The sequence below is a fragment of the Lithobates pipiens genome, unplaced genomic scaffold (assembly GCF_037356315.1).
Source record: "Lithobates pipiens isolate NorthernLeopardFrog02 unplaced genomic scaffold, aLitPip1_a1.2 Scaffold_8, whole genome shotgun sequence".
Lineage (NCBI taxonomy): Eukaryota > Metazoa > Chordata > Amphibia > Anura > Ranidae > Lithobates > Lithobates pipiens.
Window position 1 is genome coordinate 606,732,859 of NW_027507903.1, and position 116,784 is coordinate 606,849,642.

General features: G+C 45.3%; 2 protein-coding genes across 3 annotated transcripts; both read right to left on the bottom strand.

Annotated features, from left to right (window-relative positions):
- Positions 1 to 8,589: 8,589 nt before the first annotated feature.
- On the bottom strand, positions 8,590 to 66,822 carry LOC143961337 (uncharacterized). Of its 2 annotated transcripts, none has more exons than XM_077470599.1 (8): positions 66,702 to 66,822; positions 52,962 to 53,049; positions 50,419 to 50,566; positions 43,525 to 43,736; positions 41,122 to 41,260; positions 28,914 to 29,053; positions 26,344 to 26,396; positions 8,590 to 10,036 (listed from the first exon to the last, which is right to left on the bottom strand). In XM_077470599.1, the coding sequence occupies exons 4-8, from the start codon at positions 43,725 to 43,727 to the stop codon at positions 9,075 to 9,077; spliced, it is 1,497 nt and encodes a 498-aa protein (XP_077326725.1). In that variant the 5' UTR covers positions 43,728 to 43,736; positions 50,419 to 50,566; positions 52,962 to 53,049; positions 66,702 to 66,822; the 3' UTR covers positions 8,590 to 9,074. The 2 variants fall into 2 exon arrangements, with proteins under 2 accessions (XP_077326725.1, XP_077326726.1); XM_077470600.1 differs by lacking the exon at positions 8,590 to 10,036 and adding an exon at positions 19,232 to 20,468.
- Positions 66,823 to 107,984: 41,162 nt separating this feature from the next.
- SNAPC2 (small nuclear RNA activating complex polypeptide 2) lies at positions 107,985 to 116,297 on the bottom strand (the record flags this gene model as incomplete). Its single annotated transcript, XM_077470601.1, is given in 4 exon segments — positions 107,985 to 110,222; positions 113,381 to 113,651; positions 116,019 to 116,087; positions 116,187 to 116,297. Coding segments are annotated over 4 exon segments (690 nt in total), but the record flags the coding sequence as incomplete, so codon positions are not given.
- Between the last annotated feature and the right edge of the window lie 487 nt (positions 116,298 to 116,784).

Sequence of the window (116,784 nt, forward strand, 5' to 3'; positions counted from 1 at the left end):
CATTCATATGTCAAATCAGAGTCTATTGCCGGTGTTCTGTCGAGAAGTGTCTGCTATCAAGAAGTGCCCTGAAATCGAGATATGCCTCCTACGATGTGTGCTTGTGCCCAGGTCACGTCACTCCAACTGATCGGCAAATCAGCTGAAGTGCGGCTCCGTCCTGCGCATGGGCGGGCACTATTTTATGGAGAGCACTTCGACAGAACAGTCCCAATCGGCTCGACTCCAACTTTGCTGCACCGCACCGATTTCCAAAAGAGGTTCCTGCACTACTTTTTGCCACTTCGGGGCGATTTCAATAGACATCTGTCCATGAACCCGCACAGATGTCTTTCAAGTCGCTCCCTGAAGTCAGACTGAAATGCAGATGAACTCGCACGATTTCAAAGCCGTGTTCAGTGTGAATGAGAGTTAAAGGGAATGTCTCCAATGACTCTCTGCAACAGCAGAGTGGAGGACTATGGACTCTTTTAAAATTTGAACTAGTGTGATATACAGGGCTGCTATTAGAAATTAGAAAGCCTACCTGACAGAGCCCCCCCCCCTTTTTTTTTTAACAGCCTGGTTGGGGGGCTTTTGGTAAAATACTGTATTAGGGGTCTAAACAGACTCCTTATGTCTCACATTTGGGACAGAGGACAGAGATCCCCCCATCCCTCTGCACTCAGAGGCTTCCTGTTCATTCACAAACTGAAGTGTAGCACCTACCCTGATTTTCCGAGAGCCTGATGGTGATTACCGGGGGTAGGGATGGCTGACATACTTTCTCAGGGTGCAGGTTTGTGGGATCGCATAGTAGTCCATTATGTGTCCCTTATCTGACACAGGAGCCAGCGAAGTCACCGCTGTCCCCTGTAGTCTGGAGCATCCATCTTCTCGGTGGGTCTCGCTGCTCCGCCGCTGTCATTTGGCGAAGCCGCGATGCCGCCCTTCCCCCGCATGCGCACGGGAGCCGCCACTCGCGGCATATCGCCGTTGACAGTGGCGTGCGCGCCGTAGACAGCGGTGCCTGTCTTTCGGTAAATATCTCCTAAACCGTGTAGGTTTAGGAGATATTTCTTGGACCTACGGGTAAGCCTTAATCTAGGCTTACCTGTAGGTCAAAGTGGTTTGTAAGGGTTTACAACCACTTTAAGTGTTGCCATTGGAGTGGTGGTTTTTGTCCATTGTGTTAGGTTAAAAGAGGAGGTTAAGTTGAGTAGCTGAGAAGTGGCTGAGGTGTTAACATTGATTTGAATGTTAAAGTCAATGAGAATGATAGAAGGTACTTCAGAGAGGAGAAAGTAGGGTAGCCATGCGAAGAAGTCTTCGAGAAAGCATGACACTGGGTCAGGAGGCTTGTAAATTACTGTAATCCTTGGACAAACTGGAGAAAAAGGACAAATGCACTCCGCTTCAAATAAACAGAGGAAAAGAGGGAGGTGTAGGAAGAACCTGGATGGTGCTTTGTGGGGAGAGAAGTCCCACTCCACCTCCTTTTTGTCTGCTGGATCTGGGTGAGTGACTCCAGTCCAGAGGAGGCCACCACGGGCGAGGGCAACTGGAGAGGCAGTGTCAGATTCCTGGTGCCAGGTTTCGGTAATGGCAAGCAGATTGGGGGAGTTGGAAAGAAAAGGTTATTGACAGAGGTAAGTTTGTTGTAGACTGAGTGGCCATTCCAGAGGGTGCACATAAAGTGGGGCTGACTCTTGGAATCAAGGGAATTGAGATAAGAGAGTGGGAATTACAGCTACTGTCAGAGAAGGTAGACTGGCAATTCTGGGAGTGAGAATTGGCTGGAGGAGGGCCAAGGTTTGGGGAGATATATCCCCAGAAATTGGAAGTAGTAGGAGGGTGAGGGCGGTAAGGTGGGAGTGGGTTTTATACAAAGGCAGGTGCTGCAGTGAAGTGGACGTGGTGACATTGTGTGGGCTCAGAATGAGCAGGAGGTGATAAGTGCAGTAATACTGAGAGGGAAAAAGTGAGGGGGATATGTACAGGCTGTGGGGTGGAGAGGGGGGATGAGAGTTTGAGGAGAGAGGGCATTATTATATAGAAGATTAGTATGAGCATGTTGGAGAGAGGGGGAAGAAGGAAGGCTGAGGGAAAGAAATCAGATGAATGGAACTTCCAGACAACTTGGTGTTGAGCACTAATGTTTGTACTTACTTTTTGTAGAAGTGCCTTAGTGAAAGTGCCATGTTGAATGTGTATGCGTGTTGCAAGTGCCAGGCACTTAACGCCGAAGTGACACTTTATGCAAGAAGTGGAAAACCTACCTTGGCAAGCCATCCCAAGAGTTAAAATAAATGTATACTGGGAGGTTAGCATTTATTCAATTAAGAGCTAATTAACCACTTCAGCCCCCGAAGAATTTACCCCCTTAATAACCAGAGCACTTTTTGCGATTCGTCACTGCGTCGCTTTAACTGACAACCGTGTGGCCGTGCAACAAGGCTCCCAAACAATATTGACATCCTCTTTTTTCCCACAAGTAGAGATTTCTTTTGGTGGTATTTGATCACCTCAGCTGTTTTTACTTTTTGCGCTATAAACAAAAAAATAGCGTCAATTTTGAAAAAACACAATATTTTTTATTTTTTGCTATAATAAATATCCCCCAAAAATATTTAAAAAAACATATTTTTTCCTCAGTTTAGGCCGATACGTATTCTACTACATATTTTTGATAAAAAAAAATCGCAATAAGCATTTATTAATTGGTTTGCGCAAAAGTTATAGCGTCTACAAAATAGGGGATCGTTTTATGGCATTTTTATTGCCAATTTTTTTTACTAGTAATGGCAGCAGTCATCGATTTTTATCGTGACTGCGATATTATGGCGGACATAATCTGTGCCTATTAGTGCCGCCTTAACTATGCCTATCAGTGCCCACCAGTGCAGCCTATCAGTGCCCACCAGTGCAGCCTATCAGTGCCCACCAATGCAGCCCATCAGTGCCCACCAGTGCCGCCTAATCAGCGCACTTCAATGAAGGAGAAAAATGACCCGTTTGCAAAATGTTATAACAAACTATTAAACATGATTTTTATTTTTTTTTGCATCTTTTTTTGTTTGTTTAGCAAAAAATAAAACTCAGAGCTGTAATTAAATACCACCAAAAGAAAGCTCTATTTGTGGGAAAAAAATGATAAAAATGTCATTTGGGTACAGTGTTGTATGGCCGCGCAATTGTCATTCAAAGTGTATCAGCGCTGAAAGCTGAAAATTGGTCTGGGACTGAGGGGGGTTTAAGTGCCCAGTAAGCAAGTGGTTAAGAGAAGAGTTTAGTCAGTGGTTACTGATGGTTGCAGCAGGGCAGATGTGGCTTGCAGACAGGCAAAGTGGCTTTTGTGTTGCAGGGAAAAGTTTAGGCATTTACCGTGTTGAAAGCGCCCTCATCATTGGTTCCAATGATCACTGAGTACCATTATTTTAATATCAATACAGACACAGATATGACCACAAGGAAACAAACTGTTGATTCAGTATTGTGGTTTGTGAGCGGGTGAACTGGCACAATTTTTTACCTTATACAAAAATTATATGTATACACTATTATATTTTAAAATAACACTCAAATCTCAGACACTGTCCGATTACCGATTACATTGCTGATTTCTGTATTGGGCTTTGTAAATTCTCCCTAATGAATACACAAAACTCCCTTAATCAAGATATACTGTATATCCAAATTTACCCATACGGTATGGGTAAAATTTAGAATTGGCCCTACCATAATGGCTATGACTGACACTAAAACAGCAGTATCTCTAGAGAAGTCATTGACATGTTTGCCATAATCTATTTGTTTAGCAAGTTTAAGTAGTGATGCCCTTGGAACAATAGCAGCTAAGGGTTAGTACCTCAAGTTATAAGCTTCAGCCTATCACTGGTGATGAAACTTTTCTAGTCAATATTGGCATGCCTCAATGTGTGTTGTTTTGCCTACAGTAATTTTGATCATCCTAGTGAATGCTGTTACTCTCAGGACAAAAAGACACTGCTGTTACTTAGTAGGCAATGACTTCATAAAGCATTCAACAAAGGAAGTTGAACCTATCCCAGCATTTCCTCACTGTTCATGTCTTGGAAGTTAAGTCTTCGTTATAACGCAAAGTCAATGTCACGCCATGGCTTCTATCGTTTGTTTGGACCAACCTCTCATGACTGACATCATCAGAGCCTTTGAACGCCCTGCCTCCCCTATTAAGGGATCCTCATTCTTCTACAAAGTGATTAGCAACACACAGAACCACAAGAAATTACCAGTTATGGAAAAGTGCGAACAGACCCTAACCTTCTCGGCAAACTTAACAACGTGGTACCAAGCATCACGCCTCCCCTTTAAAAGTTTCGAAGTGTCTATCAAACTCGGAAATGGTACAAAAACTGCTCCACGAATGGTATCAAACACCGACTAAACTAACCCGTTTTTCACCCTTCCAATCGCCTGCTTGCTGGAGGAAATGTGGCAACGTCGGATCAAATATCCACATCTGGTGGTCCTGCCCCAAACTTTCCCCTTTATGGCACTTTGTTCAACCCCTCTTCACCAACCTTACTGGCAACTCCACAAACATCACACCCCAACTGGCTCTCCTAGGCCTGGAGTTGGATGCTTGGGACATTCAATACCATGTCACCCTCATCCACATCCTAATCGCAGCTAGACTTTCGATATCAAGAAACTGGAACAGGACTCTTTACCCTCTCCTCAATTCATTCTTCAGACCCTCCATCAACACCTACAATTGGAGCTCATGTTTGCCAAAGCAAACCTAAACCTACCTAAATTCCAAAAGGACTGGGCACCCTGGCTCAAGCACAATCAACTGGATATTACCTTCTTACTCTACTAACTTCATACCATCTCATTAACACGGATTACGCCACATTCCTGCGCTCGTCTTATATATCATCCTCATCTATACCAATGCGACCCAATTTCATCTCCTAGTACAATTACCTCCCCTGCTGGAATGGACTTACATTTGGCTACACGTAGATCTATGGAACTTTTATTCAATAAGGCATATTGGACTTAATATCATCATTGTTCACTTTCTTATGTAACACAATGATACAGCTCTACAACTATACTGCATGTATACTTTGAAATTCTTCAATAAAAAACGTTCTAAGTAAAAAAAACTAATAAAAAACTCAACTTCAGCCAAAATGTAATTAAAGCAAAAGTTCTATCTGCTGATTTTTCCCTTTATTGCATCAATCATTTTTGACCCAGTGACATCCTCACTACTTCTCATCTCTTTGCTTCTCTGGGAGAAGCTCACAGTGTGCACTGAAATCAAAGTAAGCTATTTCAGTATAGAAAGGGAGCCTGTAAAACTGTTCAAGATTAAAGGGAGCGCTGAAGTTCATCTTTGAAGGGTTAGATCCTCTGTCAAGTATTGATATTGTTGTTTTTCCCAGTTTAAAATTTCCCATCACATTCTGTTCTGAGTGACAATGGATATCAGGACAAACAGGGTCTATCTCCCCAGTGGGGTTGGAAATAAAAACCTGGCAGAGGTTATAAACCATCCCCATTTATTCCAAAATTTATAAAAGATTGGCTTCACATTTACTTTAATGATAGGCAAATTTATGAGGATTATGTACATATGAGAAAACAAAACAAAGGCAATAAAAGGTATGACATGTACTGTAATAGTACAAATATCATATATAATTAATACAATTAGAAACTTTTTCAAATAAATAATATAAAATAGAAGTAATAACTATGTTTGTAAAAAGTATTTTTTATTTAAACTGGAGTGTTATTTAAAAGACCATACAATATTTCAGGTTTAACTATAAAAAGTTCTAAGTAAATGAAACAACTGTTAATAAGAGTTAATAAGAGTTTTATTTTTCAAATCCAATATGTTATTTTAAATAGAAATTTAAAAAGACACATGGTTAAATGAATGGTTAATATAGACACATTAAACAATTAATTTTACATTTATATTTCTATGTTGTGCATAAAGGAGTAATGACAATGTAAAAAAAAAAAAAAAGAAGAAGTAAAATAGTAGAATATTATTTTTAATAAAAAATATGTAAAACTATTAGACCAACATTTTTATTCAAATATAATGCTATTCAAATCCAATGCATTACTTTGAAAACAAATTAAAAAATACACATTTAATGAATGGTTAATAAAGACATCTTAAACAATTATTTTAAAATGTATATTTTTATGTTGGGCCTAAAGGAGTATTGATGGTGTCATATACAAAAAGAGTCAAATAGTGCAAAATATTTTTTTATTTAAATAAGAAATTGTAGAACTATCAGACCTTAATTTCTAGTCAAATAAATGTATTTTACCTGAGTACTGTATTTATCGATGTATAACATGCGTCGGCGTATAACATGCACCCCAAATTTAGGAGGGAAGTTTAAGGAAAAAAAATTACATTTAAATGCCCATCAATGCAGCTTTAGCAGTGTCCATCTGCAGCCTTGTCTGTGTCATTGCAGCCTTGTGCCATTGCAGCCTTGTATCATTGCAGCCTTGTGCCATTGCAGCCTTGTGCCATTGCAGCCTTGTGTCTTTTCAGCTTTGTGCCATTGTAGCCTTGTATCATTGCAGCTTTGTGCAATTGCAGCCTTGTATCATTGCAGCCTTGTGCCATTGCAGCTTTGTGTCTTTGCAGCCTTGTGTCATTGCAGCCTTGTGTCATTGCAGCCTTGTGTCTTTTCAGCTTTGTCTAATTGTAGCCTCGGATCATTGCAGCATTGTGCCATTGCAGCTTTGTGTCTTTGCAGCCTTGTGTCATTGCAGCCTTGTATCATTGCAGCCTTGTATCATTGCAGCCTTGTGCCATTGCAGCCTTGTGCCATTGCAGCCTTGTGTCTTTTCAGCTTTGTGCCATTGTAGCCTTGTATCATTGCAGCTTTGTGCAATTGCAGCCTTGTATCATTGCAGCCTTGTGCCATTGCAGCTTTGTGTCTTTGCAGCTTTGTGTCTTTGCAGCCTTGTGTCATTGCAGCCTTGTGTCATTGCAGCCTTGTGTCTTTTCAGCTTTGTGCCATTGTAGCCTTGGATCATTGCAGCATTGTGCCATTGCAGCTTTGTGTCTTTGCAGCCTTGGGTCATTGCAGCCTTGTATCATTGCAGCCTTGCCCAGTGTCTTTGCAGCCTTGTGCCATTGCAGCCTTGTGCCATTGCAGCCTTGTGTCTTTGCAGACTTGTGTCATTGCAGCCTTGTGTCATTGCAGCCTTGTATCATTTCAGCCTTGTGCCACTGCAGCCTTGTGTCATTGCAGCCTTGTGTCATTGCAGCCTTGTATCATTGCAGCCTTGTGCCTTTTCAGCTTTGTATCATTGCAGCCTTGTGCTATTGCAGCCTTGTGCCATTGCAGCCGTGTGTCATTGCAGCCGTGTGTCATTGCAGCCGTGTGTCATTGCAGCCTTGTGTCTTTGCAGCCTTGTGCCATTGCATCCTTGTGCCATTGCATCCTTGTGCCATTGCATCCTTGTGCCATTGCAGCTTTGTGACTTTGCAGCCTTGTTTATTTGCAGCCTTGTGTCATTGCAGCCTTGCCCAGTGTCTTTGCAGCCTTGTGCCATTGCAGCTTTGTGTCTTTGCAGACTTGTGTCATTGCAGCTTTGTATAATTTTAGCCTTGTGCCACTGCAGCCTTGTGCGGAGCACTGCGCCCTGATCCCACCTAGCTGTGTGATAATAGCAAATGAGTATTCGCTACTTTCACTCTAAATTTCCGACCCCCAATCAGGAGGCGGGTTGTGAGACCCATTTCCCAATTGGCCAAAATGTCAGGCGATCCTATTGGGATGCCTAGCGCATGGCAGAAGCCATGGAGAAAGCCACTGGAGGAGCAAACACTGGAGCCACTGCCCGCACCCCGCCACCCAGGTGGCGTCCGCGCGCTGTGCTGGAGGACACCATAGCTGGGGTAAGTGCTGCACTGCCTGCTGGCTGGGGGGGGGGGGCTTGGTAGTGCCACACCACCGGCCACCCGGGGGGGGGGTTGTTTGCTGTCCAAAAAAACAACAACAACCAGCTGCCACTGTGTACTATTATCACAGTTAAGTATTCACTTATGATGTATTTTTACAACACAGTTACTACAAGTACCTGAATACTGTATGTCTTTAGCTTCATATTTTCCTCTGAAAGAAGCTTAGCTGTCTCAGCTATCTTCTATTAAATACAAAAACAACTCCACCCCTATAATAAAGAGGTGAGGGGAAAGTGTTCTGTAGTCAGGATGACGTGACAACACTGCTACGCCATGGGCAAAGGAAATGGTCACTTTAAAAGTGACGTGTAAAGCCAAAACCCGTTTTTGTTTTGGATAGAGTGGAGAATGGAGAATGGCTCGGATATTTTGGGAAGATTTCCACTCATAAACACAACAGGAAGTTAGAGAAAATCTTTCCAAAATGAGAAAGAAAATCCAGTTTCCACTGGAATGTGTGTGTCTCCAATGGATGTTTTCCCTTTTAATCCTGTTCCAGTGACAACTCAAAAATGTTGGATTTCCCATCACATTCTGTTCTGAGTGACATGAGGACAAACTGAAAGAGTATATCTCCCCAGTGGAGTTGAAAATAAAAACCTGGCCGAGTTTCTAAGCCATTTATTCACAATTACATTTTAAAAAGAATGTTCAACTCTCACACTGACTCTGTATCAAACTTTGGAATCTCCCCCTAAAGAGTACCCAAGACTCCCATAATCAAAATATGCTGTATATCCCATTCTAAACTTTGACCATACCGTAATAGGTATGACACTGTATGTCACTAAAGCAGCAGCATCTCTAGGCAAGTCACTGACAGGTTTGCCACAATTCATTTGACCATGTTGCAGTAGTAATGCCCATGGAACAATAGCAGCTATAGAGCTAAGGGGTAGTACCTCAAGTTTTAAGCTTCAGTCTTTCACTACTGATGAAGCTTTTCTAGTCAATAGCAGTACGCCTCAATTGTGCTCTTTTGCCTGCAGTAATACTGCTCATTGTAGTAATTGTATCACTCTCAGAACAAACGGCACTACTGTGATTTAGTAGGCACTTAGTACAACATGCCAACTAGTAGGCAATGACTTCATAAAGCAGTCAAAGGAAGTGGAACCTCTCCCTTCATCTCAAACTCCTCTCTGTTCAAGATCCGGAAGTTGAGTCTTCGATATAATGCAGGGTGCATAGTCCGGAAGTTTCGGGTGGCCTCGTACATTTTACTGAGCACAGGGGCCAATGGTTCAAAACCTGCTGTATCTGCAAGCCACTGGTTGTACTCCCACTGGTTTGTTCCAAGACGGTGAAGATATTTTAAATGTATCCCAGAATTCTGAGTTTTTAAGACATCTTCACGGGATTCTAAAAGCAATTTCTCTGGAGGCGGCAGCTGGAATTTACCCTCCAGTACAGACAGAAAAAACTGTGCCTGGCAATGAAACAATGGGAAAGGGATCACAATTTTAACAGCTCCGATGAAGCCCAGAGTAGGGTAGCGAGCATGAATGAGGTGCTTGTAGAGTGGAGGGAGATGACCCTGTTCCACATTAGTTCCCACAATGTCTTCATCCTCCAACAAGTCCACTGTAGGAAGGGCTGATTTCACATTTAGAGTTTCATTTACCTGATGGTTTTCATCATTTTTTTTAAACCCTTTCCCAGATCCTAGTTCTTCAAGTCCATCTACATCTTTTCTCACCACCTTAGCTCTCTGGTCTATCTTCTGGTTGGTCATTGTGTCACTGCCAGTCAACAAGAATGGGTAGGTATATTTATAACCAGTACAGAAAATCAAAGTGTCAGCCATTATTTCTGTCCCATCTTCACAAATCAGGCTATTTGCAGTGGCCCGCACAACTGGAGGCACAAATGAAAGGTTTGCTGGTGGGATCCACTGTAATGAAGAACCCCGGTGGCTCAGATAGACATGCTTAGCATGTGGAGACAGCTCTAGTGCAATATCAATTCCAGATGGTCCTGCACCCAGGATGACAACTGAACGGGAAGAGTAGACCTCTGGGTAGCGATAATAATGGCTGTGCAACACTTGACCTGAAAAAAGTGTGGGAACCAATTAGTGACTGGTTACAGATAAAATTTTACTTTAATAAAAAATTTATATCATCATTTCTAGTCTGTTATATAAGGTTCTAATAATCATCTATCTCAATTGTACAGTACAGGGCACAGGCTGGATATGGTATGGAAAACCAACCCATCTGGTGCTCAAGGACTTCTTCTCAGAAAATATACCATGTAACAAGAAAAGTGTTTAGCATAACACAAATCCTCCAAATCTTCATTTTATTTAAACAACGATAAAACCAACCAATCGTTCAACGGGCTTCTGCCTCACAGGGTCTTAATCATAACTTTATGGACAAGCTTACCCCATTTCCACACCCTTCTCTGTGAGTACCCCAAAGAGGAATACCTTTACTGATAGCAGTGGCAGAAATTTAGGAACTGAGGCAAAAGCTCAGATATTTATGCAAACACTCAAACCACTAATGCCGCGTACACACGGTCGAACTGTTTGACGTACTTAGTCCGTCATACAATCCGACGGACAATCCAGCGTACTTTCCACTGAACGGACTTGACCACACACGGATACACAAACAGTCCGACAAAAGCTTGCGCGATGACGTACAGCACATACGACGGGACTAGAAATAGGAAGTCCAAGACACAGCAAAGCCCTGTAAATCCTTTCTGGGCATGCGCCATTCTTAGTCCGTCGGACTAGCATACTGACGACCGCATTGTCCGCTGAAACCAAAGTAAGACGGAAAGATTTTTGGAAAAACCGAAATTCTTAGTACTCCGGACTGCACGCTGAAAAAGTCAGCTGAAGCCCACACACGAGCGGATTGTCCACTGAAATGTGTTTCAACGGACTAAGTACGTCAAACAGTTCGACCGTGTGTACGCGGCGTAAGAGTGGCAATGCTTTCTGAGTACTGAAGCAAGACCTTATTTTTAACACTGCTCTCTACGTTCAAACAAATAAAATAAAAATTCATTATGACCAGGTTAGTCCTCAAAAGATTTTCACCCCTCGAAGAATCATGCAAAGCTCTATCTAGTGGAAAAAGAGTTCACAAAAAAAGCAGAATGTCCTGGTAGTAGACCCTGCCATCTCAGGCTAAAACAAACATTTTACTGTGCCTATAGAAGATGCTCCTCCAGTTAAGGATTCTTCTGATAGAAAATATGAGATGCTCTTAACGGTGCTCTTTTCTCTCACAGGCCCTGCTCTGCAATCCCGATCAATGCAATTTCTGTTTGTCAAACCACAGCTAATTGGACTGGGGCAATGAACAACCAACAGGATCCTGTCTTCAAGCATCGAAGTCTGGAGAAACATTTACAGACAGCACTCTCCACCTTTTGTATTGATGCCCTAGAACACATCATGACTTAAATATCCAGAATGGCTCATGTTTCTGCCCAAATGCACAGACTCTTATGGCTAAAAGCCTGGTCAGCTAAAGCTGCTTCAAAAAACACGCCTCACACATATGACTGTAGTGGTAACCCCGTAGGGGCTGCTGAATGATGTGACCCACCTGTCAGCCTGCCCATTCACTTCCAGACACTCCAAGACAGTGAACAAGACATTAAGCTTTGTTTTTTTGTATTTTATTGAGGGATTAGAACTTGGATGGGGTTAAGAAATTCATAGGATGCCCAGAAAAGATTCCTGCTTGGTTTGGGACAATCTAGATATGCTCCTCTTGCACACTTGCTGCAGACTATCTCTCCTTCTCCCTCCAGCACAATTCTTCAGGCGCAGCAAGCACATGGTTAGGCTGAACAACGATTTCAGCCAGGCCTTAGAAGAAGTGGAGACATGGAAGACATGGATGAGCGAGTTTAAGGTGGAGGAACTTGACTGATCTCAACCTGATAGAACACCTTTGGGATGAATTAGAGCGGAGACCGTGAGCCAGGCCTTCTCGTTCAACATCAATGCCTGACCTCACAAATGCGCTTCTGGAAGAATAGTCAAACATTCCCATAGACACACTCCTAAACCTTGTGGATGGCCTTCCCAGAAGAGTTGAAGCTATTAAAGCTGCAAAAGGTGGGCCAACTGAATATTGAACTCTACAGACTAAGACTGGGATGCCATTAAAGTTCATATGCGTGTAAAGGCAGGCTTCCCAATACTTTTTACAATTTGTTGTGTGTGTGTGTGTGTATATACATTATATATATACACACACACACACACACACACACACACACACACACACACACACACACACACACACACACACACACACTTTATAAGCTGTAGAAGAGGACTGCTGCTATGCTAAATGAAATACCACGCCAACATGGTAACACAAATATTAACACACATAATTCCTACCAGTGGTGTGATTGCAGATCTGACAGGGGAACAGGTAACTATTTAAATACCAGCAGCTTTCACTCATTGTGGTCCTCACTCCAATTGAGGTCTGAATAGGGGAAAGTCTACATTCCAATGTAGATTATTTGCACTGCCCAGGGGGGTGAATGTCCACCTGCCTTTCAGCCCAAGCACTCTGAACCTTCTTTACCATTCCAGTCAGGGGCGTACTAAGTGGGGGGGCGGGGGTGCGTGCCGCCCCGGGTGCCACACACTGGGGGGGGGGTGTCAGGCCAGCGCCCCCCCCCCCCGCAACTGAAGTGTCAGACAGCGCCGTGCCTCGGGTTCGCAGCCCACACAGAGAGAGCCCGAGGCACTGGCAGTGGGCGGCATTGCAGGGGGGGGGTGCGAGCAGCACCCGAGTGGAGTGACATCAGCTGGCTCAGTAACCCGGCACAATAATCCCCTTCTCTCTCTGTGGTCGTGTCGCGCGGCCGTTCTGATCAGTCTCGGGCAGCGGCTGTCACTCACAGCCGAGCAGAGTGAAGCCGCCTCCCCCTCCTCTATGCACAGCACTGTGTAGACAAGGAGGGGGAGGCGGCTTCACTCTGCTCGGCTGTGAGTGACAGCCGCTGCCCGAGACTGATCAGAACAGCGCGACGTGAGTCACGCGACCACAGAGAGAAGGGGATTATTGCGCCGGGTCCCGGATCACTGAGCCGACAGGTGACACTTCACTTGGGTGCTGCCCATACCTCCCCCCTGCAATGCCGCTGCCTTGGGCTCGAGGTACACTATGGGTCCTTAGGGGAGGCTGTGCACTGTAGGGGGGTTCTTTACTGTGGTGGGTCCTGCACTGTAGGGGGGTCTGCACTGTAGGGGGGGTCCTGCACTGTAGGGGGTCCTGCACTGTAGGGGGGGGTCCTGCACTGTAGATGGGGTCCTGCACTGTAGGGGGGTTCTGCACTGTAGGGGGGTCCTGCACTGTAGGGGGTCTGCACTGTAGGGGGGGTCCTGCACTGTAGGGGGGGTCCTGCACTGTAGGGGGGTCCTGCACTGTAGAAGGGGTCCTGCACTGTAGGGGGGTCCTGCACTGTAGGGGGTCCTGCACTGTAGGGGGGTCCTGCACTGAAGGGGTCCTGCACTGTAGGGGGGGTCCTGCACTGTAGGGGGGGTCCTGCACTGTAGGGGGGTCCTGCACTGTAGGGAGGTCCTGCACTGTAGAAGGGGTCCTGCACTGTAGGGGGGTTCTGCACTGTAGGGGGGTCCTGCACTGTAGGGGGGTCCTGCACTGTAGAAGGGGTCCTGCACTGTAGGGGGGGTCTGTACTGTAGGGGAAGATTCAGCACTGTAGGGGGGTCTGTAGGGGAGTCTGTACTGTAGGGGGGTCTGCGCTGTAGGGGGAGGGGTCTGTACTGTAGGAGGGTCTGCACTGTAGGGGGGGGTCTGCGCTATAGGGTGGAGGGGTCTGTACTGTAGGAGGGTCTGCACTGTAGGGGAGGATTCTGTACTGTAGGGGGGTCTACACTGTAGATGGGGGTCTGTATGGTAGGGAGGGGGGTCTGCACTGTAGGGGATCTGTGTAACATGCAGAGGGTCCAGAGCTGTGAGGGGCTGTGTAATGTAAAGGGGTGCAGAGGTGCAGGGTGCTGTGTAATGTAAAGGGGTCCAGAGGTACAAGGGCTGTGTAATGTAAAGGGGTCCAGAGGTTCAGGGTGCTGTGTAATGTAAAGAGATCCATAGGTACAAGGGCTGTGTAATGTAAAGAGGTCAGGAGGTTCAGGGTGCTATGTTATGTAAAGGGGTCCAGAGGTACAAGAGCTGTGTAATATAAAGGGGTCCAGAGATGCAGGCTGCTGTGTAATGTAAAGGGGTCCAGAGGTGCAGGCTGCTGTGTAATGTAAAGGGGTCCAGAGGTGTAGGCTGCTGTGTAATGTAAAGAGGTCCTTAGGTGCAAGGTCCTGTGTAATGTAAAGGGGTCCAGAGGTGCAGGGTGCTGTGTAATTTAAAGGGGTCCAGAGGTGCAGTTGTGGAGAAGGGGGGTACACAGTAGTGACAAAAAGATATTGAAGGATGCAGAGGTATGCAGGGGACACGGTGGGTGTTTTTACATTTTATGGTGGGGGTGCCAGATATAGGATCCGCCCCGGGTGCCAAATGCTCTAGGTACGCCCCTGATTCCAGTACCTAGTAAAATTAACATTTCAGCTGGTGTGCAAGGAATGATGGAAAGGAAATAAAATAAAATATGTAGTGCTAAGCATATAGGTGACCCTTTTACTTTGCCCACCTTTGGCAAATGAAAAACAGTGGAATCTTGGATTATGAGCATAATCCGTTCCAGGAGAATGCTTGTAATCTAAAGCACTTGCATATCAAAGCGAGTTTCCCCATAAAAGTCAATGGAAGCGAAGATAATTCATTCCCCATTGACTTCTATTGTATGCAGTACTGCATGTGGCCAAAGGAGGGGGGGGCGCCGGAGAGACTTGGAAATTTTCGGAGATGACTCGAATGCACTCGTAAACCCTCAGAAAGGCTCGGAAATGTAATCTTAGTGGTCACTAGATCAACTATCTCCACTGCATTTCACATCACATTCCATATCAGTGTCAATGGTCAGCAAGACAAACACACAAGCTTTAGGATTACATAAACTTGATACCTAACACCTCTCTATAGGATTGTATGCATTTGGAGGTGGCCTGAAGACCTTCTTAACCACTTCTGCCCAGGAAGGATTTGCCCCCTTCATGACCAGGCCATTTTTTGTGATACGGCACTGTGTCACTTTAACTGACAATTGCGTGGTCGTGCGACGTTGTACCCAAACAAAATTGATGTTCTTTTTTTCCCCACAAATAGAGCTTTCTTTTGGTGGTATTTGATCACATCTGTGGGTTTTCATTTTTTGCGCTATAAACAAAAAAAGACTTTCAATTTTGAAAAATATTTTTTACTTTCTGCTATAATACATATCCAAAAAAATATATTAAAAAAAACTAATTTATTCATCAGTTTAGGCCAATATGTATTCTGTTACATATTTTTGGTAAAAAAAAAAAAATCACAATAAGCGTATATTGATTGGTTTGTGCAAAAGTTATAACGTCTACAAAATAGGGGATAGGTTTATGGAATTCTATTATTTTTTTAATGTTTTTACTGGTAATGGCGTTGATCTGCGGTTTTTAGCGGGACTGCGACATTGCGGCGGACAAATCTGACCCCAAGTGTCACATTTTAGGGACCAGTGGCATTATTACATTGATCAGTGCCTTAAAAATGCACTGGTCAACGTATAAATGATACTGTCAGGGAAGGGGTTAACACTAAGGGGCGATCAAGGGGTTAACTGTGTTCCCTGGGTGTGTTCTAACTGTATGGGGCTGGCTGCCTGGGACAACAAAAAGATCGCTGTTCCTGATCATTAGGAACAGCAGATGTCAGAGTTGTCCCTGTCAGAATGGTAATCTGTCTTATTTACATAAGTTACATCCCCGTTCTGCCGCTCCTCACCGCAATCGCGGGTGGCTGGCAGACATCATATCCATGGGACCCGCGGGTGCGGTGTGCAGCGGGCGTGCCCCCGCAGTCTAACATGCATGGACCGACGTAAGGGTACGCCGGTTTGCACAGGAGAGCTGACCTGCCGCAGTATATACACTGTGGCTGGTCGGCAAGTGGTTAAAATATATGTAAAGCCAAAACCTTTACGCTTTTGTTTTCCATGGAGTAGAGAACAGCTAAAAAACCTTTCAGGCATTTGGGGAGTTTTTTCTCAGAGAGACAATAGGAAGTGGAAGAAAACATCCCACAAGTTAGATTTACATAAAAAAAAGCTCTCTGGTTTTGTATCTGACTTTGTACATTGACCCTACTTGAGTATAGAAGACTATCATGATATACACCCTATTCTAAAATTCTGACAATACCATATTGGGTAAAACTGACACTAAGGTAGCAGGATCTCTAAGGGAGTCACCAACAGGCTTGACACTCGTTTTTTTCTTCTTCTTCTTCTTGAGCGTGCTATATGGTGTGCAAAAACTAAACAAAAGTGAACAAAAAAGTGTTTTTAGTTTGTGTCTTTGGACCCCCTCCCTGACCCCCCAGAGTGCAAGACTCCCGAAGGAGTAAGACACACTCCGGTCCACATAGCCAAAAGGTCCAGCAGACCCCTCTCTTCATAAGACAAAGCAGACTAATGAGTACTAGGTGGAGGACTTTTCAGAAGAGAGATCCCTCAAGGCAGGGGAGAAAGGAACCTTATGGCCATACGTCTACCCCTAGACTTCAGGGTAGGTCCAAAGACCCACACCCTACAATTCACAGTCCAATTACTGAACAAATTGTAGTAGTAATGCCCTTGGAGCAAAACCCCTAATGCCCCATACACACGATCGGAAATTCCGCCAGCAAAACGCTGATGATGCTCCACTGGACTTTTACTGGCGGAATTTTGGCCAGCAAAAGATTGAGACCATGTTCTCAATTTTTCGGTCAGAAAAAATTCAGATCGAAAATTTCGATAGTCTCTACAAATTCCAACAGACAAAATTCCTAAGCATGCTCAGAAACAATTTGACGCATGCTCGGAAGCATTGTAATTTTGTGTGACCGTGTATGCAAAATAGTTTGAGCGGAATACCTTCGGAATTCTGTCGGAAAGCCATCAGAGCTTTTTCCAACCAAAATTCCGATTGTGTGTACATGGCATTAGAAGGTAAGAGTTCCTATAAGTTTTAGGCTGCAACACTTAACACTGATGGAGATTAAACTTTTCTAGTTTATAGCAATTCCCTTAAATATGTACTCCTTGCAGGGTTGTCAACTGCCAGTAAATATATTGACCGTTTGTAAAAATCAGTGTTTTTTTTGCCAGTAAATATCAGGGGCTGATAATTTCATGCTCTGTTGACTTTTTGTAATAATCTTGTTTTTACGGTAATAATAACGATATTCGAGAATTCATATTGATGAGAAAAGTTCCAAGAAAGTCCATTTAGTTCTCGTGTAAAAACTCAAAAATTGATTTAACCACTTGAGATCCGCGCTATAGTCAATTGACGGCTACAGCGCGGATCTCCTTTTCCGGGACTACGTCTATTGACGTAGTCCCGTGCACGAGCGGCCTGCGCGCCCCCTGAGGGGTGCGCGCGGCGCGCTCTGTGATCGGCGAGTCTACGAGACTCGCCTGATCACCGATCCGTGCAAGGGGTCGATCCCGACCCCTTATCACGTGATCAGCTGTCAGCCAATGACAGCTGATCATGTGATATAACGGAGCCGGTAATCGGCTATTATTAAAAAGCCGATCACCGGCGGCCGTGATCGGGACATCAGTCCCGATCATGGCCAGCACTGCTAGTGCCCACCTGCAACCCTGTCAGTGCCCACCTGCCCCCTGCCAGTGCAACAATAAAAAAAGTAAGTGCCACCCAGCAGTGCCCATAGTGCCACCCAGCAGTGCCCACAGTGCCACCCAGCAGTGCCCACAGTGCCACCCAGCAGTGCCCACAGTGCCACCCAGCAGTGCCCACAATCTGCCTTAACAAAGGTGCTGCACCCGTGCCACATATCCGTGCCCATCAGTGTCATCTACCAGTGCCCAGCAGTGCCGCCCATCAGTGCCACCTATCAGAGCCACCTTTCAGTCCCATCTATCAGTGGTACCTATCAGTGCCCATCCGTGCCATCTTATGTGCCCATCTTTGCCCATCGGTGCTGCCTTATCTGTGCCTATTTGTGCCGCCTTAACTATGCCTATCAGTGCCCACCAATGCAGCCTATCAGTGCCCACCAATGCAGCCCATCAGTGCCCACCAATGCAGCCCATCAGTGCCCACCAGTGCAGCCTATCAGTGCCGCCTCATGAGCGCACTTCAATGAAGGAGAAAAATGACCCGTTTGCAAAATTTTATAACAAACTTTTAAACATGATTTTTTTTTTTTGCATCTTTTTTTGTTTGTTTAGCAAAAAATAAAACTCAGAGCTGTAATTAAATACCACCAAAAGAAAGCTCTATTTGTGGAAAAAAAATTATAAAAATTTCATTTGTGTACAGTGTTGTATGACCGCGCAATTGTCATTCAAAGTGCATCAGCGCTGAAAGCTGAAAATTGCTCTGGGACTGAGGGGGGTTTAAGTGCCCAGTAAGCAAGTGGTTAATAATAAAAATAGCAAAATATTACAAGAACAATATCAAAGTATAGAATGTCATTAATAATGTAATATATTCTTAAAATGAAGACTGAATCAGATGTGCGTCTGTGTGTAGATGTAACAACAATGTCTTGTCATGTGTGTGTGTAGCTGTCCTCGTGGAGTGAATGTCTGCCCCACAATCTGCTTGTCTGCCCCCTGTTACTAGCTTTTTACTCCTAAAATCAGCCCCCAACTTCTCCTAAAAAAGGGTTGTTTTGTCTTATCGTTACACAGAAAACCGCGGCAAATGGCTTTCTAACTTTCAATCTAACGCCAGATGTTGAAATACAACACCATCTCTATGCAAGTCATTCCACAGGGATGGGCAAAACTGCTATGTGTAAAGTTTTAAACATATACAACATAAGTTTCCTTTAACTTCTAAATCAAATATTACATTTATCATATGTATATTCATTTAAAACGCAATGTTCTTATTAATATCTTAATCAAGAAATATTGTAATATAAAGGACTTATCTCTTAACTAACACATTGAACTTTTACATCTTAAAGTATGTGAATCATTCCTTCTCACAGATGGGGGAAGGTGATATCTCAGCTCACTCTTAATTACTGCCATATGTGGGCTCTCCCAAGAAATGCTTATGAGCTTATAACAGCATATACTTTCAGGAGTATAAACATCTTATATAATTTCACTTTTTCAATACATAGAAGAGATATAAATTTATTTAACTCAATTATTCTGTAAAGATCTCATCCATTCATAAATAGTAATACTTTTTACGTGTAAATCAAGCAAATTACTTTGCTATAGGTGTTGTCAGTGTTTCCATATCATGTTTATACTGATCAAATATTCAGTTTGTTAGTTTTCATTAGGAGTTCTCTAATTTCTCAGGTTGCCAGTAAAAAAACTGTCTCCGCCAGTACGTTTTCCGTCAGTAAAAAATGCTTAGTGAATGTTATCACTGTCAGTGCGGAAGGCACTGATATGATCTAGTAGGCAACTTGTAAGCATGTGACTTCACAAAGCATTCAACAAAGAAAGTGGAACCTCTCCCTTCATCTCAAACTCCTCTCTGTTCAAGATCTGGAAGTTAAGCCTACGGTATAATGCAGGGTCAATATTCCGGGAGTCTCGGGAGGCCTCGAATATTTTACTGAGCACAGGGGCCAATGGCTCAAAACCTGCTGTATCTGCAAGCCATTTCTTGTACTCCCACTGGCTCTCTGCAAGGCGGTGAAGATATTTCAAAGGTATCCCAGAATTCTGGGTTTTTAAGACTTCTTCACGGCATTCTAAAAGCATTTCCTCTGGAGGAGGCAGCTGGCATTTACCCTCCAGTACAGACAGAAAATACTGTGCCTGGCAATGAAACAATGGGAAAGGGATCACAATTTTAACAGCTCCAATGAAGCCCAGAGTAGGGAAGCGAGCATGAAAGAGATGCTTGTAGAGTGGAGGAAGATGACCCTGTTCCCCATTAGTTCCCACAATGTCTTCATCCTCCAACAAGTCCACTATAGGAAAGACTGATTTCACATTAAGTTTTTCAGATGCTAGTTCTTCAAGTTTATCCACATTTTTTCTTGTCAACTTCTCTCTCTGGCCTGTCTTCTGGTTGACCATTATTCCATTGTCATTCAACAAGAATGGGTAGTTATATTTATAACCGGTACAGAAAATCATAGTGTCTGCCATAATTTCTGTTCCATCTTCACAAATAAAACTAGTGGAGGTAGCCCGAACTACTGGAGGCACCAAGGAGATGTTTTCTGGTAGGGTCCACTGTAGAGAAGGACCTCGGTGGCTCAGACTGACAAGCTTAGCATGTGAAGACAGCTCCAGGGCAATATCAATTCCAGATGGTCCTGCACCCAGGAGGATAACAGAGTGCGAAGAGAAGACCTCTGGGTAGCGGTAATAATGGCTGTGCAACACTTGACCTGGAAGAGGCGTGGAAACGACTCACAATAAAACTCTAATTTATACACAGTAGTGCACATCATACAGTGCCTTGAAAAAGTATTCATACCGCTTGAAATTTTACACATCTTGTCATGTCCCAACCACAAAAGTTAATGTATTTTATTGGGATTTTATGTGAGAGACCAACACAAAGTGGCACATAATTGTGAAGTTGAAGGAAAATTATAAATGGTTTTCAAAACGTTTTATAAATATGTAAAAAGTGTGGTGTGCATTTGTATTCAGTCCCCCTGAGTCAATTGTTTGTAAAGCCACCTTTTGCTCCAATTATAGATGCAATTCTTTTTGGGGATGTCTCTACCAGCTTTGCATATCTAGAGAGTGACATTTTTGCACATTGTTTGCAAATTAGCTCAAGCCCTGTCAGATTGGATGGAACGTGTCTGTGAACAGAAATTTTCAAGTCTTGTCACCGATTCTCAACTGGATTTAGGTTTGGACTTTGACTGGGCCATTCTTACACATGAATATGCTTTGATATAAAGTCTAAACCATTCCATTTTAGCTCTGGCTGTATGTTTAGGATGGCTGCCCTGCTGGAAGGTGAACCTCTGCCCCAGTCTCAAGTTTTTTGCAGACTCTAACAGGTTTTCTTCTAAGATTGTCCTGTATTTGGCTCCATCCATCTTCCCATCAACTCTGACCAGCTTCCCTGTCACTACCGAAGAAAAGCATGCTTCCACCACCATGTTTCACGGAGATGGTGTGTTCAGGGTGATGTACAGTGTTAGTTTTCTTCCACACATAACGTTTTGCTTTTGGGCCAAAGGTTTGGGACATGACCCCTCCTCCCCACCCCGCCGCCATCCGGTGCTTCTCTGGGCTCTCTCGTGCCATCGGGGACCCGGAGAAAGAATCAGCCGCTGCTGGATGACAACCATAGAGATTTCCGGTGACCAGATGGTCACCAGTCATCTCTATGACTGTCAGAGGCTGGGGCGCGTCATTATGATGTCATGTCCAAGCCGCAGTTGTAAACAAAGCCTCGATCATGGCTGGTAAGCATGAGATCATGGATTTTTTTCCCGATCTCATGCTTTCCAGCCTGGAAGAGAGAAGCGGGCTCTTGTTGACCCCGCATCTCTCCATAAAGAGGACCTGTCACAAACCATTCCATTCCATTCCTTGTAATAGGAATAAAAAGTGATAAAAAAAAACTGTAAAAGAAAGTGTAAAAATAAAAAAATGAAGTAAAAAAAATGTAAAATGCCTCCGTCCCTGGTAGCTCGCGCTCAAAAGCGAACGCACAGGTAAGTCCCGCCCACACATGTAAACATTGTTCAAACCACACATGTGAGGTATTGCCAAGTGCGTTAGAGCACAAGCAACAATTCTAGCACTAGACCTCCTCTGCAACTCTAAACTGGTAACCTGTAAAATGTAAAAAATCTTAAAGCGTTGCCTATGGAGATTTTTAAGTACAGAAGTTTGGAGCCATTCCATGAGCATGCACACTTTTAAAGTGTGACATGTTGGGTATCTATTTACTGGGCATAACATCATCTTTCACATTATATAAAAAAATTGGGCTAACTTTACTGTTTTATTATTTTTTAATTCATGAAACTGTTTTGTTTTTTTTCACAAAAAAAAACAGTTTGAAAAATTGTTGCACAAATACCATACAAGATAAAAAAAAAGTTGCAATGACCACCATTTTATTCCCTAGGTTGTCTGCTAAAAAACACACACACATTATATATATATATATATATATATATATATATATATATATATATATATATATATATATATGATTGGGGGTTCTGAGTATTTTTCTAGCAAAAATTATGATTTTTACATAGTAGAAGAGGAGTGCCAGGCCCGATATGGAAGTGGTTAAACTTCTCCACAACTTTATCCCTGACCTGTCTGGTGCGTTCCTTGGCCTTCATGATGCTGTTGTTCACTAAGGTTCTCTAACGCACCTCTTCACAAAACAGCTGTATTTATACTGAGATTAAATTACACACAGGTGGACTCTATTTACTAATAGGGTGACTTCTGAAGGCAATTGGTTCCACTAGATTTTAGTTAGGGGTATCAGAGTAAAGGGGGCTGAATACAAATGCACCCCACACTTTTCACATATTTATTTGTAAAAAATGTTGAAAACCATTTATCATTTTCCTTCCAATTCACAATTATGTGGCACTTTGTGTTGGTCTATCACATAAAATCCCAATAAAATACATTTACGTTTTTAGTTGTAACATTGCAAAATGTGGAAAATTTCAAAGGGTATGAATACTTTTTCAAGGCACTATACTATATAGCTATACAATGAAGTCTGCTATTTAACCACTTCAATGCTGGGCATTTCACCCCCTTTCTGCCCAGGCCAATTTTCAGTTTTCAGCGTTGTCGCATTTTGAATGACAATTGCGCGGTCATGCAACACTGTACTCAAATTAAATTTTTATATTTTTTTCCCCCATAAATAGAGCTTTCTTTTGGTGGTATCTGATCACCTCAGCGTTTTTTTTTTTTTGCGCTATAAACAAAAGAAGAGTGACACGTTTGAAAAAAAAGCACAATAGGGGTTATTTACTAAAGGAAAATCCACTTTGCACTGAAAGTGCACTTGGAAGTAAAGTCGCTGTAGATCCGAGGGGGACATGCAAGGAAAATAAAAAACAATTTTAGCTTGTGCATGATTGGATGATAAAATCAGCAGAGCTTCCCCCAATTTCAGATCTACCCCTTAGATTTAGAGCGAGTGCACTTTCAGTGGATTTGCCTTTCGTAAATAACCCCAATATTTTTTTACTTTTTGCTATAATAAATATCCAAATTTTTAAAAAAATAAATAAATAAATAATTTTTTTCCCTCAGTTTAGGCCGATATGTATACTTATACATATTTTTGGTAAAAAAATATTTGACGAAATAAGCATATATCGATTGGTTTGAGCAAAAGTTATAGCGTCTACAAAATAAGGGATAGATTTACGGCATTTTTATTGTTTTGTACTAGCAATGATCTGCAGTTTTTATTGTGACTGTGACATTGCGGCGGACACATCAGACACTTGACACTATTTTGGTACCATTCACATTTATACTACGATCAGTGCTATAAAAATGCACTGATTACAGTATAAAATGACACTGGCAGGGAAAGGGTTCAACACTAGGGGGCGGTCAAGGGGTTAAAGATGTTTCCTAGGGAGGGATTCTAACTGTAGAGGGAGGGGACTCACAAGGGAAGGAGATTGATCGTTGTTCCTCTGTACTGGGAACACATGATCGTCTCCACTCCCCGACAGGACGTGGATCTGCATTTACACACACAGATCCCCATCCCTGCTCTGTTACTGGCAATCACGGGTGCCTGGCGGACATCATGACATCACAGCTCCCGGGTGACGGCCGGGAAGCTCAGGACGTCATATGATGCCCGCCCAGGATGGGAGATCCCTCCTGCGGATGTCATTTGACTATGGGCGGGGTAGGAAGTGGTTAATGGCATAATTATATTTTTAACTGTTAAAGGGCTAGGATTTTTAAAAACCACTCCCCCCCCAAAAAATAAAATGTTTCTACCTTGCAAATCTGGTAACCACAGCAACATTTCACTTCCTAATCATACAACTTGCCCACTGTTGTGCGATTAAAGCAAGCAGACCCTCCCACTTAGAACACCTTAAAACTCAACATCAGCTGAAATGTAATTAAAGCAAAAGTTCTACCTGCCAGGGGCGGACTGACCATTCGGGCACTCGGGCACTGTCCGAGGGCCCCATGCCACTAAGGGGCCCCATCAGGGTTGCCAGCCTCAATAAAACCAGGGACAGTATGTAAAAATATGTTTTTTTTTTAAATCCCAAGATTATAGCTGCCCCACCTCTCCAGTACCTTTTCAGTGTGTGTATTGTGTGTCTGTGTGTGTGTGTGTGTGTATACTGTATGTGTGTGTATACTGTATGTGTGTGCGTGCGTACACTGTGTGGCCCCATAATCTATTGCTTGGGGGCCCCATAATCTCATATTGCCTGGGGGCCCCCCATAATCTCCTATTGCCCAGGGGCCCCATAATCTTCTCCTATTGCCCGGGGGCCCTATAATCTCCTATTGCCCGGGGGCCCCATGAGTGGTCAGTCCACCCCTGCTACCTGCTGACATTTTGCCTTTATTACATAAATAATTTTTTGACCCGGTGACATCCTCACTGCTTCTCGTCTCTTTGCTTCTCTGGGAGAAGCTCACAGTGTGCAGTGAAATCAGAATAAGCGATTTCAGTACAGAAAGGGAGCTTGTACAACTTTGCAAGACTGGAAGGAGCGATGGAGTTCACCTTTACATTTTAAAGTGTGTGGAAGGGTTAGAGCCTATGTCAAGTATTTATTAACATCATTGTCCTTATTAGAGAGAATTTCTTTAACTTCATCAGGACAAAAAGTGATGAGAATTATTGCAAATGGGGTTGAAGCCCAAAAAAAACAAAAAACAAACAAACACATTTATAGTGTAAATAAGAATTAGAACATCTGATTGATATTTTTATTGTTCTCTGTGCCCCTCTGCACTGGTGACATCCATGCCCTCCCCTCATAGTTATATGCCTTGTACACACGGTAGGACATTCCGACCACAAAATCCGTCTGATTTTTTCAGATGGAATTTGTCCTAAACTAGTGTTGCATACACACGGTCGGACAAAGTTGTCGGAAAATCGTTCGGAACATGATGACGTTCGTTCATTCGTACGATGGGACTACGTTGAGGCTGGTAGCCAATAGCTTTGGTCTCGTAATTTGATCTGAGCATTTTGTCAAAAAATTTGTGATTCTGCTCTCAAATTTTTTCCGTCTGAATTTCTGACGGAAAAAGTCTGATAGAGCCCACACATGATCGCATTTTCTGACAATATAATCCGATTGGACCTTTTCCATCTGAATTTAGTTACATAGTTGGTGAGGTTGAAAAAAGACACAAGTCCATCAAGTCCAACCCATGTATGTGATTATATGTCAGTATTACATTGTATATCCCTGTATGTTGTGGTTTTCTAATAGTTTCTTGAAATGATCGATGCTCCCCACTGAGACCACCACCTGTGGAAGGGAATTCCACATTCTTGCCGCTCTTACAGTAAAGAACCCTCTACGTAGTTTAAGGTTAAACCTCTTTTCTTCGAATTTTAATGAGTTGTCACCTGTCTTGTTAAACTCCCTTCTGCGAAAAAGTTTTATCCCTATTGTGGGGTCACCAGTATGATATTTGTATATTGAAATCATATCCCCTCTCAAGCGTCTTCTCCAGAGAGAATAAGTTCAGTGCTCGCAACCTTTCCTCATAACTAATATCCTCCAGACCCTTTATTAGCTTTGTTGCCCTTCTTTGTACTCACTCCATTTCCAGTACATCCTTCCTGAGGACTGGTGCCCAGAACTGGACAGCATACCCCAGGTGCTGCTGGACCAGAGTCTTGTAGAGCAGGAGAATTATCGTTTTATCTTTGAAATGAATCCCCTTTTTAATGCTTGCCAATATTCTGTTTGCTTTGTTAGCAGCAGCTTGGCATTGCATGCCATTGCTGAGCCTATCATCTACTAGGACCTTTTCCATCCTAGATTCCCCCAGAGGTTCTTCTCCCCCCCCCCCCCCCCGTCCTGTTTTTTTGTTGGGGGAAATCATGGGGACAGGGGCTAAGAGAAATCAGAGAAAATCCCCCCCAATGAGCAGAGAGCTATACAGACTTGATTGAAATTCTGAGTTTTAACTACTTCATTTTCCAAACTTTGAAATCAGTTTACTACAATTAACTGCTTTCTTTCACCAACTATCCCTGTCCTAGAACCTGATCATTTGAGGATTAGATTTTCTCACCTTGAAACTGCTCCAACCCTTCAATGTCTGGCACAAATGGATGGGAGTAGTGTCTACAGAACAAAAGAAAAAAGAAGGTGTCATATTTACTGAGTAATGCATTGTTTTTACATTTTGGATAGTGTAGACAATGGTTAAATGTGATCTTCGGGCCCCCTATCACCCCCCCCCCCCCCCCCCAAACTGATGACTGGCATTATAAAAATTAAAAAAAAAATCTAAATGCCCCTTTTTTTAACACCTAAAGCCATGGTCACATGATGTCCCAGTCCCAAGTCGTCTCACTCTTTACAGGAGATAGGATTCTTTGTTGGTTGTCCATGTCAACACCTGCTTGATATGGACACTTCCCATTAGCTGTCAAGTACTGGGGTTCTCTCAGAATCCAGAAGATGAGTTCACAGTGGTAATGCCAGTGTCGGGAGACTGACAGGTATTTACTCAACAATGGCAGGGGCTGTTTTTGGATGTATGAGCACCCTCCAGGAGCACTATGAACCTTTTCTATCTGCCCCACTCCCAGCTACTTAGGCAAGAATGATATCTTCTCTTCTTCAAAGCCTCCTGGGGTATCAATGTCACATTCCCCAGGAGGTTTCAAGGAGTAGAAACACACAGTGGCCAGGGGGAGCTGGTGCGCATCATCGGGGGCCAGCTTCCTGATAAAGTCACAAAAGAAGATGGACGGTGGGAAGTGGGCAGTAGCACCTGAGCAATTTAGTTCAGCATGATTCATTGGACAGGTGAGTATGTGAATCCAGGATAAACCTGTATAGCAGATAAGGGGAAATATAGAAAAAAAGTCTGGGGGGTATGGGAGGGAGCAGTGTGGTGCGGCGGAATAAAACACTCAAAGTCACAGTGCAGAGTAACAGAAATATACTGTAACTGAAGTTCAGCAATACAGAACAGTCCTGGTGGGAAGGCAACCCAACCGGGAGCCCTCACATGTGTCAGTAGAAATAGGTCTTAGGTGTGCCGATGTTTGTCTTGAGGGATGGAATGGGGCCTGGCTGGTTCATACCCAAGTGGGGAAGCTTCCAGATAGGATGGCATGTCCCTGCACTTTCCCTACTCCTCTGGAACCTTTTCCTGATGCTAAGCACTCTCTTTGTCAGACAGGTGACCTGCCCCTACTCTAGCTACAATCACAGGAGCCATAGTCTTAAATAGACCCTGTCTGACCCAAGATGGCCACCAAAGTCACATGGGGTGCTAGCATCCAATCAGATAGCTGCCCCTGTGACCCAAGAAACCATAGAAGAACTAAGTTCCTCCTGACTTCCTCTTACTCAGCAATAACACTGCGGTTGAGCACCACCTGCAGTGGAGGAAACAGACTGCACCTGCCTACAGAGAGTGAAATCCCACTTTAAGTACTCAAATGTACACTCACTGTTCACAAAGGAGGGCACTAACTGATATAGAGTGTTGTGGAAATTTGTATTAATGTATGTTGTCAGATGTCCCCCAGTTTCAGTTTTGCTGTAATGCGCTCATGTAAGGGTATTCACACATAGAGACGTTGGTGGAAGACCATTGGCTGCGGAAACCTTCCCGTGGACAAGGCAGATCTGCTTGCTCTTTTAAGGATGTTTATTTATGTCTCACCAAGGAACTGGCCACTCCATGGCGACCGCATTTAAACTCCTAAGTAAGCAGATCTGCATACATGGGAACCATAGCATAACCATACAAAATTATGGCCCACTGAGCCATGATAGAGTATGGCTCTACACACCACCATCTGCACACGTCACTACTGTAGTTCTATTTGAATATATACATGTGTGTGGTTCTTTTGAATGAATACAAGTGTCTGATTGGCTAAATCTGAAGCCACCACCTTCTTTTATTATCCATATTTTTAGTATAAATTAAAGGAGCCTGGCTATTCTCTGGAGGATTCGGCTGAGCTCAACGTGATACCAGCATCTCTGTTTTTGTTACTTGGAGACATACAAAGCGCACTTTCCCTGCAATATATGAGAGAGCTGTACTTGTGCTTTTAGGCGCAAAGAAATTATATGCTTATAGGGAGAAGCTTAAATTTCCCTGGACAGAGTTTGGGTGATTCATCAGTGAAAAGGCTCTTATGCCACGTACACACTTTTGACAGCAAAGGTCCGACGGAATGAGTCCGTCGGACAATTCGATCGTGTGTGGGCTCCATCAGACCTTTGCTTGCCAAAAATCCAGCGGACTTTAGAAATAGAACATGTTTTACATTTTGCCACCGAGAAATCCGTTTGTGTGTATGCAAGTCCGATGGACAAAAACCGACGCTAGGGCAGCTATTGGCTACTGGCTATGTACTTCCTTAATCTAGTCCGGTCGTACGTCATCCCGTTAGAATCCGTTGGACTTTGGTGGGATTGTGTGTGGCCAAGTCCGTTCATTCGGAAAGTCAGTCGGAACTCCGTCAAAAGTCAGTCGGAAAGACCGTCGGACCTAGGCCCTCGAAAAGTCTGGTCGTGTGTACGCGGCATTAGTCTTTCTAAAGTGAAGAGAAAAGAGGGATGAGAAATCCAGACCTAGATTTGGACATCTAGAGGACCTCTGTTTCTTACCCAACGCAGACCATGATGGCATCAAACCGTTCTGTCACAGGATCACCATTGTCCAGAGTTTGGAAGGTCACGTCCCAGGAAGCCTGTGAGTTCTTCCCTTCCCCCAGTACAGGAGTGACCGACACCACCTGGGTATTAAACTGCAAAGCACAAAAGGACAGAGGCTTAGAGCGCCCCAAACGATCAGGTAGCCAGTGTCACCAGGACAGAAAGTGATAGAAAACACAAAATCTTACTAATATCACCCGTTAGAGAGTTGAGACTAGCCATTTACTACTACTTGGGGTGCTTGCATTGATCAGCTTTTATTCATTTATGTAAAACCTTTATACAGAAAGGAAGAAAATCCTGTTTGCTGTAACTGTTTATAAAGTATTAGCTGGGGTATTACTTCAATTTGTTAGTGTGTCTAAATCTGCTTGTACATTTAACACCCCCCACCCCCAGACTGACAATGCTGCTGTCCAAAAGTTGCCTCCTGTGCTCCTTCTTCCATAGTGGGGGGCACTCTAAAACAGGAGGTGTTTTACTGGCCAGATCACCAGGTAAAAACAGAAGGAAAAAGCCTAAAAAAAAAAAAATCAGCCAATCGGCTTCCAAGTTTTATTGCCAAAGCCTAATTGAACAAGCTGAATTTAGAAGCTGATTGGCTACCATGAGCGGCTCCCCCGGGAATCTGAGTGCTCCAGCTTTAGTAAATCTCCCCTCTATGTGACTTGGACTTCTTGGTAAAGTCAGTGTTCTGCTTCCTGTTAAAAGAAATATGCGGCGCTACCCCACTTACTCATAAACTACAAATATTTAATAAATGAAAAAAATATATATACCTATGAGCAAAAAATAAATGTGCAAATCGGCAAAACAATATAAGAAAAATAAAAAAAAACACACATAAAATAAACCTGTGCAATAAGATGCAATCAATAAAGTGCAAATGCAATATAATATGACATAAATTAGGGCGCAAAAAAGTCCATATAACACACAGATGATCAGTGCAGTGCGACCTCCAATCAGCAGCAGTGTTCATAAAAAATGCAAAAAGAGCAGTTAAAGCTTCCATTTCACTGCATGGATTTGCCATAGGATCACAGTATTATATTGGAGCCTGCACTGCACTGTTCGTTTGTGTGGTTTATGAACAGTTTGCACTTTTTGCATTTTTTATGAACACTGCTGCTGATTGGAGGTCGCACTGCACTGATCATCTGTGTGTTATATGGACTTTTTTGGGCCCTAATTTATGTCATATTATATTGCATTTGCACTTTATTGATTGCATCTTATTGCACAGGTTTATTTTATGCGTGTTTTTTTTATATTTTTCTTATATTGTTTTGCCGATTTGCACATTTATTTTTTGCACATAGGTATACATTTTTTTCATTTATTGAATATTTGTAGTTTATGAGTAAGTGGGGTAGCACCGCATATTTCTTTTAACATATTCCTTACAGGTGTAGAGATCACTTTCTATGCTGGCTGCTTCCCTTTATTTATTTCATTAGGGTTAATAGTCAAGTGGAGCGCACTAGTGTCTTTTGTTTACGTTTTCTGCTTCCTCATGTCAGAGTCCCCCCCCCCCCCCCCCCAATGACTGGGGATATGATGACTAGTGGGAAGATATTTAACCAGTTCCCAGAAATTTGGCGGGCGAGCGTGACTTTGGTCGATCAGGGTGGATGTCATATGACGTCCTCCCAGAACAAGCCTTGCATGTGGCAGCACTGCTGACACAGCTGATGACTGATCAGTGTATCGGTACCATGTTATCGCTGTGACCAATCACAGCACATCCCTGTCCACTCCAAGGCAGCAGTTATCTGATGTGAGGCTGCAGGGTGCTTTTATGGCAATGGTGAGGCTGCATATTGCCATTGATCAAGCTGCAATGATGGGCAATGCTGAGGCTGCAGATGGGCATTAATCGGGCTGCAATGATGGGCAATGGTGAGGCTGCAGATGGGCATTAATCGGGCTGCAATGATGGGCAATGGTGAGGCTGCAGGTGGACATTAATCGGGCTGCAATGATGGGCAATGGTGAGGCTGCAGATGGGCATTAATCTGGCTGCAATGATGGGCAATGGTGAGGCTGCAGATGGGCATTAATCGGGCTGCAATAATGGGCAATGGTGAGGCTGCAGATGGGCATTAATCAGGCTGCAATGATGGGCAATGGTGAGGCTGCAGATGGGCATTAATCAGGCTGCAGATGGGCAATGGTGAGGCTGCATTGATGGTGACCCTTATTTTGTTTCAAAGTTCTTTATTTAAAATTTAAGTTTTTTTCCTGAAACTTCCCTCCTAAAACGAAGGTGCGTGTTATACGCCTGTGCGTGTTATATGCCGATAACTACGGTATTATACACCGATTTGGGTTATTTTCACCAAAGAAACGTAGCAGAATACATTTTGGCCTAAATGTCTGAAGAACGATTATTGATTTATTTGTAACTGAAAACCGCACAATCATGCACTGTACCCAAATTAAATTTATATAATTTTTTTTTTTCCCCACACAGAAGCCCCCATTAACCACTTCAGCCCTGGAAGGTATTACCCCCTTCATGACCAGGCCATTTTTTGCAATACGGCACTACGTTACTTTAACTGACCATTGCGTGGGCCGTGTGACACTTCACCGAAATAAAGTAGATGTTCTTTTTTCCCCACAAATAGAGATTTCGTTTGGTGGTATTTTATGACCTCTGCGTTTTTTATTTTTTGTTCTATAAACACAAAAAAGAGAAACATATTTTTGCTATAAAACATTCCCAATAAACAAATTTTAAAAATCTAATTTCTTCATAAATTTGGGCCAATATGTATTCTGCTACATATTTTTGGTAAAATAAATCCCAATAAGTGTATATTGATTGGTTTGCACAATAGTTATAGCGTCTACAAGCTATGGGATAGTTGAAGTGGTTAAGGCGGTTTTAAACCGCTGGACATTTTGTTTTTTTCTTACTTGCAAGGTAATGTCAAAATGTGCTAGAATGCATCACATACTAGCACATTATTAAACTTACCTAAAGAAAACAAAGCGAGCCGGTGATGTCATCGATGGAGGCCGCTTCCATCTTCACCCATCTTGCATCCGAGTTTGCGGACTCCGGCTCTGTGACTGGCTGGAGACACAATGATGTCACTCCCAAACACGTGTGTGGGAGCCGCCATTCACTGCACCGGGCTCTGAAGCAACGGCACGGGTGGGTGATCCTTCAGAGCACATGTGCCAGTGATATCACTGGCTGTGTGTACAGTGAATATCCCCTAAAAGGTGCCCGTTTAGGAGATATTTACACTACCTATAGGTGATGTAAGTTTACTTGCTCTTTAAGAAGCAGCAAGAGATGTGTCAATAGTGCAGATCCACAGACTGAATGAAGCAGAAGAAAGCAGATCCTTGCAGTGTAGGTCTTCAGTTGCAGCTTCCTCTCCAGCAAGGAGAACAGTGCGCGGCACGGTAGTGAGACCACCACATCTCTGACCAAATCTGGTAAGACTAGCAGTCAGAGGCAGCACTGCCTTAGATGATCTCACACTGCAGATTAAGGCAAAGGAAGCTACAGTGGGTAAAAAAGGTCTACACACCCCTGTTAAAATATCAGGTTTCTGTGATGTAAAAAAATGAGACAAAGATCAATAATTTCAGGACTTTTTCCACCTAATAATCAATAAGCGATTATTGATTGGTAGAGATGGCCTTGCGGTTTGCCCGATGGTCAGTTTGGCGAATTTTGCGTGTTCGCGATTCGCCCAAACCGGCGGGCTTTTGGCGCTGTTCGCCCGGCGAACATATGCGTTTGCAGTGTGAAAGAACTTTGACCCATGATGACACATCCATCATGGGGTACAGGACAGCCAATTGAGACATTTCAGCACATGGACAATTGGACATTCCCTCTATCTTATAAATAGACCTGATCTGGCGGCCATTTTACATTCTGTCTTATGTCAGTTTAGGGACAGGACGCTGTGTGGAGCAGGGAGAGACTGTAGTGACACAAATCACTAGCTATTAGGTCCACAAAAGCCATTTTAGGGACTGGTATAGGTGTAGTACAGTATATAGGGTTCGGTACACTGCTGTGCTGGTAATTACAGCTGTCTTTTGTCAGTGTAGGGACAGGACGCTGTGTGGAGACAGTCAGTTTAATCACTAGCTATTACTATTAGGTCCACAAAGGTCCTTTTGAGGACTAGTATAGGTGTACAATATATAGGGTGCTGGTGCACTGCTGCTGATTCTGCAGCTGTCTTTTATCAGTGTAGGGACTGAGGGACAGTCTGCAAATCACTAGCTACTAGGTCCACAAAGGTCCTTTTAAGGACTGGTATAGGTGTACAGTATATAGGGTTGTACACGTATAATATACTTTCTTCCAAATATAGAAAGAATATTATACTTGACTGCTGCCCGATTCTGCAGCTGCCTTTTATCAGTGTAGGGACTGAGGGACAGTCTGCAAATCACTAGCTACTAGGTTCACCAAGGTCCTTTTAAGGACTGGTATAGGTGTACAATATATAGGGTTGTTGTGCACTGCTGCTGACTGCTGTGCTGCAGATTGCTGCCCAATTCTGCAGCTGTCTTTTATCAGTGTAGGGACTGAGTGGCAGTCTGCAAATCACTAGCTACTAGGTCCACAAAGGTCCTTTTAAGGACTGGTATAGGTGTACAATATATAGGCTTATGGTGCACTGCTGTGCTGCAGATTACTACTTGTTTCTGCAACTGTCTTTTATCAGTGTAGGGACTGAGGGACAGTCTGCAAATCATTAGCTACTAGGTCCACAAAGGTCCTTTTGAGGACTAGTATAGGTGTACAATATATAGGGTGCTGGTGCACTGCTGCTGATTCTGCAGCTGTCTTTTATCAGTGTAGGGACTGAGGGACAGTCTGCAAATCACTAGCTACTAGGTCCACAAAGGTCCTTTTAAGGACTGGTATAGGTGTACAGTATATAGGGTTGTACACGTATAATATACTTTCTTCCAAATATAGAAAGAATATTATACTTGACTGCTGCCCGATTCTGCAGCTGCCTTTTATCAGTGTAGGGACTGAGGGACAGTCTGCAAATCACTAGCTACTAGGTTCACCAAGGTCCTTTTAAGGACTGGTATAGGTGTACAATATATAGGGTTGTTGTGCACTGCTGCTGACTGCTGTGCTGCAGATTGCTGCCCAATTCTGCAGCTGTCTTTTATCAGTGTAGGGACTGAGTGGCAGTCTGCAAATCACTAGCTACTAGGTCCACAAAGGTCCTTTTAAGGACTGGTATAGGTGTACAATATATAGGCTTATGGTGCACTGCTGTGCTGCAGATTACTACTTGTTTCTGCAACTGTCTTTTATCAGTGTAGGGACTGAGGGACAGTCTGCAAATCATTAGCTACTAGGTCCACAAAGGTCCTTTTGAGGACTGGTATAGGTGTACAATATATAGGGTTGTGGTGCACTGCTGTGCTGCAGATTACTGCTAGTTTCTGCAGCTGTCTTTCATCAGTGTAGGGACTGAGGGACAGTCTGCAAATCACTAGCTACTAGGTCCACAAAGGTCCTTTTAAGGACTGGTATAGGTGTACAATATATAGGGTTGTGGTGCGCTGCTGTGCTGCAGATTGCTGCCCGATTCTGCAGCTGTCTTTTATCAGTGTAGGGACTGAGGGACAGTCTGAAAATCACTAGCTACTAGGTCCACAAAGGTCCTTTTACGGACTGGTATAGGTGTACTATTTGGTGTGCAGTATATAGGGGTGTAATACATGTATAAAATACTTGCACATATAGAAAGCATAATATAGTGCATTTCCACTGTGCAGCATTGTGACTGCTGAGTGGTTCTTCAGCGATACTACAAAGAGTGACAAACGCAATTAAAAAAAAGTATTATAACTGGTGTGATAGACCAGTGGCCCCCCAAAACGACAGATTGAAGCGGGGTGTTATATACCTTCTTCCACATACATAGTGCACTTCTCTAGAGACTTTTGTCACAGGGTCATTAAAAAAATGACAGGCAGAGGAAGAGGCAGGCCCTTCCGCAGGGGTGGTAGGGGTAGGGCAGGAGCAACAGGCTTGAGCCAAAGTGGCAAATTGCAGAAGGTGCGTGCGATTACATCAAAGGACGCATCAGACTTGGTTGAGCACCCTCCTCTCAGTGCTCTCTATCACGGTGCTGGTGTCAGTGCTCTCTATCACGGTGCTGGTGTCAGTGCTCTCTATCTCGGTGCTGGTGTCAGTGCTCTCTATCACGGTGCTGGTGTCAGTGCTCTCTATCACGGTGCTGGTGTCAGTGCTGGTGTCAGTGCTCTTTATCACAGTGCTGGTGTCAGTGCTATCTATCACGGTGCTGGTGTCAGTGCTCTCTATCTCGGTGCTGGTGTCAGTGCTCTCTATCTCGGTGCTGGTGTCAGTGCTCTCTCTCTATCTCGGTGCTGGTGTCAGTGCTCTCTCTCACGGTGCTGGTGTCAGTGCTCTCTCTCACGGTGCTGGTGTCAGTGCTCTCTATCACGGTGCTGGTGATCATCTCCTGCACCCTCTTCATAGCCTACCCTGACCTTTCCTCTCCTCCATTGCCTTCATGCGCTCCTGAGTCCTGAATTGTCAAAATTTCACAGATAAAAAAAGAATGCTTGTTGTTGTCGATCCCAAATTCACTTAATACTTTTGTTATGTCAGTGTCCATGTGGTGGGACTATGTGCACAGCTAGTAAGTATTTTGTGGCTGAAAATATGACCTGTAGGTTTTTAAGGATCGCCTGCCATTAAAGTCAATGGGGCCCGCCGTGAACTTTGCGGTTCGCAAACTTTTGGCCGCGTTCGCGAAATGTCCCGTCGGAAGTTTGTCCATCTCTATTGATTGGTTGGCGCAAAAGTTATAGCAATTACAAAATAGGGGATAGTTTTATGGCATTTTTATTAATATTTTTTTTTACTAGTAATGGCCGCGATCAGCGATTTTTATCCTGACTGCGACATTATGGTGGACACATCGGACATTTTTAACACATTTTTGGGACCACTGTCATTTATACAGCAATCAGTGTTATACAAATGCACTGATTCCTGTGTAAATGACACTGGCAGTGAATGGGTTAACCAGGAGGTGGCATTGTAGCATTGTAAGTGTGCCCTAGGGGCGTGTTTCTAACTCTGGGGGGCGTGACTGTGTTTTACAGATCACTGATCTCTGCTCCAATCACAGGGAGCAGAGATCAGTGTCACTCGTTGCTAGGCAGAACGGGGAGATGCTGTTTACATCCCCGTGAGACGATCACGGGCATCCCCGCGGCGATCGAGTCTGTGGGACCCGCGGTCGGAATCACGGGGGATCCCGACCAGCACGCGTGTGCGCCGTTGGTGCGCATGTGATGGCACGGCGGCAAATTCAAAGGGACGTACCTGTACGCCCATTTGCCTGTCTGTGCCATTCTGCCGACGTACATCGTCGTGTGAAGCGGTTAAAGGAGTTGCAGGAATATCAGGCAAGTACTGGCTATGTGGTACGTGTGACAACAATCTCCCGTATTCCTCATATGTCTGGGCTATGGGGTAGAGTGGCAAGAACAGAAGAACTAAGCCCGGCTACATTTTTCAAAAGCACATCTGAAGTCTCCCAAAAGCATGTGGGAAAATGTGTTTGGTTTGATGAGACCAAGGTTGAGCTTTTTGGCCATGATTCCAAAAGATATGTTTGGTGCAAAAACAACACTGCACACCACCAAAATAACACCGTACCCACCCTGAAGCATGGTGGTGGAACAGGGGCCTTAGTCAAGGTAGAGGGAATTATAAACAGTTCCAAACACCAGTCAATATTGGCACAAAACCTTCAGGCTTCTGCTAGAAATCTGAACATGAAGAGGAACTTCATATTTCAGCATGACAACGACCCAAAGCATACATCCAAATCAACAGGTGAATGGCTTCACCAGAAGAAGATTAAAGTTTTGGAATGGCCCAGCCAGAGCCCAGACCTGAATCCAATTGGAAATCTGCGGGGTGATCTGAAGAGGGCTGTGCACAGGAGATGCCCTCCTCTGACAGATTTGGAGTGTTTTTGCAAAGAAGAGTGAGATGTGCCATGCTGATAGACTCATACCCAAAAAGACTGAGTGCTGTAATAAAAACAAAAGGGGCTTCAACAAAGTATTAGTGTAAGGGTGTGCACACTTATGCAACCATATTATTTTATTTTTTTATTTTTATTTCCCTCCGCCTCAAAGATTTCAGTTTGTTGTATAACTGAATTGTACAGTTTATAGGTCACATTAAAGTTGTAAATAGTTCTGAAATGATTTATCTTTATCTCACATCACAGAAACCTGACATTTTACCAGAGGTGTGTAGACTTTTTATATCCACTGTATTTTTCAGGAGAAATTCAATTCTGCTTTGGCACAAATGTTTCTAGATGTTCCCTATAATACAGCAAATCCTAGAAGATTTCCCTTTTCTTCCTCTATTGGCAGCACAACAGAAAGTGGAAAAAAAAACTTTCCATAACCCCCCTCTTAGACAACTGTCACTGGGTGGACGATTTCCCCTCACCTCCTGTGTTGATGACAATTGTAATATTTTGGAACTCGCATCACTTCCTGTCCCAGTAAGAATGGTGACCAGGATAAACAATTCTCCTCAGTGGATACACAAACAGCAATAACAATTGACAGTGTTTCAAACCCTTCCAATGAAAATTGAACAACAAAGGTCTTGGTTATAGGTACTGTACACATGACGACATACCTGAACCCTGCTCTGTATTTATTATAGGTACACATCAATGATGACATACCTGAACACTGATCCATATTTATTATAGATACACATCAGTGATAACATACCTGAACACTGATCCATATTTACTATAGGTACCCATCAATGTCGACATACCTGAACACTAATCCATATTTACTATAGGTACCCATCGACAGGGCAGGACTTACCATTGGGCTTGACTGGGCCCAATAGGGGGCCCCGCCGAGATACATAGCCAAGTGTACTCGGTTCGGCTACACTCACAGTCACGCCCAGTCCCACCCTATGATGGACATAACACAGAGACTGGGTATGACTGTGAGCCGAGCCGAGTACACTCGGCTACTCTCTGCTCCGCTTGGGACTGCGAGAGGACCCAAGAGCCGCCGAGAGGACCTGTGAGCCGCCGCCGAGAGCTGCCAAGAGCCGCCAAGAGGACGAGAGCCGCCGAGAGGACCCGAGAGTCGCCGATAGCTGCCAAGAGCTGCCAAGAGCCGCCGAGATACACAGGACTGTGTATTTTTAAACGTCAAGACTGCAATGACAAGGCTGCAAATGACACTGGGGCAAGGCTGCAAATGACAAGGCTACACTGACAAGGCTGCAAATGACACTGACAAGGCTGCAATGACACTGAACAAGGCTGCAGATGGATGGGCAAGGCTGCAGATGGACACTGATAAGGCTGCATTTATGGGCGTTTAAATGTAAGTTTTTTTCCTTAAACTTCCTTCCTAAAAGTTTTGTTCCTTAACCTCCCTGGCGGTATGATTCTGTCAGGAATTCTATTCCAAAAGCGGTACAATTCTTTTGCATGAAAATTTGGTGTTATGTATCATAGGCCTGTAATTCTTAGTAATTACTATTAAAACCTGACCAAACAAGGCTCTAGTAGACATCCCAGATGTGATAAAGTTAGAAACACAAAATCATGAATTATAATCTTATAAATAATATAATTTTATTCAATAATGTAATGTGAAATAATGAAATTTGTCAAACAAAGAAAATTCAATAAACATCCTGAGTGTGATACACTTTGAAGCAGGGTACAGCACACAGTCCAACATCACAATCCGGACAATAGAACCGACTTTCTTTTCGGACTTTTTTCCCACTGCTATCTCTCTTTGAGCAGCAAACCACGCTCATCCTGGTAGGTGCTGCCTTTTTTGCGGTTGGTGGTATGTAGTCCACAAAGTGACGACCTGTTAGGCGTTCTGGGTTGACAACGTCAACAGCATGTCGTCCAGGTCTGATCCCAGATCCTGATGGTGTCTGGTGTTGGAGGAAAATCTGCTCAGCCACCTTCCAGGTAAAATCAGCATGAATAAGAGGCTTGCGACTCTGTGCTCTATATAGGACATATGCGTTCCAAAGGCATTGCTCCAGAAGATGCCGGAAAATCTTTTTTATAATATTTTTTTAGCTGCTTGCGCATAGCCGGATAAAATGTCATTTCCTGATCGGCTCTGTCCACGCCTCCCATAGTGCAATTATCAAGCTTTCGTCCACGCAGACGTCCCTTTCTGGCATGTAGGTCCGCTGGAAGTTGCTCACAATAATTTGCGATACCTCCCAGATTTTTTTGAGTTTGAGTGCAGGATGCGTGGCCTCATCAAACTCTTCATTGTTCGTGAAATAGAAATATTTCATGATGAGGGAAAAACGGTATTCGGACATCACTGTGCCAAAAAACGGAGTGGCCAGTAATTTATTGGTGGTCCAGTACCATTTTTGGAGCGGTTTCCCCACCACTCCCTGAAGAATGATGAGTCCCAGGAACTGCCAGATGTCCTCTTTGGTCACAGGTTCCCACTTTCTGCTTCGGGAAAACCTGGCATGCAGCGTAGCGGATTGCTGTACCTGGTAGCGATTTGTCTCTGTGACAATTTTTTCAATTACATCCTCAGTGAGAAATAATTGCAGGTATGCCAGAGGATTGTCACGTTCGACATCTACCTTCATCCCAGGTGATCCAGTGAAAGGGAATCTTGGCGGCGCTACCTGGTCTGTATCGCAGTCGATAGGGCACCAATTGCGCACATCGCTGAGGTCAGGTGCAGGATCATCACCGCTGTCACTTGTCAGATCCGTGTCAGTGTCAGATGACAAATCTCCCCATGACTCGCTATCGCTAATTTCTGCGAGCAACTCCGTGTCGCTATCGCTGTCACTCAGCTGGTCCAATGGCGATTTTGTAGCGAATTGGCGCTTTTTTGATGCCATGTTAGATTTTATTTTATTGGAGGCAAGGGGCACTGTGTGGTTTATCAGTCAGATAGAGATGATACAGTGTAATCCTCTCAGATTACAATGTATCACCTCTATTTATGTGTTTGTGTGTTTGTAACTTTTTGAATTTCCCGCCCAGTTCCGCTCCCGTGCGCCGCTGCTGCTCGCAGAGAACGGAACCAGGAAGTCAGGATGGCGTGACCTCGCCGGCGATCGCGTCGGCGATCACAGGGGAGGACAGGGAGGACAGCGGAGAACATCGCTGGAGCGCAGGGAGAAGGTAAGATCTCCGCTCGCCGCTCTGCAATGTTACCCCGAGCGTGACTCGGGGTTACCGATAGTACAAGAAAAAACCAAACCCGAGTCACGCTCGGGGATACCGCTAGGGAGGTTAAAATTCCCTCCTAAACTTGGGGTGCGTGTTATATGCTGGCACGTGTTATACGCTGATAAATACGGTAATGTATAGAAGGTAGGGCCCGAAAGTGACTCAAGCCCAGGGGCCCCCACCACCCTAAGTCCTGCCCTGCCCATCGATGACGAAAGTGACAACATGCCTGAACACTGATCCATATTTACTATAGATACATATAAATGACAACATACCTGAACACTGATCCATATTTACTATAGGTACACATCACTGACAACATACCTGAACACTGATCCATATTTACTATAGATACACATCAATGACAACATACCCGAACCCTGTTCTGTATTTATTATAGGTTCTCATCAATGAAAACATACAGTACCTGGACACTGATCCATATTTACTATAGGTACACATCTATGACAACATACCTGAACATTGATCCTTATTTACTATAGTTACACATCGGTGATGACATAACTGAACACTAATCTATATTTACTATAGGAACACATTGGTGACGACATACCTGAACACTGATCCATATTTACTATAGATACACATCAGTGACGACATACCTGAACACTAATCCATATTTACTATGGGAACACATCAGTGACAACATACCTGAACACTGATCCATATTTACTATAGATACACATCAGAGACGACATACCTGAACACTAATCCATATTTACTATAGGTACACATCAGTGACGACATACCTGAACACTGATTCATATTTATAAGGGGATGAAAATGTTCCAGTATGTGTGCTAAGTACCTGTCCAATATAATCATTGAAACTTTTTACAAGGCATCACCTTGATGTGCGGTCGGATGGAGAACTTGTCCGTATAATCCTCCAGGTATTTCAAGACTTCGGAGTGGTGGATGAAGGATGGTAGGGACGGGTCAAAGGCAAAATCGGGGAACTCCATGATCTCCTTAGGTAGGTTGGTACTGAAAGTGAAAACATATTGAAAATACAGATTAATGATCCATCATGAAAATGACATTATTAAATAACAAGGGTAAATATATGGAGCAGGTGGACCGCGCTGCCTCTTTACATGATGTATTAGCAGCTAACACAGAAAAAGATCAATTTGAAAAATCGAAAAAACTGCATGTGCAAAGAAGTGCAGCGCTGATGTGATATCAATGGAGTATGTAGTTATATCAGATCAGTGCTGCACTTCTTTACACACACAGTTTATTATTAAATGGTGGGTAATGTACTGGATTGTTCTGTAATTTAGCTCTACGGCTCTATAAAGAAGGTAGAAATACTTTGGCTAAGATCTAGTGTAGTATCTGTTCTTATCAGTTTTCGTAAAGGAGAATGTCATTGCCTTTTGTAGAGTGGGGGCTCTGGCAGGTATCCCTTTTAACGTAATTTTGTAAGGAATGGTGATGGTGGTGGGAGGGCCTCCTGGGTCGAATCTGGCCTTGTGCCCATTCCAGCCACACTGGCAGGATGCTGAAACTTTCCTGAATAGTATGCCCACTGCTGCGGCTATGTCTGGTCTTCTCACAGTGGCAACATATAGCAGCTTACCAATTGCTCTGCCATACATGTCATTGTTAGGCATACCTCCCATTCGTTTTCGTCTGAATGCATTTTTGTCCAAATTTCGGGTATTTTCGTTATCGTTTTATCGTGCAGAATCCGTAACCCGAAAGATCCGACATAAAAAAATACTTTATTTTCATTTTCGTTGTGACAACAGTTCAAAAGAATATTGTTAGGAGATTCCACATGACACTGACAATAGCGATCTGTGTCCATGGAACATGTGGTCGAATGTGCCAAACCTTAGCTCTATTAGTCCAACATTATTCTACATAGAGAGAAAAGATTCGACATAGAGAGAAAAGATTCGACATTATAGAGACAATAGCAAAAAAGGTCAAATGTGCCTAACCTAACTCTATTAGTCCAAGATTATTCGACATAGAGAGAAAAGATTTGACATGAAGATTCGACGAAGCAGTCGCCACGAGTGGACATTTAGGGTCAATTTCTCCGCCCATAGGCTATAGAAGAATTCTAATGTTGGTTGACTAGTAATAATAATTAATAAATATAATTATGACTAGTGTCATAAAATTCTACTATAGCTTGTAGGCAGAACATTCAACCGGAAATGTACGATTGCGGCGTCATATAGTTTAGCTGCTCCGTCGAAACTTTTTAGAACATTCGACAGACACCATAAGCCTTCAATGACAGATTTGACCTTAATTATTTCGGATTTTCAGACGAATGCATTTTTTAACTAAACTAAATAAATAAAAACGGATTTCGGGAGTAACTAAATGTATTTTTTGGACGAAAACGAAATTCCGAAACAAAATATTTCAGTGTGCACATGTCTACCAACTTTTTGAGATGGGAATGTGGGACACCTATCAGCAAAAGTATGCAGGCATAGGACACCCCCCCTGGCCACGCCCCCTTAAAGGAGCAGTGTACAAAAAAACAAGATTGGTTAAAACAACAAATGCTTTTTTTTTACCACTTCTGTTCCTTTATATTGGCTTTTGGAATTTACAAACGCAGCAATTTAGAAATCAGACGAAAGGTTTAGCTTTTTACTAGATATAAAGTGCATTTTATATACATCTATATAGATCAGACCAAAATGAGGGACAAATGAGGAAGAACAGAGGGACATTGCTCCAAATTAGGGACAGTCCCTCGAAATCAGGGACAGTTGGGAGCTATGTTGTTGGGTAGCAAGTCGAAAAATATCGATGCGTTTTATTGTTTGTTTCATTTTTCGGATAATTTGTTTTTTTAGGTATGTAAATATATTTGTAATACAGAAAGTTGTTTGATTTACTCCATGCCAGTAATCTAGCCCCTAACCCAAAAGTAATCAACTGATTGGACTAGAAAACTGTAACTCAGATCCATTCCTTTCCACTTGCTCAGTTGTCCACTAATAGAATAAAAACTAATCGATTAAATTCGGGACATTCGTTATGCCATTACAAGTCGACCTGCTGTTTCATTAGACCTGTAATGAATTAACGAATCATGCCAAATTTCATTTGTTATTTTCATTATAATTTCTTTTGCATTCGTTGAAATTTGTTACTTTTTTCTTCGGACGTTCGGATGCATCCAAATGTCTGAAAGATACAAAATTCAGCTGAATTTTTCGATTCGTTACTATACATGCCTACTACAGAACATACTGGCTTCCATGGGATCGTACCTCAGGTCTCTGTACATGCTGGAGTGGATGTGTGCCCCGCTCTCCACATCTCCCGTGTACACCCAGGTCCCCCCCACTTGTCCCGTCATCTCCATCACCACGGGAGGTTCGAAAGTCAAAGGTCGGGAGAGGATGTGATGGGCGCTACAGAGTCCCGCCCCTCCAGCGCCGATCACCGCCACCCGTAACCTGCCAGACGCCATGATGGTTTTCTGTTGGGAAATAGGAACAGAAAAATAATAAATATATACAAAGACAAATAAGTAAAAGTTTCAAAGCTAAACTCCAGCCACAAAAACCTTTATTTAAATTTATTCCAAAAACGTAATAGATCCACTTTGTGAGCACCAAATGCCTTTGCAAGCCCAGATATTACAATATAAAAGTAGCAGTGACATCATCCCTGTGCTGTACATAGTCTGTGCAGAGAGCAGAGCTGTGGGAGGGGCCCAGCAGGCTCCACCCACCACAGAAAACTATAGAAAGGGGCGGAGACAAGACCAGTCATCTTTCACAAGGAGAGAGAGCAGCAGTGACTGGTCTTTATCCACTTGAGCTCAGTGCTGGGACAAGGTCATCCAATGCCCAGGGCAAAGATACCAAACTGCGCCCCATTCCCCCCATTCATGATGTGCAAGCTTAGAGGATCCTACACCCAGCAGTCACTCCCTTGTTAAAATCACTATCACTGTCACTACTCCTGTCAGCCTTGGAACAGAAGGAAGATGCCCCCATCCCTACAGTAAACCATTGCGCCCAGGGCAACCGCCCTTCCCGCCCACTCCTTGCCCCAGCCCTGCTTTCTCTCCTGAAGATTTTATCCCCTTCATGACCAGGACATTTTTCTGCTATTCGGCACTACACTTCTTCAACTGGAGATTGAGCGGTCATGCAGCACTGTACTGAAATTAAGTTTATATCATTTGTGTCACACAAATAGAGCTTTTGGTGGTATTTGATCACCACTTGGTTTTTTATTTTTTGCCATATAAATGGAAAAAGACCGAAGATTTACAAAAAAAAGTATATTTTTTTTACTTTCTGTTATAAAACATATCCAATAACAAAAAAAAAATCGAATTTCTTCATAATTTTTGACTAAAATGCATTTTGCTACATATCTTTAAAACAAAAAAATCCCAATGAGTGTATATTGATTGGTTTGCATGAAATTTATAGCTAGGGTTGCACTGATACTAGTATCGGTATTGATACCAAGCATTTGCATGCAAATGCCCCTATACTTGACCCGATACCTGCGTCCTCTCAGCTTAGCAGGGGGGGCCGGGCAGCCTCACAGATGATTGGTGTGGGCAGTTACAAGCACTAATCTCCCTGTATAGCTTTTAATAAAGCAGCTGACAGCTGCTTCTCCTTCTCTCCCTCCTGCTGCTTTCAGCTGCTTTATTAAAAGGTATACAGGGTGATTGGTGCTTGTAACTGCCCCCACCAATCATCCCGACTGTCCCCGTGTCCTCCTGTGGCTCCCCGGGTCCTCCGCTGGCTCCCTGAGTCTGCTCTGGTCTTCCCAGTGCTCCCCCGTCCCCCTCTGTGCTTCTCCTCCGTGTCCTCCTCCATGCTCCTCTGGTCCCTCTCTGCGATCCCCCTCCATGCTCCTCCAGTCCCCCTCTGTGCTCCTCCTCCGTGTCCTCCTCCATGCTCCTCTGGTCCCTCTCTGCTATCCCCCTCCTTGCTCCTCCAGTCCCCCTGTGCTCCTCCTCCGTGCTCCCCCTCCGTGTCCTCCTCCGTCCTCCCCCTCTGTGTCCTTCTCTGTGCTCCCCCTCCTTGCTCCTCCGGTCCTCATCTGTGCTCCCTCTCCGTGTCCGCCGGTCCTCCTCTGTGCTCCCCCTCCGTGTCCTTCTCCGTGCCCCTCCAGTCCTCCTCTGTGCTCCCCCTCCGTGTCCTCCTCCATGCTCCTCCGGTCCTCCTCTGTGCTCCACCTCCACGTCCTTCTCCGGTCCCCCTCTGTGCTCCCCCTCTGTGTCCTCCTCCGTGCTCCTCCAGTCCCTCTCTGTGGTCCTCCTCCGTGCTCCCCCCCTGTGTCAATCTCCGTGTTCCTCAGGTCCCCTCTGTGCTCCCCCTCCATGTCCTCCTCCATGTTCCTCCGGTCCCCCTCTGTGCTCCTCCTCCGTGCTTCTCCGGTCCCCCTCTGTGCTCCCCCTCCATGTCCTCCTCCATGCTCATTCAGTCCCTCTCTGTGGTCCTCCTCCGTGTCCATCTCCATGTTCATCCGGCCCCCCCTGTGCTCCGCTCTGTGTCCTCCCCTGTGTTCCTCCGGTCCCCCTCTGTGCTCCTTCTCTGTGCTCCTCCGGTCCCCCTCTGTGCTCCCCCTCCATGTCCTCCCCCCGTGCTCCTCCAGTCCCTCTCTGTGTTCCCCCTCCATGTCCTCCTCCGGGCTCCTCCGGTCCCCCTCTGTGCCCCCCATGTCCCCCTTTGTGTTCTCCTCCGTGTCCTCCTCCAGTCCCGCTCTGTGTTCCCCCTCCATGTCCTCCTCTGGGCTCCTCCGGTCCCCCTCTGTGGTCCCCCTCTGTGCTCCCCCTCCATGCTCATTCAGTCCCTCTCTGTGGTCCTCCTCCGTGTCCATCCCCATGTTCCTCCGGCCCCCCCTGTGCTCCGCTCCGTGTCCTCCTCCATGTTCCTCCGGTCCCCCTCTGTGCTCCTCCTCTGTGCTCCTCCGGTCCCCCTCTGTGCTCCCCCTCCATGTCCTCCTCCGTGTTCCTCCGGTCCCCCTCTGTGCTCCTCCTCCGTGCTTCTCCGGTTCCCCTCTGTGCTCCCCCTCCATGTCCTCCTCCATGCTCATTCAGTCCCTCTCTGTGGTCCTCCTCCGTGTCCATATCCATGTTCCTCCGGCCCCCCCTGTGCTCCGCTCCGTGTCCTCCTCCGTGTTCCTCCGGTCCCCCGCTGTGCTCCTCCTCTGTGCTCCTCCGGTCCCCCTCTGTGCTCCCCCTCCATGTCCTCCCCCCGTGCTCCTCCAGTCCCTCTCTGTGTTCCCCCTCCATGTCCTCCTCCGGGCTCCTCCGGTCCCCCTCTGTGCTCCCCCCATGTCCCCCTTTGTGTTCTCCTCCGTGTCCTCCTCCAGTCCCTCTCTGTGTTCCCCCTCCATGTCCTCCTCTGGGCTCCTCTGGTCCTCCTCTGTGGTCCCCCTCTGTGCTCCCCCTCCGTGTTCTCCTCTGAACCACCTCTGTGCTCCCCCTCTGTGTCCTTCTCCTTGCTCCTCCGGTCCCCCTTTGTGCTCCCCCTCCGCGTCCTCCTCTGTCCTCCTCTGCCCGCCCTTGTCCCAGATATGTCAGGATGGTGAGTGGAGGAAGGAGCCAGTCAATCTGTCATTTACCGACTCCTTCCTTTTCCGAATGAACAGAGTCAGTGATTACTGACTGTCCATTCATCCACTGTCACTTACCATCGTAAACTTCAGTTTATGAATGGAGAGGAGCCTCTGTCTCCTGTCCGTTCATCTTCAGTGCAGCAGAGGCTGCTGAGAAAGGGACTGGGGAATCTATGTCCTCAGTCCCTTTTCCTGTCTCAAAGGGGAGATGTCAGTGGTCTGTTTAGACCTCTGATATCTCACCAAACCCCCCCCCCCCCCCCCCCAACAGGTTTGATTAAAAATAAATAAATAAATAAAGAATTGTAATAAAAAAAAACATTTTAAATGGTTAAATTGTAAAAATAAAAAATCCCAAAAGACATAGAATAAAACATTGGATTGCAATGCATAATTAGTTCCAGAAACATGCTTGTAATCCAAAGCCCTTGTATATACTTTGTGAATGTCCCTGTGTGGTCCAACCAGAGCCCCGACACCGACTGAACATCTCTGGAGAGATATGTAAAGGCTGTGCACCGACGCTCCCCATCCAACCTGATGGAACTTGAGAGGTCCTGCAAAGAAGAATGGGAGAAACTGCCCAAAAATAGGTGTGCCAACCTTGTAGCATCATACTCAAAAATACTTGAGGTTGTAATTGGTGCCAAAGGAGCTTCAACAAAGTATTGAGCAAAGGCTGTGACTACTTATGTACATGGGATTTTTTATCGTTTTTTTTATTTTTAATAAATTTGCAAAGATTTCAAACAATCTTCATTCAGGTTGTCATTATGGGGCATTGTTTGTAGAGTTTTGAGGCAAATAACGAATTGAATCCATTTTGGAATAAGGCAGTAACATAACAAAATGTGGAAAAAGTGAAGCGCTGTGAATACTTATCCTGGATGCACTGTATACTGGAATTTATGCAGCTATGACACTATACTAATAATAAACCACTGTGGGCAAGCCCGGGATGTTCATCTATAAACCCTGGGGTGTCCATCTATAAACCTTGGGGTGTTCACCAATAAACTTCAAGGTGTACATCTATAAACCCCGTGGTGTTCATCTATAAACCTTGGGGTGTTCATCTATAAACCTCGGGGTGTTCATCTATAAACCTCGGGGTGTTCATCTATAAACCTCGGGGTGTTCATCTATAAACCTCGGGGTGTCCATCTATAAACCTTGGGGTGTTCACCAATAAACTTCAAGGTGTACATCTATAAACCCCGTGGTGTTCATCTATAAACCTTGGGGTGTTCATCTATAAACCTCGGGGTGTTCATCTATAAACCTCGGGGTGTTCATCTATAAACCTCGGGGTGTTCATCTATAAACCTCGGGGTGTTCATCTATAAACCTCGGGGTGTTCATCTATAAACCTCGGGGTGTTCATCTATAAACCTCGGGATGTCATTCTATAAACTCTAGGGTGTCCATCTATAAACCCTGGATTGTTCATCTGTAAACCCCAGGGTGTCCATCAACCCCGGGATGGTCATCTATAAACCCCCGGGGTGTCCGGGATGAACTCTGGGGTGTTCATCTATAAACCCCAGGGTGGTTCATCTATAAACCCCGGGGTGGTTCATCTATAAACCTCGGGGTGTTCATCTATAAACCTCGGGGTGTTCATCTATAAACCTCGGGGTGTTCATCTATAAACCTCGGGGTGTTCATCTATAAACCTCGGGGTGTTCATCTATAAACCTCTGGGGTGTTCATCTATAAACCCCGGGGTGGTTCATCTATAAACCCCGGGGTGGTTCATCTATAAACCCCGGGGTGGTTCATCTATAAACCTCGGGGTGGTTCATCTATAAACCTCGGGGTGTTCATCTATAAACCCCGGGGTGTTCATCTATAAACCCTGGGTTGTTCATCTGTAAACCCCGGGGTGTCCATCAACCCCGGGATGTTCATCTATAAACCCCGGGGTGTCCGGGATGAACTCCGGGGTGTTCATCTATAAACCCCGGGGTGTTCATCTATAAACCCCGGGGTGTTCATCTATAAACCCCGGGGTGTTCATCTATAAACCCCAGGATGTCCATCTGTAAACCCCGGGGTGTCTATCAAGCCCGGGATGTTCATCTATAAACCCTGGGGTGTCCATCTATAAACCTTGGGGTGTTCACCAATAAACTTCAAGGTGTACATCTATAAACCCCGTGGTGTTCATCTATAAACCTTGGGGTGTTCATCTATAAACCTCGGGGTGTTCATCTATAAACCTCGGGGTGTTCATCTATAAACCTCGGGGTGTTCATCTATAAACCTCGGGGTGTTCATCTATAAACCTCGGGGTGTTCATCTATAAACCTCGGGGTGTTCATCTATAAATCCCGGGATGTCATTCTATAAACTCCAGGGTGTCCATCTATAAACCCTGGATTGTTCATCTGTAAACCCCAGGGTGTCCATCAACCCCGGGATGTTCATCTATAAACCCCCGGGGTGTCCGGGATGAACTCTGGGGTGTTCATCTATAAACCCCAGGGTGGTTCATCTATAAACCCCGGGGTGGTTCATCTATAAACCTCGGGGTGTTCATCTATAAACCTCGGGGTGTTCATCTATAAACCTCGGGGTGTTCATCTATAAACCTCGGGGTGTTCATCTATAAACCTCGGGGTGTTCATCTATAAACCCCGGGGTGTTCATCTATAAACCTCGGGGTGTTCATCTATAAACCCCGGGGTGTTCATCTATAAACCCCGGGGTGTTCATCTATAAACCTCTGGGGTGTTCATCTATAAACCCCGGGGTGGTTCATCTATAAACCCCGGGGTGGTTCATCTATAAACCTCGGGGTGGTTCATCTATAAACCTCGGGGTGGTTCATCTATAAACCTCGGGGTGTTCATCTATAAACCTCGGGGTGTTCATCTATAAACCTCGGGGTGTTCATCTATAAACCTCGGGGTGTTCATCTATAAACCTCAGGGTGTTCATCTATAAACCTTGGGATGTCAATATATAAACTCCAGGGTGTCCATCTATAAATCCTGGGTTGTTCATCTGTAAACCCCGGGGTGTCCATCAACCCCGGGATGTTCATCTATAAACCCCGGGGTGTCCGGGATGAACTCCGGGGTGTTCATCTATAAACCCCGGGGTGTTCATCTATAAACCCCGGGGTGTCCCAGCTATAAACCCTGGGGTGTCCCAGCTATAAACCCTGGGGTGTCCCAGCTATAAACCTTGGGATGTCAATATATAAACTCCAGGGTGTCCATCTATAAATCCTGGGTTGTTCATCTGTAAACCCCGGGGTGTCCATCAACCCCGGGATGTTCATCTATAAACCCCGGGGTGTCCGGGATGAACTCCGGGGTGTTCATCTATAAACCTCGGGGTGTTCATCTATAAACCCCGGGGTGTTCATCTATAAACCCCGGGGTGTTCATCTATAAACCCCGGGTGTTCATCTATAAACCCCGGGGTGTTTCATCTATAAACTCCGGGGTGTCCCAGCTATAAACCCCGGGGTGTCCCAGCTATAAACCCCGGGTGTTCATCTATAAACCCCGGGCTGTCCATCTATAACAGATTATCCCATAGGAATAGCTTGTACTTACCTATAAAATATAGGATCTATTACAGTCCGATAGACACCAGCTGATGGCAGATTCTGAGTTCCTTTGCTCTCGGAACGTTCTTTCTCTCACAGGACGGCTGCACTGAGTGAACTTTGTGCCTCCTCGGTGACTGATTGGCGAAATCTCTCTGTTAATGGTAGAGATTGTGAAAAAACAAGAAAGGAAATTGCTGCGCTAAACCACTCAAATTGAAGCTGCTGACACTAAATCCAACAAAGTCCAAGCAAATAAAATATACAAAAGTGTAGCGCTAAAAAAGACACCATATGGGTGTATGAAATAAATAGTGATTAGAAGTGCTCTGAACACAAATCAATATACAAAACAATAATGCATAATAACCATTACATATAAAAGTCCAGATGTGAACAAGTGTGAGAAAACTTCATAGGGCATGTGTCCAATGAGAAGACTGTGATTAAATGGTGCAATCAAAGAAGTAGCTGTAAGGCACATTCAAAAACGGGATAGACATTCGTCTGATGGATAATTGTAGATAAATACTTCTTACCAGACAAGGTGGACCCACCTGTCATACGACAGTAAGTCAATCAGGCTAATATTGACCAAAGGCCAGATGGTCATCGGAGGAACCAGCTCTGATGTAGCTAGAACCTGTAGAGGAACTGCTCTGAAAGGAGACGTTCGATCAATCAACAGGATTAAATCCCGGTGTGACCCAACCAGATATCCAGAGCTCAAAGGGATCCTCAAAGGGATCCTCAAAGTGGATGTTCTTTGGATCCTTTTCCCCCCCCCCGAGATCTTCCCCTAGACCTTTCTTCACTGATGATGCTGTCAATAACACTTGATCTTAGTTCTTCCCCCAGGTAGGTGTATGTTCCCGGCTTCCCCCAGGGGAGGAGGACCATGTAGAACCCTCTCCTTCTTTTCCCTCCTCTGGCGCCTGTTGCACATTGAATCCCCCCGGGTGACTGTTTTGTGTGTAGACCCTGCTCCCTTCTATACGGACAAGTACACATCTCGTCCACTCTTCAACGTCCGCTCGGTTGATGTTAATGGCAGAGACTGGCACTGAAAGCGCAGCAATGTACAGCTAAGGGTCACACTTAATGCCGGAAAAAGGTCCCCCCAACACTCAAGGCAGACATGCCAAAGTGCAAGAACATGAAAATTTAAAGGGGTTAATAAAAATAAAAAAAACAGCATCTACAAATACTGTAGCTGCTGACTTTAAAAACGTACACTTATCTGTCCAAGGATCCAGTGCCGTATTCACTCGAGCCAGGTCTTAGCCAGTCTGCAGGGTTCCCAGCTCTGGCATGTTTACTAAGGGAAGCCAGCTGTGACTCCTTTTGGCTTCACACTGTGCATGCATGAGTCACTATGTGCTTTGTGAATGGACCTGTAGCCCCCTGGGACCTGTGAATGGACCCACAGCCTCCTGTGACCTTTGAATGGACCTGCAACTTCTGGGATATGTGAATGGACCAGCAGCCTCCTGGGACCTGTGAATGGACCTGCAACTTCTGGGACTTTTGAATGGACCAGCAGCCTTCTGGGACCTGTGAATGGACCCACAGCCTCCTGGGACTTGTGAATGGACCTGCAAGTCCTGGACATGTGAATGGACCAGTAGCCTTCTGGGACCTGTGACTGAACCCGCAGTCTCCTCAGACCTGTGACTGGACCCGCGGCTTTTGGGACATGTGAATGAACCTGAAGCCTCCTGGGACCTGTGAATGGACCCGCAGCCTTCTGGGACCTGTAAATGGACCCGCAGCCTTCTGGGACCTGTGAATGGACCCACAGCCTTATGGGACCTGTGAAACGACCCACAGCCTTATGGGACCTGTGAAACGACCCACAGCCTTATGGGACCTGTGAAACGACCCACAGCCTTATGGGACCTGTGAATGGGCCCACAGCCTTCTGTGATCTGTGAATGGACCTGCAGCCTTCTGGGACCAGTGAATGGACCCGCGGCCTTCTGAGACTTGTAAATGGACCCGCAGCCTTCTGGGATCTGTAAATGGACCCACAGCCTCCTGGGACATGTAAATGGACCCGCAGCCTCCTGGGACCTGTAAGTGGACCCGCAGCCTCCTGGGACCTGTGAATGGACCTGCAACCTCCTGGGACCTGTGAATGGACCCATCGCCTGCTGGGACCTGTAAATGGGCCTGCATTCTACTGGGACCAGTGACATGTCCCAGAAGGTTGCAGGCAGGGAGTGTGTGTGTGTTTGTGGGTGAGGGGGAACAACATCTGCTCCGATTGTCTAGGCCAGGGATCTCCAAGCTTATTAAACAAATGACCAGTTTACTGTCCTTCAGACTTTAGGGGGGCCGAACTGTGGGAGTTATCTGTGCCCTATTGTTGGTGTCAGTGGGGGAAATAGTGCCCTGTCATTGGTGTCAGTGCCCCCGGCTGCAGTTTGGAGACCACTGGTCTAGGCAATTGGGGCAGAAGTGTAAGCAGGAACCTGCTAAAATGATGCACCCCCCCCCCCCCCCAAAAAAAATCCAAAAATGGAAGAGGAGGGGCTAAAGCGAAATTACCTTTTAGGGCTGGTTCAACGGGACTCAATTTTCCTGTGCGATTCACATGCAGTTCTGTGCGGTTCATTTTGAATGGGCTGAAATCACACTGCAACAAAAGTAATGCAAAATTTGTTCATGCACTGGAAACTCACTGCAATTGCATTGCATGGTACTTCTGATGCCTTGGCTGCATCCATTTTCTTTTTTAAGGCCAAGTACATCTTGTGGATGTATTAGACATACTTTTCAGTCAATGAACAGTCTTTTTCTTGTTTTTGTTATTTTTATTAGGGTATTGAACTTGGTTGGGGAAAAGGGACATGGGATGCCCATAGGATAGATTGTACTTGTAGAATAAAGTAACTGCGTCACACTTCTCAGTAGAACAAGATGGCTGACCCTAAACTTGACAGAATGTTACCTCAGAACACTTCTTCCTCCAGCACACTACTTTACTATTCAAGTCTAGTAATCCTGTCACGCCATCAGAAAATGACTAGGCCTCACTCTGAATAAGTCCCAGTGTATTTACTTGATGACCCTTTGTAGGCCGGGGCCTGCAGCACCCCTTTGTGGCAGCAACCGATTTACTTTAGAAGAATAAATGGTGAAGGACTACTGATCCCAGCAAGTACGACTTTCAAATCCTGCCCATCCTCATGGCTGCATCTATTTGACACAAAACTCCCACAGTCTCTCCTTCTGGCTCTACATCCAGCTCCCCTGGCATGTCTCTTCCAGATCCCTCCACTCATCGACATCTGCCCTGGATCCTCCCTGAATGACTTTACTCCTGACGTGCGGACCAACTGTCTGCTCCAGCTCCTGTTCCAGGACACCTCTACATGACTGCTTAAGGAGAGGCTCCCTCCCAGCTCCCGAGCTTAGGGTTGCCACCTGTCCGGGATTCACCCAGACAGTACGGATTTTGAATAATTTTGAACCATGTGTACGCTTTTCAGTTTGCCTTAAACCCAGACAGATGATTAATTCAGATGGGACTGTGGCAGTCGGGGGGAGGAACAGAAGAACTAGTGCTTTTTAGGCAGCAGCTGGGGGCTGAGGAAGGAACAGAACTAGTTATTCCTTAACTGCTTGCCAACCACCTCGCGCCGATATACGTCGGCAGAAGGGCTCATACAGGCAAACTAACGTACCTGTACGTGGCCCTTTAAGAGGTGGCCAGCAAGCACACACGCCCACAGCAAGCTCCGTACACTCCCGCGGCAAGCTCCGCGATCGCCGCACGGAGAGGAAGAACGGGAGATGCTAATGTAAATAAGCATCTCTCCTTTCTGCCTAGTGACAGTGTCACTGGTCTCTACTTCCTGTGATCGGGAGCAGAGATCAGTGACGTGTCACACATAGCCACGCCCCCCCCCCCCACAGTTAGAAACACTCCCCAGGACACACTCGCCTCACGGAGAGGAAGAACGGGGAGATGCTAATGTAAACAAGCATCTCCCTGTTCTGCCTAGTGACAATGCCACTGATCTCTGCTCCATGTGATCGGGAGCAGAGATCAGTGACGTGTCACACATAACCACGCCCCCCCACAGTTAGAAACACTCCCCAGGACACACTTAACCCCTACACTGCCCCCTAGTGGTTAACCCCTTCACTGTCAGAGTCATTTACACAGGAATCCGTGCATTTGTATAGCACTGATTGCTGTATAAGTGACATTGGTCCCAAAAATGTGTGAAAAATGTACGATGTGTCCACCATAATGTCGCAGTCATGATAAAAGCTGCTGATCGCCGCAATTACTAGTAAAAAAAAATGCCATAAAACTAGCCCCTATTTTGTAGACGCTATAACTTTTGCGAAAACCAATCAATAGAGATGGACAAACTTATTGCTTATTGTGCTTATTGAGTTTTTTTTTTTTTTTTTTTTTAACAAAAATATATAGAAGACTACGGTACGTATCGGCCTAAACTGAGGAAAAAATACATTTTATATATTTTTGGGGGATATTTATTATAGCAAAATGTAAAAAAATAATGTGTTTTTTTCAAAATTGTCACTCTTTTTTTGTTTATAGCGCAAAAAATAAAAACCACATGGGTGATCAAATACCACCAAAAGAAAGCTCTATTTGTGGAAAAAAAAAGGACGTCAATTTTGTTTGGGAGCCACGTCACACGACCGCTCAATTGTCAGTTGAAACGACACAGTACCGAATCGCAAAAAGTGCTCTGGTCAGGAAGGGGGTAAAATTCTTCTGTGACTGAAGTGGTTAACAGGCAGCAGTGCAGTAAAACTTGTGCAGCGGCTTCCGACACTTAAACGAAAGTCCCGGTCCCCTTGTCTATACCAATCCGCCGGGGCATGTAATTGCCGGGAGCCACAGCAGAATGATTACTCTGCCGGTGTTCTGTCAAAAACTGTCCAGCGATCAGATAGTGTCCTCCCCGTACTGCGCAGGCGCAGCGTTTGTACGGTATGGAGGAAAAGGAGACGCCGAAAGTCTCAGAAGAAGAACGGCGCCTGCGCACTGAGTCCAGGTGCAAGCCCCACCATCCAAGTGGACATACGGTAGCACATAGTAACAGGGTCGCTTGGCTATTTTTTTATTTTTTTTTAACTCTATGTCCACTTGAATGGTGGGGCTTGAACCTGGACTCACAGCGCAGGCGTTGTTCATCTTCTGAGACGCTCGTTATCTCCTTGTCCTCCGTACTGCGCAAGTGCAGTACAGGGCAGAAACTATCTGACAGGGGACAGAATTTGACACATCACCGGGACTATTTGATGATTTTTGCCACATGTGATGTAATTTGTGTGCTGTGGTTCCCAGCAATACCCGTGCCCTGGCTGATTGGTAGAGAAGTGGAGGTCTGGAGCGTGGCATAAGGATTACTGCTGCCAGATAAGGCTCAACTAATTCTGTTCCTCCCCCTGAGCCCCCCAGCTTCCAAAGTCCATTCTGAATCATGCCCTGCTAACCTTGTTGTTATCTTAGGAATGCTGCAGAGTAATCATTTTACTAGAAGGTGAAGAGTTAACCACTTCAGCCCCGGACCATTTTGCTGGCCAAAGACCACACCACTTTTTGCGATTCGGCACCGCGTCGCTTTAACTGACAATTGCGCGGTCATGCGACGTGGCTCCCAAACAAAATTCACGTCCTTTTTTCCCATAAATAGAGCTTTGTTTTGGTGGTATTTGATCACCTCTGCGGTTTTTATTTTCTGCGCTATAAACAAAGAATAGAGCGACAATTTAAAAAAAAAAAAAACACATTATTTTTTATTTTTTGCTATAATAAATATCCCCCAAAAATATATAAAAAAAACATTTTTTTTCCTCAGTTTAGGCTGATACGTATTCTACATATTTTTAGTAAAAAAAAAAAAAAAATGCAATAAGCAATTATTGATTGGTTTGCACAAAAGTTATAGCGTTTACAAAATAGGGGATAGTTTTATGGCATTTTTATAAATTTTTTTTTTTACTAGATTTTTATTGTGACTGCGACATTGCGGCGGACACATCGGACATTTTGGACACATTTTTGGGACCATTGTCATTTATACAGCAATCACTGCTATATAAATGCAGCGATTCCTGTGTAAGTGGAGGAGTAAACCAGTGGGTGGCAGTGTAGGGGTTAAGTGTTCCTAGGGGCGTGTTACTAACTGTTGGGGGCTGGGCTTTCATTTAGTGAACACTGATCTCTGCTCCAATCACATGGAGCAGAAATCAGTGTCACTTGTTGCTAGGCAGAACGGGGAGATGCTGTTTACAACGGCATCTCTCCGTTCAGCCGCTCTGTGAGACAATCGCGGGTATGCCCACGGCGATCGAGTCCGCGGGACCCGCGACCGGACTCACGGGGGTTCCCGACCAGCATGCGGCACGCTCGCGATGGCAGGGCAGCATTAAAGATTGGACGTACCTGTACGCCAATATGCCTGCCCGTGCCATTCTGCAAATGTACATCGGCGTGCGCTGGTCGGGAACTGGTTAATGAGGAGTTGCTGCTTTGCTTGTCTGTATGCTAGAAAGATGAGGAGGGGTGCATGATGGACAAAAAACTGAACTTAGGGGGTGCCCGTGTGAATCTGTGAGGATGTGAACCTGGGGCAAGGGGGGCAGGATGGACAAGACTGATGGGCACAGGTGGTGCCTGTGACTGTGTGTGGGCCAGTGATGTGTACCCTCTGCATTACATACTACTGACATTTGCCCTTATTATCATTGCCCACTGCACTCTGTCTTATTATTTACCTCTGCCTTACTACGGACCTCTGTCTTCTGCTTTTCTCACATGCCCCAGCAGATTAATATAGAAGCGGAGGTCGGGACTCTTGATTTATTTTACAAAACCGCTGCATAAGGATTACTCCGCTGCTGCCCGATAAGCTTTAACTAGTCCTGCTAAGGTGCCTGAACAACTAATACAAGAAAAAGACAACTTCTCCTGCGCTCTGGTGTCTCGGTCTTCGAAGTGTGATACCGACAGTTTTAGAAGGTAGTGTCAAAAAGGTCTTGCAGCCCTCCTTAGAATATTGGGTATTCAAATACTGGAGAAAAACAAAAACAAAAAAGGAAGGCGCACTGACCTAGTGCATTACCATAAATAGAGCTTTATTGAAAACAGAACATATAGCAAAATGCCCCAACGTGAACGGCTGACGCGTTTCAGGGGAGAACCCCTTTCTTCAGAGCCATTGCCTGTCTTGGCTCTGAAGAAAGGGGTTCTCCCCTGAAACGCGTCAGCCGTTTACGTTGGGGTATTCCTCAATTCATCTGACATCAGATGTGGATGTGTCGATGTTCGGTACGATGGATCCAATTGCATTGATTATGCCTTTTATCAATACTCGTTTGTGAGTAGCCATTTTGCTATATGTTCTGTTTTCAATAAAGCTCTATTTATGGTAATGCACTAGGTCAGCGCGCCTTCCTTTTTTGTTTTGTTTTTCGCCTGAACAACTAATGTCGCGTACACACGACTGGACTTTTCGACGAACTAGGTCCGACGGTCTTCCGACGGACTTTCCGAATGAACGGACCTGGACACACACAAGCACACCAAAGTCCGACAGATTCGAACATGTTGACGTACGACCAGACTAGAATAAGTAAGTTCATAGCCAGTAGCCAATAGCTGCCCTAGCGTCGGTTTTTGTCTGTCAGACTAGCATACAGATGAGTGGATTTCTCCATAGGAACTGGGTCCGGCGGAGTTCCGGCAGAAAAATTGCAAACATGTTCTATTTCTAAAGTCCGTCAGTTTTTTGGAGAGCAAAGGTCAGATGGAGCCCACACACTATCGAATTGTCCGACGGATTCGTTCCGTCGGACCTTTGCTGTCGAAAAGTCCGGTTGTGTGTACGCGGTATTAGGTATCTTTTGTTCCCTTAGAAACTTTTAGAGAATGTCAGGTTCACTTTATTATTATTATACAGGATTTATATAGCGCCAACAGTTTACGCAGCACTTTACAACATGAGGGCAGACAGTACAATTACAATACAATTCGATACAGGGGGGAATCAGAGGGCTCTGCTTGTTAGAGCTTACAATCTAGGAGGGAGGGTCAAGTTATACAAAAGAGTAATAGCTGTGGGGGATGAGCTCATGGAGAAAATAGTGCAGTTGTTAGATGGAGGGAGGATAGGCTTCTCTGAAGAGGAAAGTTTTCAGGGATCGCATAAAAGTGGATAAACTTGGAGACATTCTGACAGATTGGGGTAGTGAGTTCCAGAGGATGGGCGAGCCTCTGGAGAAGTCCTGGAGGCGGATATGGGAGGAGGATATGAGGGAGTTAGAGAGCAGAAGGTCTTGGGAGGAACGAATTGGGCGATTAGGTTGGTATTTTGAGACTAGGCTAGTGATGTAGCTGGGGGCAGAGTTGTGGATGGCTTTGTAAGTAAGTGTTAGTATTTTGAATTTAATTTGTTGGGCCAGTGGCAGCCGATGGAGGGATTGGCAGAGAGGGGTAGCAGACACTGTGTGGTTTGTAAGGTGTATGAGTCTGACAGCAGCATTTATGATGGACTAAAGGGGGGATAGTCTATGTAATGATAAGCCAATGAAGAGGGAGTTGCAGTAGTCAAGGCGAGAGATAACCAGGCAGTCAATCAGGAGCTTTGTGGTTTCATTGGTTAGAAAGGGACGTAGTTTGGAGATGTTGCGGAGGTTGAGGCGGCAAGCTTTGGAAAGTGATTGGATGTGGGGCTGAAAGGAGAGTTCAGAGTCCAGGATAACACCTAGCACCCTGGCATGTGGGGATGGGTGGATGGTTGTGCCATTGTTTTTGACAGATAAGTCGGGGAAGAGGCACGTGGGGGAGGAAATATTATCAGTTCAGTTTTGGACAAGTTGAGTTTGAGGAAGTGCTGTGACATCCAGACAGATATGTCTGTTAGTAAGTTGGTGACGCGTGAGGAGACTGATGGAGTGAGTTGAGGGGTGAAGAGATAGATTTGTGTGTCGTCAGCATAGAAATGATATTGAAAGCCATGAGTGGCTATCAGCTGACCCAGGGAAGGGGTGTAGATTGAAAATAAAAGAGGTCCAAGAACAGAACCTTGGGGGACCAGGAGAAGGGAAGAGTGGAGGAAGTAGAATTGTAAGTGACACTGAAGGTGCGTTGGGATAGGTAGGATGAGAGCCACTGAAGAGCACAGTCACGGAGACCAAGGGAGTAAAGTTTTTTGAGGAGGAGAGGGTGGTCAACCTTGTCAAAGGCAGCTGAAAGGTCCAGAAGTAGGAGTACAGAATAGTGTCCGTTGGTTTTTGCAATTAGTAGGTCATTGGGAGTTTTAAGCCCCGTACACACGAGAGAACTTATGTCCGACAGACTTCCGAAGGAGTTCTGCCGGAGTTCTGCCGGATTTTCGACAGAGTTCTGACGGACTTTTCGACTGAGCGGACTTGGCCACACACAATCACACTAAACTCCGACGGATTCGAACGTGATGACGTACGACTGGACTCGAATAAGGAAGTTCATAGCCAGTAGCCAATAGCTGCCCTAGCGTCGGTTTTAGTCCGTCGGAATAGCATACACATGAGCGAATTTTTCCGAGGGACCGGGTCCGGCGGAAAAATTTTAAGCATGTTCCATATTCTAAAGTCCGTCAGACTTTTGCGAATCAAAAGTCCGTTGCAGCCCACACACGATCGAATAGTCTGACGGAATCATTCCGTCGGACTTTGGATGTTCAAAAGTCCGCTCGTGTGTACGCGGCATTAGAAGAGCAGTTTCTGTTGAGTGTTGAGGGCGAAATCCAGATTGAAGGGGATCAAGAAGGTTATTTTTAATGAGGTAGTCACTCAGTTGGTTGTAAACCAGGCATTCAAGGAGGAGAGGAAAAGGGGAGCAAGCACTTTAAAGTTCACCTCTAGTAATGTGCTGTACATTAGCAATAAAACTGTTCAAGGAAGGCAAAACACTAATGCCCCATACACACGGTCGGATTTTACAATGGAAAATGTGCAATCAGATCGTGTTGTCGGAAAATCCGACCATGTGTGGGCTCCATCGGACTTTTTCCCGTCAGATTTTCTGACCCACAAAGTTTGAGAGCAGGATCTAAAATTTTCCCACAACAAAATCCGATTGCATAAATTCCGATCATGTGTAGACAATTCCGACGAACAAAAGTGCCACGCATGCTCGGAATAAACTAGGAGACGAAAGCTATTCACTACTGGTCCGTTTATAGTCCCGACGTACGTGTTTGACGTCACCTCATTCAGAACGATGGGATTTTTCGACAACTTTGTGTGACCGTGTGTATGCAACACAAGTTTCGGCCAAAAATCCGACGGATTTTGTGGTCGGAATGTCCGACCGTGTGTATGAGGCATTGCAGCTGGTGCCCCTTAAAGTGGAAGTAAACCCTTCTATCGTTTTCAGGAAGCTGCCATCTTGGCCTCTAATGATTCTAATGATTCTTCAACTGCCATAATGCCACACATGTGATCAGTTATGAAACCAGACATTGGATGGTTTGAAAGTTTGGTTGAGAGCACAACCAATGTGAAAGTTAGCATTTCCGGCATGCCAGGAATGTAAGTGTTTTTTGAAACTGGGTTTACTCCCGCTTTAAACATTGATGCTACATTCACATTGGCGATTAGGGCTGGTGTGAATAGTAGCAGCACGTATCAGAGATTGCTGTTGCGGCTGCCAGTGGGGTAGGTGCGGCCGCAGGCCTCCTTCACCATAATGATGTAGCACCCTCTACCTAAAAGGTAGGTGCTAGACTAGGATTTTAACCAGTTCCGGATATGTGCAGGTAAATTTAGGCAGGCTTATGCTGCATGCTGGGCCTGTCTGTTTTGATACTGGGAGTGTTCAGTGTAGTGGTGGGTGTGGTCACCTGTGCTCTGATTCAGAGATGCCTCCCCTGCTTTCAGAAAGATGGTTCTGGAATGGGGGTTGGACCTGAAGTCTGAGTGGCAGGCAGCTCTGACCAATTATCTTTCAGTATCGGCAGGGGGCAGGCCTCCCATATAAGCTGGGGTCACATGCTGCCAGGGAGGAGTCTGAAGTGCAGGAAAAGACACCATGGAGTATTGAGGTGCTGTTCCAGGCATCCCCACACGGGGATGCGCGTAGGAGGGATGGAGGAACCGCTAGGAGGGAGCCAAGGTGAAGATCTTCGTCTTTAAAAGCGTTATCATCAAGCTGCTGTGACCGGGGAACACAAGACTTGAATGCTGGGCAAGATCCGTACAGAAGAAGTAGAAGAAATAGCAGTGAAGCGGAAGAGAGTAGATTGGTGTTTTGTGACCGGGGACACGGGGGCGGCCAGGTAGTCGAAGGTCAGTGTGAACAGAACAAGAGAAGCTATCCAGAATAGTGCAGAATGCTGTGGCCGGAGAACGCAGCATTGACTGCGAAGGACTGGCTGGGAACAGTAGTCCACTCATTACCACGTGTCAGACCATGGAGGGGAGATACCGTGTTATCTCTGGTCTGGTTAGCACATTGGTAATACTCTTCCAAAAGACTGTGTGGCCGTCTAACTCATTGATCCAGCGGACAGATCATCCACCCGGATCAGACTTGTGGCATTCCTGGTCGCAGGATTGCGGACAGCCTCGCGCTTGTCCGGGACACGGTCCAGTACATTCATGGCCGCCGTGTGCACGCGGCCCTGGTCAGTCTTGACCAGGAGAAGGCCTTTGACCGTGTCTCCCATGAGTTTATGTGCAGCGCTCTGCGCAGGTTTGGTCTTGGGGAAATGTTCTGTTCATATGTAAATGTAATGTACAATGAAATTTGTAGTGTGGTGTTGGTGAACGGTTGGAAAACTGACCCCTTTCCAGTGTTGTCTGGGGTCAGACAAGGCTGCCCTCTCTCACCTCTGCTTTTTGTCTGTTGTATAGAGCTCTTCGCCCGAAGCATCAGACGGAACCCAGAGATCAGAGGGATCACCGCACCAGGACCGGACAGACGGGAGGTCAAGTGCTCGCTCTACATGGATGATGTGACGGTGTTCTGTGCCGACCGGCGCTCCATCGACACACTCGCCCAGACGTGTGAGGACTTCGGCCAAGCTTCAGGGGCAAAGGTCAACTGCGGGAAGTCGGAAGTCATGCTCTTCGGAAAGTGGTTTCTGCCTTCTTCTGCACCCATGCCCTTCAGTGTCAAAGCAGACTTCATCAAAATCCTTAGGGTCTGGTTTGGAGCAGAGGGCGCAGCCCTGAAGTCCTGGGAAGAAAGACTGGCAAAGATGCGACAGAAGTTTGGACTTTGGAGCCTCCGAGAACTCACCATCGAAGGTAAAACACTGGTACTCCGCAGCGAGATTCTCCCTGTGTTGCAGTACCTCGCCCAGGCCTGGCCCCCCCGGGTTAACACCTGCAAGGCCATCACCAGGGCAGTGTTTCACTTCATCTGGAGCCCCAAAATGGACAGAGTAAAGCGGGCGGTTATGTTCAAGGAACCCCTCAAGGGCGGTAAGGGCGTGCCCGACATCGCCACTCTACTGAGGGTCTTCTTTGCCTGTAACTGCATCCGCAGAACTTTGGTGGACAGAACTGTAGACTCTGGCGGTAACTCCATGTCCCGTTTTTTCCTCCTGCCTCTCTGGAGGTCCCTTGGATGGGACAAATGGGACAGCTCCATCCCCTACAACTGGGACACTCCTTGGTATTACTTGGACACTTTCAAGTTTATTAAGGAGCAGGGGCTACATGGAGTGAAGCCCGACTTGTGGAAGCCAAAAACTATCCACAAGTTGATCAGAGCATCGGACATTGTTGAGACTGTTCCAGGCCTCCCTTCAGCCACTTGTAAAGTGGTCTGGAGGAATGTTTCTTCAAAGAGACTTACCAACAGGCACAAAGATCTGGCATGGATGGCAATCCAAGGGGGGTTGCCACTCAGGACATTCATGCATGCCAGAAACCTGTGCAGATACAGACACTGCCCCTTTTGCATCATCCAGGAGGAAACTGCTCTGCATGTTTTCTGGGAGTGTCCCTTTGCACAGGGCCTGTTGAGGGCTCTGGAACCTGATCTCAAAGACTTTGTTCCACAGACTGCTATAACACACTTTGGTGTGTTAAACGGACTCTTTTGTGGGACTCACTCACAAGAGGACATTGATAGTGCCTGGTGGGTGCTGTGTTGTTTTAACCACTTCCCACCCGGCCAATGTATATATACGGCCGGGTGGGAGCCGCCTGCTCCTGATAGGACGTTCAGGAACGTCATTCAGGAGCAGCGGGATCGCGCGCGCGCGCGCGCCCGCGCAGCGGCGCGATCCCGATGTGCTCGTGTCACCCGGACACGGCACATCTCAGATCGGCAGGAGGGCTCTGTGATTGGCCCTCCTGATCACATGACGGCCGTGTCCAATCACGGCCGTCATGTGATGTAAACAAACAGCCGGTTGCTAGGCAATCAGCTCTCCTCTCCTCACACGGAAGTCACCGCTGAGAAGAGGAGAGCAGAACGCTGCAGCCGGCTGATGATCAGTGAGTATGGGCTGCTTTTCACAGCTTTTTACTCACTGATCATCAGTGTAGTGTAAACACACAACACACCACACAGTGAAAACACAGTCCCCACATATGTCCTCAAAACACACATGTCCCCAAAACATACATGTCCCCAAATAATAAAAACACATGTCCCTAATAATAAAAACATGTCCCCCACATATGTCCCACTAAAATCACATGTCCCAATGATTATCTGCACACATATGTACGTGATCACCTGCACACATATGTACATGATCATTTGCGTACATATGTCCGTGATCACACAAACCAATTATTATACACTTAACGGAATTTTTTTTACCAAAAACATGTAGCAGAATACATTTTGGCTTAAATTTATGACAAAATTTGATTTTATTGGATTTCTTTTGAAATAGAAAAAAGAAAATATTGTTTTTTTCCCAAATTTCCGCTTTTTTTGCGCTTATATCGCAAAAAAAAAAAACCGGAGTCGTGAATAAATAACACCAAAATAAAGCTCTATTTGTGCGAACAAAATGATAACAATTTCATTTGGGTACAGTGTAGCATGACCGCGCAATTGTCACTGAAAGCGCTAGAGCGCTGAAAGCTGAAAATTGGGCTGGGAAGGAAGGGGGTGAAAGTGCCCTGTATTGAAGTGGTTAAGGACGCTGTTTGGTGCGCCAGAAAGCGCCTCATCCACCAGAGGGAGAGGATGTCCATCCAGGACTGCCGCAGACTGATTCACAGTCTGCTCAGAGACTATCACCTGATGGACAACATGGAGGAAGAGGAGGTCTGAAGATTTCCCCTCCCCCCCCACTATGTACCCTTTTTGGCAGTTCAATAAAGCTTCGGGCCTGTGAACTCTTTCTCCCTCCCCTCCCCACCTTCTCCAACCCCCCTATCACACCTGTTGCTCATTGAAATGCCATTTAGATTTTGACTTTGACTAAGACTGTATGACGTGATATGTATTTAGTAATGGTTTTTGGTAATGCTTTCAGGGTAATGCGGCGTCATGCATGATGTGATGTTTCGGGGTATTATTACTCTGCACAACACATCAGGCATCATACCGCAGGATGAATGTAATTTATTTGTATGTTTGGAACTGTATTGTTACGTAGTGTATTTTATGCGCTGCGTCGCAGTACAGTGTGGAATGTACCCTGTTAAAAGTATTTTGTTTTTTTGTATATTTTCTTGCAAAATAAAGTATACATTTTCAATCAAAAATTGATCCATCGGTGAGAAGTTGTGTTAGGCCTCTGGATCTTTGATCCCCACAAGCTGGAATTATTCAGAGTGATTCTTCCTTGTCAACATTGGAAGTGAAGAAGAAGTGTTTCAATAGTTTGCTGAGAATGCTAGATGTACAACAACTTCAAGCCAAGGCTATTCAGTATTGTCATGCAATACACCAACTGCTATGGGCATCTCATATCACCCCTTGTTCCACCCAAGTTGTGGATTCTGGCAGCAGGGTGATTGGAGGATTGCTAAGTAACCAAATCAGCAGCCCTTACGGGGGTACCGCTACAACGACATTTCACCAGAAGCCACATTCTTGCCTCTCTGAATGGCCATTGATTACCTGTGGTGATCCACATTTGGATTGCTCTTCAGAAGGCATTTGACAGACATAACCTCCTGAGTTCAATGGGGCTGAATAATTACTATTATTATCATTATTAATAATAATAATAATATATTTTATTAATATACTAATATATTTTTATACCATTATATTATTGAATACTATTATTATTAATATACTATATATTATTATTACTATTATTAATAATAATATTATATTTTATTACTATTAATATAAATAATATATTTGTATACTATTATATTATATATATATATATTTTTTTTATTAATATACTAATATATTTTTATACCATTCAATACTATTATTATTATTAATATAACGATTTATTATATTATTACTACTATTACATTATTATAAAAAAATATATATATATATATATATATATATATATATATATATACTAATATATTTTTATACTATTATATTATTGAATACTATTAATATCACATATATATATTATTTTTTATTAATATACTAATATATTTTTGTACCGTTATATTATTGAATACTATTATTATTATTAATATAACTATATATTATTACTATTATTAATAAAATATATATTTTTTTTATTAATATACTAATATTACTATACATATTTATATATTTTTTTATTAATATACTACTAATATTAATATGCTATAATAATATATTTTTTATACTATTATATTATTGAATACTATTATTATTATTATTCTATTAAAATCACTATATATATATATATATATATATATATATATATATATATATATATATATATATATTATTATTATTATTATAATTATTATTATTAATAATATACTATAGCATTATATGGTTAAATCAGATGGCAAGGAGATGAAATTAACTCCTCCTCACCGCCTGTCAAATGCAATCTGAAAGGTGATTTGAGTACAAACCGCTCTTCAGAGGGAACCGCACTGCAATGCCAGTATGGGAGAGCCCATAAAATAAGAGAATGTCTCAAATTTGTAGGAAATAAAATCTCTCATTGTATCATTATCAGAAATGAAAGATTCCTCCCCCATACAGTAATATTTCTATCTATGATGATACAATAATATACAAAGTTGCAATGACTCCCTTCTGCAAACATCTGTATAAAAACTAAAATAGAAAAGTTACTAAATGATATCACCTGGAGGGAAAACTTTATTTATAAACTGAGAACAAAGTCTATAAGTCAGACTGACCTGAACCCTTCCTGATGATCTCTGCACTGTAGGAGGGAAATCTTTGCTGCTACTGACAACTCCAGTCCTGGAACGACTTTTGCACACAGCAGAGTCACATGCAGGGTTCCTATTGGCTTGCAGCCATGAAAGGAAGTTAGCTATTCTCCTGCAAGGCAGTCTGGGAGTCGTAGTCCATGGCTCAGTCTGCAGGACGTGAATTTTTCCTGTGGTATGCCACATGGCCCTTTAAATATTAAAGGGACCTTATGCCCAGTAAACTTGATGAGATTGTCGGATGAACGATCGTCCGTTTTTTGGGGGGTTTTTTGCATGCTAATCTCAGATCGAATCTGATGAGTTTTCTGATCTGATGAGTCATGAAAATTCCAGTATGACAGAAAAAAAATTCGGAAGTGATGTCATGTCTTTTAATGCATTTGTATTGCATTTTTGTTTGCTTCCATGATAGCTGTACCGATTAAACGAAAATCGTACAATCTGGCATGTCCGATAGAATAATATCGGATGAACTGTTATGACTGGCTCTCGAAAGCTCTGTACTAACGATCCAATTATTGTACGATCGCTTCAAAAGCGATATTTTCCGTATGACTTTCTGATCGTGTGTACGGGGCTTAAAGCTCATCGCACACGTTACAATGTGATTGTACAATCTCCTTTCGATCTACCAGCAACTATTTAAAGCAAGGGATTGGATCCAGATCGATTGACTAGAGTAGGTCTTCATAACACAAGACGTTCCGTCATGCGTGTCAGGAACATGTGCAGAATCATGCGTTTCCAACACGCACAGAAACTCGCTGCTCTTCAGCAAACGTGCAACGGTTCTTTTTTTACAATTATTTAATTTTATTTATTCGAGGGACACAGTCCAATGGGCCAAGAAACAAGGAAAGAGAGGAAGGATAGTTAAAAGATATATAGCAGAAAAGAGAAAGAGGAAGAAGAAGTCAGAGAAAGGGGGTTGAGGGGAAGGGGGAGGAGGGGTAGGGGGGAGGTGGGGGCAGGTGTCTGGGGGGTTAATCTGTGTAAGCCCCCTACGCGAGGGGGCAGGTCAAACGGGAATCTGGATGTTCAGTAGCCAAGGGGTCAGCGGTTAGTCATTTAGTTATAAGGGTGACCTTCAGTCACTCGGGTCGCTGTCAAGGAGGGCTCTTCCTTCGTCTGAAAAGATAAAGGCTAGGGATGCACCGAAATTTCGGCCGCCGAAACATATCGGCTGAAAGTGCCCTTTTCAGCAATTTGCCGAAAGGAAAAAACGTCCGATAATTGAGCCAAAAATGGGGAGGGGCCTGGGGCAGAACTCCCCCGCCCCACCCCTGGTGCCACCCATGATGGGGGGTGTATAGCGCAGGAGAGCCACCACCGTCTGGTTGAATAGAGCGCCGGGAACATCACAGCTATAATTTCAATAGCTGTGTGTTCCCCGTCGCACGCCGTCACACACAGCCCCTCCCCCTTGTCCGGGGAACTTTAATAGACAGATCACCTGTCCAGATTGGATGGGTGATCTGTCTATCAAAGTGCCTGGACAAGGGGGAGGGGCTGTGTGTGACGGCGCGCGACGAGGAACACACAGCTATTGAAATTAAAGCTGCGATGTTCCCAGCGCTCTATTCAACCAGACGGCTCTCTTCACTGCACAGGGGCATCGCTGGCTGCATCACTGGCTGAATCACTGGGGGGGGCATAGCTGGCTGCATCACTGGGGGGGGCATAGCTGGCTGTATAACTGGGGGGGGCATAGCTGGCTGTATCACTGGGGGGGCATCACTGGGGGGCATTGCTGGCGGCATCGCTGGGGGGGCATTGCTGGGGGGCATCGCTGGCTGCATTGCTGGGGGGCATCGCTGGCTGCATCGCTGGGGGGGCATCGCTGGCTGCATAGCTGGGGGGGGCATCGCTGGCTGCATCGCTGGGGGGGCATCGCTGGGGGGGCATCGCTGGGGGGCATCGCTGGGGGGCATCGCTGGGGGGGGCATCGCTGGCTGCATCGCTGGGGGGGCATCGCTGGCTGCATCGCTGGGGGGGCATAGTTGGGGGGCATAGCTGGCTGCATCGCTGGGGGGCATAGCTGGCTGCATCGCTGGGGGGCATAGCTGGCTGCATCGCTGGGGGGCATAGCTGGCTGCATCGCTGGGGGGCATAGCTGGCTGCATCGCTGGGGGGCATCGCTGGCTGCATCATTGGGGGAAACACTGGCTGCACTTATCTCTTTTATCATGTCGCCAGTCTCTGACCACCTCCTGTACCATGTCGCCAGTCTCTGACCACCTCCTGTACCATGTCGCCAGTCTCTGACCACCTCCTGTACCATGTCGCCAGTCTCTGACCACCTCCTGTACCATGTCGCCAGTCTCTGACCACCTCCTGTACCATGTCCCCAGTCTCTGACCATCTCCTGTATAAAAATATTTTTTAAAAACAGTCATTTTCGGGAATTGGTGCTGTTTCGGTATCAGTTTCGGTTTTCGGCCTAGTGTATTTTTCATTTTCGGTATCGGTTTCGGCACCAAAAAACCCATTTGGTGCATCCCTAATAAAGGCGCTCCATGGCGACCAGGTCTTGGAGAATCGTTCTTGCTGGTGTTGCGCAGGTAGTACCAGGTCTTCAAACCTACTTATTTCCTTTACTTTTCAGATCCACATCCCTACTGTCGGGGGTTGCGGAGATTTCCACCTAAGAGGGATGCAGGCTTTAGCAGCATCCAGAAGGTGCCGGATAATAGACTTTTTGTAAATCTTCCCTGGAATATTAGTGGCGTGCAAGAGGAAGTATGCTGGGTCGTACAGTATTTCACGTTCCGTGAGTTTTTGGAAGGTATGTTGGACTTCCGTCCAAAAGTGTTGCAGTTTGTGATAGGACCAAAAAATGTGTAAGATGGTGCCCTTGTCTTCTTTGCATCTCCAGCACTGATCCAAGGTGTCTGGAAAGATTTTCTTCAATTTCACAGGTGTTCTGTACCATCGGGTTAGGATCTTAAAATTGGTCTCTTGTGTTTTCGTGCAAATAGATTTATATGTAAACCCGAGAATGTGTTGTACTGAAAGTTTTACCTAGGTCCTTTTCCCACTTTTGTAAGAAATTCAAAACATGAGGTTTCGCCGGGTAATTAATAGGTCGTATTTGGGCGAGAGTGTGTGGGGCATTGCCCCCGTCTCCAAGCAGAATTCCTCAAAGGTGGTAAGGGGTCTGGCAAACCTGACCGGGTCAGAATGGTTCTGAAGAAGTGGGAGAGTTATATGGCACCCCAAAAACCAAGCCGGAAAAGACCAGACTGGTCCACTAGCTCCAAGATCGACAGCCATGCCCCTCTTCTCAAGAATCGGGATGCCTGTGTAAGGCCCAAGTCCTTCAGATTTTGGAAAATGGAACTGTCAATTCCCAGAGGGAAGAGAGGGTTTCCCAAAGTTGGGTACAGGGGTGATGCTTCTGAGGATATGTTGGGAGATGAGAGTAGGGCTGAGCATATCTTGGCTGTATTGCCTATTAGGGGGTGGTTCTTCATATCCCATGTGAGGGAGGTGTAACACCAAGGGGATCTACTAAGTGGAACGTCCGATTGGGCCTGTTCGATACACACCCATAGTTTAAAATCCGAGTGTCTGTTCCAGTCTACCAACCTACTCAGATGTATCGCTTGGTAATACTTATGTATGTCCGGCACTGCCAGTCCCCCGTATTGCTTAGGTAACATTAGCTGTTTACGCTGTAATCGAGGGCGTCTATGAAATCGAAAAATGTCGCTTGAATTTGTTTAAAATAGCTAGCCGGGATATGGACTGGTAGTGCTTGTAGAAGATAGAGGAACTTGGGAAGAGTGTTCATTTTAATAATGTTGCAACGGCCTAACCAAGAGTGAAGTCCAGTGTTCCATTTTTCCAAAAGTTGTTTAACTCTATGAAGTAGAGGTGGGAAATTTAGCTCAAAGATTTTGGCAATGTTGGAGGGTATCAATGTGCCTAAGTAAGTCAGTGCCTTGTCAGTCCATTTAAATTTAAAGTTGTTTTGTAGTTGTACGATTAACTTTTGTGGGAAATTGACCCCCATTGCCTCCGACTTAGAAAAGTTAATCTGGAGGTTTAAGAGTTTTCCATATCTCCCAAACTCCATCATCAGGTTAGGAAGTGAAACCATGGGGTTTGTAACGGAGAATAGCATGTATGTTGATACTTTGTACTGGGTGTCTCTTATCTTGACACTTTCAATGTCTGGGTTATGTCGGACCGTGCAGAGAAATGGTTCCAACGACAGGGCGAAGAGGAGGGGCGATAAAGGACACCCCTGGCGTGTCCCGTTAGTAATTTCAAAGGTGTCTGAGAGAACACCGTTGGCCCGGACCCTTGGTGCTGGTCGGGAGTAGATTGTGAATATCCACTGGAGCATTCTGGTACTGAAGCCAACGTGTCGCAGGACAGCTAACATAAAATTACAATTCACCCTGTCAAAGGCCTTCTCCGCATCGGTACTCAGAAAAACGCATTGTGTCTTTGAATGGTTTACTGCCTGAAGTAGATTCAGTACTTTTGTAGTATTGTCCCTTGCCTCCCGTGTAGGAACAAAACCCACTTGATCTAAGTGTATCAGGCTCGGGATAAGGTGTTGAATCCCATTTGCTAATATCTTACTAAATAGTTTGAGGTCTAAATTAAGCAGTGAGATCGGCCGATAGCTGCCACAGGATGTTGGATCTTTCCCCTCTTTGGGAATCACGGAGATGTGTGCTATTAAGGTTTCGACTGCGAATCTTGAAGTTGAGCCTAGGGCGTTGAACAATTTGACCATATATGGGGCAGGGGGGGGGGGAGAAGAATTTTGGAGTATTGGGCTGTGAAGCCATCCGTACCGGGTGCCTTCCCCTGTTTAATGGCCCGACCGCTCCTTCAATTTCCTCTATAGTGATGGGGTCTTCAAGGATATCTTTGTCTGTGTCTGATAATCGGGGCATGAGTGATGACAAATAAGAGTCTATCTGTTCATGGGTAGGAAGATTGGTCGTCAAATTATATAATGAGTTATAGAATTCCCGGAATTCTCTCGTAATATCGGGTGGTTTTATTACTTTGGGTTTATTGGGGGGTATTAAATGTGGGATATATGTAACTAATCTCTGCTCCCGCAAGGTCCTGGCCAGAAGCTTCCCGCATTTATTTCCTGACTCGTATGAGAATTTCCTGCATATCTGTAGTGCTGCCTTTGCTTTAAATTGTAGGGTATCTGTAATTTGTGTCTGTTTGACCAGCAGATCTCTCTCTCTAAGGATGGGGTTTGTGTTTGTTTATGATGGAGCTCCAAGGCGGCCAGATCTGTAAGTAGGGACTTGAGCTGTTCCGTCCGTTTCCGTTTGATCCTGGCCCCGTGTTTAATCAACACACCACGGATAACCACCTTGTGTGCCTCCCAAATAGTGCCTGGATCACAGTCTGGAGTATTGTTAGTGCTGAAGTAGCAGTTCAGTTCCCTAGTAACGTCCTCTAGGATGTCCTTGTCTTGTTAGAGACTTTCATTCAGTCTCCATTGGTTAGTCTTGGTGGCCATGGAATCATAAAGAGCATATGTCAAGAATATAGGGGTGTGGTTGGACCAGGTAATGGAGCCTATGGAAGAGGTGCATACAGCGTGTAACTGGGCATGGGGGATGAGGAAATATTCAATTTGCGTGTATGTCTTATGGGGGGTAGAATAGAAGGTGAAATCTCATGCCAGTTAAAGCCACAGTCACAGCGGCCACAGTCACGGAGCTCAGGACTGGGTCGTGAGTGCGCCGCCAACGTGATTGTGCCCAGCCGTGCCATTCTGCCGACGTTTATCGTCACGAGGCGGTCCTTAAGCGGTTAATGGCCGTGGTGATCAGGGGGAAGCCTGGAGCACCTTCATTCCACCATCGCCAGGCAACAGCCGTGCAACGGTTCTTAATGGTACCTCCATCTTGGCACAATTTTACGAAAGGGTTGGGGGGGATGATTTTACCCCCTTCCTGACCAGAGCACTTTTTCCGAGAGCGACAATTTTGAAAAAAAACTTTTTTTTTTTTTAATTTTGCTATAATAAATATCCCCCAAAAATATATAAAAAAATTTTTTTTTCCTCAGTTTAGGATGATATGTATTCTTCTATATATTTTTGGTAAAATAAAATAAAATTGCAATAAGCGTATATTGATTGCGTTATGTGAAAGTTATAGGGATAGTTTTATGGCATTTTTTTTTATTCATTTTATTTTTTTTATTTTTTTTACTAGTAATTTTTATCGGGACTGCGACATTATGGCGGGCACATCTAGTTAACACTAGGGGGTTAACACTAGGGGGTGATCAAGGGGTTGTGTTCCCTAGTGTGTGTTCTAACTGAAGGGGGGCAGGGGACTGTAGGGGAGATGACAGATCGCTGTTCATACTCTGTATGAACAATTTGTATCGTTATCCCTCAGAGAACCTGAAACTGTGTGTTTACACACAGATCCCAGTTCGTCATGTGAAAGCCGCGATCGCGGGCACTCACATCGGCTCTGGGGGCAAGCAGCGGGCATGCGCCCCTAGTGGCCACAAGGCGAATTGACATAACATCGTTTCACCCAGCCGTGCCATTCTACCGCAGTACAACTGCAGCGGCTGGTCGGCAAGTGGTTTTTAAAGTGCCAACATTGCAATAATGAAACTAGAAAATGAAGCGTGATAAAGTGACAAAGAAATAGTATATTGCTAAAAAATTATATATATATATATATATATATATATATATATATATATATATATAGAATCCTTTGATTGCTGTGATAATAAAATCTAAGTGTCACATTCCACAGACAAAATAAAAATAATAATAAACAAGCTTTTTTAAAAAATATAATGGGGGTGTGTGTGTATATATGTATATATGTGTGTGTGTGTGTGTGTGTGTATGTATGTATGTATGTATGTATGTATGTGTATATATATATATATATATATATATATATATATATATTAGTGCCACAAACGTGAATCATAAAGTGCTATGGTGTATATAACAGTGACTAGGGATGGCCTTGCGGTTCAGACTGTAGTGACACAAATCACTAGCTATTAGATCCACAAAAGTCCTTTTAAGGACTGGTATAGGTTACAGTATATAGGGTTCTGGTTCACTGCTGCTGATTGCTGTGCTGCTGATTGCTGAGTGCACTGCTGACCGATTCTGCAGCTGTCTTTTGTCAGTTTAGGGACAGGACGCTGTGTGGAGCAGGGACAGTCAGTTTAATCACTAGCTATTACTAATAGGTCCACAAAGGTCCTTTTAAGGACTGGTATAGGTGTACTATTTGGTGTGCAGTATATAGGGGTGTAATACACATATAAAATACTTGCACATATAGAAAGCATAGTATAGTGCATTTCCACTGTGCAGCATTGTGACTGCTGAGTGGTTCTGCAGCGATACTACAAAGAGAGACAAACGCAATTTAAAAAAAAGTATTATAACTGGTGTGATAGACCAGTGGCCCCCAAAAATGACAGATTGAAGCGGTGTGTTATATACCTTCTTCCACATACATACTGCACTTCTCTAGAGACTTTTGTCACATGGTCATTTAAAAAATGACAGGCATAGGAAGAGGCAGGCCCTTCCGCAGGGGTGGTAGGGGTAGGGCAGGAGCAACAGACTTGAGCCAAAGTGGCAAATTGCAGAAGGTGTGTGCGATTACGTCAAAGGACACACCAGACTTGGTTGAATGGCTCCATCAGCCTTACTCTTCTGCACCCTCCTCATCCTCTCGATCTGTACCCTCTTCACTCTCTGCTGTGTGTACCCCCAAAGACACTACCACCAACACCACCACCACCATATACCTTCTGCTTGAGTCACAGGAATTATTTTCCGATCCATCACAAGACATTTCCGATGCGCAGCCAATCTTGGCATTGGATCAGGAAGAGGAGGTAGCAACAACCACCACTCAGCAGTCTAACGACAGTACCAGATAAGCCCAAGGAGGAGGTCGGTCCCTGGTGTTGCTGCCTACTCCGAGATCTCTAATTATAGTGGTGGGGAAGGTGACGTCGATGATGACGTGTCTAGTGATGTCACGTGGGTGCCCACAAGAGAGGAAGAGGGGGGGAGTTCAGAGGGAAATATGGACCAGCAGATAGGGAGGAGAAGCAGGTGGAACTTAGATTGCACAGGAGGGACAAAGCAGATTGTTAATGTATCAGGAGCAAGGCATCAACCATGTACGGTCACATCTGGCGCTCCCAGGACGTCGGCACATGGCTCCGCAGTGTGGGCTTTTTTTAACGTGTCCGCTGCTGACAATAGTGTTACCATCTGCAATCTTTGCAGTCAACGCATAAGTTGCGGTAAGCCCAACACTCACCTAGGGACGACCGCCTTAAGAAGGCACATGAGCTGCCATCACCGAGCCCAGTGGGAGCAACGGAACCCACAAAGCCACACTCTTGGCTCTCACCGTCCAGCCTCGTCTTCTACTTCTCCTTCTCCTCTCTCCTCACAATTGTCTTCCACTCCACCTTCCATCATGCCGTCCTCATGTTTTTCTGCAAAAAGGCTGGCTTCCACGGGCCAAATGTTCGAGCGTTTAAAAAGATGATGCCAGATAACCCTCTTTTCCCAACGGTTGACGGCTGTCTTATCAGAACTGATAGCCCGCCAACTACTGCCATATAAACTGGTGGACTCGGAGGCCTTTCGAAAATTTGTGGCCATTGGAACACCACAATGGAAGGTCCCAGGAAGGAAGTATTTCTCACAGAAGGGCATCCCAGAGCTATATGGCCATGTTCAGCGGCAAGTGAATGTATCTCTGGCACACAGTGTCTGTGCCAAGATACATCTGACCACAGACAAGTGGTCTAGCAAACACGGGCAGGGAAGGTATATAACTTTTACTGCCCACTGGGTGAACCTTCTGACGGCCGTCAAGCATGTAACCCGTGGCACCCGTGTAGATTTGGTTTTACAACCACGGATTGCATGCAGGCCTGCCTCTTCTTCTCCTCCTCCTACTCCATCCTTCTCCCTCTCCTCCTCGGCTGACTCCTCCTTTTCCACTGCTAGCATCTTCTGCTGTGCCGCCCAAGCTCCCCAGAACCTATTTGACATGCCAGGTGAGATGTTGCCATGCCGTGCTGCGTCTGTTGTGCCTGGAAGCCAAGAGCCACACTGGCCCTGAACTCCTTTCAGCTTTGCGTTCACAGGCAGATCAGTGGCTAACACTGCTCAATTTGACAGTTGGTAAAGTGGTGTGTGACAATGGTGCCAACCTGCTTAGCGCATTAAAACAGGGTAAAATTACACACGTGCCATGCATGGCACACGTCTTAAACCTGGTCATGCAGCAATTCATTGTCCAATACCCTGGGGTCCAGGACATCTTGCGGCAGGCAAGGAAAATCTCGGCCCATTTCAGAAGATCTTACACGGCCATGGCTCGCCTTGCTGACATTCAGCGGCGACACAATCTGCCGGTCAGACATCTTATTTGCGATTGCCCGACGCGATGGAACTCAACCTTCTATATGCTTGATAGGCTGCTCCAGCAGAAATGTGCAGTCAACGACTACCTGTATGAACTCTGCGGCAGAATAGGTCCTGGGGAGCTTGGTTTTTTTTCACCGCACCAGTGGCTGCTCATGCGCGATGCATGCAGACTTCTGCGGCCATTTGATGAGATCACCAAACTGGTCTGTAGCTGCCATGGTGCCATCAGTGACATCGTACCTTATGCCTTCTTAATGGAGCCGTGGAGGAGCAGGAGCAGGAAGATGAGGAAGTCGCAATGCTGGATGAATTCCCAGGGGGGCTACTCTATCTGAGACAAGTCAACAACAGGAGCCTGAAGAGGAGTCAGAGGATGGTGTCGGGGCAGATGAGGAGGAGCAAGAGCATGCTGTAGACATGTCACTGGAGAAGTGGTTGAGGGGGTGTACATCTCACCTAGGTTGCTACACAGTGTGAGATGGTAAGTCCAGGATGGATCAGTTTCTCAGCAGCAATATGCTGCTGAGTTGTTATTTAATCTTGCCGGGCCTGGGTTTATATGGAATGGCAGGTAGGTTTGGTAGAGGGACCTGTCATTCCACACCCCCCATCCCTCGTTCCAGTTCTGGGTTTTGGATCAGGTGAGCTTTGATCCTAATTAGCCTGGGAAGGTAAAGGCTCTGCGGGCCTGCAGGTGTTTGCTCTCAGCCAGGGAAACGAACAGTCTGTGTGTTTGAGGAAGCTGCAAGCACAGCCACTGCTGGAGCTAAAATCCACCCTGCGATATCCAGGCGAAAGACGCTGTGTTTATAAGTGTCAGATAGGTGAGAAGAACCTGTTAGTAAGCGCCCAGCCGGGCTAGGTTGTTTGTTTTTGTTATTATTTTGTTCCTGTTATACACAAGAAGCACGGTGTTGCTGTATACTTTGTTTGTTGGACTGTTTGTACCACGAATAAACGCCAAGGTCTGCTTTATAAAGTCCAAGTCTGCTGTGAAACTGTGTCCAAACACACCCTACCCCGGGAAGATCCCTTACAATTGGTGGAGAATGCGGGCAACACGGTTGCTAGGGGCAACGGTGTGGACAGACTTGGCTACAGCTGCTGATGTCCTGGGTGAAAGCTGCAACTACACTCCAAGAACAGTCCAGCAACATGGAGGAGATGCTGAAGCAGTTTATGCAAGTGAGTTTGCAACAACAGCAGGCTCAGACAGAGGCCAATAGACGACATGAACAGTCCATGGCTGCACAACAACAACTTATCGAGCACCTGATAGCAAATCGAGAGGCGCCTGTGGTTGCTAATCCACCCACAGTGATGGGAGCCGCTCCAGAGATTTTTTTTGGGAGAAGGACTGTGCAGAAAGCGCTGCAAAAGATGACTGCTGAGGACGATGTTGAAGCCTATCTAACAGTATTTGAGCGCGTGGCTGAGCGAGAGAAGTTACCAGCCGCTGAGTGGGCAGAGGTAATTGCGCCCTATTTAACAGGTGAACCTCAAAAGGCCTACTATGACCTCAGTGAGCAAGAGGTTAAGGACTATACTCGGCTAAAAGAGGAGATACTTGCCCGACTAGGAGTTACTACTGCAGTCCGTGCCCGGAGGGTACGCAACTGGAGCTACAGTCTGGACAAATCAGCGAAGTCCCAGATGTATGACCTAATCCATTTGGCAAGAAAGTGGTTGGAGCCAGACACTTCTACTCCTGCACAAATCCTAGAGAAGGTCGGTATGGATCGCTACCTCCGAGCGCTTCCTACTGACCTGCAACGCTGGGTGGGACAAGGTGATCCTAAGAATGCAAACGAACTTGTCAACCTTGTGGAGAGGTTCCAGGCGACTGAGGACTACCTCCGTGATGTTCCTGCAGCATCTTCACCTCCCCGGAGCGCCAGATCTGTGCCGTCAGCTGGTAAGAGACTTCCATCTATTGGGGGAGTGTGGAGGGGTGCTGATGGAGGGAAAAGGGCTCAAGTGGTGTCTCAGGGACAAAAGACTGGTGATGGTCCCGGGTGGCTAAGGGGCTCTGAAAAGGACTCCTTGCCAAAGAGACCAGGCCCTATCCAGTGTTGGAGATGCCATGAGGCGGGACACGTGTCGGCCCATTGCCCTCTTACCACTGAACCCATGGAGTGTGACGCTAGCCAGCGTCAGTCGCTGTTTGCGGAACCATCTTGTGCTGCAGTTCCTGGACTAGAGACTGAACCGCAAATCTGCAATATTACCATCAATGACCTTCCCGTTGAGGCGTTAATGGACTCGGGAAGCCTCGTAACCTTGGTGCATGCTAGCCTGGTGGCTGGGGACTTAGAGTCTAAAAAGCATATGAGTGTTGTGTGCATACATGGTGATACAAAAGTGTACCCTATAGTGCTGGCTAAAGTCGGGACTGAACAAGGCACCGTACAATATGAAGTGGGTGTGGTAAAAAACCTCATGCATAATGTAATATTGGGGCGCGATTTTCCATTATTCTGGGCTCTCTGGGAGAAAAGAAAAATCCCCAAAAGGAGTGGGGATACCTCTAAGGGGGTTGCTTTGTCCCCTGTGAATGATAGAAGTGTGCAGGATGAAAATGATTGTTCTCCTTTGCAGGTCCTGGCTGGGGAGGAGGAGGCTCCTCCCACTGAGCAAAATATACTAGACTTAGAGGTGTCTAGGGATAATTTTGGCGCTGCACAATTACAGGACCCCACTCTCAAAAATGCGAGAGAGCAGGTTGCTGTTATGAATGGGGTACCTCAGGAACCAGATGCTGAAAAAAGATTTCCACATTTTTCGGTGACTAATGATCTTTTCTATAGAGTCAATAAGGTTAAGGATGAGATTGTGGAACAGCTTCTGGTACCTAAGCCGTACCGGCGTCAGGTGCTTGACATGGCACATAACCATGTTCTTGGGGGACACTTGGGGACTGACAAAACGCGAGAGAGGGTTCTCCAAAAGTTTTTTTGGCCGGCGATATATGATGACATTAAAAAATACTGCGAGTCGTGCCCCACATGTCAGGTTAGTGCCCCAGTGTCACATTTTCGCAGTCCTTTGGTTTCGCTCCCTATTATAGAGGTGCCTTTTGAGCGTATTGCCATGGATTTAGTGGGTCCCGTGGTAAAGTCAGCTAGAGGACACCAGTATATTTTGGTAGTCATAGATTATGCGACCCGCTATCCTGAGGCTGTACCCTTAAGAAACACTGCATCTAAAACAATTGCACGTGAGTTGTTTTATATGTTCTCTAGGACTGGGATCCCCAAAGAAATCCTAACTGACCAAGGTACGCCATTTATGTCAAAACTGATGAAGGAATTATGCAAACTATTTAAAGTCTCACACATCCGTACCTCTGTATACCACCCCCAGACGGACGGATTGGTGGAGAGATTTAATAAAACTTTGAAACATATGTTGAAGAAAGTGGTGGGAAAAGATGGTCGTGACTGGGATCATTTATTACCCTACCTCATGTTTGCTATTAGGGAGGTGCCCCAAGCATCCACAGGGTTCTCACCATTCGAGTTGGTCTATGGTCGTCACCCTAGGGGTCTACTGGACATTGCAAAAGAGACATGGGAGAATGAGTCCACCCCATACAAGAGTGTTATTGAGCATGTAGCACAAATGCAGGACCGTATAGCCACTGTAATGCCCCTGGTAAGGGAACACCTCCAGAGAGCTCAAGAGGCCCAAAGTAGAATTTACAACCGGTCCGCAAGAATCAGGACATTCAACCCAGGCGATAGGGTCCTTATACTAGTCCCCACTGTTGAGAGTAAATTCTTAGCGAAGTGGCAAGGTCCTTATGAAATTGTTGAAAAGATCAGTGAGGTGAACTACAAGGTGCACCAACCAGGTAGAAGGAAGCCTTTCCAAGTTTATCACATAAACTTGATCAAGCCCTGGAAAGACAGGGAATCCTTGGTGGCGACAAATACTGTTAATAATTTGTCACCACCAATCCCTCCAGTCAAAGTAGGTGATGCTCTATCAGTGTCACAGAAACAGGAGGCTCTGGAATTTTTACAGAAAAACAAAAACAAGTTCTCTGACCTCCCAGGGCGTACCCACCTCATCCATCATCACATTGAAACTGAGCCTAGAAGCAGAGTAAACCTAAAGCCCTATAGGATACCGGAGGCACGTAGAAAAGCCGTATCTGACGAGGTAAAACGTATGCTTGATCTGGGGGTAATTGAGGTGTCACAGAGTGAATGGTCCAGCCCGATTGTGCTAATCCCAAAGCCCAATGGAACTTGGAGGTTCTGTAACGATTTCAGAAAGTTGAATGAGATCTCCAAGTTCGATGCTTATCCTATGCCCAGGGTAGATGAGTTGATTGAGAAGTTAGGTAACACCAGGTACATAACCACCCTCGATCTCACAAAGGGCTACTGGCAGATTCCACTTTCTGGCGAGGCTAAAAAGAAAACTGCATTCTCCACCCCTGATGGGCTATTCCAGTATGTAGTGATGCCATTCGGGTTACATGGAGCGCCTGCAACTTTCCAGAGGTTGATGGACTTGATTCTGCGACCACATCGGGATTACTCAGCCGCCTACCTCGATGATGTGGTCATTTTTAGCCCTGATTGGGAAAGTCACCTCTGTAAGGTACAGGCCGTGTTGGATACCATAAGTGATGCAGGGTTGACCATAAATGCCGAGAAGTGTGCTCTAGCCCTAGAAGAGGCCAAATATCTGGGCTACATTGTTGGGAGAGGATTGATTAAGCCACAGCTAAATAAAATTGAGGCAATACAGAATTGGCCTAGACCCCTGACAAGGAAACAGGTTAGAGCTTTCCTGGGTATTACCGGTTATTACCGTAGATTTGTGCCGAACTTTGCCTCAGTTGCTGCTCCACTAACTGACTTGACAAAGGGCGGAAAGACAGCAATGGTCACGTGGACCCCAGAGGCCGAGAAGGCTTTCCAAAGCCTTAAGTCTGCCTTGTGCCAACCACCTGTGTTAGTTACCCCCAATTTCAGGCGAGAATTTCTGGTCCAGACAGATGCCTCTAACACAGGCTTAGGTGCAGTACTCTCACAAGTAGTGAATGGTGAGGAGTAGTGATGGACGAACTTCCGACGGGACGTTTCGCGAAAGCGAAATGCGAACGGACCCAAACGTTCGCGAAACCGAACGTTCGCCGCGGGCCCCATTGACTTCAATGGGAGGCGAACTTTGCAAACCTTCATGTCGAATTTGCGGCCACGTGGTAATTATTAGGGGGTAAAACGTAGTCCCACCATCTGGACAATGACATAATACATGTATGAGGTGAATTTGGGATCGATAACTACAAGCATTTTTATTTTATTTGGGAAATTGTTCTAACAATTCAGGACTATGGAGCTAATGAAGGCAATGGAGGAGAGGGAAGGTCAGGGACCAGGGTAGGCAAAGAAGAGGGTGCAGGAGATGATCACCAGCAGCGTGACATACCGGAATGACACATGCACCGTGATAGAGGCATCTGACAGCAGCACCGTAATACAGAGCACTGACAGCAGCACCGTGACATACAGCGCTGACAGCAGCACCGTGACATACAGCGCTGACAGCAGCACCGTGACATACAGCGCTGACAGCAGCACCGTGACATACAGCGCTGACAGCAGCACCGTGACATACAGCGCTGACAGCAGCACCGTGACATACAGCGCTGACAGCAGCACCGTGACATACAGCACTGACAGCAGCACCGTAAGCAGCCCCAGGAGGAAGTCAGCACAGCACAGGGATGGTGTGATCCCCTCATAATAAGAACCCCCAGGAGGAAGTCAGCACAGCACAGGGATAGTGTGATCCCTTCATAATAAGAACCCCCAGGAGGAAGTCAGCACAGCACAGGGATATCATAAGCAGCCCCAGTAGAAATATGACACCGCTCAACCTCTTCAAAGAGGAGGGTAGGGGCATATAGTACGGTGTGCTTTTTTGGGTCAAGGAAGTGAGCAGACTGTACGTCAGTCCCTATACCGCTGAAGGACTGCTGCAGTATAGGGCAGCGGTCAGCAGTGGTGCACGTCAACCCTATCTATTGTGGACCGATAGCGGTCCTTACAGAACAGCAGACTGTACCGCACTCAAGCCTATGTACCGTAGCACCCTATACCAAGTTACCAGTCCTTATAAGAACTTTTGTGGACCAAGCAGGTTGTGTATTAGTGTTTAGCAGACTGTACGTCAGTCCCTATACCGCTGAAGGACTGCTGCAGTATAGGGCAGCGGTCAGCAGTGGTGCACGTCAACCCTATCTATTGTGGACCGATAGCGGTCCTTACAGAACAGCAGACTGTACCGCACTCAAGCCTATGTACCGTAGCACCCTATACCAAGTTACCAGTCCTTATAAGAACTTTTGTGGACCAAGCAGGTTGTGTATTAGTGTTTAGCAGACTGTACGTCAGTCCCTATACCGCTGAAGGACTGCTGCAGTATAGGGCAGCGGTCAGCAGTGGTGCACGTCAACCCTATCTATTGTGGACCGATAGCGGTCCTTACAGAACAGCAGACTGTACCGCACTCAAGCCTATGTACCGTAGCACCCTATACCAAGTTACCAGTCCTTATAAGAACTTTTGTGGAACAAGCAGGTTGTGTGTTAGTGATTAGCAGACTGTACGTCAGTCCCTATACCGCTGAAGGACTGCTGCAGTATAGGGCAGCGGTCAGCAGTGGTGCACGTCAACCCTATCTATTGTGGACCGATAGCGGTCCTTACAGAACAGCAGACTGTACCGCACTCAAGCCTATGTACCGTAGCACCCTATACCAAGTTACCAGTCCTTATAAGAACTTTTGTGGAACAAGTGAGTTGTGAATGTTTAGCAGACTGCAGCAGAAGGGCAGCAGTCAAGTATAATATCCTTTCTATATTTGGAAGAAAGAATATTATACATGTACAAGCCTATTACTGTACCACTGATACCAGTCCTGAAAAGAACCTTTGTGGAACTAATAATAACAGCAAGTCTTTAAAATTACCCTCACTGCCTGACAACACTGCTTCCTTCCTGTCCCTATACAAATTGGCAAAAAAAGAGAACGATTAGTGGTTACTGGAACAGCTCTTTTGTGGACCTTGATAGTAACAGCTAATGATGATGATGATGATGATGATGATGAAAGACTAATCTGGCTGTCCCTGTAGCATACACCGTCCTTTCCCTTTCTCTAAACTAACAAAAGACACTCAGGCTGCTGCAAGAATCAGCAGCACACCAAACCTATCAACACCTAACACCTATACCAGTCCTGAAAAGAACTTTTGTGTACCAAATAGCTAGTGGTTTATCTCTCCCTACTCCACACAGGAACCTGTCCCTATCGTAACAGAAGAAAGAATGTAAAATGGCCACCGGATCGGGTGTATTTATAGGTTAGGGGGAATGTCCAAGTGTCCATGTGCTGTCATGTCTCAATTGGCTGTCCTGTATCACATGATAAACGTGTCACCAAAGGTTAAAGTTCTTGTATACATTAAACACGTAAGTCCGCCGCGGCGAACGACGGAAAAAGGCGTTCGAACGTGCGGACCGCGAATGTCGGAAATTCGCCGCGAAACGACCGCCGGGCGAAACGTTCGTCCATCACTAGTGAGGAGCATCCGGTGACGTACTTGAGTAGAAAACTAACCCCGGCCGAGAAAAATTATGCCATTGTGGAGCGAGAATGTTTGGCAGTAAAGTGGGCCCTAGAATCTTTAAAGTATTACTTGCTAGGCAGGAAATTCAAGTTGGTGACAGACCATGCCCCCCTAACATGGATGAAGTTAAACAAGGAGAGAAATGCAAGAGTGACTAGATGGTTTCTGTCCTTACAAAACTTTAATTTCACTGTAGAACACAGGCCAGGGAAATTACAGGCAAATGCTGACGCATTGTCGAGGGTGAGTTGTCTGTGGGGACAAAAGGCTCAGCCCTCCGGTCTGAAAAAGAGGGGGGGGATATGTAGACATGTCACTGGAGAAGTGGTTGAGGGGGTGTACATCTCACCTAGGTTGCTACACAGTGTGAGATGGTAAGTCCAGGATGGATCAGTTTCTCAGCAGCAATATGCTGCTGAGTTGTTATTTAATCTTGCCGGGCCTGGGTTTATATGGAATGGCAGGTAGGTTTGGTAGAGGGACCTGTCCTTCCACACCCCCCATCCCTCGTTCCAGTTCTGGGTTTTGAATCAGGTGAGCTTTGATCCTAATTAGCCTGGGAAGGTAAAGGCTCTGCTGGGCCTGCAGGTGATCGCTCTCAGCCAGGGAAACGAACAGTCTGTGTGTTTGAGGAAGCTGCAAGCACAGCCACTGCTGGAGCTAAAATCCACCCTGCGATATCCAGGCGAAAGACGCTGTGTTTATAAGTGTCAGATAGGTGAGGAGAACCTGTTAGTAAGCGCCCAGCCGGGCTAGGTTGTTTGTTTTTGTTATTATTTTGTTCCTGTTATACACAAGAAGCACGGTGTTGCTGTATACTTTGTTTGTTGGACTGTTTGTACCACGAATAAACGCCAAGGTCTGCTTTATAAAGTCCAAGTCTGCTGTGAAACTGTGTCCAAACACACCCTACCCCGGGAAGATCCCTTACAATGCTTTAAACCTTTCTGGGATCCCTGTTGTGCGTGGGTGGGGAGAGAACGAGGAGGACGACATTATCCTGGATGATGAGCAGGAGCCACTGCTTCCAGTTTAGTGCAAATGGGGGCCTTCATGCTCCAGTGTTTTAACAGGGACCCCCGTATAAAAAGGCATAAGGGTCAAGGACCAGTACTGGGTGGCAACGTACTTAGACCCCCGGTACAAACACAGAATGGCAGAAATGTTACCACCGTCACAGAGGGCTGTCAGAATGGAGCACTTCCAGGCCTTGCTTCGAGAAATGCTGCATTCTGCTTTTGCGTGCGCTGGCAGAGGAGGAATTTCCACTCCCAGAGAAAGAGGTACCAATCCAACAGCGCCTGCAAGAAGAGGGCAGTTTGAAAATGTGTTGGTGACTTCTGATATGAGGTCATTCTTTCAGCCGACCCATCGACAGGTCTCATCCATATCCAGCATCAGGGAACGCCTAGACCGACAGGTGTCCAACTACATCGGGTTAACGGCCGATGTGGACGCTCTGAGTGATGAACCCCTGGACTACTGGGTGGGCAGGCTTGAACTCTGGCCAGAGCTTGCCCAATTTGCATTGGAACTGTTGGCTTGCCCCTCCTCCGGTGTCCTGTCCGAAAGGACATTCAGCACAGCAGGGGGGATTGTGACCGATTAAGCGCACTCGCCTAGCTCACGACAGTGTTGACTACCTCACATTCATAAAAATGAATGAGGCATGGATCTCGGAGGAATTCAACACATGTGACCAGTAGACCATGTATATGCATAACTCTATAAACAATTTATTTAATAGAACACGCGGACCTTTTTTCTACCTGGCTCACTTCCCTGTACAAAAAAAGCACACAGTGCTATATGCCCATACTCTCCTGTTTGAAGAGGTTGAGCGGTGTCATATTTTTGGGTCCCGCAGCGAGTTGCTTGTATCAGTGCTGCTGTCAGTGCTCTCTATCTCGGTGCTGGTGTCAGTGCTCTCTCTCTATCTCGGTTCTGGTGTGGTGTCAGTGCTCTCTATCTCGATGCTGGTGTGGTGTCAGTGCTCTCTATCACGGTGCTGGTGTGGTGTCAGTGCTCTCTATCTTGGTGCTGGTGTCAGTGCTCTCTATCACGGTGCTGGTGTCAGTGCTCAGTCTCTATCGAGGTGCTGGTTTCAGACAGTGAGGGAGATAGCAGCGGAGAAGCCAATCAGCAGGCAGTGCCAGCACCATGGCTGAGGATCAGCACTGGACTGACACCTCTGGACCACCACAGTGAAGCCCTGCATAGGTGGGGGTAAGGGCCGGGCAGAGGGAGGGAATCAAGCACAGGTTGGCACACTGGGACACTGGCACAGGACTGTGCTGCCCTGACTGTAGCACTGATCATCTCCTGCACCCCCATCATAGCCTGCCCTGACCTTGCCTCTCCTCCATGGCCTTCATGCACTCCTGAATTGTCAAAATTTCACAGATAAAAAAAGAATGCTTGTCGTTGTCGATCGAAGATTCACTTAATACTTTGGTTATGTCAGTGTCCATGTGGTGGGACTATGTGTGCACAGCTAGTAAGTATTTTGTGGCTGAAAATATGACCTGGAGGTTTTTAAGGTTCGCCTGCCATTAAAGTCAATGGGGTCCGCTGCAAACTTTGCGGTTCGCAAACTTTTCGCCGCGTTCGTGGGTTGCGTTTGTGAAACATCCCGTCGGAAGTTCGTCCATCGCTAACAGTGACGTCCTAATTAGTGATGGACGAACGTTTCGCCCGGCGGTCGTTTCGCGGCGAATTTCCGACATTCGCGGTCCGCACGTTCGAACGCCTTTTTCCGTCGTTCGCCGCGGCGGACTTACGTGTTTAATGTATACAAGAACTTTAACCTTTGGTGACACGTTTATCATGTGATACAGGACAGCCAATTGAGACATGACAGCACATGGACACTTGGACATTCCCCCTAACCTATAAATACACCCGATCCGGTGGCCATTTTACATTCTTTCTTCTGTTACGATAGGGACAGGTTCCTGTGTGGAGTAGGGAGAGATAAACCACTAGCTATTTGGTACACAAAAGTTCTTTTCAGGACTGGTATAGGTGTTAGGTGTTGATAGGTTTGCTGTGCTGCTGATTCTTGCAGCAGCCTGAGTGTCTTTTGTTAGTTTAGAGAAAGGGAAAGGACGGTGTATGCTACAGGGACAGCCAGATTAGTCTTTCATCATCATCATCATCATCATCATCATTAGCTGTTACTATCAAGGTCCACAAAAGAGCTGTTCCAGTAACCACTAATCGTTCTCTTTTTTTGCCAATTTGTATAGGGACAGGAAGGAAGCAGTGTTGTCAGGCAGTGAGGGTAATTTTAAAGACTTGCTGTTATTATTAGTTCCACAAAGGTTCTTTTCAGGACTGGTATCAGTGGTACAGTAATAGGCTTGTACATGTATAATATTCTTTCTTCCAAATATAGAAAGGATATTATACTTGACTGCTGCCCTTCTGCTGCAGTCTGCTAAACATTCACAACTCACTTGTTCCACAAAAGTTCTTATAAGGACTGGTAACTTGGTATAGGGTGCTACGGTACATAGGCTTGAGTGCGGTACAGTCTGCTGTTCTGTAAGGACCGCTATCGGTCCACAATAGATAGGGTTGACGTGCACCACTGCTGACCGCTGCCCTATACTGCAGCAGTCCTTCAGCGGTATAGGGACTGACGTACAGTCTGCTAAACACTAATACACAACCTGCTTGGTCCACAAAAGTTCTTATAAGGACTGGTAACTTGGTATAGGGTGCTACGGTACATAGGCTTGAGTGCGGTACAGTCTGCTGTTCTGTAAGGACCGCTATAGGTCCACAATAGATAGGGTTGACGTGCACCACTGCTGACCGCTAACCTATACTGCAGCAGTCCTTCAGCGGTATAGGGACTGACGTACAGTCTGCTAATCACTAACACACAACCTGCTTGTTCCACAAAAGTTCTTATAAGGACTGGTAACTTGGTATAGGGTGCTACGGTACATAGGCTTGAGTGCGGTACAGTCTGCTGTTCTGTAAGGACCGCTATCGGTCCACAATAGATAGGGTTGACGTGCACCACTGCTGACCGCTGCCCTATACTGCAGCAGTCCTTCAGCGGTATAGGGACTGACGTACAGTCTGCTAAACACTAATACACAACCTGCTTGGTCCACAAAAGTTCTTATAAGGACTGGTAACTTGGTATAGGGTGCTACGGTACATAGGCTTGAGTGCGGTACAGTCTGCTGTTCTGTAAGGACCGCTATCGGTCCACAATAGATAGGGTTGACGTGCACCACTGCTGACCGCTCACCTATACTGCAGCAGTCCTTCAGCGGTATAGGGACTGACGTACAGTCTGCTAATCACTAACACACAACCTGCTTGTTCCACAAAAGTTCTTATAAGGACTGGTAACTTGGTATAGGGTGCTACGGTACATAGGCTTGAGTGCGGTACAGTCTGCTGTTCTGTAAGGACCGCTATCGGTCCACAATAGATAGGGTTGACGTGCACCACTGCTGACCGCTGCCCTATACTGCAGCAGTCCTTCAGCGGTATAGGGACTGACGTACAGTCTGCTAATCACTAACACACAACCTGCTTGTTCCACAAAAGTTCTTATAAGGACTGGTAACTTGGTATAGGGTGCTACGGTACATAGGCTTGAGTGCGGTACAGTCTGCTGTTCTGTAAGGACCGCTATCGGTCCACAATAGATAGGGTTGACGTGCACCACTGCTGACCGCTGCCCTATACTGCAGCAGTCCTTCAGCGGTATAGGGACTGACGTACAGTCTGCTAAACACTAATACACAACCTGCTTGGTCCACAAAAGTTCTTATAAGGACTGGTAACTTGGTATAGGGTGCTACGGTACATAGGCTTGAGTGCGGTACAGTCTGCTGTTCTGTAAGGACCGCTATAGGTCCACAATAGATAGGGTTGACGTGCACCACTGCTGACCGCTCACCTATACTGCAGCAGTCCTTCAGCGGTATAGGGACTGACGTACAGTCTGCTAATCACTAACACACAACCTGCTTGTTCCACAAAAGTTCTTATAAGGACTGGTAACTTGGTATAGGGTGCTACGGTACATAGGCTTGAGTGCGGTACAGTCTGCTGTTCTGTAAGGACCGCTATCGGTCCACAATAGATAGGGTTGACGTGCACCACTGCTGACCGCTGCCCTATACTGCAGCAGTCCTTCAGCGGTATAGGGACTGACGTACAGTCTGCTAATCACTAACACACAACCTGCTTGTTCCACAAAAGTTCTTATAAGGACTGGTAACTTGGTATAGGGTGCTACGGTACATAGGCTTGAGTGCGGTACAGTCTGCTGTTCTGTAAGGACCGCTATCGGTCCACAATAGATAGGGTTGACGTGCACCACTGCTGACCGCTGCCCTATACTGCAGCAGTCCTTCAGCGGTATAGGGACTGACGTACAGTCTGCTAAACACTAATACACAACCTGCTTGGTCCACAAAAGTTCTTATAAGGACTGGTAACTTGGTATAGGGTGCTACGGTACATAGGCTTGAGTGCGGTACAGTCTGCTGTTCTGTAAGGACCGCTATAGGTCCACAATAGATAGGGTTGACGTGCACCACTGCTGACCGCTCACCTATACTGCAGCAGTCCTTCAGCGGTATAGGGACTGACGTACAGTCTGCTAATCACTAACACACAACCTGCTTGTTCCACAAAAGTTCTTATAAGGACTGGTAACTTGGTATAGGGTGCTACGGTACATAGGCTTGAGTGCGGTACAGTCTGCTGTTCTGTAAGGACCGCTATCGGTCCACAATAGATAGGGTTGACGTGCACCACTGCTGACCGCTGCCCTATACTGCAGCAGTCCTTCAGCGGTATAGGGACTGACGTACAGTCTGCTAAACACTAATACACAACCTGCTTGGTCCACAAAAGTTCTTATAAGGACTGGTAACTTGGTATAGGGTGCTACGGTACATAGGCTTGAGTGCGGTACAGTCTGCTGTTCTGTAAGGACCGCTATCGGTCCACAATAGATAGGGTTGACGTGCACCACTGCTGACCGCTCACCTATACTGCAGCAGTCCTTCAGCGGTATAGGGACTGACGTACAGTCTGCTAATCACTAACACACAACCTGCTTGTTCCACAAAAGTTCTTATAAGGACTGGTAACTTGGTATAGGGTGCTACGGTACATAGGCTTGAGTGCGGTACAGTCTGCTGTTCTGTAAGGACCGCTATCGGTCCACAATAGATAGGGTTGACGTGCACCACTGCTGACCGCTGCCCTATACTGCAGCAGTCCTTCAGCGGTATAGGGACTGACGTACAGTCTGCTAATCACTAACACACAACCTGCTTGTTCCACAAAAGTTCTTATAAGGACTGGTAACTTGGTATAGGGTGCTACGGTACATAGGCTTGAGTGCGGTACAGTCTGCTGTTCTGTAAGGACCGCTATCGGTCCACAATAGATAGGGTTGACGTGCACCACTGCTGACCGCTGCCCTATACTGCAGCAGTCCTTCAGCGGTATAGGGACTGACGTACAGTCTGCTAAACACTAATACACAACCTGCTTGGTCCACAAAAGTTCTTATAAGGACTGGTAACTTGGTATAGGGTGCTACGGTACATAGGCTTGAGTGCGGTACAGTCTGCTGTTCTGTAAGGACCGCTATAGGTCCACAATAGATAGGGTTGACGTGCACCACTGCTGACCGCTCACCTATACTGCAGCAGTCCTTCAGCGGTATAGGGACTGACGTACAGTCTGCTAATCACTAACACACAACCTGCTTGTTCCACAAAAGTTCTTATAAGGACTGGTAACTTGGTATAGGGTGCTACGGTACATAGGCTTGAGTGCGGTACAGTCTGCTGTTCTGTAAGGACCGCTATCGGTCCACAATAGATAGGGTTGACGTGCACCACTGCTGACCGCTGCCCTATACTGCAGCAGTCCTTCAGCGGTATAGGGACTGACGTACAGTCTGCTAATCACTAACACACAACCTGCTTGTTCCACAAAAGTTCTTATAAGGACTGGTAACTTGGTATAGGGTGCTACGGTACATAGGCTTGAGTGCGGTACAGTCTGCTGTTCTGTAAGGACCGCTATCGGTCCACAATAGATAGGGTTGACGTGCACCACTGCTGACCGCTGCCCTATACTGCAGCAGTCCTTCAGCGGTATAGGGACTGACGTACAGTCTGCTAAACACTAATACACAACCTGCTTGGTCCACAAAAGTTCTTATAAGGACTGGTAACTTGGTATAGGGTGCTACGGTACATAGGCTTGAGTGCGGTACAGTCTGCTGTTCTGTAAGGACCGCTATAGGTCCACAATAGATAGGGTTGACGTGCACCACTGCTGACCGCTCACCTATACTGCAGCAGTCCTTCAGCGGTATAGGGACTGACGTACAGTCTGCTAATCACTAACACACAACCTGCTTGTTCCACAAAAGTTCTTATAAGGACTGGTAACTTGGTATAGGGTGCTACGGTACATAGGCTTGAGTGCGGTACAGTCTGCTGTTCTGTAAGGACCGCTATCGGTCCACAATAGATAGGGTTGACGTGCACCACTGCTGACCGCTGCCCTATACTGCAGCAGTCCTTCAGCGGTATAGGGACTGACGTACAGTCTGCTAAACACTAACACACAACCTGCTTGGTCCACAAAAGTTCTTATAAGGACTGGTAACTTGGTATAGGGTGCTACGGTACATAGGCTTGAGTGCGGTACAGTCTGCTGTTCTGTAAGGACCGCTATCGGTCCACAATAGATAGGGTTGACGTGCACCACTGCTGACCGCTCACCTATACTGCAGCAGTCCTTCAGCGGTATAGGGACTGACGTACAGTCTGCTAATCACTAACACACAACCTGCTTGTTCCACAAAAGTTCTTATAAGGACTGGTAACTTGGTATAGGGTGCTACGGTACATAGGCTTGAGTGCGGTACAGTCTGCTGTTCTGTAAGGACCGCTATCGGTCCACAATAGATAGGGTTGACGTGCACCACTGCTGACCGCTGCCCTATACTGCAGCAGTCCTTCAGCGGTATAGGGACTGACGTACAGTCTGCTAATCACTAACACACAACCTGCTTGTTCCACAAAAGTTCTTATAAGGACTGGTAACTTGGTATAGGGTGCTACGGTACATAGGCTTGAGTGCGGTACAGTCTGCTGTTCTGTAAGGACCGCTATAGGTCCACAATAGATAGGGTTGACGTGCACCACTGCTGACCGCTCACCTATACTGCAGCAGTCCTTCAGCGGTATAGGGACTAAGAGTTTTGTCACAGGGTCATTTAAAAAATGACAGGCAGAGGAAGAGGCAGGCCCTTCCGCAGGGGTGGTAGGGGTAGGGCAGGAGCAACAGGCTTGAGCCAAAGTGGGAAGTTGCAGAAGGTGCGTTCAATTACTTTAAAGGATGCACCAGACTTGGTTGAGTGGCTCGCTCAGCCTTACTCTTCTGCACCCTCCTCATCCTCTCGATCTGCACCCTCTTCTTCACTCTCTGCTATGTGCACCCCCAAAGACACTACCACCAACAACACGACCACCACCACCACCACCACATACCTTCCGCTTGAGTCACTGGAATTATTTTCCGATCCATATCAAGAGGACATTTCTGATGCGCAGCCACTCTTGGTATTGGATCAGGAAGAGGAGGTAGCAACAAGCGCTACTCAGCAGTCTGACGCCAGTACCCAGATCAGCCCAAGGAGGAGGTTGGTCCCCGGTGTTGCTGCCTACTCCGAGATCTCTACTTATAGCGGTGGGGAAGGTGACGTTGATGATGACGTGTCTAGTGATGTCACGTGGGTGCCCACAAGAGAGGAAGAGGAGGGGAGTTCAGAGGGAGATATGGACCAGCAGATAGGGAGGAGAAGCAGCAATGACTTACATTGCACAGCAGGGACAAAGCAGACTGCAAATGTATCAGGAGCGAGTCATCGACCATGTACGGTCACATCTGGCGCTCCCAGGACACCGGCACATGGCTCCGCAGTGTGGGCTTTTTTTAACGTGTCCGCTGCTGACAATAGCGTTGCCATCTGCAATCTTTGCAGTCAACGCGTTAGTCGCGGTAAGCCCAATACTCACCTAGGGACGACCGCCTTAAGAAGGCACATGAGCAGCCATCACCGAGCCCAGTGGGAGCAACGGAACACACAAAGCCACACTGCAGGCTCTCACCGTCCAGCCTCGTCTTCTACTTCTCCTTCTCCTCTCTCCTCACAATTGTCCTCCACTCCACCTTCCATCACGCCAAGCTCACATTTTTCTGCAAAAAGGCAGGCTTCCGTGGGCCTAATGTTTGAGCGTAAAAAAATGATGATGCCGGATAACCCTCTTGCCCAACGGTTGGCGGCTGGCTTGTCAGAACTCATAGCCCGCCAACTACTGCCATATAAACTGGTGGACTCGGAGGCCTTTCGCAAATTTGTGGCCATTGGAACACCACAATGGAAGGTCCCAGGAAGGAAGTATTTCTCAGAGAAGGGCATCCCAGAGCTATATGGCCATGTTCAGCGGCAAGTGAATGTATCTCTGGCACACAGTGTCGGTGCCAAGATACATCTGACCACAGACACGTGGTCTAGCAAACACGGGCAGGGAAGGTATATCAGTTTTACTGCCCACTGGGTGAACCTTCTGACGGCCGTCAAGCATGTAACCCGTGGCACCCGTGTAGATTTGGTTTTACCGCCACGGATTGCATGCAGGCCTGACTCTTCTTCTCCTCCTCCTACTCCATCCTCCTCCCTCTCCTCCTCAGCTGCCTCCTCCTTTTCCGCTGCTAGCGTCTCTTCCACTGCACCGCCCAAGCTCCCCAGAACCTATTCCACATGCCAGGTGAGACGTTGCCATGCCGTGCTGCGTCTGTTGTGCCTGGAAGCAAAGAGCCACACTGGCCCGGCACTCCTTTCAGCTTTGCGTTCACAGGCAGATGAGTGGCTAACACCGCTCAATTTGACAGTTGGTAAAGTGGTGTGTGACAACGGTGCCAATCTGCTTAGCGCATTGAAACAGGGCAAAATCACGCACGTGCCGTGCATGGCACACGTCTTAAACTTGGTCGTGCAGCGATTCCTTGTCAAATACCCTGGGGTCCAGGACATCTTGCGGCAGGCAAGGAAAATCTCGGCCCATTTCAGAAGATCTTACACGGCCATGGCTCGCCTTGCTGACATTCAGCGGCGACACCATCTGCCGGTCAGACGTCTTATTTGCGATTGCCCGACGCGATGGAACTCAACCTTCTATATGCTTGATAGGCTGCTCCAGCAGAAACGTGCAGTTAACGTCTACCTGTATGAACTCTGCGAAAGAAACGGTTCTGGGGAGCTGGGTTTTTTTTCACCGCGCCAGTGGCTGCTCATGCGCGACACATGCAGACTTCTGCGGCCATTTGAGGAGATCACCAAACTGGTCAGTCGCAGCCATGGCGCCATCAGTGACATGGTACCTTATGCCTTCTTTCTGGAGCGTGCATTGCGTCGTGTCATTGATCAGGCTGTGGAGGAGCAGGAGCGGGAAGATGAGGAAGTCGCAATGCTGGATGAATTCCCAGGGGGGGCTACTCTATCTGAGACAAGTCAACAACAGGAGTCTGATGAGGAGTCAGAGGAGGATGGTGCCGGGGCGGATGAGCAGGAGCAAGAAGAGCATGCTTTAAACCTTTCTGGGATCCCTGTTGTGCGAGGATGGGGAGAGGAGAATGAAGAGGACGACATTATCCTGGATGATGAGCAGGAGCCAGGCCACCACACCGCTTCCACTTTAGTGCAAATGGGGGCCTTCATGCTCCAGTGTTTTAATAGGGACCCCCGTATAAAAAGCATGAGGGTCAAGGACCAGTACTGGGTGGCAACGTACTTAGACCCCCGGTACAAACACAAAATGGCGGAAATGTTACCGCCGTCGCAGAGGGCTGTCAGAATGCAGCACTTCCAGGCCTTGCTTCGAGAAATGCTGCATTCTGCTTTTGCGTGCGCTGGCAGAGGAGCAATTCCCACTCCCAGAGAAGGATTTGCGGGTACCAATCCAACAGCGCCTGCAAGAAGAGGCCGGTTTGAAGATGTGTTGGTGACTTCGGATATGAGGTCATTCTTTCAGCCGACCCATCGACAGGTGTCATCCGGATCCAGCATCAGGGAACGCCTAGACCGTCAGGTGTCCGACTACATTGGGTTAACGGCCGATGTGGACGCTCTGAGGAGTGATGAACCCCTAGACTACTGGGTGGGCAGGCTTGACCTCTGGCCAGAGCTTGCCCAATTTGCAATCGAACTGTTGGCTTGCCCCTCATCCAGTGTCCTGTCCGAAAGGACGTTCAGCGCAGCAGGGGGGATTGTGACCGATAAGCGTACTCGCCTAGCTCACCACAGTGTTAACTACCTCACATTTCTAAAAATGAATGAGGCATGGATCTCGGAGGAATTCAACACATGTGACCAGTAGACCATGTATATGTCTATAAACTATTTTTTTAATCAAGCACACAGACCTTCTTAATTCATTTGGCTCACTTCCTTGACCCAAAAAAGCACACCGTACTATATGCCCCTACCCTCCTCTTTGAAGAGGTTGAGCGGTGTCATATTTCTACTGGGGCTGCTTATGATATCCCTGTGCTGTGCTGACTTCCTCCTGGGGGTTCTTATTATGAAGGGATCACACTATCCCTGTGCTGTGCTGACTTCCTCCTGGGGGTTCTTATTATGAGGGGATCACACCATCCCTGTGCTGTGCTGACTTCCTCCTGGGGCTGCTTACGGTGCTGCTGTCAGTGCTGTATGTCACGGTGCTGCTGTCAGCGCTGTATGTCACGGTGCTGCTGTCAGCGCTGTATGTCACGGTGCTGCTGTCAGCGCTGTATGTCACGGTGCTGCTGTCAGCGCTGTATGTCACGGTGCTGCTGTCAGCGCTGTATGTCACGGTGCTGCTGTCAGCGCTGTATGTCACGGTGCTGCTGTCAGCGCTGTATGTCACGGTGCTGCTGTCAGCGCTGTATGTCACGGTGCTGCTGTCAGTGCTCTGTATTACGGTGCTGCTGTCAGATGCCTCTATCACGGTGCATGTGTCATTCCGGTATGTCACGCTGCTGGTGATCATCTCCTGCACCCTCTTCTTTGCCTACCCTGGTCCCTGACCTTCCCTCTCCTCCATTGCCTTCATTAGCTCCATAGTCCTGAATTGTTAGAACAATTTCCCAAATAAAATAAAAATGCTTGTAGTTATCGATCCCAAATTCACCTCATACATGTATTATGTCATTGTCCAGATGGTGGGACTACGTTTTACCCCCTAATAATTACCACGTGGCCGCAAATTCGACATGAAGGTTTGCAAAGTTCGCCTCCCATTGAAGTCAATGGGGCCCGCGGCGAACGTTCGGTTTCGCGAACGTTTGGGTCCGTTCGCATTTCGCTTTCGCGAAACGTCCCGTCGGAAGTTCGTCCATCACTAGTCCTAATCAAATGAAGATCAGTCCAACATAACTGGTATATGGTCCTTATTATAGGTATAATGGTGACTTCATACAAACGTGAAAGTAATGTGTTGCGGTGTCCACACTCAGGTGCTCCCCACCCTCAGGCAATGGCCAATCACCTCAGAGCGTTTGACCTCGCAAATAACTTCGGTCAACCACGTATTTCAATCACCTCAGGGATTCTAAGTTCCAAACTGCTCACTGGCGCTGTGTCCTCATATACAAACAGTAAAGAGAAACTCCATCGTGTGATACAGTTTAACCACTTAAACCCCCCTCCTGCCCAGACCAATTTTCAGCTTTCAGCACTGTCACTCTTTGAATGACAATTGCGCGGTCAAGCTACAGTTTACCCAAATTACATTTTTATCATTTTTTTCACACAGATAGAGCTTTCTTTTGCTGGTATTTAACCACTTCCATACAGGGCATTTTTACCCCCTTCCTGCCCAGGCCAATTTACAGCGTTCAGCGCTGTCACGCTTTGAGTGACAATTGCGCGGTCATGCGACATTGTACCCAAATTAAATTTTTAGAATTTTTCCCCCACAAATAGAGCTTTCTTTTGGGGGTATTTGATCGCCTCTGGGTTTTTTTTTCTCTCTTGCTATAAACAAAAAAAGAGCGTCAATTTTGAAAAAAAATAAAAATGTATAACTTTTTGCTATAATAAAAATGCCATAAGGCTGATACGTATTCTTCTACATATTTTTGGTAAAAAAATCCCAATAAGCGTTTATTGATTGGTTTGCACAAAATGTATAGAGTATACAAAATGGGGCATAGATTTGTAATTTTTATTTATTTATTTTTTTTACTACTAATGGTTGCGATCTGTGATTTTTATCGTGACTGTGACATTGCGGCGGACAGATTGGACACTTTTGACACTATTTTGGGACCATTCACATTTATAAAGCTTTCAGTGCCATAAAAAATTCACTGATTACTGTATAAATGTGACTGGCAGGGAAGGGGTTAACACTAGGGGGCGCTGAAGAGGTTAAATGTGTGTCCTAGGGAGTGAATCTAACTGTGGGAGGGGAGGAGACCGATCAGTGTTACTCTGTCCAAGGAACATCCGATCAGTTCTCCTCTCCCCTGACAGGACATGGATCTGTGTGTTTACACACACAGATCCACGTCCCGGCTCTGTTACTGGGCAATTGCGGGTGACTGGCAGACATCACGTGCCGCCGGAAACGTGCACCAGGTCCCCAGCAATGCGGCGAGTACGCGCTCTCCACAATGTTGGGAAGCAGAGGATGTCATACGACGCCCACCCGGAGGGAGGAACAGTTCCTGCCGCCGTAATTTTTACAATACGGCGGTAGGGAACTGGTTAATTGCTGCCGGGTTTTTGTATTTTTTGCTAAATAAAAAAAAAAAGGGGACCGAAATTCTGAAAAAACAAAACTGTTTCATAGTTTGTTATAAACTTTTGAAAACAGGTAATTTTTTCTCCTTCACCGATGTGCGCTGATGAGGCTGCACTGATAGACAGCACTTATAAACACTGATGAGGCGGCGCTGATGGGCACTGATAGGCAGGGCTGCTGATAAGCCAGTACAACTGTCCCTGTTGTACCGGGCCCGGTCAGCAGGGGGGGCCAGGGCAATATAAACAGGGAATGAAAGAATGCATAATAATATAAAAAAGAAAAGTGTAGCTCTTTTCTCCAGCCCGCTCACATTTAACTGTAAACAGTGATGGAGTGGGGCTGAATGGGGGAGCCAGGAGGGAGACACATGGAGGTATGAATACAGCAACAATGCAAGTTCTGCAGGACACACAGCTGTGGCTAAATGGAAACAGGATCGTCTGGAGCACAGTAACATGTTGCTGGCCGGCTGCAGTGTCTTCCAGACATCTATGTGATCAGGCAGTGTACAGGTTACAGATCAGCCTCCCCTCCCTCTTGTCTTGCTGGTTACTTTTTTTTTTTTTTTTTTTTTTATCTGCCTAACCTGACCTGCACAATGCCTGATCACACAATAAGATCTCTGGGAGACTCTGCAGCAGCTGTTAACCATTTCAGCTTATAATCAGCTATTTAGCCAGAGCGGTATGTGTTCTGCACAGATTGATGTTGTTTTTTTTTGAGAATTTACTTCTGGATCAGGTTAGAAGCTTCACAGACCCATTAACTGGTTACTGTCCTCCACTAATCCTGACCAGTTCACTGTTTGTGAGAAAATTTGTATTTTGAATATTGGATGTGATGCTGTCTTCTGTCACTTGGTTGTACTTTCAAAGGAAAATCACTGACTTGATCTTGCAGAGCTGGTTTAAATAGAGTGGATCAGCCCTCTGATACTATATCAAAAAATATGGCTGCGCTAAAACTTATAAAACAAAATTATAAAGTGACATAATTTTTCTAATTTACAAAAAATCCCAAAAACATGCAAAAATAGTGCCAAAGTAATGATTTCCAGGCATATAAGCAGTCCAAAGAAAAGGAAAGATGGATAGGATGCTGAATCTTAGTCCATTTTCGGTGACTCTCAAAAACCACCCTTTACACACGTAGCAGGTGCACCCAGAGTAGAAAGAGATTATCCACCACCAAGTTAGAGGAGGCTTACCAGCTGTCAAGAGCTGCCAGCTTACAGCTTTCCTTTTCTTTGGACTGCTTATATGCCTGGAAATTATTACTTTGGCACTATTTTTGCATGTTTTGGGGATTTTTTGTAAATTAGAAAAATTATGTCACTTTATAATATTGTTTTATAAGTTTTAGCGCAGCCATATTTTTTGATTGTTGTATATTGTGTGTGTCTCGCATTGGGTTGCAGCAAGAACTTACTACTGTCAGTATTAACACTAATATCAAGTTTTTGTTTTATTTACACTTGATTTTTTCATATATATTTGTCTAGCACTTTGTTTAGACCAGCGCTGTTTTTCGAAGGTTCTCTGATACTATATACCTGTACACTGTGTTCAGCCATAAATGCAGTCTCCGACCATCTCCTGAATCAATCATGTCTGCGATCTCTGATCATCTCCTGTACTATGTATCCAGTCTCTGATCATCTCCTGTACTATGTATCCAGTCTCTGATCATCTCCTGTACTATGTATCCAGTCTCTGATCATCTCCCGTATTATGTATCCAGTCTCTGATCATCTCCCGTACTGTGTATCCAGTCTCTGATCGTCTCCCGTACTGTGTATCCAGTCTCTGATCGTCTTCCGCACTATGTATCCAGTCTCTGATCGTCTCCCGTACTATGTCTGCAGTTTCTGACCGTCTCCCGTACTATGTCTGCAGTCTCTGACCGTCTCCCGTACTAGGTCTGCAGTCTCTGACCGTCTCCCGTACTATGTCTGCAGTCTCTGACCGTCTCCCGTACTATGTCTGCAGTCTCTGACCGTCTCCCGTACTATGTCTGCAGTCTCTGACCGTCTCCCGTACTATGTCTGCAGTCTCTGACCGTCTCCCGTACTATGTCTGCAGTCTCTGACCGTCTCCCGTACTATGTCTGCAGTCTCTGACCGTCTCCCGTACTATGTCTGCAGTCTCTGACCGTCTCCCGTACTATGTCTGCAGTCTCTGACCGTCTCCCGTACTATGTCTGCAGTCTCTGACCGTCTCCCGTACTATGTCTGCAGTCTCTGACCATCTCCCGTACTATGTCTGCAGTCTCTGACCGTCTCCCGTACTATGTCTGCAGTCTCTGACCGTCTCCCGTACTATGTCTGCAGTCTCTGACCGTCTCCCGTACTATGTCTGCAGTCTCTGACCGTCTCCCGTACTATGTCTGCAGTCTCTGACCGTCTCCCGTACTATGTCTGCAGTCTCTGACCGTCTCCCGTACTATGTCTGCAGTCTCTGACCGTCTCCCGTACTATGTCTGCAGTCTCTGACCGTCTCCTGTACTATGTCTGCAGTCTCTGACCATCTCCCGTACTACTGTATGTCTGCAGTCTCTGATCATCTCCTGTACAATGTCTGCAGTCTCTGACCATCTCCTGTACTACTGTATGTCTGCAGTCTCTGACCATCTCCTGTACTACTGTATGTCTGCAGTCTCTGACCATCTGGGGAGGGACCAAGGGTGGGGCTGTACGGGGCCCCATGATTTCTATCAGCGGCCCTGCTGATAGGTGGCACTGATGAGTAGCACTAATGAGCACAGGTAGGTGACACTGATAGGCAGCATTGATCTGCTGCCGATGCCCCTCTGACAGTGGCCGTTGATCTGCTTTTTTTTTCCCCCTCACGCTGCCAGCGTGAAGGAAAACAAATACGGTATACTGAGCTTCTGTTTACATCATGTGATCAGCCATCATTGGCTGACAGCTGATAAGGTGGCAAGGGGCAGGGATCAACCCCTTACTCGGATCTGTAATCAGTCGAGTCTCATGGACTCGGTGATCACAGAACGCGCCTGCGGGTCGCGCAGACTGCGTTTGCTCGAGTCAGGAGGATGTCCATGAACGCCCTGCAGCCGTCTTTAGGCTATAGCGTGGGCGGCAAGAAGTTTAACACAATTCCAATTAGTGAACGTAATGAATATGAATTTATCTGAAGTCATGAATTATCCGTAATAACGAATGCCATATCTAAACGAATGGAACGTAACAAATTAATAATAAAGAAATACAATAATGATAAAAACATATTTTTATTTATTATTTCATTCTATTCCATTTGTTTAGATGTGGCATTTGTTATTTTGGATAATTCATAACTTAAGATACATATTTTTTGTAAAAAAAAAAGCAATAAGTGCACATTATTTAGACATGTGCACTGCCAAAAAAATAGTTTCTTTCCATTAGTTTTTTTTTTTTTTTTTCATTTTTCGGGTCATTCGTTATTGCAATTAGTAAATTTGTACAATCGTACATTCGTAAATTCGTAAATTAGAAAATTTGGAAATGCGATATTCTAAATATCTGAAAATTCGAAAATCTGAAATAGTAACTATTAAATTATAGGTATTGTAATTTCCTTTCAAATTTGACTGTTAGTGAACGCAACGAATACGAATTTATCCGAAGTTACGAATTATCCGAAATAATGAATGCCGCATCTAAACAAATGAAATGGAACAAATTAATAATAAAATACGATTTCACGCAGAGGAGCCAACCTTCCGCAGTACAACTGCGGCGGACGGTCCGTAACTAGTTAAAAAAAAAGAAAATCCTGTCCAAAATATTCTGACCTTGACCTATGACCCTTACTCGACCCAAACACTAACCCTGGCACTGACCTAGATCAAACCTTGCTCTAGGTCAATGATGGCGAACCTCGGCACCCCAGATGTTTTGGAACTACATTCACCATGATGCTCAACTACACTGCAGAGTGCATGAGCATCATGTGAAATGTAGTTCCAAAACGAGAGAGAGAGAAAGAGAGAGAGAGACTTCACAGTGACTGATCACTGTGGTAGCCAATCAGAGGCGATCACAGCGATCAGGTGACCCGAATCTCCCAATCGTTAGTACTGGACCCAGGGCTCCCACTGAGAACCCGGTCTGGGAGTGCGCTGTGTGGCAGACTCCCGGCACAAAGACAGATACGCAGAAATGAGGCCCCACAGGAAAAAGCCCAGTCCAGTGAGGCCGCATATATGTGTACTGTCAGCATGAAGGGGTTAACAGACCAAAAAAAACAGGGAAGCTCCTTGTGTTAACACCTATCATCAGTAACACGCATGTTTCTGCAACACGCTACAGTGGAAAAATGTGTTGTGGCCCCTACAGTAGTAATCGGTGTTAATTTTTCTACTAAAATTACTAAAACATTTTAGTCGACTAAATGAATACTATTTTAGTTGAATAAAATACGACTAAAACAACTGAGATGACTAAAATACGACTAAAGCTAAAAAAACATTTTAGTCAAAAGACTAAGACTAAAACTAAACTGAAATTTGACTTCAAAATTAACACTGGCCTTTAGTGCATGTTCATACCTCAATACCTGAAATAATAACAGATGAAATTTTTTCACACCAGCAGTATATAATGAGTTTGGAAATTGTAGAGAAATGTTAACTAATGTATTACAATTTAATTACACCCATTAGATTTCAGACGACTAAAATGAGTTTTAGTCTACTAAAATGTACTGGAGATTTAGTCAACTAAATACGACTAAAAATAAAACAATTGCAGAAGACTAAAATTGGACTAAAATGCTATTTTAGTCCTAAGACTAAAACGAAATTGAAATTTGACTTCAGAATTACCCTGGTCTGTAGTGCATGTTCATACCCCAATACCATAAATAATAACATATTAGATTTTTCACTCCAGCAGTATATAATGCGTTTCGGGAATTGTAGAGAAATGCTTAAATAATGCATTACAATTTAACTACACCCATTCGATTTTAGATGATTAAAATGAGTTTTAGTAGACTAAAATGTACTGGTGATTTCAGTTGACTAAAATGTAGGGCATTTTATTTAGTAGACTAAAATGTTCTGGAGATTTAGTCGACTAAATACGACTAAAACAAAAAAAATTTCAGAAGACTAAAATGGGACTAAAACTAAAATGCCATTTTAGTCCTAAGACTAAAGCCAAATCGAAATTTGCTGCCAAAATTAACACTGGTAGTAATAAACGACTGGGAGAATGGGGAAGTAAATGGGGAACATACCACATTATGGCCACTTGGTGGAGCTGAAGAGCATACTTATTTCCTATGATACTCAAGTTTTCTCTTGATTTTCAACAAAACTAACTTTATTAGAACATGCCAAAAGGGAAGAAAAAAAAAACAAAAAACAAAAAAAAACGATGAATATATACAATGAATCATCATTAGTAGTGTATCCTGAAATCTTTTATTAAATGAATCTTACAATTCATAGTATTACTAGGTGGCGACGCGTATCATAGTTAACTCTGCTCCTCAGCTGCACCTAGTGGCCACCATTCACGCCTTGTTATCAATGAATAACCTTCGATCTGCAGACAATATACCCCGAGAATTTTTAAATTTCACAGCCATGATCCTGGAATATATATATATATATATATATATATATATATATATATATATACACACGTACGTCGGTCAGCAAGTGGTTAAACTGAACTTCGGGGAGGGGATCCTGAGCCCTGGGTGAGCTCCAAGTAGCGGCAAACTTGTCCCAGGGAAAAGCAGCAGCCAGGCAACAAATACTTTTTCTTTAGAAGTGGACGGTTCCAGATTTTTCTTCCTTTAACGTAAACTATTTAAAAAAAAAAAAGGCACAGCTATTTTCCCGAGGCTGCAGTGAGCTGAACCCTGCATGGCTAGCAGTTAGACCCCTCTCACACCAAGCCGCCACCGTTGTTTTAGCAGGGAGCTATTCGTGCTGCTAGCGGGGCAGTTTTAACCCCCCGCTAGCGGCCAAAAATGGGTTAAATCCGCCGGCGGTATCACAGCGCTGGCCCTTTGATTTCAATGGGGAGCGGTGGAGGAGTGGCGAGTTCACCACTCCAAAGAAGCTGCTGGCAGGACTTTTTCTGATGCCCTGCCAGCGCACCGCCCCAGTGTGAAGGCCCTCGGGCTGTCATGCTGGAGTGAATGGATCAGCTGTTTCAGAGCGTTTTTCTGGTGCTATTTTTAACGCTATATCGCCTGCAAAATGCTCCAGTGTGAAAGGGGTCTTGCAGTCAGGTTTGGCAAGTCCATGTAGATTCCTTTGAATAGAAAACAAGGGTAATACAGATAGAAGAGAGGAAAGGAACAAAGGCATAATATAGGTAACCTTTGTCCAGACTGATCTCTGGCCTGTGCCAAAGCTTCTGCTGCTCTGCAGACATGACCAGGACATCATAAATCCAATATTTCTGTTAATATTCAACATCTCTAACTTTTATAGAACATGCCAAAAGGAAAAAAAATAAAATAATATTTACACTGAATCATCATTAGCAGAAGTGGATCCTGAAATCCTTTTATTAAAATAAATCTTACAATGCAATCAATGGATTACTAACATATCGCCACCCAGTGCCCAAAATATCTCAGTGCAACCAAGAAACAGGACCTTCCAGCATGTTATTATCATTATGTCTTTAAAGGAAACACCCCCAGAAAAAGAAAAGTACACTGGAACTATGTACTGAGCACAGCGGCCCGGTGGTTAGCACTTCTGCCTTCCTTGCAGCACTGGGCATTTGTAAAAGGCGGGGGGGGGGAAATCGCCCCCTCCTGCAAGAACGATCAATGATTGTTCTTAAGGTACACAGAATTACCGGCTGAAAAAAAGATACCTGGATGATGCTTCTAGCTGCATCCATCATTCAGATATCCCCACTCAAAGTCCAGGACGTGAATGCTGGCTGTCTGTGGTCTTGCTTACTCTCTGGCTGTACTACATTGTGTTACTAACAGAGCAATCATGTAAATGAGTTTGTTTTTCCTAAAAAAAAAAATTTACATGATTTTCCAAAATTTTTTTAAAACCCCGAAGCCAGCAAAAGCCAGGCAGGGAGCATGTGCAGAAGCACGCCTTCAATAGTAGCAAGGAAAAGCTGTACCTTGGCTACTCTATGGCCCCAGGCAACATACAGCAAGGGAAAAAAGTATTTGATCCCCTGCTGATTTTGGAAGTTTGCCCACCGATAAAAAAGTGATCAGTCTATAACTTTAATGGGTCGGTTTATTTTAACAGTGAGAGACAGAACAAAAATATCCAGAAAAAACGCATTTCAAAAAAGTTATAAATGGATTTGCATTTTAATAAGTGAAATAAGCATTTGATCCCTTATCAATCAGCAAGATTTCTGGCTCCCAGGTGTCTTCTATACAGGCAACAAGCTGAGATTAGGAGCACTCCCTTAAAGGGAGTGCTCCTAATCTCAGCTTGTTACACATATAAAAGACACCTGTCCACAGAAGCAATCCATCAGATTCCAATCTCTCCACCATGGCCAAGACCAAAGAGCTGTCCAAGGATGTCAGGGACAAGATTGTAGACCTACACAAGGCTGGAATGGTCTACAAGATCATCACAAGCAGGTGAGAGGGGGACAACAGTTGGTGCGATTATTTGCAAATGGAAGAAACACAAAATAACTGTCAATCTCCCTCAGTCTGGGGCTCCATGCCAGATCTCACCTTGTGGAGTTTCAATGATCATGAGAACGGTGAGGAATCAGCCCAGAACTACACAGGAGAATCTTGTCAATGATCTGAAGGCAGCTGGGACCATAGTCACCAAGAAATCAATTGGTAATACACTACACTGAGGAGGACTGAAATCTTGCAGCGCCCGCAAGGTCCCCCTGCTCAAGAAAGTACATGTACAGCCCATCTGAAGTTTGCTAAAGAACATCTGAATGATTCAGAGGAGAACTGGGTGAAAGTGTTGTGGTCAGATGAGACCAAAATCAAACTCTTTGGCATCAACTAGACATGTGCACTGCCGAAAAATGTGTTCGTTTTTGTTTCATTCATTTTGGGGGTTTTTTTCCTGGAAATTTGAAAATTCTGAATTTGCAAATTTGGAATTTCGAAAGATAGAAAATCCGAAAAATAATAAAATAACCAACTAATAATAATGAACTATTAAAGTATAGGTATTGGAATTTCCTTTCAAATTTGTCTGTTAGTGAACGTAACGAATACCAATTTATCTTAAGTTATGAATTATCCAAAATAACAAATGCCACATCTAAACAAATGGAACTGAATGAAATAATAATAAATAAAAATATGTTTTTATCATTATTGTATTTCTTTATTATTAATTTGTTACGTTCCATTTGTTTAGATATGGCATTCGTTATTACGGATAATTGGTAACTTCCGATAAATTCATATTCGTTACGTTCACTAAATGGCCAAATTTGAAAGGAAATTCCAATACCTATAATTTAAATGGTTAGTGACAGTTAAGTTATTTCAGATTTTCAAATTTTTGGGTTTTTGAATTTTCATTCTTATTTTTGGATTTCGGATATTTCCAAATTAACCAATTTGTCTAAATTCATTAAACAAAACTAATTCGGAACTAAACAAAAATTGCACATGTCTAGCATCAACTCAACTCGCCGTTTGGAGGAGTAATGCTGCCTATGACCCCCAAGAACACCATCCCTACCATTAAACATGGAGTTGGAGGTGGAAACATTATGCTTTGGGGTGTTTTTCTGCTAAGGGGACAGGACAACTTCACCGCAAGGGATGATGGACGGGGTCATGTATCGTCAGATCTTGGATGAGAACTTCCTTCCCTCAGCCAAGGCATTGAAAATGGGTCATGGATGGGTATTCCAGCATGACACATGGCCAAGCCAACAAATGAGTGGTTCAAGAAGAAGCACATTAAGGTCCTGGCCAGTCTCCAGACCTTAATCCCATAGAAAATATCTGGAGGGAGCTGAAGGTTCGAGTTCCCAAACATCAGCCTCAAAACCTTAATGTCTTGGAGAGGATCTGCACAGAGGAGTGGGACAAAATCCCTCCTGAGATGTGTGCAAACCTGGTGGCCGACTACAAGAAACGTCTGACCTCTGTGATCGCCAACAAGGGTTTTGCCACCAAGTACTAAGTCATGTTTTGTGAAGGGGTCAAATACTTATTTCACTCATTAAAATGCAAATCTGTATCTCATTGGTAAAATAAACTGACCATTAAAATTATAGATTGATCATTTCTTTGTCAGAGGGCAAACGTACAAAATCAGCAGGGGATCAAACACTTTTTTTCCCCTCACTGTAAATGGGAAAGAATGTGTTTTATACATTTTTATGTTTTAGTGCTTTGCTACTATAAAAAACTGCCCTTTGTCAGCAGCAAGCCGGAGAGACAGCCCACTATTCTGACACCGAGCGCAGCAGTCTGGGTCGTCAGTAGGGATGAGCGCAAGAATGTCAGGATCCTAGTCTGAACTCTCGTGAGTGAGCCAGCCAGGAAGGTTACTATAGTGTGCCAATCAGCTGTTGCCAGGGCATTTCCTGCCCTACACTGGTATAAGGAGCATTCGTCCCACCGACCACCAGTGTAAGGAGCATTTGTCCCACCAACCACCAGTGTAAGGAGCATTTGTCCCACCGACCACCAATGCAAGGAGCATTCTTTCCACCGACCACCAATGCAAGGAGCATTCTTTCCACCGACCACCAATGCAAGGAGCATTCTTTCCACCGACCACCAATGCAAGGAGCATTCTTTCCACCGACCACCAATGCAAGGAGCATTCTTTCCACCGACCACCAATGCAAGGAGCATTCGTCCCACCGACCACCAATGCAAGGAGCATTCGTCCCACCGACCACCAATGCAAGGAGCATTCGTCCCACCGACCACCAGTGTAAGGAGCATTCGTCCCACCGACCACCAATGTAAGGAGCATTCTTCTCCCTGACCACCAATGTAAGAAGCCTTCTTACCACCAATGTGAGGAGCATTTATCCCACTAACCAATGTAAGGGGCCTTCTTCCTACTGACCACCAATGTAAGGAGAATTTTTTCTACTGACCTCCAATTTAGGGGGGCATTGTTCCCACTGACTACCACTGCCATGGTGTCAATCAGGTGCCATCAGTGTAAGAGGACCATTCTCCCAATCACTACCAATGTAAGGTGGTCCTTTTCCCCATGACCATCAATCATAGAGGGCAAATCCCCTTTGACCACCAATGTACCTTTCCAATGACTACCAGGTGAACAATATAAGACAAACGTGACACCACTGAAAGGCATCAATTTAAAAATTTTAATATGACAATTTTTTTTTTTTTTAACTATTTGGAGATAGGGTTCTGTATAGTCATGGAGGAATTCAGAGGTCTTGATTTTATAGGACTCAGCAGAAACCAGACTAACAAGGAACAGTATGTAGTAACAATATACAGCGGGTAAAATAAGTATTGAACTCATCACCGTTTTTCTTGGTAAATATATTTCTAAACGGTGCTATTGACATGAAATGTTCACCACATGTTGGTAATAACCCATGCAATCCATACATAGAAATAGGTTCAAAAGGGAAGTTATGTGTAATAAAATGGAATAACACAGGGGAAAACGTATTGAACATATGAAGAAAGTGAGGTGCAAAAAAGGCATGGAAAGCCAAGACACCCACTGAAACCTCTCAGTAATTAGAAAGCAATCCTGACCCTTGTCAGTTCAAATTAACATCAGCTGGTTCAGTTTCAACTGATGGCCTATAAAAAGGTGTCACACAAGAAACATCTCATCATGGTTAAAAGCAAAGAGCTCTCCCAAGACCTTCCCAACCTTATTGTTGCAAAACATACTGCTGGCATTGGTTACAGAAAGGTTTATAAACTTCTGAATGTTCCAGTGAGTACTGTTGGGGCCATAATCCAGAAGTGGAAAGCACATCATTTCACTATAAACTGGTGTTCTGCCAAGAACTGTCCCCCCATCGGATAGTGTCCACCCCGGAAGACAAGGAGACTCCGAAAGTCTCTGAAGATGAACGGCCCCTGCGCACTTGCTAGTAACTTCTGCCCTGAGTCCAGGTTCAAGCCCCACCATGCAAGTGGACATACGGTAGGTGATGTTAAACAGAGCTTAGTAAGACGGCCGCTGGCCACGATTTGGGCACGGCTTTGCTTCGCTCTGCAATTTTTTATTCTAACTCTATGTCCACTTGGATGGTGGGGCTTGAACCTGGACTCATTTTTGGAGACCTTAGCCGTCTCCTTGTCCTCCGTACTGCGCAAGCGCAGTAGAGGCCGGACACTATCCGATGGGGGACATTATTCGACAAGACACCGACCATGACCAGGTGCTCCTCACAAGATTTCTGACAGAGGAGTGAAAAGAATTACCAGAAGCATTGTCCAAGAGCCAAGGACCACTTGTGGAGCGCTTCAGAAAGACTTGGAATTAGCAGTTCAATTGTTTCAAAGAAAACAATAAGTAATGCACTCAACTGCCATGGCTTGTATGCTCACTCACCACACAAGACTCCATTGCTGAAGATAAAGCATGTTGAAGCTCCTTTAAAGTTTGCTGCACAACATTTAGACAAGCCTGTGGAATACTGGGAGAAAATATTTGGTCAGATGAGACCAAAATTGAACACTTTGGATGCCATAATACACACTACGCTTGGAGGTCAAATGGCACATCACCCAAAAAACACCCCCCATACCAACAGTGAAGTTTGGTGGTGGGAACATCATGGTGTGGGGCTGTTTTTCAGCATACGGTACTGGCAATCTTTAGATCATTGAAGGAAGGATGAATGGAAAAATATACCAAGACTGTACCCTACTTGAATTCAATAGAAAACCTATAGAAAGAACTAAAGATCAGAGTTCATAGAAGAGGCCCACAGAACCTTCAAGATGTGTAGAAGAACGGACCAAAATCACACCTGAGCAATGCATGTGACTAGTTTCTCCCATACAAGAGGTGTCCTGAAGCCATCAACAAAGGATTTTGTATGAAGAATTAAATACATTTCAGTTAGCGTCGTCAATACTTTTTCCCTGTATCATTCCATTTTATTACACATAACTTCATTTCTGAACGTATTTGTTTTGGTGTCTTTGTATGTATGGATTGCATGGGTTGTTACCGACATGTGGTGAACATTTCATGTCAATGGCACCTTCAGAAATATATTTACCTAGAAAAAATGTTCAATACTTATTTTACCCGTTGTGTATATAAAAAGAAACGGGACCGGGGAGCTGAGTTTCCAGGAGACGCCACAGCTTCCTATTTAGGTTTCAAAAGTTCAAGAGGCAGCAAAAAAGGATTTAAGGGACAAAAGCCCAATTCTTTCCAGTCCGCCGCCTGTGAGCCCAGTGCGGCCTTTTCCTGCTCCGAATTCTCAGATTTGGTTGGCTTGTTCATATCCGTGTAGGTGTCACGCAGAGCATCGCTTAAAGCCTGAGCATTCAGAGTCTGTAGCTGGCCTGGGATGCTGTACAGGAGATGAAGGACGACTGCCGATTCTGAAAAGACACAATAAATATTAAATACTCGATGTCTGGGGAAACCTTGGTATAGGCTTCATGACCCAAAAATCCTCTTGCCCATTATTTACCCCCTTCGTGACCAGGCCATTTTTTGCGCTACAGCACTGCGTCGCTTTAACTGACAGTTGTGCGGTCATGGAACACTGTACCTAAATAAAATGTTTGTCCTTTTTTTCCCACAAATAGCTTTTTTTGGTGGCATTTTAATCACCTCTCTGGGTTTTATTTTTTGCGCTATAAACAAAAATAAATAATTTTGAAAAATAAAAAATCATATCTTTTTTACTTTCTGCTATAAAACATATCGAATAAATGTTTTTTTTTTTTTTTTTAAATCAAATGTCTTCATCAATTTAGGCCAATATGTATTCTGCTACGTTTTTGGTAAAAAAAAAATAAAAAAAAATCCCAATAAGCGTATATTGATTGGTTTGCGCAAAAGTTATAGCATCTATAAACTATGGGATAGATTTATTTACTTTTTAGTTTTGCAATTTCTAGTAATGGCGGTGATTTATAGCGGGACTGCGACATTGCGGCGGACAAATCTGACACTTAGGCTACTTTCAGACTGAAAGCGCCTGGCATTTCCGGTGCTTTGCTGGCATTTTTCGGTCACTAGCGGGACGCTTTTAACCGCCGCTAGCGAACGAAGAAAGGGTTAAAAGTGTTGTGGCACTGCCAAGCTGCTTCGGTAGCGCTGCCCATTCATTCCAATGCATTTTAGGAGCGGTTCCCAAATCATCCCAAAGATGCTGCTTGCAGGACTTGCACCGTCTTGCAAGTCTTGAAAGCCGGAGTGCTTTTGACGGTGCGCTTGCAAGACGGTGCAAGTCCTGCAAGCGCACTGTCAAAAGCACTCCAGCTTTCACACTGGGGAGGCATGAGAGGCGCTTTTTTTCAGGCGCTTTTTTTAGCGCTAAAATGCCTGAAAAGCGCCTCAGTGTGAAAAGGGTCTAAGTGACATTTTTTGGAGACCAGTGACACCAATATAGTGATTAGTTCTAAAAAAATAAAAAAAATAAATGCATGTCACCATATAAAGGACACTGACAGGGAAGGGGTTAACATCAGGGTTAAATGTGATCCTAGGGAGTGTTTGGTAACAGTGGGGGGGGGGGGGGGGAATGCTGTGACTGGAGGAACACAGAGATCCATGTTTTCTGCTAAGATCTCCATTTTTCCTCTCCTGTGAACGATCAGCGGGTCCCAGCAGCCGCTGATTGGCTCCCGTTGTGTCCACCCACTGTGCGAGCGGGGCTCGGGCAGCACGCGTGCGCACCCCCAGACCAAGAACTAGAGAACAACGTACAGGCAAGTTGTTTCACACACAGCTGGGCTGCCGTATATGTGCGGTCCAGAAGAGATTAACCACTTGAGACCCGCACTACGTCTATTGACGTCATGGGGTTTCGCTGGTTATATCTAAATGATGCCTGAGGCCACAGACATCATTCAGATATTGCCGTTTTCAGCTGGCGATTCCCTACACCATAAGAACGATCATAGCGGCTGTTCCGCCGCTTGATCGTTCTTACGGGCGGCGGGAGGGGACGCCCCCCCCTCCCGCCGCCCTCCGGTGCTTCTACCGACTCACCGTTTCCATCGGTGAGTCGGTCACAGGATCCGCCAGCCCCAGCAAGTGATCATAGAGATTTCCGGCGGACTAGATTGTCCCCGGAGTCTCTATGATCATTCGGAGGCTGGGCGCGATGTTATGACATCACGCCCGGCCTCGGTATTCAAATTAACGGCACCGATCTGGCTAGGAAGCCATGATCGTTTTTTTTTTTGTTTTTTTTATTCTTCCCAGCCTAGAGGTGAGATATGGGGTCTTATTGACCCCATATCTCACTGTAAATAGGTCCGATCGTGCCATATTCCTATTACAAGGGATGTTTACATTCCTTGTAATAGGAATAAAAGTCATCATTTTTTTTTTTTTTAAGTGTAAAACTAAAAAACTAAAAATAAAATTAACAATAAAAAAAAATATATATATATTAAAGCGCCCCTGTCCCCGTGAGCTCGCACACAGAAGCGAACGCATACGTAAGTCCCGCCCACATATGAAAACGGTGTTCAAACCACACATGTGAGGTATCGCCGCGAACGTTAGAGCGAGAGCAATAATTCTAGCCCTAGTCCTCCTCTGTAACCCAAAATATGTAACCAGTAAAAAAATTTAAAGCGTCGCCTATGGGGATTTTTAAATACCAAAGTTTGGCGCCATTCCACGAGCGCGTGCAATTTTGAAGCGTGACATGTTGGGTATCTATTTATTCGGCGTATCCTCCTCTTTCACATTATGCAAAAAAATTGGGCTAACTTTACTGTTTTTTTTTTTTTTTTTTTTTAAGCATGAAACAGTTTTTTTTTCTGAAAAAAACACGTTCGAAAAATTGCTGCACAAATACCGTGCGAGATAAAAAGTTGCAATGACCGCCATTGTATTCTCTGGGGACTTTGCTAAAAAAACATATATAATGTTTGGGGGTTCTATGTAATTTTCTAGCAAAAAAATTAGGAATTTTACATGTAGGAGAGAAATGTCAGAATTGGCCTGGGTCCGAAGTGGTTAAAGGGATGAGCTTCCCTCCAAATATGGTGTTAGTTAGTCGCGTTTCACACAGGCGTCACCTTTTATAAGAGCCGTGTGTGTGTGTGTGTGAACAGCAAGCTTTTAGAAAACATATGCAGAGCTTTCAGCAAGCTTTGTTGAAGCTTTTAAAAAAGTACCATTTAGCTCCATTTTGTAAATGGGGAACACAGAGTACTACTGACAGTTAAAGCAGAGCTTCATCCAAAAAAATAAATAAAATAAATGTACCTATTATATATTTAAATACTCCCTCACCACAGAACTTTTAAAACATTTAAAGCAGTATTAAACCCAAAAGCAAACATTTATTATATTGCAGCTTTCCAATTCTTAGATGTGATGGCTGCATTCATCGTGACAAGGCTCTATTGCATGTCCTAGTGACACCCGTACCACCCCGAGTTTCTTGTATGGGTGTCACATGAACAGGAAGTGAGAGAAAATCTCCAAAGTGGAGTCACAGACAGAACTAAAAAAACTTTTTAGAGAAATCTGAACTATATTCCCCACTCTACTAAGCTCCTATACCTACCACATTCAGACAGCTTCGGAAGGGTCTCCCCCATAGTTGCCTTAGAAAGGTATTTATAAATCTTCTCAAAGTCCAGTTTCTTCCACCGTCTATCAGCCTCCTCCACAGCCACTGGCTCCGCCTTCGAGGGAGCAGGCCCCTCCCCTGAGGGCTCTTCTTGCTGAGAGCTCTCCTTGGCAGGGCTATTGGAGCGGGAAACGCGCTTCCGGGGCTCTTTACAGGGTATGGAATGCCGGAGAGTCACCGGTTCAGTGGACGCGATTGTTAACATCTGAAAATTTAAAAAAAAAGGCAAACGATATAATCAGTACATGGACTATATAGAAATACTGCATTTGGTTTACTACACCTGTAGTGGAATTTCATATTAACCAATATATTTTATATTATTCATATTCATTTGCATATGTTTTATTGGTAATATTATTATTCATATTATTATTTATTATATAGTAGTGGTTTTATCAATATTATTATTCAATTGTAAAGCAATAGTTATTAATCTTTATTAATGTCTACTATGTTACTCCATAAATATAGAGAAAGTCTTCATTTTTAAAATGTTGAACTTTAGATGACCTCTTTGCTTCATGCTGATATTTTTTAGAAGACAGTCACAAGTTTACTATAATAGTTCATTTTTAGTTTCCAAGTTCATTAATTAGGCTGGATTCACACCTATGCATTTTTAGTGATTTTTGCATTTTGCAGATTGGCGCTACAGAACGTGTTCCATAGGAAACAATGTTAAATAGACTGTAGTGCAAATCTGCAAAAAGCACTAAAACTGCAGAGATGTGAATCCAGCCTTAGAAGAGAAACACTTTGACAGCAGTTGAACTACAGCCTGATAAGATAACATCACTTAAAAGGTAATAAATAATCATTGTCAAGAATAAGGGATAAACTTCTTATACTGGTGTTTTTATTCTACTTTGCAACTTAATCCATTAGTCTCAATTCCATTTTAGTTAGAAGCCCAGAACAAAATTTACATATCAGGGGTTTGTACTGACTTTTCTGATCTGCGTACTTGTTTCAGAGATTCAAAAAAAAAAATATTGGAAGCCTGTGGATTAGCATTACAGCCATCAAGCAATTGGCACTTTCAAAAGAAAGTCAGCAATGACAGCCTACATAAATTCCTCAGTACAGACGATCGTTGTCCATACACCCCCCTTAGGAAGATTTCCCCTCACTTCCTGTCGCAGGACTTGGTTGGTAAGTGGGGGTGGGGACACAAATAGATCTCAGATCAACAAAGAGCCAACAATACTGCCAAATGAACCTCAACTATTTAACGAGGTCATAATACAAAAAAAAAAAAAATTCAAACCAAGCAAAAAAATTCACCGACATTTTGAAAGCCACAATAGGTCCATTTCTCAAGGTGACACCAAGCAATAGGCATATATAGTATAGTTTAGTTTGTGGAATAAGTATAAATAAATAGCAGCCAATCACAGGAGGAGAGAGGAGGAGCTTGCTTAGCACTATGCAGTCAGCGACCTTCTGAAGATTGAAAAAAAAAAAAATGCAGTGGAATCCTGATGCCTGATCTGAGCCCACGGTCTGTGACCATCTAGTGTAGCAAGCTGTAGTCTATCTCTTGTAGCAAATCTGTAGTTTTGGAGGTCTCCAATCTGCATTTCTGAAGCAGGACTTCAGCCCCCAGCAACTCGTATCGCCCATCTTTTATAGCAAGGATATGCAATTAGTGGACCTCCAGCTGTTTCAGAACTACAAGTCCCATGAGGCATTGCACAAGCATGACACCCAGTGGCAGTCTGCCTTCTCTGGCCATCTCCTGTAGCACGTCGGCCTTCTCTGGTCATCTCCTGTAGCACGTCGGCCTTTTCTGGCAGTCTCCTGTAGCACGTCGGCCTTCTCTGGCCGTCTCCTGTAGCACGTCGGCCTTCTCTGGCCATCTCCTGTAGCACGTCGGCCTTCGCTGGCCATCTCCTGTAGCACGTCGGCCTTCGCTGGCCATCTCCTGTAGCACGTCGGCCTTCGCTGGCCATCTCTTGTAGCACGTCGGCCTTCGCTGGCCATCTCTTGTAGCACGTCGACCTTCGCTGACCATCTCTTGTAGCACGTCGGCCTTCGCTGACCATCTCTTGTAGCACGTCGGCCTTCGCTGACCATCTCTTGTAGCACGTCGGCCTTCGCTGACCATCTCTTGTAGCACGTCGGCCTTCGCTGACCATCTCTTGTAGCACGTCGGCCTTCGCTGACCATCTCTTGTAGCACGTCGGCCTTCGCTGACCATCTCTTGTAGCACGTCGGCCTTCGCTGACCATCTCTTGTAGCACGTCGGCCTTCGCTGACCATCTCTTGTAGCACGTCGGCCTTCGCGGTCCATCTCTTGTAGCACGTCGGCCTTCGCTGACCATCTCTTGTAGCACGTCGGCCTTCGCTGACCATCTCTTGTAGCACGTCGGCCTTCGCTGACCATCTCTTGTAGAAAGCCTGTAGATTCTGACAACTTTCTGTAGCATAACAGTGTGGGCCACACAGCAATGTCAAGAGCCCCACTTTAGAAATTTATGACTTTAATGGTAGATTGGGGCGGAGAAGGTGTTGAATGTAACTGAGTGTTTATGGTGCCTTCTATAAAACACAGATCAGATCTGATTACCTGTGAGAAGGCAGCAGTCAAGGCTTCTTCTGTTGGCTTGGACATCCGGCACACTAAATCCGTCCATAACTTGAAACATAAAAGAGAAAATAAAATATGTATGAATATTACAGATGAAGATGATAACCGCATTTCTGGAAAGCTGTATATGAGGCCTCTTCATTTTACCTCAATGGGCACCGGGGTTTCGGCTTCTTCAGCCTTCCTGTCCTGCACCCATTTCTCATAGACGGTCTGGACGGCCTCCCGGGCAGCGCGGCCACGCAACCAAGCTATATAGGAGGACACCTGTGGGAGGACAGAGAAGCTAAATACAGATGCGGAAATGCTCATTTTGGAGTGACCTGTGTCTGGTATGTAGAGGCTGCAGACCCCGATGTGGAATATACCTACCTAATCCAAGCCTGTCTCCCATAGCAGACACCTCCAGCTGTCAGATTCTCGCTCAGCCTAAGTACTTCCTGTGCTGCAACATCCGTGTCCCATGGACGCCAGGCCACACCTCCTAAGCCTAGCTATTGGACAGTGAGGTTTCCCATCACAATGGGCCATTATTGACGCACAGGAGGCGGCAGGGCCAGGAGCTCAACACAGAAAGGTGGAGTTCTAAAACGTTGCACAGTGTACTTAGGCCACACATACAGAATAAGAACAGATACTGAGAATTGCATACAGGACAAGAGAAGTGGTACTGTGCAGAGCCCATACATACAGAATAAGAAAATATACTAACAATTACATCCAGCATACAGGACCCGAAAAGTAG

What these genes read in the sequence shown, in the direction of transcription:
- LOC143961337 (XM_077470599.1), bottom strand. Translation starts at nt 43,727, where the DNA reads ATGGCGTCTGGCAGGTTACGGGTGGCGGTGATCGGCGCTGGAGGGGCG. An exon ending in CCATCCGACCGCACATCAAG is followed by an intron (nt 29,054 to 41,121) that starts GTGATGCCTTGT and finishes TGTGCTTTGCAG; the next exon opens with TTTAATACCCAGGTGGTGTC. An exon ending in GCCATCATGGTCTGCGTTGG is followed by an intron (nt 26,397 to 28,913) that starts GTAAGAAACAGA and finishes TTTGTTCTGTAG; the next exon opens with ACACTACTCCCATCCATTTG.